The sequence below is a fragment of the Corvus hawaiiensis genome, chromosome 12 (assembly GCF_020740725.1).
Source record: "Corvus hawaiiensis isolate bCorHaw1 chromosome 12, bCorHaw1.pri.cur, whole genome shotgun sequence".
NCBI classification, from domain to species: domain Eukaryota; kingdom Metazoa; phylum Chordata; class Aves; order Passeriformes; family Corvidae; genus Corvus; species Corvus hawaiiensis.
The window spans coordinates 12,918,477-13,061,676 of record NC_063224.1 but is presented as its reverse complement, the minus strand read 5'-3'; the positions used below and the strand labels follow the sequence as shown (position 1 = coordinate 13,061,676).

At 42.1% G+C, this 143,200-nt stretch overlaps 5 protein-coding genes across 9 annotated transcripts in view; 4 read left to right on the top strand and 1 right to left on the bottom strand.

The window, feature by feature from the left end:
* ZNF423 (zinc finger protein 423) overlaps positions 1–12,865 on the bottom strand; it is a 230,245-nt gene extending 217,380 nt beyond the window's left edge. Inside the window, exon 1 of one of the 2 annotated variants that reach the window (XM_048316784.1) lies at positions 11,997–12,865. In XM_048316784.1, coding sequence (XP_048172741.1) covers positions 11,997–12,036 — 40 coding nt within the window. In that variant the 5' untranslated portion in view covers positions 12,037–12,865. The remainder of the gene's footprint in view (positions 1–11,996) is intronic. The other variant, XM_048316785.1, reaches the window with a different exon arrangement.
* A 62-nt stretch (positions 12,866–12,927) lies between these two features.
* Positions 12,928–22,195, top strand: LOC125332331 (collagen alpha-2(I) chain-like). The gene is made up of 3 exons (XM_048317097.1): positions 12,928–12,999; positions 16,090–16,780; positions 21,342–22,195. Exons 2-3 carry the CDS (start codon positions 16,678–16,680, stop codon positions 22,193–22,195), a joined length of 957 nt encoding a protein of 318 aa, XP_048173054.1. The 5' UTR covers positions 12,928–12,999; positions 16,090–16,677.
* A 46,177-nt stretch (positions 22,196–68,372) lies between these two features.
* On the top strand, positions 68,373–74,433 carry CNEP1R1 (CTD nuclear envelope phosphatase 1 regulatory subunit 1). Of its 3 annotated transcripts, none has more exons than XR_007206311.1 (7): positions 68,373–68,483; positions 70,654–70,725; positions 72,063–72,136; positions 72,469–72,578; positions 72,713–72,767; positions 73,030–73,130; positions 74,347–74,433. XR_007206311.1 is itself a non-coding variant. In XM_048316442.1 (6 exons), the coding sequence occupies exons 1-6, from the start codon at positions 68,459–68,461 to the stop codon at positions 73,069–73,071; spliced, it is 378 nt and encodes a 125-aa protein (XP_048172399.1). In that variant the 5' UTR covers positions 68,373–68,458; the 3' UTR covers positions 73,072–73,781. The 3 variants fall into 3 exon arrangements, 1 of the variants encoding a protein (XP_048172399.1); XR_007206310.1 differs by lacking the exon at positions 74,347–74,433 and adding an exon at positions 73,555–73,781; XM_048316442.1 differs by lacking the exon at positions 74,347–74,433 and having other exon boundaries at positions 73,030–73,781.
* Positions 74,434–74,730: 297 nt separating this feature from the next.
* On the top strand, positions 74,731–97,553 carry HEATR3 (HEAT repeat containing 3). 2 transcript variants are annotated; one of them, XM_048316439.1, is made up of 15 exons: positions 74,731–74,864; positions 76,227–76,399; positions 76,920–77,007; positions 77,856–77,968; positions 79,697–79,806; positions 80,586–80,726; positions 81,469–81,752; positions 82,013–82,103; positions 85,064–85,221; positions 86,236–86,318; positions 86,576–86,712; positions 89,401–89,489; positions 90,291–90,434; positions 90,537–90,713; positions 91,612–97,553. In XM_048316439.1, the coding sequence occupies exons 1-15, from the start codon at positions 74,745–74,747 to the stop codon at positions 91,729–91,731; spliced, it is 2,028 nt and encodes a 675-aa protein (XP_048172396.1). In that variant the 5' UTR covers positions 74,731–74,744; the 3' UTR covers positions 91,732–97,553. The 2 variants fall into 2 exon arrangements, with proteins under 2 accessions (XP_048172396.1, XP_048172397.1); XM_048316440.1 differs by lacking the exon at positions 74,731–74,864 and adding an exon at positions 75,222–75,406.
* A 570-nt stretch (positions 97,554–98,123) lies between these two features.
* TENT4B (terminal nucleotidyltransferase 4B) lies at positions 98,124–140,053 on the top strand. The gene is made up of 12 exons (XM_048316826.1): positions 98,124–98,799; positions 119,129–119,252; positions 125,044–125,090; positions 127,868–127,988; positions 128,952–129,059; positions 131,063–131,191; positions 132,465–132,678; positions 132,988–133,114; positions 133,215–133,318; positions 135,003–135,190; positions 135,759–135,923; positions 137,164–140,053. Exons 1-12 carry the CDS (start codon positions 98,252–98,254, stop codon positions 137,341–137,343), a joined length of 2,055 nt encoding a protein of 684 aa, XP_048172783.1. The 5' UTR covers positions 98,124–98,251; the 3' UTR covers positions 137,344–140,053.
* Positions 140,054–143,200: the final 3,147 nt, after the last annotated feature.

Here is a 143,200-nt window from a genome sequence, read left to right as displayed (position 1 = left end):
AGGAAAGCAGCAGGATAAGGATCCAGAAGCAGAAGGAGAACTAACCCCATCGGATCAGCCCTCACCTGGAGCAGCAGTGGGCACAACCATGGGACTGGGCCAAGCAGCCAAGAGGCAGTTTCATAGGTTGAGTGTAAGGTAATGGCAGCCTCAAACCAACCAGGATTCATCTCCATGCTCCCTTCCAGAGCAGTGTGTTTAACATATGCCAATTTGCAGACTGTATTTAATCCAGAACCTGGTGAGTGTTTTTCCAACATGGCAACATCAAATTAAGAAAATCTTCAAAAGAAAACAAACCTGTTGGGATGTCCCAATAAAAGAAAATCAAGTCAAGCCAGCAGTAGACAGTAAGACAGACAGAAAAGCAGATAAATTCCCTCTAATAAGAGGGCCAACGGCCTTCAGCTTCCCAAAACAGCAGGATGATTACCATATCCCCTCCCTGCCAGTGCCTCAGCAGCTCCCACCATGGGCTCAGCAGTGGCTGAGGCTGGACTCTGGACTCACTACCCAGCAGGAAGGCCACGTCCTGCCCCATCTTCCCCTGCCTGCTTCCTTCTCTGAAGGCACCTCCAGGGTTGTGGTCATGTTCTCCCTAACTGCAAGGAGCAAAACTAGCAAAGATTCAAAGGAGGAAAAACAAGTAAAGAGGCTTCAACCTGGGGAAGAAATCCTACCTGTAAGTATTCCCTGAAAGCAAAACACTCTCAAGCTTCCCAAGCTCCATGGTGGGGGAGATGCTATGAGAAGGGAAACAAAGCTGGTAGAGGGACTCCACTGACCTTTTCTTAGGCTACAGATATGTAGGAATCATCATGGCAGTTTCCTTGCTCCCATGGTTGGGCTATTTTTCCTTAAAGTCATCATCATCTGTGCGTAAACTAAAAATCAAGTTTTTGGTGGCTACCTCAAGAAATGTTTTTATTAGGTGGTTTGAGGTTTGCTAGGAGACAAGAATTTACAGCTGGCATGTGTGCCACCCCCAGTGCTTGGACAAAAAGGCAGGGCGGAAGAGACCATGTGCAGCCAGGCAAGACACTGTTCTCCCAAATAAAACCTGCACAAACTGTATTACATTTTTAAACTATTCATTTAAAGTGAGTTTTCTAACAGCACTCTGAGGGACAGCATGAAGAAACAATTTTGCTTCCTTTTTTCTCAACACTGTGGGACAGAAAAGTTCTAGCAGCCCCTGCTCTGGAGGCAGCCAGGACCTCCAAAGCCACTGAAGACAACAATTTCTCTACCTGCCTTTTTGTTTGCTTAAGTTTTGCACCACATTGGCTTTGCCCATGCCAATCAGACAGCAGCAGATTTTAAGCCACTAGTCTGATGTCTTCAGCTGTGCCACTGACTGCTACAACAGACAGAACATTTCTTGGATGGCCGTGTGTGGGGATACAAAAACCTCATTTACAACTTGGCATCTCAAGGAGGACAGGGTGGTACAGCAGCAGGTGACAAATTAAAAGCTCATTTTTCTATGCACTTGCTTTGGAGCCACATTTTGAATACAGACCCATTGGAAAGGAGGAAAATCATAGCTCAGATGCCTCTTTATGAAAATATGCATTTTGTCTTTGGGAGAATTCCTGGTGCATGTGAGAGCAGCCAGCAAACCCCATTTGTGAGAGATCTGCCTACATAACACCAACAGCCCCACCACCAAAGCAGCATCGTTCTGCAAATTGCAGGGGGTTTGTTCCCCCAGGCCTCTGAGCAGCAGCTCCTGCTGCAGCCAGGGACACCCGGCTGTGCAGCCTGGCAGCTCTGCAGGCAGGGCCGGCAGCTCCCCCTCCACATCACCCTCGGGGCACTGCAAACCAGGCACACCACAGCTCTGCCAAGCAGCTCTCAGGGGTGGGCTTTTTCAGACCCTCACCTTTAAATTCAAGCTTATTATTGAATTTACATATATTGAGAAGAATGAAAACAGAAGCTCACTGTTAAGTGTTTATTTGAGACCAAAAATAGTAATCAAAATAAATCAAATGGGAGTTCTAAAACAAATCTCACTTATCTGTTATCACACAGGAAAGAAATTAAGAAAAAAGACACCCTTGAAATTATAGGAATCAGGTCAGTAGACTCGTATACTAGCATTGAGCAAGACTCAGTACAAGATCCAAAGACAAGCACGCAGAGCTTCATTATAAAATGGCTCATAATGCTTTGTACCATACTCTTCAAGTATGCTCAGAATCAGACCAAAGCACTTCTTTACATTTAAAAAAAAAAAAAGGAAAAAATCTGAGGCAACAACTTCTACACCCAGAGTTGCCTACTACAGTCCCCACAAAGTACCCCTGCCAGAAACATACCACTTTTTCCATGTAAGTCCAGTATAAACATAAATAAGGTGCAAGTCACACACAGCCCTCCTTCTTTACTTCCCCATCCCAGTATTTTCAATACTCTGCCACATCCCACATGCCCTCTGGGGGAACAGTCTGGTCAGTAAAAGCAAAGAAATTATGAAGGGCAAAGCATGCCATTTTCCTAGAAATAAAGGAGGCTGTGAGCAAATTACCCGACCGAAATGCATCCACAGAAATCAGCAATAAATAATACACAGCTTGGCGTTACTATGTAATCCAGTATCTCTTTACTCATGTGAGTAAGCTAATGAAGCAACAGAAATCTGAGTAATAGCCTGAATAAGTAAATTAAAACAAAGCTACATTTACCTATCAAACAAAATAGCCAGAATGCTGCTGCTTTGTCAGTACAGCAACCAGGCTTGTACATCAGAAAACTTCCTCGCATTTTGCAACCATGTTAATTGGCCCAACAAAAGATATTACCTATTCCTCTCAGCTTCCTCTTTCCTTTACAGATGAGCACACATCATATACTATATGTATTTGTGTATATTCACATAGTAAATGTTGAAAGCCTACTTTTTCCAGTTACCACCCTAATCTCCCCTTCCCTCCAAAACCCTGAACAATTTTGAGTTCTCACAGTCCAAGTTTAGATGCTGCCATGATCCTAAAATAGTTGAAACTTCAAGAATTGATGACTGCAATCACACGTGTCCTCAAATATCTCTATATTAAACAGAAAACAACTATACACCACAACAAATGCACTCCTCCAGGCAGGAAAGCACTGTCACTGTCTAGTACAAGCAGAAAAGCTATTTTGTTTAGGTCATTTACATGTCTAGTGTTTTCTTTTCTGCTTGTGCATAATCACATGCTTTTCCATGGAGCTAGAGTTACTTTTCAGACCTGTTTCTTCTCCTAGTCTTTAAATTTAAACTTTAAAATAATATAGATACAGCTGCAGGTAAGTTAACCTCTGTACCAAAGCTTCGTACCTAATCATCAGGCACCCTCCATACACAAATGGCAGCAACAGACTTCCTGCTTTCTTTATTTTATTTCTCTCTCTGTTTAGCACTTCCACTTCCCAAAGTATGAAGTACAGCCTTCTACCATGTTTTTTCTCTACCTCCTTTTAGCTTTCCATTTTTTCAGGTAGGAAATTGAAAGAATGCAGAATCACAGTCACTTTCTCTCATGTAAATCTGTACCTGCTTACGGTGACAGATGTTAAACACAACCCAGGTCTCTTGGGTTTCCCAAGTGCCATCTAGGAGCTCCCACAGCCCTGCTACATCTTCTGCACCTTGAACCTTCCCAGTGCTCCCCTGGAAATCCTCCCAGAAGCAATCTCAGAGTCAGCAGAAGGAGCAGAAGACACTCTCTACAGCATTAGATACTAAATGACTACTCCCATCAAATCTCTTTGCTGCTCCTGCTCTTTCAATTGCAGAGCAAGAAATAAGGCCAAAATCCAATCCCCACCAAGGCCAGTAAGAAACACTACCACAAAAACAAGATAGAGCCTTCATCCTACAGCTGTAGGAGCCTACTCACAGCCTTCCAACATGAAGGGAAACCTTAATTAACAGAACTACTCAGAGAGCTTAGACATATATTTAAACATGCAACCCACCTCCAGTTGCTGTCAAGAGGAAAAAAAAAAAATTGTACCCACACTAAAGACAGCAAAAACAGATGCTTACCCAGCAAAAAACTCCACCTCTATATTACACCACTCCCTTTTTAAAGGGCATGGCAAGTCTGTCTTTATTAACATTATCCTCATTACCACTCAGCTGCCCACCATGTGAAGCAAGTTCCAGCAATCAGCAGGTGGATGCTTGGCTAACCTGTCTCAGTGGTAACCCAGAAAAACCTCATCTCAGCCAGGTGAGGATCATCAAGAAATGAACAGAGCTGCAAATTTAAGTACCGGTCCTGGTGGAGGGTACCTGGACCCTCACTCCAATCTCTAAATTACCTATAGGCAAATACTTCGTAAACCCAGTAACAGCTTCTGTGAGTCCAATCAACTGAGTGGTTAAACTTGTACAGTCAGCAGGCAACCAAGGGAGGCATATATTTTAATGGTAGATGTAGAAACAAAGGAATTTTGATTAGCCTTGGGACTGGAGGGGGTAAAAATACTGGTTTAGGATTTTCCCAGGATATGCATATTAAGAACTTGTCTTTTTGCCCTCTGTGTAATTTTTTTTAATATTTGGAAAGCAGAATTAGGCCACATTTGACCAAACCTCCAGAGCCTAGCAGGAGCCAACAGAGACCAGAGTACAGCGACTTGTTAATTCTTGTACTTTTACTCATAACAGGATTTCACTAGTGAGCAACGCATTTTCTGCAGTGCTATCAGAGGCTTAAACAAACTGTTTCTCTACAAGAAGGGATCTTTCCCTCTGCTTTGCTTTAAAACCTGAATGCATTGTTTACGTTCTCTAATATGAACTAGAAATAACTTCTGTGTAAAGAAACTCCAACTGTTACACTTCTGAAGCAGCCTTCGTTATCAGTGCCAGACTCAAGGAGAACATGACTGCGGGTGATGCTACAAAGAGAGACAAGATCAACCCTACTAGAAATTGCCCAGGAGAACACACAGGTAGGGTGGGTTTAAATGAGATCACGACTGAGATTATTTCACCTCCAGCATACCCAAGTGAGTCCTTCAGGTCTCCTGAGTGGCCTCTATCCAGCAAAGGAAACACTTCTCTGTCACAAAGGCTGCCTTGCATTTGTACTTGCCACACGGTTGCAGTAGCAATAAGTCCTTTACTGTTTGTTCAGCTCTTGAAAGTCCTGTAAAGCATTCACCATTCACCTGTCACACTGCACAAACTGAGCCCTTTGAAATGAAAATCTAAAAGTAACTGTGTTAGTCAACGGCTGCTTCTGCAACAAGAAGCGAGCCCGACACCAGCGCGAGCCTTCAGGCAGGTAATTCACTTCAACACGAGACCAGCAAACAACAGTATGTTTTATTTAATTAGGATGAACAGAAGAGATAAACCTCACAGCAGGGCAGGTAATGACAACATTTCAAAAATAATTCATGCCCAGGTAACAAAAGGGCAAATTTCAATTACATAAAAAAGCTAAAAAGTTGACTTAATACATCCAAGGGGGAAGAGGGAAAAAAATTAATAATTGTACTGCATATGATTAACAAGTGGCATTTACAAGCTCTACAAATTGGTCTTTCTGTTGCCTAATCTGTGGCTAGAAAGAAAAAGGTTTTCTTTCTAAGCAAATGCAAACAATATAATGAAGGTACTTATCGCTAGATTCAGATGGGTATTGCAGTGCTATCTGAAGTAAGTCGTACTGTGGAAAGCTAAAGCCGTACACCAGCTCACAGTACCACAAGGAGGTCTGTGAGCCCGTTCCAAATGGCAGCACCCAGTTTCCAACCCCATCAGGTCCCTTTGTTTACATTTTTGGAAACAAACCATTGCAAGAGGTCGAAGCCTGAGCCTTCTGTAGCTGGAAATGTCACAAGAGACCATTTAGTCTCTGCATATCCTTCTACTCCCCAGAATAATGTGACTCCAATAAGCCACCATAAGTCACTGCTGCCCATATATATACATCTAGGTGTTGTCAAGAAGATGTAATACTCAAAACTCACATCACCTTATTTGTCTAAGAGAAAAAGGAACTAGCTTCTCTCCATTTACTAATGGACATCAGGAAAGAAAATGCATGAGAATCTATTTCTGGGCTCTAAAAGTACATTAAATAAATGCACACAGAGCTCAGAGCTGGTCCTCACTTGGCTCCAGCTCCCACCCACACTCTCTGAATCCGTGTCCACCAACGCACACACCAAAACCAGGCCCTCCCCTCCACTACCATTTGTCAGTGAAGATTTAGCAGGAGTCTCTAATAGGTTTTATATTAGTAGTATTTCATTTCTCCAGCACATTTACTAGGATACAAGGGAATATAATAGCCATGCTTTTTCAGAGGCATTTACGGAGAGCATTGATGGAGTGATGAGGAGCTGATATAGGCATTTTATAAGACAGTTCAATTATTGTGAGTAATTAATAATCTTTTGTGTAAGAGAATATTATAATACATATGACACATGAGACCAGGAGATTACTTCTTTTTCCAAAAAAATGTGGTTTGCATTTTTCAAATGTTGTAATCATCTAAAACTGATTTCACAAATTGGAATTGGAAAGCAAGATAAAAATTAACCAATTCAATAAAAATAGCCAAGTAAACAATTACAAGTGCACTTATCCAAATAGAAGTAAATATTAATTCTACAGTATGAGAAAGTCTCGTCATTCACAAAGCCAGCAGGTGAGGTAGGGCTTTTAAAATGTTTACTGTAGTAATTGATCACTGGGTACCACCTCAAGCATTCAATTTAGTTAATTTAACCAAGCCGAAACCACTTACCCACGTTTAACCTAAAAGTTAATTTGGCACCAAACAATAGACAAAACCAAGCCAGAGACGCATCTACGATAAGACAATCTGTATTTACACAAGCTTAACGCATCTACAAAACATCATTTTTATATCCAATTCAGAGGATGGCATGAACATCTGCTTTCACTTCAAGACATTAATTTTCAATTATTGAAGAAAAACAAAATAAATCCTGACAAATTACTGGTAACTGTAGAATCTTTTGTTACTCTATTAGTTTATAATAGTAATTTAGAAATCCTACAATTAACGTCCTACAAGAGGTCTCTGATTTTTTTTTTTTGCATGTGTCATCTGAAGCAATTCAGCAGTGAATGATGTTCTTTAACTTGCACTGATTGTGCAAATATTTTTGAAGAAAAAAATAGGAAGAATTCTCCAAGAGCCACTACTGTACAACGGTAGTTGTTCTTCTTCGATGGCTTTAGACATAGCATCACTAAAAATATGAGATTTCTATTTTCGTCCCATTCATATTTAAACCTTTTGTGTTACCTTTTCCACTCTTTTCAATCTTTGGCCACGTTTATTCGTTATATTCACTGAGACCAATGGGAACAGGCCGCAATTAAAAGGTGTTTGCACACAGGCAGGAGTTTCAATCAGTAAAACCAGTTAAATACCACCCAGATCCCGTCCAGGAGAGTATACCAGAGGGAGAAAAAGGCAGGAAAATGGGACTTGTGGAGTTTAGGGGAGAACGCTGCTAGGCTTGTAGCAAAATACACAGGCAAAAATTAAAAACTGCAGGCTAATCCCTGAAGGCAGTGCTCGGAATACTGCATGGATTCAAACGCTCTCAGGGCACCAGCCCCACAATGAAACACCAACATCTCCAATTATTCCTAATCCCCCAAAAGCTACTCTTGATAAAGAACAATCAAGAGCATAATCTTATTTGATATGAGTTTTATCAATTCTAGCTGCTGCTTTCACTGTATCAATAAAATTCCACCGAAACTTGAATGAACTGTAAAATTAAAGGATAATCGCACAAGTCTCTTGTATTTGGCAATTATGGTTATACTTGTCAAAATTTAATTTGTAGAATGTACTGTTCCAGTACCTTCAGGTTCTTCTCTATCAACTGGGAAAAAAGGAAAATTATATCTTTAAGACAAGTATGAAAGACATTGTTACTTCCACAGTCAACTCTGTAACTGAGCTCCGACATTGTATAATTGACTTTGCAAGCAGAACAACAGCAATATAACAAAGAAAATGTCAGTGTTTTCACAGCGCTAATCTATAGCACTAGGAGGGCCTCCTGCTGTCAGCCAGAGCTGACAATACAATAGCTTTCAAAGGGATATTACCATCATGCTTTTATTCTTGACATCAATCAAGACAAAGAGAATCCTTTTCACAAGACATTCAAAATCAAACCTTTGTATGAGCAGATAGGTAAAACAGCATTCCTTTAAAGAAGATCATTCATAGCAATCAACTAATTGGAACTCAGCAAATGGTTGAAGTATTTTTATTTACTTTGCAGATAACGAAGTAATGAGCAACCCCCCTTTTCTCTTCTTGACTGACACAAATGAGGCAGGTAGGGTGTGAATCAAAAGTTTCTATCAGCAATTTTTGCCAACAGAAAGCAAAAAAATATGACAGCAATTCTGCAACTTCAAGCAGGATAACAAATCTAGAGTTAATTAGTGCATTCTTTTGCAAAACAGTTTGATTACCAACTAGCACGTTATGCACAAAATACCCCCGCAAGCTGACAGCAATTTGCAGAACTGTCAAATTCAGCAGACAAAGTGCATCTGATGCTTAAAACCTTGTGCAAGTGCGAGCCCAGTCCCTACAAATGGCAGTCCCGTAATGCCTCAATTACAATTACATGGGACTGGAAACCCACGGGTTGCTGTTACCCGCATCTCAGCACTGCGCCTTCCAGAACCACCTCCAAGCATGAGAGGCTGCAGTTTGACCAAGGGGAAGTAGGAAGACATGCTTTCCTCAGCCCCCCAAGTGGACTGGGTACCCCCAGTCCCCACAGCAGCCAGCACTGAACAAACTATTAAGGACACCCGTGTTAATATCAGCCCCCGCCACTAGTAATGGGGGACAAGACAGAGTGCTTCGACATTGACAGCTGTGTTATGTTCTGGGGTTCAGGACCACGTGGTTTTAACAACACTGAGTAGGGTATAACTCTTCCTTACAGAGAACTGAAAAAGCTCTCAGCAGTTGAGGTTACTGGCAACAGGGCAAGAGTCTGTGCTGAGGAAAATTACTTCTGTGGGCTTCATCTGTGACATGAAGTAAAGGCTTCAGAAGAGTATTTTACTCCATCACTGCTACCACCACACTGTCCCCTAAATGTTTATTTTGTAAACCAGCAAAGACTCAATACTCACGCTTTTATTCCATTCTCATTGACCTGAAACCACTTTCCTTTAAACCAAGTAGAACATTGTCCCCAACCACCAGCTATAAGGTTATATCTTCAAGTTTGCACAAACTAATGGTCAAAACAAATCAGTGTATTGTATCGCAAATCATAAATCCCATGTCAGGGGGAAGCCCAGGGCTACTGCTGGAGTTACAGCTGGAGGAATTACTGTAAGTTTCTGCCAGGCTGAACCTGAGACCTGATAATACAGCACAGGGGCCACCTGACCTGCAGCTGTGCTGGCATCCACTTTGGGTTTGCTATCACTTCATTTTCAGTAACGCGCATCTAAGACTTGTCAACATTCGATACTTCTGTCAAAGTCAATCACTTCTTTAAAGTCAGCATCACTCCCACTTAAAGTGCAGGCAACTTGCTTTTTGCATGCAGAATAATCCCTTTCATCACAGGCACAGGCTGATCCCATTTTAGTGCATAATCTTTCTGAATGAAAAAGGATACACAAATCTCAGTGGTGGTTAATAAATAGCAATGCTCCTATACAAAGTGAAATAAAAGATGGAAAAGAGAAAAACGTTAAATTATTTTAAGTCCTAAATGCCACACATATATCCACGTAATTTATGCTTGTTTTCGTCTCAGTTGAATTGGGAAACCTATGACCTCAGAGTGCCTTTATTTATTACATCTCAATTATTTCCATGGAAACGTGTACTGTGGCAATCTACTGGGTTGCCAGCTCCCTAGACCACAAAACGTATACAACGGACTTTTTAAAAGCAGAAGATATAGGTGAATAGAAAGAAAGGAAGAATTTTCTTTATCCTACATGCACATATGAGCTGCCTCCTATTATCCAGAATTTCACCCAGATTCAGCTCATTCTTAGACTCCCTGTTAGGCAGCTCAAGCTAAGACCTGTAATTTACATCCAGTTTATGCTGAAGCTGGAAACAACATTTTTTTATGCCTAGAGACCTCAGCAATATTTAGAATCTTTAAAAACTGGGCTTCACCCAGCTCACTGTTGCAAAGACCTTCTAGATATTTCTATATTACAGGGATAATGTTTCTCAGCTATGACTTGCCAGTAAGCTACCTGCTTCAATTCATAAAAGTGCTCTAGTAAATAGTAATCTGTTCTGTATCAGAATTAGAGTCAAAATTTCATTATAAAGTATCAACCCCTTGCAAGAGATATTGCTGCCTAAAAGTAATGAGGAAGAAAACAAAAGAGTAATAAATAGTAAATATCTAACATTGTATGTCACAAGATGTCAAGGTTTACTAACTGAGCTTCTAGAGCAAACACTGTTTGCACTGGCATAGAACTATTTCCTGAATGATAAATGTGACACTTTAGCACAGGAAAATATTTTAAACTCCAGAGGCCTGGCCACTAAGTGTGATCCCCTCATCCAAGAGAAGTCATGACCCAAGGCCTGCTCCACTGTTCTCAAACTGCAATTCTTTTAGTTTTAAACAATGTATTTCAGAGCATGCCCTAGAAATAGCTCTAACTCTGCCCTTTCTTCTGCCCACAGACTGTAACATTCATCTACCAATTACTGAAGTAGCTCCTTTAGCAGATTGTCCGGGATTGCGGAGGGTCACAAAGCCACACTGCAAACCTGCCCCACAGCACCATGCTAAAAGGTGCTCTTAGTTTGGGGAAAAATGATTAAGGGGCTTGTACAAAGATGAAGGACCGACTCTACAAAAACTTGATAAACATTTGAAGAACATACAACTTACATTGCAATCATCTGTTAAAGAATGGATATTTCACAAATAATATAAAATGGCCCTGGATGGGGTTTCAATTTGTTCTTTAGCTGGTCGATTAACTGCACGCTAATTTTAGCTACTCACGAGTTATTTAATTACAAAAGCTTTGGACTTTTTGTTTCATCTTTTGGGCATCCAAAGTTCTGATCCTTTTGTGTTTCTGCAACAAAGCCTCCGGACCACTGAGTTTGCGACTTCTGCTTTGTGCAGAGGACAATAAAACCTTCCCCAACATCAGCTAACCTCCTCGTGGCTGGGAGCGAAAGGCTTCAGGAATCACGCCTTCCCTCTCGCACCCATTCACTTAAAAGTCAAAAAGCTGGCAAGGCGTGCAGTACGGCGCGGGGCTGGTCCCGGCCCTCCCTTTACGTTTCGCCAGCAGCTGTTTTCTTACGGAGGTAAACAGGAGATTTTAAACACCGCTTCGCTGGGCATGGAGAAGAGTACGCAGTTTAATGTCTAACCTTTATTCATATAGCCGTTACTAAATTTGGCCATTGTTTCTTCAAGCCCAAGCAAATTCTCAACCCCTATCTATCAAATTGGGTTTAATTCTCCCCTTCTTCCACCACCCTTACGCGCATTGGACAGCAGGCGCAAACAGACGGCGCTACTATTCCCAATCATAAAGGAACATTAATTTCGGGCTAACCGGCTAAAACCCGAGTGAGCTCATTCCTCCCTTCCCCGGCCCGCTGATGCGCCACCGCACCCGACCATCACCGCGAAACTTTCCTCCCTCCCCGCCTCAACGATGCCACCGGCTTCTTTCATCAATTATCGCGACACGTGTCGCCGGCGAGTCTCGGCCGACACCGCGGTACCCACACAGCCCCGGAACGGACGGCGGGCGGGCGGATGCCCCGCGTGGGGAGACGCCGTCGGTTCCGGGGGGGTCTCCGCCACCACCGGCCCGTACCGGGGGGGGATTCGCAATCCCCGCCAAGCCGGGCCCCGGCCCTGATTGGCCGCGTCGCGGCGGCGGAGGCGGCTGCCCGGGGCCGGGCGGCGGCGGCGGCGGCGGCGGGGGCCGGCGGAGGATGCCTTACCTTTCACCGAGCGGGGCTTGGCTTGCTTCCTCCTGGACATGTCCGGGCGCCGTGGCTCGTCCTCCTTCTCCTCGTCTTCCTCCCGTCCCTTCCTTCTCTTCCTCTCCCTGCTTTCTCTCTCGCCCCCCCGCCCCCCGCACCTCCAAACTTTGCGAGGCGAAGCGGCAGCAGCGGGATCGATTATTTGATTTTTCTCACTTCTTTCGCCTGTTGCAATGCGGCAAGTTCAGCTCCTCTTTCCACCCCCTCGGGCACCTTCCCCCGGGGAAAAAAAAAATTAAAAAAAAAAAAAAGAAAAGGAGAAAAGGAAAAAAAAAAAAAAAAAGAAAAATCGCAGGCGCAACAGTTGCAATATTTTTTTCCTTCTTGTTTTTTTTTTGTTTGGGTTTTTGGTTTTTTTTTTGTTCCTTCCTTCCCTCCCCCCCTTGGATGTGCAAATTCTACCGACGCAAAGCGAGCCCGGCCCGCGCCCCCACCCGCCTTTTTGTTCTCTTTAAAGTTTGCAGGCGCCCTGTGGCTCAGTCCGGCTCGCACTTTCGGAATAATAATTTTTTTTTAAAGGAAAAAGAAAAAAAAAAAAAAAAGCAGCAGAGCCCTGTGCGGGGTCCCTGGGTTTGGGGTGGGGGAGGGCGCGCGGCGAGAACTCAGTGTCTAAACCCACGAGGAGCTCCGGCCCCGGCAATCCGGGACGCTCCGGGGGTGCGACCTTGTTGCGGTTTTCCTAAATCCTCCCTCGGCCGCGCTCGGCCCCCTCCCTCCCTCTCTGCCCGCTCGCCCCCGGCTGCCTCTCTCTTCCTCGCCCCCGCCGCTGGCCGGGGAGGGCGACGAGTCCTTTTTTATGCTGGCGGCGGGGGCCGAGGGGCGGCCGCCCCGTGTCCCCGGCGCGGCGCGGCCGGCCGTGCGCGGCGCGGAGCTGGAGCTGGGCGGGCGGGCGGGTGGGCTCCCCGCGGCCGGCCGCGCTCGCCGCCGCCTTCCCCTGCACGCACGCACTTCGCGGAACAAGGTAAGTGCTTCTTTGCATCGATGCCGGGGCCGCTAGCTGCCTCCATGGGTTATTCGCTGGAAGGTGGCACCGCTCCTGCCTTCATTGCTGCCGCTGCTGCCGCTGCTGCCCTGGGTTTTTATTTTCTTTAGCTCTCGCCAGCCTCCCTCTCTTTTCTTTGTCCTGGCTCCTTTTCCTCCTCCTGATCTTGCTGCTGGGGCTGCAGTGCAGACACACATAATAAAGCCAGGCTTGGCTGGAAATGTAGCTGAGTCCCAGCAGGAGGATGTGAGGAGTGGAGTCCCGGCGGGGGAGCGCTCTGATCCCGTAGGGAGCCCCGCGCAGCCTGCGCCGATCAGACGGAGAGAGAGCCAACAGCACCGAGCCATGGACGGCCCGGGAAATACAGCGGCCGCCCGCAAAACGCGGACCGCCGCCGCGGACCGGACTCGCGGCCGCGCGGAGCCGCCGCCCCCGCCCCCCCCCGGCCCGTCGGGTCCGGCCCGGCCCGGCCCGGCCCGGCGCGCGCTAAGTCCGAGGCCGAGCCCGCAGAGCGCTGCCCCGCGCAGACGGCCCGGGCCGCCCTCGATCCGCACCGGGGCGGGCGCAATGAGATCCCCTCCGAGTGCGAAGGGCTCAGCGGCCGCGGGAAAAGTCGCGGGCGGTTTTTAACACACGCACACATCTCCGCTGGGCTGTTCGTGCAGAGCTGGGAGGAAGAGTTACTTTACTCTGCCTCTCCCAAGGTGTTAAATTTAGCAGGACCTGGAGTCGCCCGCGCCTCCCCACTGGGAAGGCAGATTCTAGAAAAATCTGAACTTGTCATCTCAAGGAGCACTTGGTGCCAAGTTATGAATGAAATTACTCAAGATAAACACTCTGTGAGTTTCTTCTCCCATTTAGACAGGCCTTGTTCGTTTCACGGAGCCTTTACTGCTGTGTAAGAACAAGGTGCATCCAGCACTTCATTTACTGTACCCCAAGCAGTGCGTGAGGAATTGTGGCTCCAAGCATCCTCACCCCGGCACTAATGGGCCATCACGAGAGCCCACGCAGTTGTACATCTGGGCATCAAAAGAGAAGATGTCCTGAAGGAAAGGAATGGGTTTTGCTAAGACCCTGTGAAAACAGCCCTGGCAGAGGAAGGTGCTGAAGCCAGGCCCCAGGGCAGTGGTGAGGATGCAGCACTCTGCCCAGCCTGCGGGCTGGCATCAAACAGGGGTGTAGGGGGTTGTGTATAGGCATTGTTTTCTTGCTAGTGATCTCCATCTGGAAAGCATCTTCATTTTTTCTTTTTCCCCCACACCAAAAGAAACCCAAACAACTCAAGAATGAGTTTGTCATTTAATCAGGTGAGTTCAATATAGAACTGTAAAAATTTGTCTTAGTGCAGCATCACATTTGAATAGGTGTCTAGTGGTGATTTTCTGTTTTCTTAAGGTTTGACAGAAACTATTTGGTTTAGTAATGTCATATTAAAGATTTAGAGTTCCTTCCTACTGTATGATTCCAGATTACCACCACATACTGGACATACAGAAAAAATGTTTCCTATAACACCACTATAATCAAGGTATACTTCCTCCACCCCAATGCATTAAGTAGCAAATTGGTGGTTCACAAATGCAGCCTGGAACAAGGATGGATTGCTAAAGAGCCAATGGCCCCAGTTCTGATTCCAATAAAAATGGGGATAACTCTTAGTTGACACAGATTCACCACTGTAAAAACCAATGTGGTATCAGTTTCTGTAAAGAAATAAGGAAGGCTGACAAGGAGAAAAAAATGTTGTGATACAGATCTACTGAAAAACACAGGATCGTGGTAGATTTGGTCAGCGTGACCCTAGATTCATATCCATTGAGCATCTCATCATCTCTGAGATCAGGAACTGAATTACTTCTGTATGCTTGTCTTATTGGAGAGGCTTAATCCCCAGGCTATCAACTTGTTTCTGTTCTCTCACTGGCCCAATGAATATTTAATTATTCTTACAAAGCAGAACAGCTTCAGCAGGACAGATTCTCATCCCAGAATGTGCTGGCGGTTGGGCACTCTCAGAGGAGTTCAGAGACCCAAATTCAAATCCCCATGCAATCAGGCAAAGAGGGGATTTCAGTCTTAGTTTTACACATTCCACTTGGCAAGTAATTCGAAAGCCCCATTGCCACCCCAAGCCCCTCTGCCATCCAGCCCTCTGTTCCCACATTTTCTGTATTTTTTAAAATAATTTTAAATCACATGATTAAAATGAAGCGACGTTTCCCCATTTCTTAAATTCATTAGGAAATCCGTACATTTTCATTTTAATTTTATTTTTTACCTTTTCTGTTGCTGGAGGGCCAGTGAGAAGGTTTATTTGCAAGGCCCTACCCAGTCGACAGCAAGGTGAGGAGCCCTGGTCTGAGCGTCCCCAGCCCCTCCCATGAAAGTAGTTCAAGTTCACTCCTACAGCTGTTGCCAAAGCAGCAGCACCCTTGAAACCACTGCCTTCCATGGTGGCATCTGTTGAGAAATACCCAGTTTATAGCTAAAGAAAGCAGGAAGGCAGGTTTGACAGAAAAATAATGAATCACATACATAAATCTGTCTTTAAATGTAGCACACACATATATAATTACTAATTCATCCCTCTCTATTATCTTCAAACCCAGCAATACACAGATTTCCTCCAGGCCCTGCTCTGTAAGTATATCTCTGCTGCACAGAGTTTTCCAACATGTGCCTAAATGCTTTGCTGCTCTATTGTCACAACACATCATTTGTGCATCTCCTCCAGATACATATACATGGAGTTTATGTGGTCCTGCAGCCACTCTTGAGCAAAGAAAGCCCCATAACCCTGCTGGGCCCCCCAGAGAAATGCAGAGTTCACCCATCCAGGCTCTCTTCCCAACACCACAACTTATATTGTCATTAAAATAGATACATTTCAAGAGTGCTAATAACAAGGGAAGACTTCACAGCCTTTATTAAAATATTTAAGGCAAATGACACCAGCCTGTGTGCTAATTTAATAAAAATACATTTAATAATTTAATTTAATTATGGTAATTTAAGAATGCAATAAAAATATATTTTGAATCTCTTATCAATCTTGTTCCCTCACAGATGCCTTTTCTTTTTATTCTGGGGAATTTTAATAAAAGCACAAAGCCAAGACTGCCAGAGTGCAGAGCTGTTCTCTCCGGGACAGAACCAAGAGCCCTCCTGCAGCTCCGGATGATGTCCATGTCTCATTGGGTCGCTGGGACAATTTGGATGCCGGATTCTCTGCTTGTAATTCCTTTTGGGAATGTCATTGTTTTATATTATGCATGACACAGATCCTACACTATACACAACGCAGCTGCTGGTGAGAGGGAACCAGTCCTGAGATGCAGAGGAGCCCCCCGAGCTCAGCGTGGCTTGTCTGAAAACAGGATTTGCTAGTGGAGGCATTGCCACCTCCACTATCCAAGCCCCATGAGGCTGACATGAGGCACCGAGCCCTGATCTGCGGGGCCGTGGTGGTCCCTGCCCCTCCACTCACTGCCATGCTTCTCCTCAAAGACACCAGTGCTGGTATCAGTGCACTCCCTTTTCTGGGGGAAACCAATACACTTGCTTTTCATGCCAGCTAACTCAAGATGTTGATTTGATTTTGCTCTGCTCTCTTCTGCCACATGCATGCACAGTGAACCTAATTTTTAAAGTTTGATGACTTTCAGGAAGATACTATCCATAACAATCGTGACATCTGAGATAGTCCCACCCTGGCAGCATTATAGGAAACTGACTGGCCTTTCTCTGGAAAATGCAGGTGGGACTAACAGCCTCTCTATATTTACAGGTTTACTTGCATTCAATACTTAGAGCAAAACCCTATACATTTCTAAGTATAGACAATTATTTTGAAAGTGTTTCAGAATCAGTTTGCAATTACAAGTTACATAAAAATGGCACAGTTGTGTAAAAAAAATACAAACTTCATGAAAGGGATGTTAAATCAGGACTATGGGAGTTAGGCACCCAATGAATCAGGCCTGCTTTGAGAAAGCCAGCCTCAGTAATGATTTAAACTTTCTAAAATCAAAAAGAGGAGTATCTTCAACACAAAAAGACTGAGAGGGTGATCACCCATTACCAGGCAGCAGAGGGAAGATCACCATAATTGTAGAGCAGCCAGTAAGAGTCAACCTTAAATTAAAGAATATACCATATGTATAGACCTAATTAAGAGATGCCGCATAATAGCTAAGAAATGTGGCAAAATGCTCACGCCCCAGAAAAAGCCATACTGCACAATCTGATCAGAGGGTGCAGCTAAAACGACCATGCAAAATGGGAATTGAGCAGTGCCAAGACCTGGTGTCCAAGGCACCTCTACCCTCACCAGCCCTCAGCACGGCAGGAGTTGCTCTGGCTGAGGTTTGACAGAGGTGAGTGAACACCTGAGCTCTCTGGATGTGCAAAGGAATACAGGCACATGCAGGAAATTATTAAAAGGACTAGATTATTTCTTAAAAGAGATAGTGTTTTCAAAGCACACAGCACAATGCAATCATTCAGTGGAGAGTCAAATGTCACAGTGGATACAGCTGCAAGACAGTGTCACTCTTTATTTACAGTAAAATATGTCAAATAGGGAACACAAAGGCATCGTCGGGATAAACATGGGACTGGAGCACACAAAGGCAGGCGGCATCCGCAGCGCATCAGGCAACCTGAATAAAAGCCCCGACTACAATACCAGCCCAGTTTCTATGGTGCTCTTGAGTTAAAGCCTCCAAACACTTTACATAAATAAATAACTGGCATCCCACATTTTAGTCATAAGCAAGGACTGACATAGTCTAAAATGTGGGCTACAGAGCAGCAGAAACTAGAGGTGCTCCAGATGGACGATATGCACACTCGAAGAATTGGTGGTGTGTCTGCAGGCAGCATGCAGCCAGAGTGCCTGAGTTTACACTTTGAGAAGTTACAGTGAAAAGAGATTGAGATGTTACCCAAGGGCATTGAAAAACAAAGGAAAGTTTCCTGTGAAACGAATGTTAGTATGCACAGGATTAGGAGCCTGTTTCATGTGCACGAGCCATGTGCACCAATATTAGTATTCATACGTTTCGAATAAGCAGTGATTTTAAATTCTTTTCCACTTGTGTATGGCTTTTACTTCTATCAGTCATTTTTCTTTAGTTAAAGAAGATACAATAGTCTGAAATCAGGATAGAGTAAGTGGTGCAGTTAGTGACATTTTTGGAAAAATACTACCGTACACTGGAGCTGAATTTAACTCAAATATCACAAAATACCCATCTGTAGATGAATTACATACACAACCCCTTCCACAGTTACAGTGAAAGTCATTACTGATAATAGTGCTAAAGACACAGATCATGCAATGCCGTACAAATACAAGCAGGTATTCCATAGCTGACCAACCAAAGCATTCGTTTTGGTCTCTGCTCCAATTAGGTGTGGGGGTCAGGCAGAGGATCTGCACTTCGTGACAAAACCACCTTTAGCACAAAGACTTTTCCAGGCTCTGCATCTGCCCTTTGAATATTTCTGTAATGATAACTTAGAGCATTATAGTGTTACTTAACAACTTACAATGTTTAAGATAAGAAAGTATCATGTTTCCATATTTTTATCACAGCTCAGAGAAAGTCTCTCTCTATGATCCACATATTCTGTGTTCTTTTCATTCTCGTTGGTCGTGGGTCTGTACTGCTGCTCAAAGGACATAAAGAATAAAAAATACATTCTTCATTTGAATTAGTTAAAAGTGGGTGAAGTCCTGGTGCAGGAAGGTGTTCGGTGGCTCTGGGGTGAGCTGGCAGTAGAACTATGTTATAGGCTCTCCAGCTGCTGGCTCCAGCACGGGCCCCTGTCCTTCACCCTCTCCTTGATGTCAGCTCAGCTCTGCAAGCTCCGACAAGGCATTTCTGCAATGAGGATGGGTCACTGCATCTCCTTCCCCGTGAGAGTAGCTCAGTGTGCCCACTGAGACCCTTTCTTGCCAGGGTTGCGATCAAAGAGCTCATTCACTTTACCGGGCTTTGTTACTCGGGTGGAAGCTGCCCTTGTACCCAACAGGCATCTTCACTGCTCTCTGGCCAGCAGCAGTGGCAAAAACCACGATACAGGATCTATAATTTTATTCACATCTCTGCCAGCATTGCTGACTAGGATAATCTTGAGACACGGAGAACGAAAGTCAGCGGGAGTGACAAGTGAAAAAGCCGGAGGAGAGGAGAGGCACAGCTAGGGCAGCACCAGGAGCTCGGCAGGGGGCTCCAGGAGCTCCAGGGCAAAGCACGGCAGCGGCCTTCAAAGCTGTTCCTTCTCCACCAGTACAAAGCCATTTAAGTGCACTCTTTAAGTTGAATGCTGTGTACTTCTACATAACTGAAGGAGAACAAATACCCCATTAGCAGATAATTAGCACTTGGACTCTGAGTACTTATTTAAGGTATTACGGATCGACCTCCAGCATTACGAGTGATTCATGTCCCCCATATATTCAGGCATCCTTGTTTCTTTTTTATGATTATAAATTTCTGTGCCATGTATCCCTGTAATGTATATGAGATGTTCAGAATTGCACTCCAGAGACAGAAGATTTCCCTATCTAGAGAAAAAGTTTAGCAATGTTAATAACTAATAGTGGGTACATCACTTTTCCTTCCTCCTTGGAGTCAAAAAGCCCCATTCACACTAGCCCGGGATCATCTCTCGAACTGGATGGTGGATTTTCTCAGCCGCTAAGCCCGGTCCCAGCAGGGGTGAGGAAGTGCTGTGAGGCCTCGGGGCAAACTCACCCCAGGAACTGGACCCGGCAGCACCCACACCATGGAAACTCTCAAAATGTGGTACCAAAGACTGCCAAACACAACCAGGCAGCTGCGGTCTGGACCGGCTCCTATCAGGAGTCACAGAGCAACCCATCGCCAGGGTCCAGACTCTCACAAGCATTTTACATGAGTAGGTGCAGCTTGTCTGAAAATTCCTACATTTCCAGAGGCTTCCACTCCATTGATATTTTCCCAATAAAACAACAGGGAGAGGCGATCTCTCCCCACCTGTTTTCTCATAAACAACAAAAAAATAATAGTCCTTGAGCACATTTCCAATCTTGCCAGCATCAGCCAGCCATCTACTAATGCTGCCATGTCTTTAAAAAGTGTGCACCACCAAGTAAAGATGCTGACCGTTTGCACCAAAACCTTCTCACCCTCGAGAAAACCATCACTGGCAGCTTTGGCAAGTAGTGGTACGAAACCAGTGCTCACAACTGCAGTACAGTGTGTCCCAGCTCAGCTTGTCCCTACCTGACATCCCTGTCCCAGGGGATGCTGCCTTTCTACTCTCAGAGCTGTTCACAGGTCCAGAAAAGCAAAGTCTAAACAGTGGCTTCACATTAAACCAAGCAGCTTGAGGACAGGCAGCCGAACTGCTGCTGTCACCTCCTCTTCCAGCTCCTTCCTACTGAACCGAAGAAAAGAAAACTGAAACACAAATCAAGCCCCATTCTACAAAATTAATTGTTTCCACTTGCTTCTTTTCTGTGTCTGCTTTTCTGTAATTACGCAAAAAGACACAACGTACTGCATGGGGCTATTGATTAGCAAACCCCACAGCTGCACAGGCAGACCCGCAGGCAGTTCTGAAAGAGGCATTTTAAAGAAAGTTTGTTCTTTAATACCGAGATTTTTATGGTCCCTCTTCTGATTTGGTGTGATAACATGGATGAGCTTGTGGTAGGGAGCAGGTGGCAGTGTGAGAACATGCAGTTTTTACTCTTGTAAAAAATTTCACAAGAAAGTTATCTCTTTGCTATTGAATAGAAAATTATTGAATAGAAAATTATCTCGTTGCTATTGAATTATGATGCCAAAAACCCAGGGAAAAGATCTCATTCTCTATTAAATTCAGTAAGATTTGTCAAGTAGTTTCTATAGAATCTGCAAGGTTTCTTCATATGTCTCTCAGTTTCATCTCTCCAGAGGGTTTTGGAAGGGTCACAGAATATTTCCGTGTTATCAGCCCAAGTGATGTGCTGTTTAAATCCTATGATTGTCAGTGTTTATTTTTATCTTATTAGGACTCCTTTTGTAGATAGAAAGGAATAAGTCTTACCAACAATATGGCTTACAGTCAGCTGGGCAAAATAGGAGAGGCCATAGGTTTTAAAGAGAACTGGATTTGTTTACATTTATTTTTAGGGTTTTATTTTTAAATCCTAAAGCACATTTTTAAATGGATCAGTCCAAATTCTTGAAATACGTATAACAATACAACTTTCAAAATTGCCCTGCTGTTTATTTGGTTATGTTACTACGTTGCTCAATGTTATTGTTGTGTCCTCCAATCAGGCACCGAATGCCGAGTCCCGGTGCGTGGAATTTCTCAGAGGCGGGCACAAACATCCACGAGGGCAGCAGATGAAAGAGTCCCACTCCTGAAGCTTGCACACTTCTCCGGGCAACCACCACTGCTGTCTGGGCGACCAGACTCCCGGGGACTGCCAGGGGATTTCCCAGATCGGCACTGCCTTGGGGGTCCAGCTGGAAGGGTACGGCACAGCACGCCACCGGAGCACCGGGGCAGTTCTTACATCGCCACGCAGCCGCCGGGCACGGTGAGCGCTGCGAGGCCGGCTCTGGCCGGACACAGTGGCGGCTGCAGGGCTGAGTGCTCGTGCCCGCAAATCCCGGGGGAATGTGATCCCAAAGTGATGGCCATCCTCGGGAGCCATGGCCACTCGGAGAACAACATAATGTCAGGTCCTGACATGTCTTCTCGAAACGGGAAAAAACACGCCGTGGGAAAGGAGCCCCCTGCACCATTTGGGAGCCCGCAGCTCTGGTGCCGTGCCCAGCCTCGGGCGAGCAGCTCGGAGGGGCTCACGGCGGCACAGCCGGGGCGTGGGGCCACTCTGGGAGCAGCTGGACAGGCCACGAATTCCTGCCGGCGGCCGGCCCGGCGGGGCATAGCAACGGGAGCCGGGGGAGGAACGGGAAGCAGCGGGAGCTGTGAGAAAGCGAGCGGCGCCGCGGAGAGAGGCGGGGGCCGGCGCGGGGGCGCGGAGGAGGAGGAGGAGGAGGAGGAGGAGGGGGCAGGGGCGGCCAGGCCGGGGTGCGCGGCGGCGGCTCGGGCCCTCCCGCCGGGCACGGCTCCTCTCCGGGCAGCCGTACGCCACCCAAAGCCGCCGGTTTGCGGCCGCTGAGGTTCGCGCCAGCCTGCGCCGGGCTCGATCCCCGCGACACGCACCGCGCTGCCGCCAGCCCCGCAGCGGGGGTCGGGGCCCTGCTGCCTCCCCCCGCCGCTCCCAGCCGGGGCACGCACCGAGTGCCCCCGCCAGCGCTGGCTGCCCGCCTCTCACAGCGCCGCTGTCTCGGCCGAGGCTGCGGAACGGCATCGCTCCCCGGGCCACGGGGGCGTTTGAAGTGCCGTGGCCCCGGGGTCCCTCCTCCGCTCGGTGCAGCCGTGGCTGCTCCGCACAGGGTCCAGCTCCCGAGGAGAACCAGCCTCGCCGGGGGCAGGCATTGCGAAGCCACTAGATTTCATGTCAGAAAGGATGTTTTACTGCACGAGTTTGTTCTTCTGCTTGAAGAAAATGTTAATCAAAATGCAGAGGAGACACAATAGCTGTACAGATACATTAAATATCTAGTTACTACGCAATAAATAATTAATAAAGTTAATCTATTTCACCAATCTCTGGTCAAGTAATACCCTTACAACCAATCAATAGCAATAAGGCATAACATTTGTATGAGCCTTCTCTTTGCTGTGTGGTCATTAATAACCAACAGCTGAGCACTCCCTATATCGAAGGCCAGCAAAAACTTCAGAAAGTTTCGATTACGTCAGTGATTCTGCTTTTAGTTTGTGAAATGCTCCTGAAGCGTCCGGCATATCTAACAGGCATGTAGGCTGGGGTTTCCCAATGAATTTAGGGAAGCTAAATGCCAAGCTCCTGCTCACTTTCAGTGGAAACAAATTCCCAGCAAGTTCAGGCCTTTTCAAAACCTTAGCATTCATATTTTGAAAGTTATACATAGATAGTGCCAGGTTTTTACCACTTTCCTAACTTTAGCTGGGGACAGGGTCCTCTCCTATATAAGAAAGGGGGAAAAGAGAACCTGCGGAAGATTGCTTATTCATACGAAGTTTGCGAAAGTTTGTATATAAAGTTTACAAAACCATCACAATTTCTCTTTCAGCATTTGCAGACATCTGCACCTGGCAGAGCTCTCAGCTGGAGGCTACCGCAGGGCTGAGTCATTTCAGAAGGTAGCAACAACTGCCCTGATTTGCTCAGGAATTAAAATAGTTCCTAACACACAGCAGTTTGTTTCTTGTCCAACGATTTGGAGAGGGAAGTTTGTCCCCCACAGGGTGAGATATGGTGTGGGGGGCTGGTGCTCCTTCCAGGCCGCTTGCCTCACTGCCCTGAGTGGCCACATGCATGCGGGGGCTGGAGCCAGTCCCTTGGAGGCAGCAATGCTGGCTGCTGTCTCAGGCACTGCCATGGCAGGAGGAAAAAATGGCTTGTACCTCTAAGGGTCAGTGGCACCAGCTCTGGGATGTGTCCTGCTTGTGGGTCCTCATCCCTCTGCTCTGTCGTGGGAGTTCTGTGTGTTCAGGTGCACCCTGTCCAGCACCACCATAGGGCTCCTGTCCCGGTCAGGGTGGCATCGGGACAGGGGTTGTTCCCAGGGACTCTCTGCAGCTCCTCCAGTTCCTGGGAGTTACTAACATCAGTGTGAACAAGGAAGTTTGCCTCTTCAGGGTATTTTTAGCAGCCTCCTGCCCAATGACCACAGGCAGCCTAGCTGGATGAGAATAGGTCACTGAGACACAGTGACACTTGGTAACAAACCAAGGCTTGCCAAGTGTCAGAGCTAGCCATGGCCTAGACTGCTTCTAAACCCCAGGCCATTGCCCTGCTTCCAGCCCACCCTTCACCGCTGCAGTGAGCTCCAGCAGTGTGAGGCCCCCAGTGCGACATACTCACATCAGCCCATCCCAGCTGCGGTGCTGAGCTCGCAGGGTGCGGATGGTCACCCCAGCACTGAGCACCAGGGCCAGGCTAGGGCAGCCAAACTAAAGAGGCACAGGAGGAGGAACAGAAGAGCTTTGTAGGAACATGTATTTTTACATCAGAGTCCTTTGTATATACAAAAAAAACACCCTGCTGTGCTAGGAGAAAAAAAGTCCTGTGGGCATTTCAGACCAACCTATTTTATTAATGCAAACTGCCAGATTCAACATGCGAGCCAGCCTGAAAAACAAGAGGCTGAGAACGAGGAATGTATCCATGGTAAGCACTCGGCAGGCCTGTCAGTCACATCACTCCTTGCTGGGAATCAGGAATAGAGGCGGGCAACTGACAGTGATGCAAAACAAAGGTGTCTGTAGTTTGGAGTGGGTTTTTGCCAACTCTGCCTGGGGCTGTACTGTACCTGCCTTTTCCTTACTGTCAAATGACCTGAGCATTAATGGACAAAACAGTAACAACAGCATGTTTTAGATACGGAAAATATTTGTGCCAACTGCTGCCTACATTTGCACACCTGAGCGTGCAGACTCAGTGCACAGCTGCATGGGGCCATGGATGGGGCTGGCTGGACCCATCTGCAACACTGTGGGCTTTACACAGACAGTTGTTAAATGTCCTGTGTGGCACTGATGTGAAATATTCATTTAGGAATCCAGTGTGCAATTTCAGGAGATTTCAAATTATTTAAGAATAACTGCATATCAGAAAATGTCTATAAAATGAACTCTCAAGAAAAGACGTGAAAAATTTAAACCCCAAGTCATTAAATATTCACGGTGATGTATTTGCTCAGCTCTAATCAGCATCTGAAGACAGCTGATAAATGCTGCTTATGAGCAGTTCACGTAGCAGGATGGGTTAAAGTAAAAAAGAAAGTTAAATCCTAGGATATCAGCAGTCAGTAGAGGGAATTACTTGTCCAACAACAGGATAAAAAAAAGGTTAAAAGACTTTCCCAGATAAATACAATGGGCTCATTCCGATGGCTATCTCTCAAGGTGCAGACTCCCAGGAAGAGCCAGAACTCCAGGTGCTCTCTCCAGGGACACACAGCAAGGAGACACCGATTCGTGTTCTCTTCCACCCCCCACCTGAAGAAACTGGGTGCCTTTGATGTCACTGCCTCTCTAATGCTGCCAGAAGTTGGTACAGACATGCATACACAAAAGAAGGCTGCAGAGTCCTGTTTCACTATGAAATCACACCGCAATTCCCTCTCTCTATTTTTGTTAGCAGAAGATATATCCATGAAGGCAGGGCACAGAGGACCAGAGCAATACTGGCAGAGACAGGAGCTGGAGCAGAGACAGAAGTTAGGCTCTGCAGTCAACAGAAGTGTGGCTGGGTTTTTGGTGAGTATTCTATGGCCTTGGGGCAGTGCCTCTCGGGCTCTATGTCCAGAAGTGCAGTTACCTCTGAGAACTGCACATTTGAGCATATGCCATGAGGAAAACAATGCTCTTGAATCACTCTGCCTCAGTTTCACCAGGAGCAAACCGAGCCAATAACTGCTATGTCTCTCTGGGGAATGCTCTGTGATTTAGGCTGTATTTGGGTCACAAGAGACTTCAAAGGTCCTTTGAGCAAAAGCACTAAAGCACTGCAAAATATGACAGGTGCTGGTAGACAGAGGCCTGGCAGTAAGGCATGCCTGAGCTACAAAATTCTAATCTTTCCTCCCTGGATGATTCTGTTAGCCCTGCAATCACTTTTGCAGCTCTTCCTTGGACTCTTCCTTGTTCTTGGTACTTTTTTGTACAAAATGGGATGGCCAGACCCATCATGCTCTGACCCTGCTGAGACCCTGACACACCTGGCTGGTCTCAGAGGGGTGCGATCCCTAGCCCCACTGGAACCCCCTTCTCCCAGTGTCTGTGAGCTGTGCTGATGAGCTGTGTATCCCTCAGGAGCCCAAGACTTCATATGAGGAAGAGAAAAATCTAAAAATTATAGAAGAGGCTTAGACACTGTCAGAAGACAAGCCATGGAAAGAGCTGGCAAAGAGAGTTACTAAATATTTTAAGATCAAACAAACCTGACGTTTTAGAGGGCTCTGGTCCATTATTGTTGTTCAAATTACATGTGCATCTTCTAATAAATACTTCTGCAACCATAAACACAAAACATGAGAAGGACAGAGAAAGAAAAATCTTGCTGAACAACGGAGTTACATACTGTAGGAATGCAGGAGTCTGTGATCTGCGTTATTTCTTTGCTTAAGGCCACCTAGCAACAGCACATAGGTTAATCCTCCACAGACTGAACAGACAGCATCAGCCAACAGGAAAACAAAACATCCCTGCTAGAAAAAAAATCAGAACAAGGATTACCCATTTGCAAGAGGGTTGTAGGAACAGACAGCAACAAATGAGAAAGAGGTATACATGATACTCCTGCAAAAGGAAGATTTCCCTGTAAATAGAGTTATTGTCCACCTTGTTATTAAAAATACAAAAAGAGCTTTACAACATTTACAGAAAATCTCTGTGGGAGCTGCGGGAGCCCTGCTCCACAGGGAGCTGGGAAGATGAGCTGTGGTCAAGGCTGGTTGCCATCTTAGAGAGCACTTTTAAATGATAAATAGAATGTCCTTTAAAACAAAAAATAAATGTCTGGAGCCATAACCCTTCTGCCAGGGGTTAGCAGCACCTTCAAGGGCAGGTTCAGATCTCTACAAGCATTTCTTGGATGTTAAGACGTACCATCACTTTCTTAAAAGCCATTGTTTGCAGTGACTCAGCCCACTCTCTTTGCAGCTCTGCCAGGCTTCCCCACACCAGGACATTCTGCTAAAGGGGCCTGGGAATACAGAATTAACTCACCAGGAGATTGCCACCGTGCCAGGACCACTCCACACAGCTGCTGTGCCCTGGAGAAGACACCCTGCAGGGCTTGCTGGCCCCAACACCCGCTGTGCCTGCAGAGTCTATGCTTTGCAGCACATGGGGTGGCCTTGGCAAAGCTTCAGCCCAGGAGCTGTGCTGTCCCCCTGACATTGCCTCTGCCTTTGCCACATCCCTGGTACTCCCCCAAAGGACAGCCACCAGGGATGGGAATTTGGATGAAAACAAGGTGTGAGGCCACCGCCGCTCGCCAGCCTGCTGCAGCGCTCTGCCTGCACTCCCGCTGCCCGCCTTCCTCTCCGCCCCAAGCTGAGTGTCACCTGCTGCTCACCAGTGCCAGCACAGCCGGCACTGGCCCTAGGGCAGCTTCTGACCCAACTTTTCCAAGGGGTCTTTGCAGCACAGCACGTCTTCCTGTGCTTGCAGAGGGATGACGGCCAATGTGGTGCCACGCATACCTGCGCATCTGGGATGTGATTTATTAAGGGTTTATTGTTGCTCCTTTTCTGCTGTTCACCAACAGATGGTAGCAGCACTGCTGCTGTCATGCCAGGCCCGAAGCTGCTCACAGCAGGCGATGACTTCTGCTCTGAAACTTTTCCTACTTGATGAAAAGTCATGCTTGCCCATCTCCTTGCACCTCACTAGCTGCATCTCTAGCGCAAGTTCAGAGGGCAAATTATCTCCCAGCACATCATATTCTCAATTCAAAGCTCTAGGGAGAGACATGGGCAGTTGTTGGGGTTGAGTCTCTATTCACAGAAGCTGGTGAATCAAAACATGCTCGAGTGCACCAGCAATGCCTGGGCTGAATGCCTCAAACTTCCTGTTCTGCATGGTGCTGCAGCAGTGCATCCTACCTGGCTCTGCCCACAACAAGCTGTTCCCAAATTTTACTCAGCTCAAAAATGGGCATCTGTAAGATCCTAATTAATTAATTAATTAATGTATTATTTACCAATTTAATTCTTGGGCAAAGTCCAAGCATTTTGTGCCACTGGTTGCACTGGCCCTTGCACTGGGTGGGGTCTGAGCCACTCACTGCCTTTGTTGCGTGAGCACTAAGGCCAGCGGAAGCTTTGGCTAAGCAAGGTCTCGTTAAGATGGAGCTAAGTACAGACCTTAGGATTTGGTCTGCAGCAAAACTGCTCTGCAGAAGAAAAACAAACTAACAAACAACAGCTCTGCTCTAGAGGCTTCCCCTAATTCTGTAAAGTGCTTTGAGGCTTGTGAGCAGCTCCGAATAATCAATAATACCATTAACAAAAAGGTGGCTGAATGGCAGCTACCTCTGATTAAAATAGAGCCCTCAGTGTATTGCAGCAAACAGCCATGTAGCCATTTCTCTGATCAGGAGCAGGTCTTTCCTAGTGTCATATAATTCATGTTAAAATCGCAGCAATAAGGCAGACTGCCTTGCAGCTGTTCACAAGTCTTCGGAGGCTGCCATTATACTTCACCTTTTTAATGCTTTATGTATTACAGTTTTATTTTCACCTAAGGCTGTGATCCTAAGCTTCCTCACAGCCTTATCTACGACTCATATTTCAAAGCCTAATTTTCCTGCCCCCAAACGTAGAATAAAATAGCTTGCAAAAAGGGCTGCAAAGAAGCTGCAAGTTCTGCGGTTTTAGAGCCCTTCTCCATCAGATCTGTATAGGTACTATTCCTCATGGAGCCAAAAACTTCCCAGAGAAGTACTGTAGCTAGAAGATATTTCTTGACCTGGTGTACACTCTGTCCACCCCAGCTGGTGGAGAGATTATGAAATTTTAATTGGACTGAGAGCAAGATATCACTATAATTGGAGCCCAAGTGCCTGCACAAGTCTGAGAGCTAAGAGCTGCTGGGAATCCTCGACAGCCGTCAGTGGCCCCAGTGCCTGAACATGCCAGTGCCACTGCATGGAGGTGATACCCATCCTCTTCTCCACTCATGCTGCACCCACTGGTTCCCTTCCAGAAATAAAAGGTTTTGTAAAGGAAGAACGCCCAGGCCCATCCAGGTTTCTATCTCCTCTAAGGTGACACTAGCAGCAGCACAAGAAACCATGAGAATATCCCAGCTCATCCTATCACAAGCTTTTGGGAACATATCCTTGTCACAAAAATGTCTCTCTGCTGCAGTGCTGGCAGTGGACTCTCACTCCAGTGAGCTGTGATCCCCTTCTACCCTGCCTGGCTGGCTAGACAAGCCTACTGTGGCTGTATGAGCACAGTGGTCCCATGGCAGGCACAGCTCACCCTGCAGCACAGCATCTCAGGTCAATGCACTCACTGGTTTTGTGCCACCATCTGATAAGACATAAACCAAGCACTGACTCCCACCACCTCCAAAAGGTAGACAGGGCCATTGGTTGGAAAAGCAGGCATGCTGGAGGAATGCAAATGGTGGGATTATTTATTATTCACATAGGTGCTCAGCCCTTAGCATGTTGCCTGGCTCCATGTAGTCATAAAAATCACTCAGCTGAGTCAGTGATCTAACTGTAAGCCCCTCAGCCCAGGGACTCAAATTATCCCAGAAGGCCTGTGTTTCAACATTCATTCCCTGATGACACTTGCTCCCACATATATTTTTTAAATCTTTGCCAGACATGATGAGAGAGCATCCTGCATATGTCATATATAAAATAAGATCTCAGTTTTTCTAAGAAGCCCACATTGAAGAATCTTCAGGAAAACAAGGTGCTACTACAAAATAACTGTCTGAATGCTTAGCAGAGATTGTCTTTATCTAAAGGTCAGAGCAAACCTCCCTTGAATAACACAGTCTTTTGCCTAGGGAAGTACAAATCCAATCTTCGAGATAGCCAAGTGCTCCCCCTTCCTAACAGGCATCTGCTAACAGAGCGGCCTGCTGTGCTCCCCACTGTGGCCATCCCCACTGCTCCCCACTCTGGCCCTCCCTGCTGTGAGGGGCTTATCCCATTACTGCTGCTCTGGGAATCTCGACTCCTGACACCAGCACTATGGAGGCAGCTCTTGCTGAAGCACTATCACTTTATGGTGCAGCTCAGCAAAAACTCTGGCTTCTTTTCTACCTGTGATACCATAAAACCTCAGTGGGCAAACGGCCCCATGTCAGGGCAAGGAACCGGCTTTGCCAAGTGATTTGGTTGGCAATGGTCTTTGTTCATGCCAGTGTGAGAGATAGGAGACCAGAAACACCTTGTCTCCCTGTGGTTGCTGTACCAAGGCCCCGCTCCACATGGCTGTCTGGTCTGTGCTCTTTGTGGCTGCCACGGGAAGGCTCTGACCTTACTGATGGGCTGTGTGGGTCATTCATTGTCCTAAGAAAAGGAGTATTTCTGAAAATACAACAAAGACCTGAAGAAGCAGAAGGACAATTTAAAGCATTTGTGTTGGGCAGAGGTGTCCTAGGGGACATCTGAACACCCTTTCTGTTGTTTTGAAACCACTGGACAAACTCCTGGCCCTAACTAAAGGAAATGGCACAAGTGGGGTTGGCTTCAGTCAGGTCTCCAGCACCAACAACAGAGCATGCTTGGGGGACTAAGGATGAAATTTCACTTGGCTTATGTGCCTGATCTCCATTAGTATCAGGATTGCTAAACAGAAAAAAAAATAATTAGAAAAAGAAAAAGGACTTGAAGAATGGACTGTTTGCCTCATATATAGCATTCATTGAAGCAGAGCTGGGAACAGCATGCATGACCCCAAGGGTTGACCCATCCTATTTAGTCTTGGCTTCCTCCTCACGCTCTCTTAACTCCCTGTGGTCCTCATCTCCCATATCAACCCAGCAGAGCTGCAAACCTGCACCCCAGAAGCAGGCACAGCTAGGCCATGCTCTGCCTGCCACCCCCAGCCAGTCTTCAGCCCACCTGTGTGGGAACCACAAAGGGAAAGCAAACAAAATAACCAGTAAGAAAATGCTTCGCATTTTAGTTGCAGTTTTCATCTGAACAAAGCATTTTGCAAGCCATGCTGAATTCAATTAACAAAGCCTTAATTTCTTAATTCATTAAAAAACAGAGTCTGGTTTATAGTCTCATAATTGAAATCAAGTTGTAAGACACTGAATAAATTCAATTTTTTCTCATTTTATGATAAAATTAATAAAAAAGTGTGTTAAAAACCTGAGTCTGTTTTGAGTGGGAAGGGAAGGAAATCCATTTCTTTGTTATAATGAGCTATCTATATTTCTGCTGAAACATTCTCCAGTCATGCCATCCAGCAGGCATACTCTGCGAATCTGAAGGCAGAATGAGGTCCCTGCCCTGGGAGCACAGTACATCATTTGGGAAGAAAGCGGCCTGGAAGCTCTGATGTGCAGCCAGTGCTCATCCCGCAGTGTCAGGGTGGCCCCAGAACAGGCCTGCCCAAGCAACCAGGGACCAAAGTCAAACAGTACCAAGCCCCCAGTTAGCATAAATAATTGGCTTTTCAACATGAAGGCCCCCACAGTGACTTTCCCATCGAGGAACTATGTGCTACTAAGAGAATTAAAGGCTGAAGGTTCATTACTGGGACAAGTAGAGCACGAACTTTTGCAAAATGCCTCATCGATTAGTATCATCTCTTGACCTAAAAGAGAAATTCTAAAGAGAGCTGATAGGAAGTTGATTCCTGCTGGGGTTTATTGCTATTAAGTATTTATAATTATTATTATTATTATTATTATTACTACTACTACTACTACTACTACTACTACTATTGATTTTGGCTCATGATTTTCCTTTATTACAGGAGGAAAAAGAAAACAAAATAAGAGGAAAGAAAAAGAAGTTCAATGAGCTTTTCATCAGTCTGGTTCCAGGTAAGGCTACTCACATTGCAAGGCAAAATAGAGTTGCACATAGAGATGCTATTAATACTTCCTTTCTAATTAAATTCCACAAGAAATTGTGCAGGATATTTCTGTCCCCATACTCATTCTAGTCCCATCATCTTTTGATTAACTATCCTCATGCACTAGGAATTAAGGTGTGACCTCTAACTTTTTTTGAGAGATGTGCTGTTTTTAATATTAACAGCTCCATCTTTTCATTGTTCCTTGAGCAGGGTTGGGAGGAGAAATATAATTACACACAATAGGGGTATAATTCATACATTAAAAGTGACATTAAAATGATAGGTAGCAAAATATAACAATGTAACAGCTTGTCTGTCACTCTTATGGATTGCTGGCACCCTCCAACCCCATTACAAACACATCCCTGGAGGGTGTGCAGCAGGAAGACGTGAGTGAGATTAACACCAGCAGAGACCTCACGGTGCCCGGTACCACGGGGCTCCCTTGGCAGGGATGTCTACTTTAAACTCCTGTCGTGTCTCTACTTCCTGCAGGTGCCACATCCTCGAGCTGTCTGCCACTGCCTGCACCACCAGCACCCGTGGGTCCTGCTCTCCCAGCGAGAAACCGCCCCAACATTGCCAACTCCTGAAGCAGAATCCCAGCGCTTCCATGAGGACATAATGTTATACACTTTGATGTATCTGGGGCACGGGATGCATGTATCTAAGTAGCACACAGGAGAGCAGCTCTGCTGTCTGCAACATTGCCTCATTCCCAGAAAAATGAGCTGGCCCTGGCAGTGAGGAAGCCAAGCACCCATCAGTGGGGAGGCACATCACAAGGACAGTTCGCATGGAGCCAGGCTGTGGGTACCAGCTGCCCACGAGGCAGGGGATGCCTGGGTTCAGCTACAGCTCTGCTGCAGTGACACGTCTGGCCTGGCAAATCGTTTGAGCTTTGCCTGCCTGCGGAACCTGCAGCCCAGTTTCACTTGCACTGCTTATACACAGCTGAAGAGAAACTGGTGCAAACCCCCAAGCATGCAAATCTGGGGATTTTTTTCCTGCTTAGCTGCAGGGTACTCCCTGTCAGCATAACCTAAATGCATCAACACTGTTTGGAAACTGAATTAGGGCATCATGTGCTGAACACACCAATGTCCAGCGTCCTCACCCTCCACAAGGTTGCCAGGCACCCCTCTGGGGTTCCTGCACCAGCTCTCAGGCAGATGGGTTCATGCTGATCTGCCCTAATGTGACCCTTTTGGGCTGAAGAGAATTAGAAAACATGCATGTGAGTGGGACCAATCCCTTGGGGAAGGGAGGCGCAATCTCCCCAAAAGTCCAGCTGGCTCCAGAGGAGGATGCTGTCCATGGGCAGGGAAGCTAGAGCTCAAATGGTCTCAGTGTATGCCTTCTTCAGGCTGCAAAGAGCTTTCTTCTGAGCTCAAGTGCTTTGGTTAATGATCACCATGCTTTATCTAGTATGAAAATCAAATTAACTTAAGCATATGCTCATATTTAAGTGTAACTGACTCCTTGGTTTATCCCCACAAAGAGAAATCTGCAATTAATCCTCTCCTGATAACCTTCCTGTGACACCAGAGCCATGCTGCCTCTCCTGCTTGAGCTTCAGAGAGTCCCAGTCTTCATGTTCCTCAAACACAAATAGTAGATGTTGCTTCTGACAGCAATTAGCTAGCCTTAAATTAAAGTTTTTTTCAGGTCCAGTTTTGAGGCCTGAAGGTCCTGATGAGTTAAATACAAGTGTAAAAACATCAGTGCTGTTACTGGGGGATTCTGAAAAGGCGGAGCTCCATGTGGAGAGGAATGTGAAAATCCAGAAATATTCAGCCTGAAACCTTATACCAGCAGCCAGCAAAAGTCCAGCAGCAGGAGCTGCACTGTACTTACAATATTCTAGGTAAAATATGCAAATTGTTCACTTTTGTCTGGATAGTGAAATGCGTATTTTAAGACCGACCTGTTTTGAAGAGCACCAGCCCTTCCTGCTCCCTGCTTTTTACACCTGCAGGTCTCATTTAGACAGCAGTTAACTATCAGGGAGGTGAGACTGTCGGGAGTCCTGCTGCAGCGAGCAGTTTTCTTGCCCTTCATCACCCTGCAAATGTAACTGCAGATTTTTGCCATGGTTGTATTTGTTTTGAGGAAAATGGGTGATGGGAGGTCTCCACAGCCGGAGTGCACACCTTGCTCTCTCCAAGACCCTCCCAGCCACTACCCACTACCTCAGGCCTGCCAATACACCCTACTTCTCTGTGCACAGCAGTTGGTTTCATCCCTGTGACTTTTTTTTTTTTTACTTTTTTTTTCCTTTTTCAAACATTGAATATTTTAGTTCCATTCTTCAGCACTCTTCACCGTATAAACATAAGGAATTAACTGGCACCAGAAGCAAGGTTTTGCTACGTTAATTACAGCAGCCCCAGTTCTTTTGGAGCAGTGTGGAGCAGCACATCACGGCAGCCCCAGTGGAAAACAGATCACCGACACGGTGCTGCGCTTTCTCAGGCTGCGGCACCGGAAGCAACCCCAAGGAATTACGTTTTCTTGATGTCTAAAATTAACTGGAAAAAGTAGTACTTGCCATAGTGGCTACCCCAAATAAAAGCATTAGATGCTTCCTGTGGCAGAAATTTAAACCAGTGTGATCTGTAATTTCTACATCAAGCAAAACTGGTCTCTGTGTCACAACAGCCTGCCCAAAGAATAGGACAAGGGTGACTGCTTCAGCATCCATCCCTCCTTCTGAAGCCCCATCCCACATGAGGCCCTGCTTCACTCTTGACTTGTCCTCCCCAAAACAGGGAATGAGTCTCAGTCCTCAGGTACACTCAGTATTAAATAGAATCACTTTCTGTGTCACCATAACTTTCATGTCAGCTGGTAAATTGTGGTTATGGAGGTTAGAGCAATCACTGATGTGCTGTTTCAGGCAGCACACACACAGAAACTAAAATGACCACACTGGGATAAATGGACTTCATGTTAATTTCTGGTAACCTTCAGAATGGTGAATGTAAGACTGAAAAATAATTCACTCCTGGAAAATGTAGGACAGTTGGGATGTGAGGTTAAATTTTGTGATTTATAGCCAACCGTAGTTTTATGCAGTCTTTGAATTAGATTCTATTTTCCATGGGCTGCTGGGTCCTGCGGCCTGCATCCTTCTTGGCCAAAAAGGCAAAAGGATGGTGGCTCTCATCTTAACATTTCTGGGAGTAAGCTGGTTTTTAAACAACAAAAATTAAAAATATTTGGGTATGCATTTATCCCACAGCATTAATTCTTCTTTTTCCCCATACAGTTATACCCACAATTCTCTACCATTTTACACTCCTGAATCCTGCAAAGCCTGAGGTAAGACTATTTAATGGTATCCATACAATGAATAGACCTTAAAAATGCTATACCATGATCTGATCCCAGTGCCCCAGGAAGCCCTACACGATGGGCAGCCCAGTATGATTGCACAGCATGGGGAGTAACAAACTACATCCAACCTTAAAAAGCTCTATTACATTACAGACTAAATCTGTCTGTCTGTCTGTCTACTTAGTAATTCCAATGTACTACCATGACACTCAGGAAAACAGGAAGCTAGAAATTCCTTGGTAAATTATATATATAACATTACCCTTTTACTAAACAAAATACTTAGTTAGTTAAGATATTTTTGAGCCTCATGCTTCCATTCTCCATGAAGCCTTTACCTGGATATTCACATTTTCACATTTTATTGTTAACATAAGATTTAAGTGCATATCTAAAGGTTTAACAGTGCAGCTGGAAAGCTCTTCATGGACCATGAGTCATTAGCTGCAGCTTACAGCAGATGAGCACTGAGCCTTTGGAGTAAACACCAGGGGATTGTGCTTATTTGGGGTGGCTTGCAAGCACTGGAGGGGAGCAGTGTTGAAGGGTACAGGTCTGGCCCCCAAGGGGTCTGTGGCCATGTGGTGTCCTGGGCACATAGAGTTGCTGTATCGTCACCATGCTGGCATGTCAACCCATAACTTTATTAAACAGCATCTTCACGCTTTTTTCTCTTTTGCACATCCTAATATCCTCACATAACTTGAGAGGTCTGTTCAGTATGTGTCTCAGCAGAAAATAAAAGCCAGAAAAGAAGATACAGTGCTCCTTTTCAAGACAGACAAGGGTCAACTTTTACACTTGTAGAGTAGTAGAGGCTTTTCTACACCCCTCCCACTTGCAGTCACCAGACAGCACTCCGGCACAGCCAGGCTGCTCACCCAGCTGCTTGTGAGAGCATTTCAGGGCACAGCTTTAAAGGCTGCTTTTGAAAACAGGCCCACCAAGACTGACCTATGATCTCCCCAGTAGGGCCAGGCAAAGCTCTTGCAAGCTACAAGCACAAGCAGTAGGCTGAATATCCCACACAAGCAATTTCAGTTCATTGGGGTTTCTATGCAGGAGGATGGCATTGGGCCATGAAGAACGTGCTAATGGACAGGTAGCAGACAGAGAGGACTCCCAGTGCCAGGGTGCCTCCAGCCACCACGTGCCAGTGGAGGAGGTCTCACAGCTGTCACTGCCAGCAGTCCTGCTGCAGAAGGGGAGGCCACGGTCCCTCCTGCCCCAGTATTTCTCATGGCACATCAGGTTTCTGCTGTTAGCAACCCAGCCCTGGGCCAGCACAGCCACAGAGCTACTGGGCACACCCTGCAGCTTCTTCTAGCAGCGACAGATCTGTTCTAAACACATTTCCTCCTTACAGAACTCTTTAGTGGTTCTGAATAATTATTCCCTGTGATATTATTTACCATAGTTTTAAGAGCCAGTGATATATTTTACTGCTGTCCATCTATTAGATTTTCATTTCCTCAGGAACACAAGTACTGAGAAAGGAGACGGTACAGGCTCCCTGTGATTGGACATGAAGCACTGGCAATAAAAACTTGCAGCAAGTTTTCATTTTCTGCTTTCTTGAGCTAAGTTTCTGGAGAACTGACATCCATTTGTCAAAAGAGATTATTATGAAGTGATACCTATGAGCTTATAAGTGAAACCTATTGACTTACTGTCTCTGTGAAATTTCTTCTCAACTCTTTCCAACAGAGCTGAACACAAAGCTGTCCATGTCCCCAGGGAGCAATTCAAATAAACTTTTAAGCTAGTACCGATGCCCAACACACCTCCTTCCAGGACTGGCAGAAACCCACTGGGAAGAGCTGTACAAGTGCTGCTGTGGAGAGCTGTGAGATGCACTGATTTGGAGTGGCCTGTGTTCTGGTGGCCATCACACAATGTCTGGGTGGTGGGCCACCCAGGGGATCAGTTATCATTTTCACCCATGCAGATGATGCAGATCTCCTGTAAATAGCAAAACACTCTCTGCAACCCTTCATCCCCTGAAATAAGAAAAGAGGACGTAGCATTTCCATGACCTGCAACTGAAGGAGGCAATTACGCAGCAGAGTGCAGGGCTGGCTCACAGCACACAAGTAAAGACACATAGAGGTGTATTTCCCCCCTTTTTGTATTCTGCAGAACAACCCAATGCCTTGGGAGGAACAGAAAGCCGAGAGTAGGACAAACCTAAGCTTGCCATGTGCTCCAGGCAGGCTGGGCTAATCTGTGTGTGTGATGCCCTGTGCCTCCTGCCGTGTGCTTTGCGTGAGCAGTGTGGGCAGCCTGTGGTCCGTGGCAGGCCGTGGGAGGAGCCAGCCACCCGCACACCCAGAGCCTGTATTATGGGAATTGCACTCTCTGATGGCAGGAAATCTCCTGACACAGGGACAGGAAAAGTTTTGGCTGTCTTTTTCCCTTGTCGTCTCTGCCTGCCGTTATCCCTCCTTGCACTGGAATAAGGAGGTCAGCCAGACCCACACAATTAGAGGAAATTGTGTAAGGTTGACCTTGTACCCTGCCAGGTCCTTTCAAGCATGGGCAGTCTTTATCAGTAGCAGCATAGAAAACAGAAGAGATGTGCTTATAGGTGGGAGAACGAGATTGTTAAGACATTTTTTCCCCTCACTCTCCACAAACTAAGATAGTACCTCTGCCACTTGGGTGAACTTAGGTTATTCCCACTCATATCTGGCAGCCCGTGGTTTCCTCCTTCATCTTGACTTCTGCTATTTTCATTCTGTGATGTCTGTACTTTTGCACTATTGGGAGTGGATTGTGTGTGGATCACTAACTTTTGGACAGGTCAGCTATCTCAGCCTGAGCACCACTAGATGGATACTAATAAGAGGAAACGAATACATCAAAGAAAATTCTCTCTTTTAGTCCTCATATCCCTCTCCCAGGCACACTGCTTTCTTCTGCTCTTGTTGTTGCTGCCCTTTCTCACTCTGCATTTATGCTCTGATTTCTGCAGATGGAGCTGTACCAAGAAGAGGTGAAGATTGACTTTTTAGGTCTGCTGGAACTATACGAATGAGCCTGCGTGGAGCCTCCCCTTCAAAAGGGATCATGTAAAAGAGATAATGAATTCTACAAACTGCACACCAAATTTAACAAAACAATTAGAGCTGTGCCTGTTAGGAGACAGGTGATGGTGCTGTGGGGAACACATTGATGGACTGTGGAAGTGGCTATTTGAAGGACAGATCTAAATCCTGTAAAGGATGGGGGTGTCCAGTTCAATTAAGTCATTTGACAGCTGGAGGTGGCTGTAGCTAATTTTTGGCCCACATGGCTCTAGATAAGCATACCATGTTTGTCACTTCTTGGCAGAAGTGCAGGAGCCCTGGAAGAGCTGAGCAAACACCACTTCATTTTGTACAGCTTTAGGAGACTCAAGAGTGGAAGTCTGGTGGGTAACTGTGGGTGCTGTAAGTTGGAAATAAGTTTTTCCAGGGACATTGTCTAAACATAAGGTCAATTTCCCTTTATTTGGAAATGGTAGAACCTGGTACAGCACATGACTGACCAATACATAACAACTGTGTAGTTGTCCTACCCACCTGTGTAATTCACCACAGTGACACAAGTGAGTCGGTCATGCAGAAATGTTGGAGACCAGAGTCTCTGTGGCCACACTGATCTTGGCTGCAGACATGCACGTGTCTCAGCTGCATTGCTGTAGCAGCCTTTGGCTGGCAAAATCTCAGCTACCAATGGTAATCCCTGAAAAGGAAGTGCTCCAGCCTGGCTGTCAGGCTGGCTCACAATAGCTGCAGTTAAGAAAAAACATCCTTTACCAGAAAAAGGAGTAAACTGGATTTAGAATCAACAGGATACAATAATCTGGATTCCCAAAACACTGTTTCTATGGTACTTTGAGGATTGCCAGAGCAGAAAGCAAGCATCTCACATGGCAGGAGGAATGTGCTGGGTGAAACTTCCTGTTTCTGCTGCGCTGGCAGATTACAGGAGACAAGGCTCTAAAGCTAAGAAATTTGGTGGTTTGGACCCATGAATTCAAAGTAGTTGGGCCCTGGGAACTTTGTGCAAGTTTGTCTGCATTGGGACCTAAGATGCTTTCCCAAAGCAATTTGAGTTACTTTCTTTGGAAACACACGAAGACAAAAATATCCCACATGGCAAAGGTCTACCAGGCCACCAAGCATTCAGTAGGGCCTGGGGAAGAGGGTGGCAAATATGCTGATTTCCAGAAACAGAGTCAGTTTGTGGGATAGTTAAGGATGCACAGAACTCTTGCCTAACCCCTTCCTGGCTTTTGCTTTTTTTTCCCCCAGTTTAAGTATCAGCCACAAGAACAGTGGTGTAGCACAAGGAATAAAGATACACGAGCTGCACTCAGTCCAACCCAAAGTGCTCACCCTGCCTTGGATACATTAACAGGCCTGGGCACAGGAAGCAATTGCTGGGGGTGCCATGATCTGCAAAGGAGCCCTGAGACACCAGCTCACATCAGAGAGCCTGGACTGGACACAGTGGAGAGAAGCAAGCCAGAAGTGCATGACAAATTAATGGCTTTGCAATTTGTCACTACAGCAATGGTGTGAGTTCAGGTATGCAGACCAGGCTGTCTGGTACCAGCCTCAAGGCACTCTGGGCAGGTAACATGTGCAACCTGTTCTTGAAAGACACAGCCTTCAGAAATAGCTTTCAAATCTGTTTTCAAAAGCGGTAAATCCTTATTAAACTAATGATTCTAATTAATTAAGCATAATTTTTATTATCTTAGCAAACAAGTGAGTGCACAAACACCAAGGTTCAGTGACTAGTTGATTCCTAGATTTCTTTATGCACAGGGTATTTGTTGAAAGCTGTTTTAATGGCCTGTGCTAAGTAAAATGGAACAATCCTTCCATTAGTGCAAGTTGGAGATGGCATCTCACTTGTGGTTTCTGTTTTTCAGATGCATTAATAACTACAGCCCATATTAAGTCCCAGCATCAAGGACTCACTCCACGTCTGGCTATTAACAAGCCAGTGGGAAGTTCTGCCTGACCTGCAGGGCACTGCTGGGAACGGGAGCCAGCTCAGGCATCTCCTCCCCAGGGCTGCACATCACCCTACAGCCATACCCTTCAACAGGCAGCATGAATATAACACAGCATACGTGGATCAAAGGCAGCTGTGACCTATGGCAGCACAGGGGCAGGGCACAGTCACAGGGCAGGGCACTGGCTGCGCTCCCAAGGAGGACACTGCCAGCTTCTCCCACGGCTGTGTGCAGGTACCTCCTCCTGAAACCCTGTGCCTGTGCTGAAGCTGGCCAAGCAGCCAGTCACCAGCTTGTGCTGCGGCCTCCTGCAATCACCCACTTCAGCACAACAGCCCAGCAGCCCCAGCCTTCACTATGTGCTTTTGGCTCATGTTTGGGTTTTCAAATAGAAGTTTCGTGCCATATTTCAAAGACTAAACACCAATCACCTCTGACACTGCTTGCTTTTAAAACCTCATTCAATATTTGTATGTGCCACATATTTTCCCTCGTGGTTATACTGAGAAATTATGGTAGATTTAAATTTTTTCAACACAATTATTCTCCTGAATGTTTTCTGCTAGTTGAAAAGTAGTACATGGGGGAAAAAAAACAACAACAAGTTCAAATTTGACCACTGGGGTCAGAAAACCTCCTCCCACACGGCAGGATGGTCCTATCCTTGTGTTGAGGAGCTCACAACTGCCCACTCATGGCAGGTATCTCAGCCCAGCCAACTTTCTTCATTTGTGATCTAACACAGCTATTGCAGCACATGTGAAAGCAGGATACTCAGTTCACTGAAGAAGGTGATGTGCAACTTTTTTAATAGCACCAGTGGAAATGTTTCCACCTCCAAAATTTTTCTGCACTGATCAACCCTTCCTGCCCAAAACAGGGAGATCAAGGCTGTTTTCCAAACACCTCTGCTGACAGACAAGGAAGGTAGAAATGCACAACCTGGAATGATTTTGGTTCAGATTCCAGGGAGATCTCAGGAGGACTGGACCTTGGACAAAGAACCGCGTCTGATCCCAGCAGTACCAGTAGGAAGCACAGCTGGCTTCAGCTGTCACTGTGTCACTAGGGCAGGCAGCGGGCCACTACAGCCCCTAATTGCCCATGCAGAGTTGAGCCAAAATTTATGAAAACTAGACCCAGACCACTTCATCCAAAAGCAGCATGGAAACACTCATATGTTCCCACATGGGCCCCTCTGCGGGAGGGAACAGACATTGAGGAGTGGGAACATAATTCTGACTACAAGGAGATGTCACCTGGATTTGCCTCTATCCCACCAAGCCATAGTTCACCAGGTCCAGCAGTCATTTTTGGAGGCATTGGCTGTCTTGGGCCTGCCCATAGCAAGCCCCCACATCCTGCCAAGCCGCTGTGGCAGCACAGCCCTCCTGCTGGCCCCCACTCGACCACCCCCGCATCTCCAAGCTCTCCCCGTTTGCTAACATTCCCATTAGCTGGTAATGACTGCCATTTAGAAAACATATTTCCTCCCACATGGTTCCAGAGGGGTTTGCAAACTGAGCGACAAGAGCTCAGCAGGGACTGCTCTGCTCTCTGGGGTGAAGCATCAAGGCGGCTCCAGGGTGCGCTGCAGCCCACAAGTCCCACGCACCAGCACTGCTGTGGGACAAGGCTGATCCCAGCAAGGGGCTCGGCCCTGGGGACAGATTCCTGCATGCAGAACACCAACTTCAGTCGGAACTTCGGAAGTCGGCCCCAACTGGACCAGAAAGCGCCAGGCATGAGCGGTTGCTGGTGTCCTCAGGCAGCACTGCATCCCAGTGTGGTCAGTGCCCCGTGGGCAGAGGCTGCCCAGGGACCGCCTGTGCCGTGAGGGGCTTGGCACAGTAGGTTTGCAGTATCCCACACCTGTCACGGGGCAGAGAGAGCTGGCGAGACAATAACCGTGACAAACTTCGGCTACTTTCCTAATTTTCTAAATGTGCAGGCATTAAGTGTTTATTTCAAATTCCTTGCCATGGAGTCATTACACATTCAGGTGGAGAGGAAAGTGAGCTCCACAGGAGGCTGACAGTAATTCTGCATTAGTTAAGCATTAGCTGACAGACGTACAAAGCAAAGCCATTACTCCTGTCAGCCGCTCTGTCCCAACTCCTGTCCCCATTGTGGAGCTCCTCCAACCAACAGCTCCAGAGCACCACATAAATGCAGGAATGAAAGCCTGGCAAGAGGGGGGAGAGGGGAGGGGCCAGTCATAATTAGAGGTGAATGAAAGTGAGGGGAAGGATTTTGTCTGGAACACAGTTTGGCAAAGTGTTACCATTGCTTTTATTTATTTCAGTGTTTTTCTGTTGAAGCAATGTCATGGATACAAACCTTTCCTAATGCACACTGGCCATTTAGAGCAGGCACGCCAGAAGCAGTGCTTACATAGACTTCCAATTGCTAAATATCTGAATTTATTTGAAATTCATCACATTAGTAATGATATTGTAAAACCACAAGAAGTCCCTAGAAAATTTGGCCTCCAAATAATTTTGACTAAATCACTTACTACATACAAATCAGTAAGTACTATTAAAAGCAAAAGAAATACATGAAGAGATCACAGAGTACAGCCAGGATTCAGATTGTGCAAGAGATCAGTGCTGCTTTTCTGCAGAGTAAACTTTAAAAAACATTAAATATATAGAAAATCAATGCAAATTACAATTTCCTATTATTACTGTTATTGGGTGCAAAATCAAGGATACATGGAGCAAATAATTAATTCTTCATAGCATTTTTTTAGCCCTCCATGATCAATCTGTCTGAGCCCTCAGCAAGCCTGAGGACTGTCCCATCACCAGGACCCTGCAGTTAAGAAACGTCCTCAGAGCTATCAGGAAGAATTCCAGTGTGGCAGAAAATCAAACTGGTGTCTTGGACAAGTCCTTGTCTGAAAGGCAGAGCAAGTCTCAGATAAGTCCTTCCTGTTGCATTCTATTTAATGCAGAATTATGTCCAGGAACGTAAATAGCAGATTATAAGGCACTTAAAGACATAATAAGGCCAAAGAACCCAAAAACCTCCCAGCCCTCCATTCTTGCTGTTTACCAGATGATGTCCATGTGACGTCCATGCTAAAAGCTTTTGCATAAGCCAACCCAAAGACACAGTGTGAACAGGACCCACATTCCCTGTGTACCAGTTTGTGTGAGGGCCCTCACAAGTACAGAAAATAAGGTCCAGGAAGAAGTAGAATTTACCACTCTCTATGATCCTGGTGAGACTCAGCTGAATACTTACATTCAAACATCTGAACAAGATCTGCTAAACTTTCAGGGCAATTAAATCCTCCCTGTACCTCCTGGTGCTATTTTTGCCACAAATACTGTCACTGCTGTGCAGCTTCAGTCCTATCCCTCTCTGTGGGCAGACAGTATCGGCAGTGAGGATGTTTCCCTTTAAATGCACCTCAGAACAGCTTTTGTCTGCTTTTACTTTCTTCCATAAATGGGCCATACAACAAGAGGGAAGGGACAATGGCTGACAAAGTGGCACCTGGATGGCTGTGTGCACCTGAGTCCCCCAACAGTACCAAGCTGCCTGCAAGGCTGCTCTAGGGGTGCCCCAAGTCCAGCAGCTCAAGCCATAACAAACCCTTTCTGTTTGTCTAAGCTAATAGCAGAGGAGAAAAGAACAGTGAATTTTGAGAACCAGAAACCTCCTATTGTATCTCTTCAGTTTTAAATTTAAATCTAATTCAGAGATGAAAGACCCTTTAGTCTAGCCCATGCCTTTAGGATCTCTATGGAAAGGCACAGAACAAACCTCATACCCACTAGACTTTCTAGTGATCCTGCAGGGCTTCTTGCCCAACACTCGACGCTTGTTTTACTTTCTGTCTCTCCCCCCACTTTTAACTGCTTTGACATCACCCACCTTTTAATGACTGACTTCAATATTCTATTGCCTTATACCACTTTCTGTTAAACCACCCTTTATCATTTCTCTCCTGCCCGTTAGACGCTCCCCCTTAATAAATTATTAAAGTATGTATTTAGATCACAGAAGCAAAGGAATTAGATTACATTGATCCACGGCAATTTGCTCTCAAACAATTTCTTCATGAAACAACATCCCTGCCATGCTTCATTCACATCGAACCTCAGTATTGAAATCTCACCTCCAACACTTCCATAAGCCTGGGAATCAGAATGGGCATGGGGAAGGGGCACACTGTACAGTGGGGACACCCAGCATGGCCACATCCCCACTGGACAGGTGCTTTGCAGTGTGAAAGGAGGCCCATATGGAGAGGGTTATCAAACTTGAGAAGGGGTATTTCCTCCTTTTGGCATCCCATTTCTCTTTGGCAGTACTTTTCTTAAAGAAGAGACCAGAAGGAATTTTAATTATTTTCAAGACTTTCCTGAAAGAAGTCTTCCCTGAAAGACATCAGAAGACTAATGTCTCCTCACAGCCCTGCACGCTGGCTCAGGTGGCTGTGGTACCTTCCCAGTGACAGTGCGCTGACACAGGCCCATGTGATGGCAGCATAACCACGTCCCACAGCACTGCTGTGGGGACAGACAGACGTGGATGGGGTTCTCAAATGCAAAAGCACTGGGGAAAGACGGTAAGGCAACTTCTATCCATTTTTATCCGTAGACAAAAGTGCCTCGCAAACCTCGTCATTCTCCAAAACATTCCAAGTATCTGCATCAATTTTTTGACATAGCAATTTATTTTCAAACAGAAACCAGCAAAACAGACAGCAAAGTGTCACCTGTGGGGTACCATAAATAAACACTCACGGTACCAAAACCAGCTTGTGCCTCCAGGGAGCCTGTAGTTCTGCCATTGTGGACTGAGGTACCCCATCCCACAGGGAAAGGCTGGGGCTGGCAGGCAGGTAGGGGCGACTGCCAGAGCCCCATCTCTTTCTGGACGGGATGGGGCTCTCACGGGTGCTGACAAGCCCAGCTGAGCCCAGTGCCCACCTCTGACACAGGCCCTGCACTGATGGCTAATTGCAGATGACACACTACATGGGCAAAATCCACTTAGCTTCAACAACTTGCCTCTGTGGGGAAATTCATCTTGATCCAGCTCGGTGTATTCAAAGCAGAATAGCTATTTCTGACCAACCAAATCCGTTATCAACCTTATTCCAAGCTCTAAAATTAGCCCAGGCTGAAAGTACAGATGAAGACTAACATTAATCAGATAATTCAGTTTGTGCCTAAGCACAGGAGGTGACTTTGCACACCAGTGGGATGAAGGATTGTTTTCCACAGTGAAAAACTATTCCACTTCTCAGGGGCTGCATTTTTCCAGGGGAGACAGGCCCAGGAATTTGGCATGAGACACCCTGCTCTGCCCAGGCTAGCATATGACACATCAGCAGCACAGGAGGGTCCTGCTTTCACGGGACTGTGGTGCAGCTCCAGACACTTTGCTGAGGGGCTGCTAGATGTGTTAATGTCCCCCAGCAGCCCTGGTGCACCCCTCAGCCAGGTGACCTTCCTGACACAGCCATGCTCCACCCTGTGGAGAAAGGAGCAAATATTTTTCTCCTAACTCTTCTCAGTTCTTCAGTAAGATATTCAAAGGGATCAGTTTCATTGTAAAAATCAGCAAGAATAATTGCAGAGCTGTACAAAATAGCAGCAGCCAGGACACCTTGCTCTGCTGCACAGAGTTCAGCACTGTGTGGCTGGCTGGCTGGCCTGCACGGCACTCGCCCTGCAGAGCACAGTTATGCTAATTTTGTTAACTTCCCACATCAAAAAATGAAATGAAACTCTTTCCTTCAGGGACCCATTTGAGGCTTGTGAGCAAAGAGTTTTCAAGTCCGCTTTGACACTGTGGGAAGACAGGAGAGAACCCAGCGTGCCAAAGGAGGATGTTTCTAACTTGGGGAATTTTGGAGAAAAATAGCTGTTTAAGTGCTGTTGCATTTATCAAATCTTTTAATAGCATATTGAGGAGATTCCTGACACATGAGCCAGTCTGCTTTTGCTTCGTTTATCATAGCAAGTCAAAGCAACACACAATTTTCTACAGGATCTATATCATTTAGGTAGGTGCAGTGCTTCCTGCACAGGAGGTGGAGCGTTCCTGGTTACCTGCCTGTCACTGCCACTGCCCCTGAACACTGAAGTCACCCCTCTGGGACAGGCTGGCATGGTGGGCAGGGCCAGCGGGGTTTGTTTGTTTTTGGGGTAGTTTTGTTTCCTTGTTTTTAAAACTCAGAGGTAGCTAACAAAGAGTATCCATTTCTCACCCAAATCTAATCCAATGTTTAAATGGAAATTTCCATCTTTTAAATAAAATTTTTCATTTTGTTACATGTTCTTATATAGATGCTCCAGGTTGGAAGTTGAACAAAGAAACTGCAACCCAGAAACAACTTTCTGTCCCTCTCCTTCCAAGTTCGTCTCCACAAGCTCTCAGTGGCAGAACAGTTGGAGCACAGATGCAAAAAAAGAAGACAACCTTTGATTTTCCCCAAACAAACGAACTTTAAATCAAAATTCCAGTTTAATCAAGTGAGGGCTGGTGATTTCCTCAGCCTCGTGGTGCCACTGAGCCTTCCTGCACCTCTTGTGCCGAAGCTGGGCTGGCTCCGGGGCTGCAGCTCTCGCCCATGGCCCCCGACCCACCACACACAGCCCCAGCTGTTCCGATCCATGCTTTCAGGATACGGGAAGGGGACTGTGCGGGATACCCCTCAGCCTGGGGAAGGAAGTCCTCTGTCATGCAGCTCGATTTTTCCTTTCTGTTCTTTCTGTAATCATCTGCCAGAGCAGGCTCCATACTGAATGGTTAAAAATACCATAGGATACGGTACTGGTACAGATGGATAGCAGGGAAACAATACAGCCCTTCCATCACGTTTTACTGACATAGGCATCCCGACCTATATGAGAACCATCCCAACCGAGCCGAACAATGCTCAGACGCATTATTTTAATTTCCTTTCTTGCTTTTACCCCGCTCCTTTCTTTTCCGAAGGCTCCCAGATGCCAAATCTGTCCTGCAGCTCCAGGATCCTGCTGACCGCTCCCCCCGCCCCCCCGGCAGGGGTGTTGCTGAGCCTGCCTTGCCCGCGCTCCGTGCCGCCCCGGCCGTCCCTCACGGCGCGGGCTCCCCGCGAACATTCCAGCCGGGAAAGGCCCGGGCTGAGGGCGCGACTGCAGCCCCGGCCGGGGGAGCCGGCCCGCCCGCTGCCCGGTGCGCCGCTGCCCCCTGCCGGGCACGGGCGGCAGCGCAGGCGGAGCGCCGCGGGGGCCGGGCAGTGACCGTGCGGGCCCCGGCACCGCCCCGCCGGGCCCGGCCTGGCGCGGGGCTCTGGGGCCAGGGAAGGGCGCTCGAGGAGTGGCGTTCTCCTCTTCGTCCAGGGGCTGCAGGGGCATTTCGCCCTCCCCGGGGGTGCACCCGTGGGCTCTGCAGAGCCAGCACGCCCCGAGGGCACGGGCAGTCTCTGGGTTTCCTAAAGGTTTTTGTCTTAACCTGCAACTCCACACGTTCGGGCTCTCCCAAAGCTCTGAAGTAAAGCCGGGCCCACCGAGTGCTGCTCCCGCCTGGCAACACCTATCAGAAACTTCCCCAACAGCCCTCCAGCTTCCTGCTTGTCCTAACGACCCACTCGCATCTCCCGCTCGCTTCAAATCCCAACTTCCCCAGCCCTCACCGCCCTTTCCCACTAAGCTGGAGAGCTGCTACAGGGGCCCGTGCGAGCAGGGGGCCAGAGGGAGCAGAGCGCACAGGTGATTCGTGTGCGAACAACTTAAAAAGTCGCGGAGCAGACAGTTTGTGTGAAGAGCTGTTTTCCCCTTCTCTCCCGCCTTACGTCACTGCTTAAGGACGCCAGGCATGTGGCATCCCTTTGAAGGAAAGACTCGGCGCTGGAGGAAACAAAGGCACCAAAGGAACCGTTCAGCGAGCTCAGGAAAAGTGCGACAACCTCGTCTGGACAGGCGGGAGCCACTGATAATCCCTCCGGCTATTGCCAGGGTCCTGAGCATCGTTAGATTATCTGATTATATACTCTGCCCATTCAACCAGGTGACTTCTCGGAAGAACTTAACCCCTTGGAGTTAAAAGTTGTGGGAAAAGCATCAGAGAAACACCATATCAACAGTGGTTTTGGCAAGACCTAACAAGGACAAGAAGAAAAAAAAACAAACCAGTAAAAAGAGAAGTCACTGATTTAATGGGTACAGCCCTGGAACTTGAGATACATTGCATCATTGTCAGGAGGGGTAAAAAACTTCCCAGTTATTTGATGTCTTTTCTCTGCCAAGGTACCTGGACACTTATCACATCCAAACTTTTTTTTTTTTTTTTTTTTTTTTTTTTTTTTTTTTTTGTGAGAAAAATCAATATCGTAACACTTTAACAGCATGAGGCTTGTTTTCACAGCCATGGCTCATTTCTGTGGTCTCTAATAGAATACCAGTGTATCTCCAAATCCTCCACTAAATATGGACTCAAACCAGGCAATTCCAGTATTTTTCCTCTGAAAACAGCACCAGTAAAAGTGTTCTCCCTTCTGCTAATGGAACCAAAAGAGGAAAAAGCCATGCAGGGATTTGGTTTATGTCTTTCTGTGCAGTACAGCACTTGGTCTTAGAGCTGCAGCTCCAAAGTACCATCTCCCAGCTGAAAGACAACTTGCTTTCTTTGTGCCTGGATGTGCAGCAAGAGCCAGCTCTTGCCTGTGTCTGTGTTCACTGATTGAGTTCACTTAGGCAACCGAGTCACAAACAAAATCTTCATTGTTTACTACCTTGCTGCTTTGCTGTTTGAAAGTTTCACCACAAAAGTGTTTCCTAGAAGAGCACAATCTACGGCACAGAGGCTGTGCTTGGCTTGACAAACCAACTCAGCCTGCCCACAGCCTGTCTCTGCCTCCAGCCTTTCCACGCAGGTGTCAAGAGCTGAAATTTCAGAAAGATTTAGCCCAAGAGCCTAAATGCTTACAGTGAAAGATGAAGGCTCACAGCTTGCATGAGAAACAAGTGTACCTCCTGTTGCAATTTCAGAGTAGCTCACAAGAGGCAGCAGATACATTTCCAAGAAGTTTTTCTGCTTCCATTCATACCACCTGCAATATGTGTCTTACTTCAATACAGCTCATTAGTTTACACAAATTACACAATCCAGCACTCTCCCCTCCAAAAGTCAGAGAGAAGAAGGACCAAGCAGTCACTTAAATGTTCCACAGCTGGTTTGCACTGTAATGCATAGGAAATTGCTACTAAATAAAGCAAAGCAATACAGTAAAGCAATACTGACTCTAAATAAAGCAATACAGTGATGCTTCTGTTTGCTTTTCATACCCTAGGAAGCCTCATAAAGCTCTACAGATGCAAAAAAAGTGCTCAAGTGTTAGAACGTGTCCAAGTTGAAGGTGTTTCCAATACCATGTAAAGTACGGCACACACTCTGATTACAATATTACATATTTAAATAAAGATGCACCACTTCTTTAATTGAGTGACTGTCTATTTGATAAGGAACAAAGCATCATTTTATTTACCATCAGGTTTGGGGTTTTTTACTATAGGGAGTAAAACTTCTATTATCACCCAGCATTTAGCACACACCGGATGCTGCATCCTGTTTCCCCTAACTTTTCTTTGTCCCTTGTCACTGAGGGCAAAAGAGTCAGAGGGTTTGGGGTATCCACTGACAGCATACCAACCTGGGTACTCAAAATAAAGAAATCCTTACACAAGCAGGATCCAGTTACAGACACTTTACTCGGTTTGCCCGAAGTTACACAGAAATGCTGTGATAGGCAAGAAACTCCAGGAAGAGCATCATGATTTTTGTGATATCTCAGCTCTCAGGTTTATCACAGTCTTAGAAAATTACAGTGTGTTGCCGACTTTTATCTATGAGGAGCCTTCCAATTTTGGCAACACCCTCTGTCTTTATTACATAAGGCAGCTTTGCTTTTAAAATACCCCAGATATATTGAGACAAACATCCTGCACAAATGAGTGAATAGTCACACACGACAGAGAACAAACATAACTAGAGAATACAGCAACATCATCATTCACACCTGCAATGGGACTGAACTGGAGACTCAGTTCCTCATCTTCTAGACACTTGATATTGGAGCTTTAGTGTTGTTAATGTAGCCCCAATACATAAACCAGCACTGAACATACCTTAAATGAGTCAGAACCCCACAATTCTCAGTTTCTGACTTAGACTAGAGTCTAAGATCTACCCAGGAAATCAGGAATTACAATTACGGATGCCAGAATCTGCCAGGGAACATTTCTGAACAATTAGTTCTCACTGAAGAGATATTAAGAAGCTGCTAAGACATCAAAGTAGCTTAAGTACTGTCAAGCCAACACTGTACATAATTTAATTCATAACAGACTTGAGAATGGAATTTTTCTTCCCTCTACACGTTCCACTTACCTCCCCAATATTGTTACACCCCATTAAACACTATAAAAGGATTATAAGGAAAAAGTACCAAAGAGGAAAATACCCAATAAAACATGTACTTTTACAAACATAAGTAGGAAGTTTACAACACACAAATGAGCCCAAAAGAAAGGATAAGAGATTTAGGCTCGCACCATTTATTCAGCCCACAAACCAAGAAAAACCAAGCACGTGAAAATTTCTTCACACAAGAGGAAACAGCATCCTGCCTGGTACCCATAGAACACTCTCATCTTTAGTAAAACTCATTAAAACAAAAAACCAAACTAAAAACACAATAAAGAACTTATGCCCAACCCTATGTAGCACAGGTAACTACAAAAAAACAGTTTGAGAAAGAATGCAGAATTAGGAAGTGCTTAAAAGAACAGTATCTAAAAGCATTAAAATAATTAATCCTCAAGCTTCCGTCATCATGCACTCAGACACTAAAGCAACAGCCCTTATCACTCAGCAATTAACAAGCCAACCACTATTTGTATTTTTCAATACATCTGTTGCAAAGACAATTTAGACAGTAAAGACAGTTTACTGCTGCCCTACCACAGTCTCCTTAGTCACGCTCTGCAGCTGGAAAACATGAGAAATCACCTTCATAAACCAATAACTCTTCTTTCTCAATGCCACAGCTCATGTGAGAGTTTGAAGGGGACTGAGCAGACACGTTTTCCCACAGCCCACCCAGGATTCATACTGTGCCTGGGCACCACAAGGCACAGAAACAGCCCACTGCTTACATACAGCCTTTCAACAACAAGCATAAGCAAAACTGCTTTCACTGAAGCTTGCTTTTGCAGCTTGCAGATTACTTTAGACAAATGTACCATGAAGAAGATCTTACCTGCAGCAGGGTCCTCCTGGCACACTGCAGCAGCAGGCAGCCTTCAAGGTGGAGTGGGTGAGCTGCCCACCCCTGGCAAAACGCTCACCTGCCCATCACTGGCTGCCAGCTGGTGAGGCAGCAGGATAAAAAAAAGACAGGCAAAGGGAGCAGTGCACTTTCCTCCCCAGTCTGCAGTGGGTAGAGAGCGTGCCACCTGCATTTTGTCCGTGGAAATGAAAGGCAAAGTGAGGGCACTGGTTCCTCCCTCTTGGTTGGGTTGCAGCAGCTACAAGGCTCTCTGTGTCACTTTGATCTGCTCCAGCAGGAGACCAGCTTCAGATGCCTCTTTGCCCTCCATGATTTGTGCTTAATTCCCAGGCTCCTGGTGAAGGGCTAGGAGTGAGAGCTGTTTTCCTCCTCAGCAGCTCCGACCATCAAGGTGCAGCACAGCTGCTAGCTGGGGAACTGGGCAGCCTCTGGCTTCCTTCACTCCTCGTCCTGCCTCTGTCATGTTAGGTGTATGGCACCAGGGCAAGCATCAGGCTGAGATGCAGCTAGGATGTCGGTACACTGCAAAAAAGTTCTAGGCCCCAAAACACACATTTTAAACAAGGAAGTCACTTTCTCCTGCCTTGGTTACTCAAACTTTACCTGGCCTTTGCAGAGGGACTACAGTTCAACAACATTTTCATTTAGTATAGATACAATATTTGAGTTCAGAAGCAGGTCAGAATAGCACTGGTGTTTGTCTGAAAAATATTTTAAATACAAGTTTTCTGTCAGAAAAGTAAATCCTGCTAAAGATGTAAGAGGGCAAGATGAGAAATACAGTGCCTTTAAAATATATCACCACGTGAGACCTGAGGAACTGTAAATCAATGGCACTACTGGCAATATGAAGAGCAGTCAATAATTCAAGCACTCTGGGCCATGTGTCAGCCTTAACTATAGATGAAAGTTATCTTTTCTTTTTCTACTTGATCACTGGAGCAGGGTTCTGGTTAAAATCTCATCTGGTATGTTTTCTTCTTGGTAAAACATGTTGTAGGCCTCAAGTGACTCCTGCCCAGCTAAGCAGTTCGGAAAACAAACAGCATATTGATCAAAGGATGTGTTGAGAGCCATTTTCTGCCCACAGCAGCCCTCCTGTGGGCCCTGATGCCGGCCAGACTTCGGGTTTATTCCCATCCTAAGGTGTAACACAAAGGTTTGAAGAGAGACAATGGAGAAAGTTTGTCGTCTCCACCCCAGCCTCAGCCAGGCGGCTGTTCTGCACAGCCCCACACTCCACACACAGCCAGCGGCTCTGAGGGGAGCAGAGGCACCTCAACAAACTCACAGGTGACTCAAGAATGAGCAGCAAAAGCAGCCAAGTGTGAATTTGATCTCTCTGCTTTCCACAAGGAGAGGTCTAAGGCTGTTTGTGTTGGAGCCCTCCCACTCCTGGGCAGAGGAGATGACCCCATGCCAGACAGCGCTGTGTGTCCACCTCCCTCACACCATGCCTCCACCATTGGGGCACTTCTTCCCTAAGGGAAGCACTGCCAGCTGTTCCAAAATGCAGTAGGACTTAAATATTTACTTGTTCAAGGCTCAGTTTACCTTTTCTTTCTCTTTACTCACCTGTACGGTGCTGCACATCACTTTCTTCTTCCATACTTCCTAGCACTGTGAATGTCTAAGGACCACTGCCCTTTTTAAGCAATTTTAAAAGAGTACACCTCACCCAAACATCTCATCAAAGGACAAACAAGCATTTTTACTTGTCTAATAATGATTAAGACTACAGTGAGAACCTGAAAATAGCAGGACAACGAAACAAGTACATACACTGCTCAGAAGTTTCCTCAGGAAAATAAATTCAAAGTTTACAATTCACTTAGATGACAACATTCTGCAAGGCTTGGGTTTGTCTGTTTGTTTGTTTGACTTGGCTGGTTTGTGTGGGATTTTTTTCTGTATTTAAATGATTGACGTTTCAAACATGATTTCCTTTGTGCACAGGTGTGCTGAGTTTAGTTTTACGCTAATTTCATGTCCAAACAGTTACTGAATTTAATCTAATTTCCTTGAAAAGTAAGCACCCACAGAAGTCCCCACTTGTGTCCAAATGTAGGTATAAACTGGTTTTGCATTTTTTAGCGCCTTTAAATTGCCTGTTCAGATGTGAAATCAGAGGCCCAAGCTGACTCCTAAAATGACATATTATTCCTTTTCCCTTTTACACGTCTCATTTCCATTCTTCACAGTGCAGGTATGTACGTCTTTCACTGTATTTCCTTGGGATACTTGGTTTTAGCACCTTCCTCAGGACACAGAAGGATTAGTGTTTACCAAGGTGCCACTCACAGCTGGAGGCCACTGCAGGGCCAGCCGGGCCCAATCAATCCCTGTGTGCCAGAGCAGCATCTCAACTTCCCACTCCCCGCCTTTGGAAAGAGAAATTCTACACCATGACAGCTAACTCTTTAGCAAAGTTCACCTCAAACCCTCAACCTCAAGTGTTAAAAAAGAAAAGCCCTTAAATGATACAAGTTATTACATTTAATCCCTTTGGGGGAAGTGGGGAATGATTTTGTGATTAAGGACCTACTGTGGGGCTCAAGAGAATTAGTTCAATTCCAGACTCTGAAACAAGCTTCCAGGTTCCCCTGGGAAAGCCTATGCAATCTTCTATCTCACATGGACACCAGCAGGGCAATTTATAAGTGTGTGCAGCCCTCAGACATTGTAGTACCAACAGCTAAATAAATTCATAGTTAGGAGTTAGGTGAGGTTCAATAATTTTGAGGACTAGTTATCATCCAATGAGGGCACTACCATTAGACTATAACTTACCACAAATAATTCTTAAAAATTGATATTAGAGTCTTGAAAAATAGTAAGTTACATTATTACTTTCTTCTGGGCTGACAGGTAGTTCCTAAGGGTTTAGTTAATGTATCAATGAAAATGATGAATGAGTGAAAAAAGCTGCAAGATAAGAATAAATTGGCAGGTCTTACAGAAAGACACCACTTAGTTCTCAAGCACAGGACTATTTTCTATGGTTTGCACTGCAGAGAAATTTTGTTCCACTAAGATTTATAACTGATATTGCTTCTTGGCAAAAAAGTAAATTTATGAATTGATTTAATTCATAGAATGAACGAATTTAATAATGAAAAGTCATCTGACAACATGAGTTGTGATAGAGCAGCTCCAGCAAGCACTATCGGAAAAACTTGATACTGAAGTCACTGTGTAACATTCTAGACAGTGAAATGCTCCACTACACAATGCACAGTGATGATATTAGACAGTCTGTCTTTCAAGAAGAACAAAAATATTTAATTACTCTGATATACTGATAAGAACACATACTAGTCATGTTCTTTGCTATTCACTACCAGTGGAAATTTTCTCCCACTATTATGAAAAACAGCTGTCACACTCCAGAAATATAGAACAAAAGCTACTTCACATTTTTTAAGACATTCCAATAATTTTAAAATTTCACTCCTTTCTGAAAAGGTGCTGTGCCTATTATGGTTGCAAGTAATACTTATGATGTATTTAATGCATTACAGAAGTTGCTTTCAGTAACTTGACATATACTTCCCATACTTCTAAACTATTTTCTGTATGAAAGTAATTGTCTCTCTCAGAAGTTGGAAAAATCCACATAAAATTTCAAGATCAGCATTGCTGGCATGTTTGTTTATGTTCAATCTATAAGCAATATTTTAATCAAGTATTTTTGCAGAGCATCTGCCATTTATTTTGCATGTATTAAGTCCAAGTATACTTGGTATTTGCATAGTATGGATGTTAAAGATGTTTAAATCTGATATTTGATTGAATGTATGTAACACAAATCAAGGCAGTTCTTCACATTAGCTTACTTGACTGCTTTTCTAACTACAATTATTTCAACTGTTTTCCTTAGTTTTCCCACTGTTATAATTTTAATTTATAATGGAAATTAAAGCAGCTGAAAACACAAAAATACCCAATCCCAAGCATGTTAATGAGACTGATATAAAACTGCCAAACTGTTTCAAACTATCAGTTTACAGGCGAGCAGTTCGCACCAACAATTCTTGGTCAATCTCTTCACCTTCATCTCTCTAAGGTAAAATGCAGAAACAACTGAGGGACTTTCCATGAATTAAGAGAAATTCCATCCATCCTATGCAACATGCAGAGAAAGCCAGCCCATTCCTTTGGGTTTCCAGCCCCAAACCTGCCCATTCCAATCTGAATAGTCAGAGGAAGTTCAAACCCAAGCTGAAATCGGTGGCAACTGCGTAAAACACACAACTTTATCCTGTGACTGCTTACAACTTCTAATTTAAAATTACAAAGGTACAACAGTGACATCCATGAACATTTGTTTTAATGGAAAAACCGTTTTAAATTTTTCATTTCCCACAGGTGACAGATGGTGTGATGGTGGTTACAGAACTTCCACTATTGCCAGTGCTGTCAGCAGCGTCCTCTTCGCTAAAGCTCCCTGTTGGTGCTGTACTGGTTTAACACAAATGGCTGTGACAAAATATAACAAATACAGTTGTAGTTTCTATATTTGGTCATCCTCCCCACATCTGCTTACATCTAAAAATCAATCCCCTCTTTTATCAGTGAAAGGTTAATTGCCACCTCAGTGTTTCGTTTTACTGTATTATCAAACCTAATGATTTGCTATAAACTTTGGTGTGTTCCATGTCCTTGTGGTGTCCCACCCTGAAAGGGAAAAAATCAGGCAGTTGCATGGATGCCCATGGTTGGACAGGAATGACAAAGGTCAGAGGGACCACAAAAACTCACAAAGTTTTATTAGTAAATTAAATGCTTGGCATGAAAACTGGTTATTTAGTCCCTTCTCGTATAAACACACAGTGGTGGATTTTTGAATAAAGGGTAGAGTGAAAGGAAGGAGAAGGAAGGAGAAGGAAGGAAGGCAGGAAGGCAGGAAGGAATTCGGAAGGAAGGAAGAAAAGGAAGAAAAGGAAGGAAGGCAGGAAGGAATTCGGAAGGAAGGAAGGAATTCGGAAGGAAGGAATTCGGAAGGAAGGAAGAAAAGGAAGAAAACGAAGAAAAGGAAGGAAGGAAGGAAGGAATTCGGAAGGAAGGAAGGAATTCGGAAGGAATTCGGAAGGAAGGAATTCGGAAGGAAGGAAGGAAGGAAGGAAGGAAGGAAGGAAGGAAGGAAGGAAGGATCTAATTATTTTCCATATAGAAACTACCTTTCAGGCTGACACAGGCTTGAAGAAAAATGGCTTTGTTTTCATTATTTAAATTCTATTAAGTTCTCCAGGTAGAAGAGATGTGTCATTGTCAGCATCAGGTTCTAACTAGAATTGATTTACAGTTATTAAACCAAACAGCTACAGGGCTTTGTCACTCACCTGGTGGCAAAAGGCCAGGTGTCCCTCCAAGCTGTCGCCATTTTGCAGGTTGATGTCAAGAACATCCCAGAAGTCCAAACCTTTTTAGCAGGTGCTAAAAGAGGTCAAGAATTATCCTTTGCATCTGACAGTCCTGTTTGGAAATAGTTTTTGCATTTTGTCAGCTGTTTTGAAACAAACAGTAAAATCTACCTTTGCTTGCACAGGACACTCTTTTAACTGTGAGGGTCTAAAACCACTAGGCTTAAGAAATGTCTGAAAACAGGTAACTGAAAGCAGGTCTAGAAATGAGCACTGCAGCCAAAGCAGTGGCACCATACCCCTACAGCTGCAAACACCTTGGCCTCTCTCATTCAGTGTCCTACTTTAAAAGATGTACAGGCGCTGAGCCACCAGTCCAACCCTCCTGTAGGTATTAATGACAGAGCACACTGACCTGCAGTGTTACTAATCATAGCATGAGCACACTACAAAGTCAAACTCTCTGATATTAATGTTAACCTGCACACACAAGTTAAAACAAACTGACAAATGAAGTGCAAATGGTATGAAAAGTTAAAGCCAGATTTTATTTCATGACAAACAGATGTCATCTGAGGCTGGTTCTAAGCAAGGATTTAATCCATGACCATAATGTAGGTCACTAGTTTTGATAGAGTTTGTGCCTAGTATTCATCCAAGGAATCAGACTCAGCACATCAATAGCTGTCAAGAGTGTACGTGTAGCTTCTTTTCACACCAGCATTTAATAAAAGAAAATAATCCCATTAAGCAGATGTTACAATATTTTTTGCTGACTTCCCCGTCATTTTCAATCATTAAAGCAGTATTTAATTTACAACAAAACACTATACTCTAATCCTATGCATCCAAGAATATTCATGTTTAAAACCTGAACCGCCCTCACCGTTTCTGCTGCCCTTTTGGTTTCCCATGAGCTTCAGAAACTCAAAAGAATTGCAACCAACTTGGTAACTAAAAAAGAAAGCTTTGCAGAATGGGAAAAGTTCACAACAGGGGAGGAAAAAAAGCCTTTCTAAAATAGCCAGGTGTTCACCTCAACCCATACCAACTTCAAACAGATGCAAGGACAGTAGCTGAATCTGATTTCAGACTAAGGACATGAAAGATGAGCTTTGTGTTCTTATGCTTTTATAATGTTAGAACGAATTCATTTTTAGATAAAGAATAGTATACTCCCCTACTCTCCAATTCTTTCACATAAAATTTGCTCTGAAAATAGCATGGCTGAGTTCCACTCTTTCAACTATTATTTGATCACTGCCAAATATTTGCAAGTTCAGATTTTTCCATATCTCACCCATCTACTTGATTGCAGTTCATGTAGTATCTACTATGTTTTGTTCTACTTCTATGAGTAAATGTACTGTGGCAAGTGATCAAGTCAGTCATGGAAACAAAATTAATTACTTTGAAATACAAAACTGAAAGAGTGCTGGAAGAAGAACCCCTGACAGCCTTTCACCCAAATCAAGGTTTAACCTTAGGAAGGGATGACTGGCCTACGACAGCAATACTGCTTGGCAGCAGAGGAGTGAAGGTGTGCTTAAGGTGTGGATGGCAATGCTTGCCTGTGGCCTTGCATCCTCATCAGATTGTGTCTTCAGGTGAAGGATGAGTTTGTTCAATAAGGCTTAGTCTAAATGAACAGAAGTGGTGAGCAACTCTTCAAAAGAAATTAGGAGCACAAGTAGAAGCCTGCAAGAATATCACTATCCTCTTGTCCCCTTATCACTCTCCCCTTATCACAAGGAGACCCAAGAATTTTCTGTAGAGTAGCTCTACAGACAAAATGATACAGATATTCTAAGTCTGTAATTTACATATGCTGTTGGGTGGGGACTTTTTTTGAGGTATTCTGCTGAATTTTAAACTTTTAAATCAAAATAATTTTATGTACCACTATATTATTGAATCCTGTTAAACCAAGAGTTGCATTTTATTTTAATGGATAACTAACTGATGATTTTGATGATAACTAACTTAAATGCATTTCTGTGTGCAATACTATTACAACTTAAATCCTCAACAGCATTAGCAGATGATCAAACACTTTGCAACCATAACCTGTGAGAGAGCAATTCCCCATTAGGGACATGTGTATATGTCCTTAGAACATGTCTAATTTTGTGAAGAATATCTGCACATACTGCAGGATCCACATGTCCATTAACAGACACAGCAGCATTTTTCACACAAGCCTATGATCTCTAGTGCCTGTCACTTATTTACAGATTATTTCTTATGTATATGCAAGCTTACATCAGATTTAAAAGATGCTCAGAGTTGTATTTCAGAGGGAAAAAATTAATATCTTCTATTATCTCTTTTCTGGTAGTTGCAGGGTCTCTTTCTGGCTTCAACTCCAACCAATCCAAGTATTTTCCTGCTTGTAACAGAAATAAGTCTAATGTCCAGAGGCACACTGCACATCTCACAGTTCCCACTGTAGGCAGTCACCTACCAGATCAGCTGTCTTGTGTGAAACGCTGGTGCACCCCTGTTGCTCACACTCAGAAAATCTGTTCCCAAAAGCTTTAACTATGAGAGGCAGTGCATCCTGCACAGGCACATTATGATGTACTACGGAGAAGAGAGAGATGGCTTTATCAAACTGGTGTTTTCATCGACTTTGCACTTCTCCAGACAGATGGAAAAATAAAGCTGCTAAGTCTGTGCAATATAACAGAGTGAAATGTTTAAAGCCTTCAGTTCAGTATTGACACAGCACTCCTGTAGCTGCAGAGGTTAATTTTGATTTAGAACCAGTAAATGAACTTCATTTGAAATACAAATGAAAAGCTGTAATTTCTCCTTCCCACTGTCAAGTCATTATTGATCAGTTTTAACTTTAGATCATGAACAAGATAAAGATTCCCAATTCCACACAAAGACTTTTACAAACATCTACACCCGAAATAATAGGATTTGTACAGATTTTTTTCTTAATTTCCGAGTATTTTTAACTGAAGAAGGGGGCAGTTACTTTTGCTCCAGGAGAAACTGTATTTTTATTACTGTGTTCCTGATACATGAAAATATGTGAAATTTGTAAATTTACAATAAAAAGTTCTGAAACAAATAGAGACAAATCTCAAGAAGCATTTTTATTTATTTACATAGAATCAGCACAAGAAAATGAAATTATAACTATGCAGCTGCTATATAACTTCCTATAATTTAATTATTACATGTGAGTTTGTTACATGCATTTTATGCCATGTAAGCAGCAATCCAGGACAGACATTTAATCACTACATGTATTATGCATTGTTAGAAATTAATTCAGGGAATTATTTCAAAGCTGTCTCATTTTAACTAGGTCAAATTCTGTTACCCAGAAGTGCAATGAATCTGTGTTTAAAATTTAAATGGGTTGAAAGAAATTTAAACTGCAGTTCTAAATTGGAGAATATTTTAAGCAACATCTCTCAACCAACCTAAACTTTCTCTGGATAGAATAATGAAGTCTGATTACAGGGCAAGAGGAAAATGCTACGTTGAGCTGTTCAAGAATACAAAACAGTCATTTAACTCCTTGGAGTGCAGGTATGAGATCTGACTTATGTGAGATACGTTATTTTCACCTCATGTTCATGTTCTTGTAAGCGATTGCCTGTAATTCTAGAATAATCCCCTGAAGAAAAGAGAAGCTGGTTATATAAAAGCCTGTGTCACTGTTTCCCATTGCTATGCTGTTGCCATCTTGTATGTGCCAGAAGCCACAAGTACCAAGTCCTATGTTGAGGTGTGAGAAACCCACAGAACAATGTGTTCTTTTGATCAGAAACAGCTTCCACAAAATTGGGAAGTAATTGTGATCTCTATTTTAAGCTCTGCAAAAAATTTTGTATTTGTTTTAGTAGGAAGCTGTAATATACATCAGGAAGATTTTTAGTTAATGATTCCTACTTGATCACATTTTAGTCCTAGAGTAAAAAACTATTAAAATTATTTCTATTTATAATCAGATTCTATCTCATCACCCTAGTATAATGGGAAATATTCAGCTGAAAAGAATATTGTCTATTATGAACTATTACACTGACATTACTGTAATTTTGTGAGTAGCCTGTTTTTTTGCAAAAATACTGAAGATAGCACAAAAATTAAGACTAGCAATACATACGTTCTGAGGATTGATGCTGAATACTATCCTTTAAGAATTTTACTGTTAACTTGATTTTAGTCATTTAACTTGGAAGATTACATTTCTTAGCAATGTGGAAAGATGAAAGTCACAAATTCCATTTGCTTCACCAACAAAAATGTTTGTTAACATTGATCCTGAAATTATGAGTGGCACAGTAGATAGTCAAGGAAGAACTAATATTTTATATATTGGAATACACCTACTTTTTTAAGCAGTTCTAAAAGTGTTTCATCTACATAATAAAGCCACATATTTGGCTTAAAACAACTGAAAAGAAATGAATTTCTCAGCTTCGCTATTTAATTGTTTAAAAAAATTATAAGTCAATTTACAACCTGCTCCAATTATCCCACATGATCTTTGCATTTCAGACACATTAACCAACCCAGCTGAAGCAGCTGTAGTTCTATCTGGATTTCTGTGCCTAAACATTTCAATAGGTCACTAAACTGTGATAGTGGCAGAGAACTTCTAACTCTCATTTGAAGAGATTATGTACCACAACAAATGTGCAACACTCCATGAACCAAAACAGAGAATCTCTGGGGTAGTTCCAGTCATGACTATCAGAAGGAGATACATCAAATATGGAAGTCAGTGAAGAGGAAGGGAATTAAATGTTGCAAAAAATGTTGCCTCAGAGATGCATAAGAAATTTTAAAACTAGCTAGAAGTTTTAAGGTGATTCAGAAACATTAAATAGGCATGATCTTCAAACATTATCTACATATTTTCAGGGTCACACTTCTGAACTAGGTTATACCTACCTATGTAATTACCATCTCTGTAATAGAATTAGCCAAAAAAACCCCAACAAACCCTTAATAGAAACCTCCTTTTGCTCCTTGCTGGTGACAGCAATGACAGTCAGAAGGTGTCTCATTCTTTCTGCATCTTTTGGTAAAACTGCATGTATAGCTTCTCTCTACAATCACCCCTAGTGCAGTCATCTGCAACCAAGTGAAAAATCAATTAAGGAGCAGCACAGACTGCAAAACTATATTAGAACATCACCAAGTTTCACTACTTTACTGTTTAACAATACTGCTAAAAATTATAAAAATAGTTCTTTAAAGCAAGGGGGTTTTCCCCTGTTTTTCTTTTTCCCTGAGGATATTTGTCACACATGCAAAAAATGCATAAGAAACATAGTTAAACTTGGCTGCAAACTTCTCAGAATTATTCTACTGAGAGCAGCCCATTCATCTATTCCAATCCACAGAGCATTACTTTTACAGCATTCTCTCCGAGACTTTCTTCCGTTTTGATGCTGGGACTCAAATCTCACTCCAGGTGAAGGCAGTGAGACTAGGAAAAGCCACCAGCCTACAGCCAGACACTAGAGACTAACCAGGAATATTTCTCACCTGTGTTACAGAACATCTTTCCTAAATACTTTTAAATCCATGTTGAAAAAATACCCACAATAGACAGACACCAATGTAGGATTCATCAGAAATGAGCTTCCTTGCCTATCTCCAACATAAGCCACCTTCCAATTTTTTGGGGACCTGCAAAATATACACACAGCATACCAAAGGCCAAAAGCACAAGCATATTTATACAGTTCTATTCGGGCAATATTTGCATAATGAGTCTACATCACTATTTGGCTAAGCTACTATTATTATTAAAGACTATTAAATATGATTATTTGCTTAAGCTTCTCTTACCTTGATTTAAAGGTACAGTGCATTTCGTAAGGATTTCTACTAGAAAAGGTAAGAAATATGAGTTTATGTTACCAGAAAAGACTTTTAAAAGCTAGACAAATCCAAACTGATAAAATAAGCATATTTAATAGATTTTCACTCTACATTTGTTTTGTAAAAGTGTCATATCAACTAGAAGCAATGTACTATTTTTCCTTCACCACTCTTCATTAACAAACTCTAGGGAGACGTGAAAAGGTCAGATTTCCTTCTTTGGGTTTGCGTAAATTACTGAATGCCTTATAACACACTTAGAGCAGCTCAGTCAGCTCCTCCTGACATTGCTTAAATAAAATCTAAAGAAGTACAGTGACATCACAACAGTCACAGCAAAAATTTGCAGCCACAGTGGGACATTTTAAGCCAAACTTTCTGCTTACACAAGATGCTTCTAAAGCTTTTGCTACATCCATTTTTCCCTTAAGTAAAGAGGTACTGAAAAGTGTACAGCAGCAAGTGCCTTCATTAAGCATCAGCATCTAGAAGTAACTTTTGCATTAAGGAAATAGAAATTTAAGGGAAAATATACCCCCCTTTGCATTCCAGCTGGACCTCAGAGATCAGAGGGGCTGGGTGTGACCGGGCTTGATTTCTGCTTAGAACCAATTCAGTGCTATGGGTCTGGCTGAGTTCAGTAAGAACTTCCATGATTACAGATTCATAAATAGTACAGTTTATTGAAGCAACAGGAAAGTGGGTTCAGGATTGCCAGTTATAAGGGCACTAACAATGGATTTTGTTTTTTAAAGGTACTGATAACCTGAGTACAAATAATTAAATATAAAGAATCCATTTAGGTTCTGTATTTATCTAGAAACAGTGTTTTTTCCTCAGAAGATGATTAACCAAAAACCTCACGGGAAATTATCTCCCACTTCTCTGGTATAGCTGCAATACTACAGAGAGAAAAGCAAGGGAAGTTTACTTAACAGAGGGATTGCCATGTTATTTCAGAATATACCCTTCTAGAAGCAGGTATGGGATGGAGCTATGTGAGATAAAAGCTGTAACCAGATTTGTGTGCTTGTGGTTATTTTGCTGGTTTTTAATAAGAAGCACTTACTAGCCTGGAAGGGATGAGTGCTCTGCAAAAGTAGTATCAAACTTTAACCCTACAGGACAAGCAGACAACTGAATGCAAACAACCCTCACAGCAGCTGCTGTGAATAGGATCTCAGGCTGAACAAACAAATGCCCAAAACCATGGTTGGAAACAACAAGAAATACAACAAGAAATACAGCATATCCTGGCAAGCCTGCAGTGTACATGGCTCATCATTTCAAAAGCCAACAAACCTCCTACTCCTGTGTCTGGCACAAGGCAGGCTGTGAGCAGAGCAGTTCAAACAAATGATTAGATGCCAGCTCTCAGGAAGCTGCCAGAGGAATGCAGCTGTTCCAGCACCACAACCTGTCCCACTGTGCTCTGCACCCATCACAGCTGCTGAGAACACCTAAGGGCTGCCCCACTCAGAGGTGGCAGCTGCCAGGCAGGGAGGGAGATGGGGACATACCCACAGGGAATGATCAGGCACACAGGAACAGCGGCCCCATCACCTCTCAAGGTCTGTCTGCCCACAGCACAGACATGACACCGCTACCTCCAAAAGAAATGAAACTGATCCAGCTTCTAGTCTTGGCTTCTCTACATTGTTAGTAACAAACAGTTTGGTTTTCCTAAGAGCCTGTATTGTTATGGTGCAATGTCTTTGGCATAAATCTAAGATTTCAAAGAAAAATGTCCTTGTTCTAAACATTTCACTTTCAACCTGAAAGTCAGTAAAAGAAGACAATGTTGTCACTCTATTTTCATACCAGGAGTGACATTTGAAGGACTAAAGCAGTCTGAAAACAAAGAAAAATCAGATTAATACATCTGTTCCCTGACAGCTTTTAGAAAACCAAATACAATGTGTAGGAGAACATAGGGAATAAGAGGCTGAGAAGACTCTACTGGGGATTTAAATGGGAAGGACTAGAAAATGGAAAAGCTGAATACATATGGTTCAAGACTGAGCCAGAATCCATATCCTAATTTTAAAAAGTGACAAAAAAGTGAACAAGAAGTTGATGAGGGAGTTTCTTGTGCTAAGTGTAAGTAAATTTGGCAGAAAATAAATCCCCTTGCATTCCAGCTGGTCCTCAGTTATCAGAGGGGCTCGGGGTGGCAGGGCCTAATTTCTGAGTAAAAGCCAATTCAGCACAGTAAGTAAGTAACAGAAATGCACAGCCAGTTCAGCAGTACAAGTTCATAAGAAGTATCATGGTCTGATTCACAAATAGAAAATTACTGAAACATCAGAAATGCAGATTCTTATTGGTTTGCTGGCAGCAATTCGATTTCTCGCTCAGAAACTGATGTGCCTCTCGTGTGACAAATGTGTAAAGAAAAACAATACGCTAAATAAGGAATTAAGTTATCCTGAATGAAAGAAGTCTGTCTTCTGAAGTGTTATGACAGTGAAGTTTTACCACCCCTGCTGTAAGTACCTAGAAGTATATAAAAACCTCACTCCAGTTGCAGAAAAAGAGCAAAGGAACACAAATTAGCTTTTCAGACTACCAAAATTCAAACAGTTATAGCCTCTCTCTTATATAAACCATAACTTATATTCAGTGTGGCAGAACAAGTTTCATACTACAATTCTAAGAAGTGAAAATGAATCTTCTATTACATCAAGCCACACAAACAAAATCTGTATTTCTACACTGTACTTATATTGTGTAGAGATGATCCTCTGGAATTCGTTCAGATGTCTTACAAAAGGCATTCTCTTTTCTACAGAATATGCATCTTCCAGGATAAACTTTAAAATATTTTCTATAGGCCTGCTACCAAAAAAAAAAAAAAAAAAAAAAATGTAATGGAGTTTTCTGATCAGATTTTTTTGTTGTTGTTGTCTAAACCAAGAAGTCCTGAATATGGATCCTCTTGCAGAAAAACCCCAGCACTACTGTAGATAAGTAAAAGACTTTTCAGAGAAAATGAGATAGAATAAAGAAAAAAAGGACAGTCTCTTGATAAGATTTAAGCTTTAAGCTTCCAAAATGTACTCAAAAAACGAATATTAAGCATTTAAACACTATCCTTGTATCACTAAATGCAAGTTAGGATTATACTCTTCAAACTTGGAAGGCAGTTACTACAGTAAACAGATTTATAAAAATACAGGATTAGTAAATTCAAAAATCCTGAATATGCAACAGCCTTAAACATCACCACATATCTCTGAAATAACATGTTGCCTCAAGAGGGAGGGATTGTTCAGAGGAAAATGAGTAGGAGAAAGGATACGTAGACTAAAAAATGCAGAAGGCTGGAAAAGCAATCAAACTAAGAAACAAGTGACCCATCCTAATTATCTCTGATAGCAGATGCTGCCAACAGATGCTCTCACATTATGCTCCAAGTACAGCTGTGAGAACCAGAAATAGATACTAAAAATGCTAAACCCAGGAAAATGCATCCCTTGCACCTTCGAGAAGAGATACTTGAGGTAGCACTCTAAACTGACAAAGCATGGTTCTTCAAATCACCTCAGCATTGTGAAGCAATCCAAATGTACACTGAGCCCTTTTCCTTAAGCTGTTAATTTTAAGGCTTCACAGGCGTTGGCAGAAAAAGGTATCAAGGATTATTAACCGATGCACTAACCCTAAGAAACAGTTTATTCAAGTTATAGTTGTAGTGTGATGACAGTTACATTGTCTTGCCTCATTTATCTTGCCCAGTCAACAGAATTGTACAGAAGACAGTAAAATCTATTTGGGGGGAAAAAGACAACCCAAAACATTTTTAACTGTCCAAGAAGCTTTACATTAGAAACAATAAAAGAATTATAATTTACTTAAGTATCTCAAGGGTTATAGCTCTTGCAATTTTTTTTCCTAATGTAGGTTCAGCCTCTAAGTGTCACAAATCATCAAAGTTTGAATAAAAAAGAGCTTTATGAGATCTGTATCTGTTCAGATATAAACCTAATAGCTGGAGCAACATAAAAGACCAGAGGAGATCTGTACATCAGCAAGCTCACAGAAGTATAAATAGCCTAATACAAATTACAACTTTCTGATCCTTTCAGGATGCTGGAAATCTACAAGGGCTATGCAGAGAACTGCACATTTCAGAGCAGCATCCAGTTTCTTGGGGTCTGATTAATTTAAGGTTCTACAAACTGCAAGAGTACAGTTTTAGTAACGAAGAAAACATCTTCTTCCCACACTCTGGTCTTTTGGTTCAGTGAAACACTCCAGTGCTAGCATCTGCTATAGTCTTTGTCAACAGCCAGAAAAAACACCACTGAGGTGTTCAGCCTTTCCACATGGCAGACATAATTCCAACCACCAACAAGAAACATTAGTGTTTCTTCTAGTTTTTACACTGGCAAAACTGGTGTAAACTAACTAGGCAAAACTATGAGCTGGACTCGAACACTATTAAGAAAATAATAGGCCATCACTTACATTCAGTGAGCCATCACCAAAGCAAAAGTAATGTATGAATTTCTAGAAAACACAATTTTTTGTAATTATGCTTAAACCAATGACAGCAAAATTACTATAAATCATATTTTCATGATTTCTCTAGGTTCCTTTTAAGAAACAGAAGGAGAGAAATTACACCACATTCCAACTCCTGAGAGCACTGCAGCTCCTCTGCTTTAAGCAACACAAAATTCTTACTGGACTACAAAATGCAATCCAGGCTCCAGTACCAGTCAGCTGAAAACAGATGGCAGTGCAGAGAGCCCGGGTCCCTGGAGAGCTCACTAATCGTGTCAGTCGGTAACTCAGAAAGCTTTCATTTAGAAAACAGACCAGTTCAGTTACCTCTGTAGCCCAGCTGGGCCAGCAGCAGGCAGGGCTGTGGGGTCATGATGGCTGATCCCTGTATGTTCAATGGGACACTTACAACGGGCAAAGAAACCCGACCTTTCAGCACCAGTTTTGGATGGCCACTATTTTAGCCGTTGCCATCCAGTACACGATTGCTACCACTGGAGCACAGCCGGGACGAGCAGCGCTACCACTGGCAGCACAGCAGGGACACCATCACTGTTGCTGTCCCTATCCAAAGACATCCCTCTGGTGCCACACCGCTCCTGCGGCAATAAACCTAAGGGACGAAGGGTAAGGGGTGATGTGTGGAAACACCTGGCACCCCTTCTCCTAACACAGATACAGACCGCACACCCAGAGGCAGATGGTCTTCATGGCCCAGTGCCATCCTCCTGCATAGAAACCCCGATGAACTGTAATTGCTTGTGTGGGATATTCAGCCTACTGCTTGTGCTTGTAGCTTGCAAGAGCTTTGTCTGGCCCTACTGGGGAGATCATAAGTCAGTCTCAGTGGACCTGTTTTCAAAAGCAGCGTTTAAATCTGTGCCCTGAAATGCTCTCACAAGCAGCCAGGTGAGCAGCCTGGCTGTGCCGGAGTGCTGTCTGGTGACTGCAAGTGGGAGGGGTGTAGAAAAGCCCCCAAGTGAACAAGCCTAGAAGTTGACCCTGGGCTGTCTGGAAGGGATAATATTGTATCTTTTCTAGCTTTTATTTTCTGCCGAGACGCTTATATTGAACAGCTCCCTCAAGTCATGCGAGAGTGTTAGGAGGCGCAAAAAAAAGAAAAAAAACCGCGAAGCTGCTGTTTAATAAATAAAGGTCAACACAGCTGCGTGACAACACCCACCGCCCTGAGCCGGCCGCGCCGCGCCCCTTCCCTGCCGGTAGCCAATGCGAGGCGCGCTTGCTGCGGGCGGCGCGGCGGGCGAGTAGCGCGGGGCGTTGTTGCGGGGCCGGGCCGGCGGGGCGGTGCGCGGGGCCGCGGGGGAACGGCCCGTGCTCGGTGCTCCGCCCGGTGCGCGCCGCTCCGCCCGCCCGCCCGCCCGCCATGAACTCCCTGGACCAGGCTGAGGGTGAGTGCGGCCGCTCGGAGCGAGCCCGGAGCTGCTTCTTCGGCGAGCCGGGAGCTGCCGGCTCTGTGCCCGGGCTGCCCGAGCGCGCTGCCCCATCCCTGCGGAGCGGGACGAAGCGGCCGCGGGAGGCCTCGGCTCCCTCTGCACCGCGCTCCCGGCGCTCCTCCTCGGCCCAGACAGGCGAGCTGGGGCGGGGTTCCGGGGCCACCTCGGCGTCCCGCGCTCGGGGCGGGCTGCGCTGCTCCCCGGCCGGCCCGGAGAGCAGGGCCCGCGGGAGGGCCTGTGCTGAGGGGCTGCTGCCTGCCCTGGGAGAAGGGAGTGCTCGCGGTTCCTTTCGGTGCCGCTGCTCGGCTGTAGCTGATGAAAACCCTCTTGTGCTCTGGGAGCTCCTTCCCCGCTCAGGGTTTTTTGCGTGAGACGCGTTTCTTTCAGCTCTTGAGCCCCACTAGGCGTTACACTGTGCCAGGGCTCCTCTTGCGTTTGAAGAACGCGACCTCAAATAGCCGCTTCTTGTCTGGAGACACTTGATGGTTTGCGTTACTAGTTCTTTGAAGTTACAGCTTACAGGATGTCAGAACCCTGAAAGAGTTTGTAGTGTCCAAAGACTGGTAGAGATTTTAAAAATGCACCTGTGTTTCGGAATTAGCAGGTGTTTTGTAGCTGGTACTAGAAGTAGGCAACGTCGACAGAAAGCGATAGTCCGGCGTTGTCACGGCTTTGTTGCTGTGCTTGTACAAGCTGAGGGATCCCAGAAGCGTGCCCTGCTAGTCACAGCTGCCAAAGGGATCAACTCAGAGAAGGTTCTTGGAATGTGCGTAGTTGAAAATAAGTTAAAACTTCAATTTTCTTTTTTTCTGAAAAGAGTTTTTTTCATTTTTTGTTTCAGTGATCTCTGCGTTACATGAGTGTTTTCTTGAGAGCTTTGGTGTCAATAGCCTGATTTAATGCCTTCAGGGTGCTGTTTCTCAAAGAGCAGGTTTTTATATGGTGCCTTGTGTTCCCCCTCTCGTTTCAGTGACTAGTTGGAGGGGCTTGTGCTAGTCAGGGAACTGTTAATTAGCTATAATTGCCGGCAGTGGTTTAACTTCCCCAGAAGGGAAGTGGAGGACAGGCCATTAACTACTGTGTTCTTGGCAGTAATTAAGACTAGTTAGCTGTTCTGTGGCTGAAGTCAAGATGCTGTAATCTTCCCCCATAAATTCACATGCAAACCACTTAGGAATAAATTCACAGTTTAGAAGACTGCTTTTGTAGTGATCATAATAGATTTATTTCTTCTAAGCTTATTCTTCATTTGCTTTATTGTGATAACTAATATAGTAATAGTTGGAAGTTGAAGTTCCACATTGATACTGATGGAGACTTTAGCTGAAAGTTAAGTTGATCCTAATTGAAATTTAACTCTAGGTAGAATTCTAGTTTTGACTGGAATGTTGTCAGATATTGACCTTGTTGAACGGAAGTGTAAATCTAACCTGGACTTAAGGTGAAACAGCTCCTTGGAGACAATTAGGAGTATCAACTTGAAATGGATTTAGCAGTAATTTCAGTGGAAAAACCATGGGAAAATGATGGTAATAAGAAGAAAGATCTATCTAAAAAAAAGGAAGTTATTGGAGTAAGATTATTGGACTGGTGTTTGCTGTGGGATTTTTTGCATATGTGTGTGCATACATATGACACACAAAGTTTCTACAAAACAAAGTAAACAAATCCACATTACTACAAATAATCCCTTGAACGGAAGTAAATGGCCAACTTTTTTTAAAAAATTGCCATTATATTGATTATAGGACTTAATGGTTTCCTGATATACTTCAAAATGTGATACTTTCTTTCTGTTTTCAGAGGCACTTTAAGCTACTATAAATCTTAACTCAGTATTTACAAAGATGTCTGAAATAGTGTGATTTCTCAACTGTATTGATTTTTCTTTTTTGTAAGTGGGAATGTTTCTTGCATTTAGATTAACACTGTACTTTCTACCTGAAGTTGAGTAAAGCTACTATGACTGGGCTTTCATTGCATATAAATGATCATTGCATTGGTTTTCTCTGCCTGTTTAAGAATTGGGTGTGCATGGGGGAAAATTGAATTCTTTTTATCTTCTACTTTGAAGTTTTACTAAGTAGATGAAGATCTAATTATGTTTGATATACATCCTCCCCAGATCTCAAAGCTTTTGAAAGAAGACTTACTGAATACATTGCATGTTTGCAACCAGCTACAGGACGTTGGAGAAGTAAGTTTGATGTTCCAAGCAATAAATAGGATTCTGTCTTTCAAGCTTGTTAGATTTACCAGTGTGTATCTTCTATTTAGGTTTGCCAAAGAAAAATCTGTATTTAGACTTGCTTTAAAATTTGTGGCACACATTCGAACACTCTGCAACAAGTTAATACAGGATAATAAACTAATACTTTAGCCAGAGTTAGAAAAATGAGGTTAAGATTGAATTGGCTCAAAGCTGAATTATTCTGGAAATAGCTGGAACAATAAGTTGTTGTGCTTGTTGCTGTTTTATTCTGGTTTTTATTTTGTTGAAGTTTTTTTCTTCAAGGCTGAGACTTTCCAGACAGTTGTTACAGTTATTTAAACTAAATATGATCAGGTGAGATAGTCCCTGTAAAACTGAAGGTGAAAAAGTTACAGCAGTGTGCCATAAAGGCAGCTGTTGTGACAGGAAAGTTTGAAGGAGAGGGAAAGGCAGAAAATACCACAGAAATGTTGCCAGCTTTGGGATTAGTACCCTGTGGTAGAAACACACAACTTTGTTTTGTTTTGAGACTTCGCTGGTTTTTACCCACTCAAAGAATACAGGCTTTTTTAGAACACATAAAATAGTATCTTTTCGCCTGAGAGGTCAATTTTGAATGAAGAAACTGAAGGAATGACTACTTAAAAAGCAAAACCACCACCTCAAACCCCTTTCTTTCTGAGCAATCAGGGTGCAAGCAAATATTTATTTGTAGTTCTGCTAAATTTGCACATGCCTGCTTTAGGAGTGCATTTGGCTTCCAAAATTGCTATTTTCTGTCAGTTATAATTTTAAAAAAATACTGGAAACTTTTAAGCATATTTAAATGAGGTTTGCATAACCTGTATTGTATTCAGTGACTCATGTTTTTTCCCAAACTGCTTGTTTTGTAATTCACATAAAAGAGGAACTTTCTATTTTAATTAGAATGGGGTGTGTAGCCAGTGTTAACTTTTTGTCCTGTTATCCTGAAAAGAAAGTATTTATATGATGTAGAGAAGAAGCTTTATGCTTTTGTTAGATCGTTTTCAACTTTCTTTTGAAAAGATAACTTTGGTTTCTTCAAAGGACTAGGATGTTTTTACTTGACAGAATTTAGATTTTCATATGTACTTGTTCTGTCCAGGAAGCTTGTACAGAATCCTTAGGCTTTCCCATATTAGAAGTTTCTTTGCATATTTTCATTTCTGCTTTCCAATTAGAAGCTTTTCCTCCTTCAGAAGTGAGAAAAGAAATATATGTTTGAGTTGCTGCTGAAAAATAAATGCGTTTAAATATGAGTGAGGTATACTGTTTGTGACTCTCATTCTTTTCTTCATCAGTGATTTTGATAGTGGTATCAGTCTGCACAGCAACTGGGGCTTGGAACTGGTTAATAGACCCAGAGACACAAAAGGTAAGGTCAGGCTAATGCCAAATGTGGTGTGTTCCATAGCTTGGTGCTGCAGTCAAGTGGTATATTGAAAACTGAAAGGCTAAACATGGTTCTCACATGAAACTGGGAGATGATTTTTAGTAAAGCTCTCAAGCTGTCTGGAATTGTTGTGGAATGTGTCCTGGGATAAAGTCTGCCAAAATACTGTACCCTGAATGCTTATCTAAAGAATTGTTCACAAGTACTTGGAAATGGCTAGGAGCAGTATTTTATTTTTAGTTAAGCGACCTAGGCGGTGACTTTCTGTGTGTTTTAGAAAGTATGCAGTGGGACTAATCTGATTTCTTTCCTAGGTATCATTTTTCACATCACTTTGGAATCACCCATTTTTCACAATTAGCTGTATTACCCTAATAGGCTTGTTCTTTGCTGGAATACATAAAAGAGTGGTGGCACCATCAATGTATCCTTTGATAATGTTTGTCAGGTTACAGGTGTAGTTACTGCAGTTGTTGAAGCCTATGCCAATATTGCTTTTTAATTGTTGCTTACTGTGTGTTCAAGTGTTAGCTGCTTTCCTTGACACAATCCACACAGTATAGCAGCCCGATGTCGAACTGTTCTGGCAGAATATAATATGTCCTGTGATGATGTAAGTGTTAGCGCTTCATTGCCTAAACCTTGTTTGTAAAAAAAAAAAAAAAAAAAAAGGAAATAATTCAAAAAGACACACAGTTTGTTTTTCTGAACAGCACTTGTATATACCTCAGCAAATTCTGTGTCTGTAAAACTGGAATGTGGAATACTTAGTACTGTTTTGTGTGTTGTTTTGCACTGTCCATAACATTGAAGTGTAATTGTTTGGTTCAACTTTCAGGGTTTAAACTTTATTTATTTTGTTTTCTGTCTTGCAGACTGGAAAATTAATTTTGAAACCTAGGCCTCATGTTCAATAAGGGCTGTCTTCCTTCATTTTTTTCCACTGCCATGGAAACCAAAAATGACCTTTTTTAAGGTAGTATGACAGCAAAAAATCAAATGGGACTGGTTGTCACTGCCTGGGAGTAAAAGTCTTAACACAGTTGACAATGAAAGTGTGCAATATTACTTTCTTGAATATTTATCCAAATTCTTTGTTATCATATTATCAGTGCTTTTGCTACTTCTGATTACCTCTTTTTCAGTATTTGTGTCACTTTTTTACTTCAGCTAGAACAGAACATACAGGTGAAGTATGTTAATTGGCAATGAAGTTGAACTTGAAAATGAAACCTCATTTGTGTTACGTGTCTATGTAAGCTATTGTAAATAGCAGATTGATGCCAATGTTCAGGAAAAAAGTAATACCTGGTCTGTGGATTTTCTTGTTCTCATGAAGAGTATTGAAAGGAATGTTTGCCATTCTCCTGATGTTTTATTAGCACACTTCCTCATTACAGCTGTCCTTGTCTCCTGGTCACTCTTTTTGGAACTGGTTTAAAGGCTCGCAGGAAGACTGACTGTTTGTGCTGGAGAAAACTGGTCTTACTGTCTAAGAACTTCGCAAATATATCAAGGATCACATTTGTCAAGTTGTGTATATAGTGCACCAGCCACTTTCCTTGTGGTCATACGTAGTTCCTCGTTTGATCTGGTTCAAAACACTTAATTTTAAGATTTTAATTTTTTTAAAATTGTCTTAAATATGCTTGTATCTTCCCAGTTGTAAGGTTGTACTGTATCTAAAGTCCACCCAACCAGTCTGAGTGGATTTTTATGCTGTGATAGTCAGAATATGAAACTAGTATTGCAAATGTATAACTTCAGATTTGGGGAAGAAAATCTAGAGTGCCACAATAAAATAACAAAATTTGTTATTCAGAGTGTTAACAACAAGGTGTGGATGATATATGCATAAAGTGTAACTTTTGAATAGCTAAAACTGTCAAGTTTTAAGAGTTTAAGTTGTTCAAGGTGCCTTTTTAAATGTTTTGGACTCTTTAAATTGACTCTAACTGCAAAGCTCTTGCAACTTCAGTAACCCCTACTACAGGGTAGACTGGCTTTTAAAGGCAGCCTATTGATGTAACTTTGTCGGTTGAAACTTCAAGAATTGTCTTCTGGATTTTTTTTCCAGTAAGTCTTCTGCCCATCCATTATTTTTAACTGCTGTATATTTTGTAGGTAAATGTGTATAAAATAAAATCTTTGTATAAACAGGTGTTATCTTCTTTTGTACTGTGCAAATACAGATCTCCACTGAACACAGAAGAACTTCAGAAAATACATAGCTGCACTCTGTAACTTTCATACCGGACCAACATTTCCTGTATTTGATGTGGTTCTTAAAATCTAAGATACTGACACCAGAGAGGAAACCCCTTCCAGGTTTCCATCCTCCAGGTCAATCCCGCCTCTGTAAGTGCCCTTAGAGGAAATTGTTTCTATTGATAATTATCTTGTTTGAGTTGTTGACCTGGGGAAGCACCCGCAGTAGGCGCGGTGTCCTCGCTCGGGTGGGATGCGAGGGTCGGAGCGCGGTTTGTCCGGCGGTGCGGCCGGGCTGCGGCAGGGCGGGGTGTGCGGAGCGGGGCGGGCGCGGCGCCTGCGCGGGGCCGCACACGTGGGCGCGCCGGCGCCGAGCGCAGCCATGGGCAAGAGCCGGGCGCGGCGGTTCCGCAGGGCGCCCCGAGCCCCCGCCGACCCCGCGCAGCAGCGCGACGGCGAGCGCGGCCCCGAGGAGGAGGCGGCGGCGGAGCTGCTGGAGAAGGTGCGCACGGGGCCGAGCGGCGGGCGCGGGCGGGCTCGGCGTGAGCCCCGCTGCGGACCGGGGCAACGGCGGGGGCTGCGGGTCCGGACGGGGCGGGGGGGCGAGGCCTCCGCTTCCCCCGCGGCGGTGCCGGCGAGGGCCCGGGCGCGGTCCCGCCCCCGGCGGGAAGGAGCCGAGCGGCCGCGCAGGACCGCCCCTCCCTCCCCTTCCCTCCCCTCCCTCCCCTCCCGCCGTGTCGCTCCCCCGGCGTCACGGCCGCGCGGCCCGGCGGGGCGGGGCGGCACCGGCACCGCCCGCGCTCCGTGCAGGGCGGCGGAGCTCCGTGTCCCTCGTCCCTGCGGGGGCTGCCAAGGAGTTCTTGCAGGGCTTGGGCTCGGTCTCCCCGGCCGGAGACTTCTACAGGTGGCCAGAGCCATGAGTCCAAGAGCCACACGTAAGGAGTAACGAGTAGAAAATGCTGAAGAAGACGGCTTGGCCACTTGTAGGCCATAGTCCTGGTTTAAATACTGCAGATGGAAGCTGGTGTAAACCTCCTTCTACAGGTGTGACTTAAGAATCAGAAGCAAAAATCCGTTTTCCTTTAAGTAATTAAATCCCCTTTGTTCACTTTGCCCAACCGAATTCATTAAACACATCACAGCTTGGTTATTGGACTAACCTGTTTAGGAGAGAGAGGGGAAGAGAGGGTAAATAAAGGTACAGGTGAGGGTGAGCTGAGACACCTTTTTCAATGGAGGCAGGATCTGATGCTACCACTCTTCTGTTCTGCTGTTCAGCAGATGTTTATCTCTTCTGTTAGGTTTTCAACAAACTCTGTGACCTTCTACGATATGTGCTTCTACTCTGTTATTATTTTTACAATTTGTAATTCTTGTATCTCACCTAAAACTCTGTTACAGCACAAGTCAACATTGTCTTGGGGACATAGAAAACATCTTGCTGTTAAGCAGGTGCTTTTAATGTAAAGGCTATAATTTTTTTTCTTATCTTTTGATTCTTCAACTTTTCTTTATGGTGGTATGTGTTGTGTCTGTGATACTTTGATGATATTTCCTCCCCACCACTTTTTTCCTTTTTTTAATACATGGTAATTGAGGTCTCACCATTGCCAGCTAGTGTCAAATCTGTGTCTGGACTATGGCTGTCTTGTTAAAAATATCCAGAATAGTATTTATCTAGTCATACAGTTAAGACACATAACCCAGGCAAGGATTTATAAACTTTCATGGAAATTAAACGCTCTTGCTTCCATTCAGGAGCAGTAAAATAGGAGCGACAGTGCTGGCCCTGATCAATCTTTTCACTCAGTATAACCTTCCAGCTCCCTTTACCCTCGCTGTGGTGTGCCCTGTGTCTCTGCAGCTGCAGCATCCGAGTGCTGAAGTGAGAGAGTATGCCTGTGCCAGTATTTCCAAGCTGTTGCAGCAGAAGCACGTCATCCCAGCCTTTGTGCAGAGGGACGTGGTGCGCTGTTTGGGGCCGTTGCTGATGGATCACAGTTTAGCTGTTCGGGAGACAGCTGCAGGAGCTCTCCGGTAAGCCCTTGTTACTGCACAGGTAGAATGAGGGGATCCTGGCACCGGGGAGAAACAGTGGGGTTCTGCTGGTGACAGCTGTGAACTTGAGTGCCAGCCTCTCTTGCTTTAATTCTGGTCTGGGTAGCTATGCCCATGTCAGCTGAAGTGTGTGGGAGAGGGGCTCTTCTTGCTCTGTGAGCCTTTAATGTCAGGAGCAGGCTTTACACTAGAAACCTATGGCTTTATGAGGAAATATAGAGAACTTGAGTGCAGTTTGTATGACATTTTGTATCATGATGTTTTAGTACAGATAAGCTTTCTAGTTATGCTTGATGAGTAAATGAAAATAATTTTTTTTTTCTAACACCGAAGTTAGTGTTAAGGAGGTAGAAGACTAAAGCTACTAATTAAACAAATTGATTTTAAAACAAAAAGTACCATAACCTTTAGAGAAGAATATCAAATGCATGGGGTTTTTGAAACATTCTTGGAAAGTATTGTATCTCATCCAAAGCATTAATTTTTTTGCTTTCTCCAGAAATCTAAGTGCTTGTGGAGGATTTGATGTCTGTGATGATATGGTGACAAACGACATCATGACACCCCTGGTTGCACTTTTGAAAGAGGTGTGTATATTTTTATTTTGATTTTAAACCTGACCTAGGCATTGAATTATCCCATATACAAAACCAGTTCTATTTTTGTAGCTATTATTAAAATAAGATACTTGAAAGAATGTTTCAATAGGTTTAATGGTACAAAAGTTATTCCAGAGATTTCTAACCACTACCTTCTGCCTCTTGGCCAGCTAACTTGCGTCCATGGTGAGGTTTGCTGCCTAGGATGATTTTTGAGTGAAAGTTCTGGAGATTTTGTGTTTGTAATGTCAGTCAAGACAAGTTTATTCTGTCAGTGAGAATCCAGGTCCTTCGTGTATGTTGCAACATTATTCTAGTAACGTTTTTTTCTGGTAAGCAGTTTTGTCTAAATGGATGTTTGGGTTCACAGTTGGGTAATTATTGTAGAATAACCTGTACTGAATTGGTATTCTTTGTTTGGTCCAGGTGTTGCACTGCAGTTTGGAAATTTCATTGAGTTCTCTTACCTGCTGTCTTTGTATGAGCAACCTTGTCCAATACCATCATTTTCTGTATGTTTCTTCTCCATTTTAAAATATGAGTAATGGCATTACTATAAAGCACAGTAAGGTATTAGCTGAATTAATCTTTGTGGTTAGAAAGAACTGTTGACAACTGCAGACAGCCTATTAGCAAGAAACAGAGCTTCCAAGTTCTAAAATTCCCAGGTATTTTTTTTTTAGTTAGAAAGTTTTCATAGAGAAAGGAAACTAGTCAGGTTTTTTGGTAATAAACTCATGATGAGAGGATCTCTTCACTCACTGCTGCTAATGTTTTAAAGTTTTGCTTTTCTTCATGGCTTGTTTTCCAATCCTGGTTCTTTTGTTTGGTTGTAGTGCAGCACTGGACTAGATGCTAACCAGCTCTCTCCAAAGAAATGCAGAGGAATAAACAAAAATTATATTGAAGACATAGCCAATGAGGCTATTAATTTGCTGTGGAATATATGGTAAGTGCTGTGTAAACACTGGCATTTTAGCTAAATTAAATTGTTCCTGAAAAGGAGTGTGCTAATTGAGGCAGAAAAGAAGTTACTGTCCTGGCATGGGAAGATGCATTCATTTGCTGATTCTGATTGTGTTGCTCCTACGTGTACCTTGCTCTAATAATGGTGAGCCCTCATTTCATCTGAAATAAAAGTTTATCTTCTAGTGTAGATTTTTTTTTTTAAGTGAAGGATTCTAAAAGAGCACAGGGTTGGTCATTAGTTTTAGAAGAGTAACAAATTTTTTTTCTACTGGTTCTTCATCCTGGGTTCTGATCCTGTTTTCTGAACATGTTCTGTCATAGTCTGTTGTACAGTTTGGGTTGTGGCATCTTGAATTTATTTCCTGTAGATCCATATCATGGTACAAGAAATGGAGAAAATGAAATTCTGATCAGTGGACTCCAGTGCTCTAGGAATATGAGGAGTTTTTATACTACTTCCTCTGTCTGCAGGTCATCCCAAAAATTAACTGTTTGGGGCAACTGTCCCTTAGTTACTGAGGCACTGATAAAAATCTACTTATTATGTGAGAAAATAATGTAAATTGTTCTATTAGTAATTTACATTGGAAGCATCAGGTGAAGGAAGAGAAATGGCAATACTATTTATACAGAAATGACTATAAACATTGAAGTGATGCAAATCTGTTCCAAAAGTTCTGCTTGAGCTTTGTGTTGTTTATCTTCATTTTTTCCCATTATACACTTTGCGTACAGGATTTTGTTCAGTGCTGTACAGTGCCTCAGTGGGAACTACCTCTGTGCCTGTGTGATATGGCTGCTGGCTTGAGGCCTTATTTCTAAACTGGGATATTTATTTTTTAGGGATTAGAATCTAGAACAGCAAATAAACTGCTTGTTCAGCATCTTGCACAGAATGCATGACCCTTTGTAACTCTGACTCAACAATGTCATGTGTTCATTTTTTTTTGGCTTTTGTAGTCAGTGCTTGAGAGCAGGAAGTATGATCATTAAGTGTGAATGTAAATCACTTCGGGATTTTGAACTTTGTGGCAATGAATGTGAACTGCTTATTTTGTTGCTAAGTTTAGTACTGATAAAATTAGGGCTGGCATTGATGCTGAGACATAATATTTTCGAAAGTAAATTTTTGAAGACCCTTATAGCTAGTTAGCTCCTGTGCTTTTTTAGTTTGAATTAGGCTTATATCAATGTATCAGTTTAAAAGAGAGAGTAGCTGTGGGAACTTGAAGAAACACAAATCGCACTGTTAGATAGTGAAAGTAAATGCGTTTCTGAATGGTCGGAGCAGTCATTTTGTGGAGTGAGTGAATACTGATGTGAGAGGCAGTGGGTTTGTGGGTGAAGTCTCCTGTGGCTGCAGGAAGCCCTGGGCTGGCTTGCAGCCCACAGCTCTGAGCTGCCATTCACCCTCCAGCGGGAGACTGTAGTTAGGCTCCCAAATAACTTCGAACGCTCTGTGTGAGGAAGCAGCTGGCACAAGATAACTTTCCTCAAAAGTGTCCAGGGTTTTGCAGCTTCTCTTTTAGCATCTTGTATAGAGTTGATCATAACCTCAGTAATGAAGGATAGCTCTTTGACTAATGCATAATTCTTAGGTTTTTTTTTTTTAATGTGAGTAATAACAAGTATGGGGTGCTTAAAACGTTGCTGTAGTATTCTTTTTTTTTCCTGGAAAAGGGTTTGACTGATCTTTTTCATACATTAGTGAATGCAACAATACTGCCCTATACATATTCAATAAAGAAGGATGTCTGGAGGCTGTGTTACATTACATGAAGAAATTTGCCACAAATGTGGATCTGGCTATTTCAGTAGGTAAGTGGTGAAAAAGAAAAGAGAAGGGTTTAAAGATACCTTTTTTTTTTTTTTTTCCTTTTTTTATTATATGAATGTAACACTGATATTACATTCATTGCATAATGGACCTGCTTTAGCATTGCTTAACTTTGCACTGAGTATAAGACTTTAAATCCATTTTTGAACAGCATGTAATGAAGAAGTTGACGTCTGTTGTGCTTGTTTTCAGTCCAAAGGAGAATGGCTTATTGGTGGTTACATGGGAAGAAAAATTTTATGGGAAGAGGGCTTTACAGGGAGGCTATGTTTTTCATTTTGTTTTCATGTTTTGGTAATGGAGGGTTTAATTTGTTGAGCAGAGGAGATAGTCCTTCTAAAAGAACCCTAAACAATTCCAATCACTTTCAATGTGGTTTTATCAGTATTATTGTTATTACGGGTTTATAATGGTGATACAGGTGTGTGTGCTTCCAACATTTTTTTATGTTATCCATTGTCAGTATACAATGGAGAAATTTAATTATGAGTAGCTGAAATTAATACAACCAATTCCATGGCTGATGTGGTATTGTCCTCACCTGTTTTATGTACAGGTTTGCCACAGAATGTCTTCTAATCCGAAACACAGCTTGTGAAGGACAGTGTCAGACCATTACAACATAATGCTGCATGACTTTTTTTTCCTGTGTTAGCATTTCATGACTCCAGCTTTCAGGAAGATAATGTTTTCTCATTAGCAGAGCAAAAGCTGCTACTGGGTTTGTTAATTATGTTTGCTCTTGGTTTGTTTGCTGCAGCAAACTGCTTGCAGGCAGTGACGGAAGATAATCCAGATCTTCTTTCTTCATTTAACGCTTCTGCACAACAAGTACTGGAAACAGTGATGTTGTGTCCAGAGAGCACCATGAAGCACATCCTTCTGAGAACACTGATAGCAGGTACAGTGCTCAAGGGGGTTCATTGCCTTGGGATGGGTAGCATGGCAGGTAAAGGAGGCTGGGAAGGACAGAAGGCTTAGTCTTCTCTGCTATGATCTGGACTTCTGATTGTCAAGGCCTGTACATATGGTTTGTGAGGTTATATCTGCCTTTTGGAACTGCAAATAGGTATTTGCAACTAGTTTTAAAACTGTCTTAAATGCTTGATTCTGATTTCAGCCCCTGCTCAGTGTGATAGCCCACTTTAACTGCTCATTTGGTTTTCAACAATGAAATGAATCAGTAAGTGGTACAGGAGTTGTTTTGATCTTAATAGGTGTAGATTTTTTTACCTCAGATTCTCCACCTTGAATTTTTGTTACCTCAGATGCTTAGCTATGATGATTTTTGATGCTGGAGTGTAATAAATTAATTTTGAGAATCCTTAGAAAATGATTCTTGCAAGTGGATTTGTTATCTCAGGTACAGAGTGACACCAAGGTCACTGCACATAAATATTCTGTAAATACTGACATGTTGAAATTTACTCAAGCTTAAGATGTGGGCATAACAATTCTTACAGATGAATATATGAAATGTTATAAAAAAATACAAATCTGTAGAGAAAAGACTTGAACATTTGTAGTGAATGTAAGCACTGAGTATTTTAAGTAGTGGAGGCTGTGTCCTTACAAAATGGCTATTACAGAGCTGGGAATTGAGCACTTTAATAATTTATATAATTTGGTTATGTCATATTTAGGCACTATCTGGAATATAAAGGATACCATTCCACCAGGCAGCCTGGGAAGCACGGTTAATGCAATCCTGAAGATATTTTCAGAATCATTGGCAATAGACGCTGGTGAAACAATTATTCATATGAATGAAGCTGAAAAAACCAGGTTAAAATTTGCTGTGGAAGCAGAAGCTGAGGAAAACATGAATGATATTACAGAAAACTGTGTTTTGAGTGAAGATGATAACATGGAAGAAATACCAAAAGGAAAACTCAGAAGAGAAAATGACGTTTCGGATTTACTTCCGGTAAGTGTGGCTGCTGGCTTTTGGACAACTTTAGTGCAAGTGGCATTCCTCGAGAATAAAATTTCCTCTGGAACATTCAACAAAAAGATGGTAGATAACACCACTTGGATTTGTGTTTTGGTTTTTTTTTTCAAGTTTGGGTGTAGACTGAGAAGAGGAAATGACTGGACTGTATTTTTAACTGACAGCTTGGATACTTTAAATGGCTCTTAAATGTTGTTTTCCAAAATCAAATTTGGTTCATGTTTTTAATTTTTTAGTCTGATAAGTGGGAACTGAAAGAAGTGACAGCTTTACTGACGGCTCAGCAGACTGCTCTGGAAATCATTGTTAATATGTGCTGCAGTGAAGGTTTGTAGGAGTCTTGTTCATTGCAAGTGTTGTGGTGTGTTTTGTTTCTGAGTAGGTCACATTTAGTTTGTTGTTTGGTCATCTGGGTTTTTGAGGGTGAATGCCCATGGGCATGTTGTCCCTGATATCCTCATCTGGGGACAGAGTAGGTCGTCATTTCTATATCTAATTTAAGTGGTTTTTTCTTCATTTAAGTGACTTATGTTGCTTAATTTATTTATTTTTTTTTATGATACTGCATGTGCCAACATTTAAGAACAAACAAAAAAGCACTCACACCAAGAGATATTTCCTAAACTGTTATGGCAAAATCTTTGTTCAGTTAGAGTGTGGTCTGACTGTTCTTTTGATGCAAGACGTGTGCCAATCTCATTGCAGGATGGGGGCATCAATTTTTTTAAACCAGATAAATCTTGTTGCTTTGATTTAGTTTTGGTACTACAAGTGTTGCAAAATTAGGAGTAGGGACAGCTTTTGCATGCAATTCTGGCAACAATGTAGATCTAGGCTTCCAGAGTTCTGCCTTTATGAGCTTTTTAGGAGGAGGAGGGAAAGAGAGGCTGTTACTTGGAGGGGAGTAGGATATAGATATTCTGTATCTTTTATGAACTCTGAAACTCAGTTGTGATCGCTTTTCTTCTAATCTTCGGGAAAACAAATGAGAGATTATCAAATTCTATTTTAAAAAGCCAACAAACAAACTAGACTAATCCCCTTAACCTTCCAAAACCTTAAAATTTTGATTGCTATTATAGTTTTAGCCTTATGCAGGAGTAATTGTGTAGAAAGTAACTGAGTAAGACTTTCAGGTTCTAATAAAATCCACAGTAATACCCAGTTATTCCCAATGGTGACTTTTTTTCTCTTACAGCACAAGGAAATTCTGCACCTAGTGTATGAAGCTCCTTTCATAACTGCATTTCTCATCTAATGAGCTGTAATTCATAAGCTTTCCCCTTTAATTGGAAAATCTCTTGTGGATAAGCTGCATATTCTGCCATTCACTCAGTGTAATGTAAGATTGATTGTGTTGTATTTCACTACAGTATTTTACCCGTTCATGGGCAGACAGAAACAGTCTCTAGAAATTAGGAGATTCCATAGGCAGCTGTTCATTTAATTTTCAAATTATTTGAGGACTGAAATAGCTTTAGCCATTATGCTGAGTTCATAAAAACACTCAGCTTGCAACAGAACTGAGAGAAATAACCAGGCTGGCAAGGGATGTGTTTTACTGAACACTGGCCAGTGTTTGGGAAGAAGCAGAGTGCTCCCCTTTGATGGGCACCTGGGCAAGAAGCCAAGAGACTCCACCACTGCTGTCCAGTCTGTAGTTCTTGGGTTACCAGTGCTAGGTGAGATGGGACTGCTGCTGGAAGTGCCTCTCTGTTTCCCAGAACATTACAAGGAACCTGATCATAGTTATGGGCCAGTGTTCTAGATCCCAGTTCCTGCTCTGCCCTGTTCACTCTCTGTCAACATATGACAACTGCTGTCTTTGTTGCTGAATTGCAATGTCAGCTCTTACTGTTATCAGTTAGGTTTCAAGGGATATTTTTTGCTTTCTTTGTTTTCTAAAGATGCAAAAGGAATTTTTTTAGAAGAGGCAAGAGACTGAAAGGGGGATGACTGCTTTGTTTTCATGTTTCTTGCTGCAATGATTTGGTAAAGCATGAAAGACAACCATTTTCTCATGCAAAGGCTATTAACACCAGCATTATGGCTGTAGAATTAATTGGCTATTACCATAAGATAACAGAAGATGCCTGTGTGGTCAAGTTGCCACACTTTGAGTTACTTTGCATCAGACAAACCACAGCCATCACCTTCAAATAAATTCTTAAACTTGCACAGTACAAGTGAAATGCGTTCATTTGGATCTTTCTTGCTGTATTTTTAGTGAATTTACCTTTTGCCACAGAAGTGTGTGGCTGTTCCTGTAGTTACTACAGGACCTACATCTCATGAGAACCTGTGTTGTCAGACAAAATTACTTGGGGGTGAATATGATATTTTTTTGTCACAATAGTTAAATATCCTGACCTATGTACACAGAACTTTCGTCTGTTAGATAGGAGGATCAGTCCAACTTGTAGATTTAGGACTTGGGTAAACACTAGTTAAAATGTAACCAGATTTAAAGAAACTTCAGATAAATGAGTGTAAACTCTGTGGATGTAGATATATGGGTTTAAATATAAATTACGATGATTGTAGTTTGTGCTTGTCAGCCCAAGTCTCCCTTTAGCTGTGGACAGATGATTCACTTTACAGTGATCTCCTCTCACCGTATCTGCCCGTACAGATCTGCTAGTAGAATAAGTCATGCAAGTATAGCCTAGTTCAGGTTTAAGATTATAAACCTAGTTTAATTTGTGTGAAATATGTTGCCTGAAATGACTATCAGAGTTTGTTTGGCTTTCTTTGCTGTCATCATTTCTTTTCAACTGGCCTTGCTGTGGAGATAGTAACATCTTCATCCAGCCCAGTTACTGCCCAGGCAGAGGACATCTGTCTGTGGCCTCAGTATTACCAGAGGAAACAATTGCCTTAAACTGACTGCAATTAGTAAATAAGTGAAGTTAAACTGGTGTATTTGCATGCTTGAATCAACCTCAGAAAGTGAAATGGTACAATGCAACTTAATATCTTAGTAAATCTTTATGAAATGTTTATTCTATACCTTTTTTTGATATTTTCAAACAATGCATTGTTAATATCAGAGATTAACATGCCCACGTATGAAGAATATTTGTGCCTCAGTGAATATAAAATATTTTTTAATAAAATATTTAGAACTGTGGCTTAATGGCACTTGGTTTGTGAGGAGCTTGTTAGAGCCCAAGAGCTTCAAGATGGCTAATCCAAGAAGTGGAGGAGCCACGTTCATTTGGGAAGTAGGATACCTGTTGCATGAGGGCTGTTATGTTACATTTACAAGTCTTGTCATGTGTTCTCAGATCCTTCCGATGACGAGTGGGAGGAACTCTCCAGCAGTGATGAGAGTGACTTGTTCATGGAAAACTCATACAACGAGGGGAGTGGGCTATTGCTGTCACCCCTGTGCCTCTCTGATGAGGTTAACTCAGCATTTCTGAACAACCTCATTCCAAAGAAGGTATTGTCTTCTATTTTATTTCCAGCACATGGTACAGTCCTTGCCCTTGTTCCTGCTTTCTATCCCAGGTTAGGCAAACAAATTATCCCAATTGACCTTGAGGAAAGGAGTATTTTTTAAAATGAGTTTGGCCTCAATTTTGGCCTAGAGGTGGTGCATCTTTGCATGATCTAAATAATTTCCTCATGTAAGTGGGAATAGAGGGGTCATGTGTGTCAGAAATCTGGTAAGGGGTTTTTTCATTATTTTTTTTTTCCCCAAATACAAAGGTTGTTATTCCTTGATTTGGACATGAAAAAGATTACCCATAGAAAGAAAGGAAACTTGGCTGAAGCATGACAGCCAGATTTCCATATTAGCTAAATGAGGTGGAAGTAACATTTATGAATGGCAGCAGTCAGCACTGAAAAAGTGAAAGTTCCTCTCCCCCTGTTTTATAAAAAGTGTCTGAAATACAGTATTTGGCACTGACAGGAAATTAGATGTTTTTGTTTCAGAGTTGTTTTGCTCATTTTTATTTGGGGCTGTAAAAGTGAAGTTTGAATTATTTGAATCAGTTACTGTGCTAGTTCAGCAGCATTGTAGAATTCTCACCTAAGACATCAAGATGCAAGGTGAAAACTTTGAAGGCTTTTTGTACTTAATAGCCAGAGTTTCATGGCACGGCCTTCCAGACTTGCAGCTATCTGCAAATCCTGTAGCAGAATCCAGAAGAAGAAAGAGCTAAATAAGAAAGAATAGCAGAGACCTAGAAAATGACCTGTTGTTAGTGCAGCTGAACACTTAAAATATGCTATGCTGAATCCAGTGTATAATTACACCATTTAAGTAATTGAGGAAAATTCTGGCATTTTTAGCAGGCGAGATATTTGCTATCTGGAAAGCTTTGAAATACGTAGTTTGAAGTATCTGTTTGACATTAAGCTAAAATTTCAGTCTTCCCTCTGAACACGTTATTAAAACAAAAGGAAAAAAAAGGCTTTATTGCTAAACCTTTCTTTTTCCCCTCTTCAGATTCTTGAAAAAACTGCTTTTCCGAACAGTGTTGCTCTAGACATCTGTATGCACAATCCGTCTTGGAAACCATTAATTAAAAAGTAGGCATTTCATTGTCTCTCTTACTATTTTTCATGTATATTCAGTTGTTTTCAAACTCTTAGAAGGATTGTCCATCCTTGGACTACTCTTAAGATCTGGAAACTGGCAGATCTGATACATGATTTTGAATAAAGAGATACAAATGTTTTTGTGAACTGCACACCAGATCACAGCCTTATTAAATTCAAGATTCTTCTTTATATTTCAGCATGTATTTTCAAGAATACCTGCTCAGTGTGCTTTTTGTTTGTTTCAGACTGAATACAGTGCAGTGTAGAGCTTTAACGTGTCTTCAGAGCATTTTGTTGGTGTCAGATTTGGATTGTCTTGGGGGAGCTTCAGCACTTCAGTCCCTTGCACAGCATCTCTCACAGCTGATCTTTTCTAAAACAGGTGAGATGTTTAGTGGAGGGGACTTGCTTGATGCCCTTTGCTGATCAGCTAGATATAAGGTAGCCATGTATGTTATTATGTTCTAATGCTGTTTATTACTAATTTTATCCCTCTGGTCCTTCAAAATAAGGATAGTGGATGTTGGCAATGTACTGACATCACACTGTATCCCGTTAAGATGTGTTTATCCCGTTAAGATGTGTTTATCCACACATGCACATGTTTATGCACCTTGAGCAAGTCTGCCTGTAATGCAAGAATCTGCTTCACATTTGGGTCTATGCAGGAAGTCACTTAGAGGATAAACACTGCCTTGTTGGGAGACCAGAACTGTTTGCTTGATCATATTTGTGATAATAGCAGTTTTTCATCAATCAGACTATCCATGAAGAAGATGGGAGATTTTCTTTTTAAATGTCCTAACTAGCCTAAGGAGATGTGAAAACAAAAGATGTCTAGCACAGTCTTTCACATCATTTTTTTTCTAGTAATCTTATCAAATTATGGCAAAGGCGGTTGTTGCAAAAATCTCAAGAATGTCCATGCTTGTTACAATAGGAAAGAGAGCAGCCACCTTGTCCCCAGGACATACTTTATGCTTATGATGGCTTAGCTTTATTGGAAATATATTTGTAGTAAGAAAATGTGCAAAGTTTTTATGACTAAATATTAAAGCTGCTCAGCTTCCTGTTCTGGCTGTGGTTCAATTTCAACAGAAGGTAATAAATTTAATTTTTCTAAAAATACTATTTTAGAAGATATTTTTTATATATATATATATATATATGAGATATCTATTAGATCTGTATTTAGGCTCTGGAATGGGCTGCCCAGGGAGACTGTGCAACCACCGTCCCTGGGGGTATTTAAGGAAAGACTGGATGTGGCACTCAGTGCCACGGTCTGGTCAACACAGCGGTGATCGGTCACAGGCTGGACTCGATCTGAGAGGTCTTTTCCAACCTCATAGACTCTGTGATACATCCTGGTAAACACTAGAATGTATCCACTGTAGCTCATCCAAGGTGCATTATTTCATAGAGATAATACTGTGAAGGTTTCCCCATACATCTGCTAGCACAGTGTTATTGGATCATCTATACAGCAGTTAGCATTTCCAGCTACTTTCTGTGATCCTATACATGAGAGCATCATCAATGTCCATAACCCTGTTGGATCATGTATGCTATGATCTCTCTGTTACTGACATGAGAGAAGCTGAACCGAAATTAAAAAAAAAAAAAAAAAAAAAGGCGAGAAAACCCTGCCTGGTTCCAAACTGAGGATGTGGGTCCCTGACAGGCTGTTTCATTCAGACTATTCTGATAATCTTTGTTTTAAGGTCAGTCGTGATGGGTTTACAAAAAATAAGAGAGATTCTTAGAGCCTGTAAGAGCTGCCAACTCTCAAAACTGTCAGAAAACATTTTCCCTAAGACAGTTCTGTTGAAGTCTGGCATATGTGTGGCTTTGTCATTTCTTGTCTCTTAGAAGCTCAAGAAGTTCAGTTTCCTTCCCTTCCTTCAAGTGTCTTCATTTGTAGCCACAGATGCAGCTTATGTAGTTCTCTGCTGTGGTATATAAAATGACACTGCATTAGTGCTTGAAAATGCATTTTCCTGCAAAACACACTTTTTTCTCACTTGTCTTTAAAGACGTGTAATCAGTCTATGGCAATATTATTACTGAGAGTGCAGTGTGTGGAAAACTAAAATGCTGAAATGAAAATACCTATGAAAACATATGCAAGGAAGTTCACATAAAACATGTCTCATGCTTGAAGAGAGGAATTCCAAGATTTTGGGTCTACATGTTATGCTTTGTAATAGTCAGAAAGATCTCCGATGAAGCTGGAGAAGTTGCTGTCTGGAGACAGCTAAGGCTGCTAAAATTAATTTAATGGCACAGGCCCATTTTTCGATGTTTAAATGCTATGTAATGAAAACTGCCAGATAGAGTTGATAACATATCAACGTGGTTAGAAGGAATTCTGTGGTTTACAGGGTAAAAAAGAGGCATAAAGATCAGATTGTTTACATGAGGAAGGAGGAGATGCGCACAAATCAAGAAGTTTTGCATCTGGAGTGGTCCAGAAAGTAAACGTATTAGAGGAAAATAAAAAGCCTCAAGAAATGCAGAACACAGATGGAAGGTGATGGCTGCTACCGATGAGTTTGTAGTTAAACAGAATAATGCAGTGTTTGAGTCATACATTCCTGAAATGTTATTAAACCACTGGAAAACATGCTCTTTATATGAATTGGAAAGAGTCCAGTGTTTCGGGTGTCTGAAAAGCTTGCTTAAGAAGGCAGAAGAAAGGAGGTAAAGTATGCAGTCAGCTTTTGTATTTTTCTCAGTTCCTGTATTATGGCCTCCATGTCATACCAGTGTTCAACTGCTGTTCTGGTGGCAGTGGCTGGTACTGTCCATTAGGTCACACAAGTGTCTCAACCAGGGATGTGCCTGAAAATGAGGCCCAGCTGTGTTCTAACCTCCAGATGCAGTTAATGCTGAATTCAAACAAATCACTATGGTTACAACCTACATAGACCAGTCTCTGAAAATCTAGCTTTTCCTGTTGTGGTCGTACCTGGAGGAACAATTAAGGGATTAAGGAATTTATTTCTTTGCTTCCTGTGTCCCTCATCTTACTGTTTAACTTCTGGCTCTGGGTTCTATTCTTTGACAGAACTCCCTACAGACACAGAATTCCTGGAAGCTGTAACCAGTGCTTTGAGGGCTCTCCTACAAACAATGGCATCAAAGAACATCTCCCAGGTAAAAGCTTTCAAACTCAAATGCTCTGGTAGGTTCAAATTCCTGTGAGATTGGGCTGGAAAGTTTTTGAAACGAAACAATATAAATTTAATTCAAAATTTCAGCAGTTGTGAACAGTGGAAGAACAGATTTAATAGCATTACCTGTGGTTTTTCATGGACCTTACAGGAATATTTTTTTATATATCTCCTCCTCAAGTTGTAAACAGATTAAAGGTATTTCAAACCAGAATAGCGATAGGCCACGGGTATCTTTAGGAGATAGTTATAATGACAAATATTTAGAAAATTAGCACCTAGAAATGTGGATTCTTTATTTCCTGATGTCACCTAGTTGAAGCTGGTGGTCCTTCTTGAATCTTGGTTGGACATGAATTAGTGAGCTGAATACAGGAATGAAGCATAATAGTTTGTTATTCAAAACACAAAACTAGTTAGTCTGCTAGTCCTTTCTGGTCTTAAACTGAAAACTGAGCTTCTATGCTGTAAGTTGTGAAGAGTTGGAAGCAACTATTGAGCTACGTAAATTTGTGAAAATCTCAGAACTTTTCCTTCAACTTCCTGTCAGCTTTGGTTATGTTTTGGAAGAAACACCTTAAATTGAACAGGAGAGTTTACTTGCCTTCTTGGTAATTGCATTTTCAGAATTCATATAGTTTTCATAATCTAGGACTCTGTTTCTCTGTTAAGAATTTGCCTGTGTTCTGTAAAAGCACAGTGTCTAAATGTCATATTTCAAAACTTACATGAAAATGTAATGGTGTCTCTTTCTTTCCTTCCCTCCTTTCCCCTTGCTGACCAGTGTATGACTCCTGAGCAGCTATTGGCTTTGTGTGAGGCTGGTATTCAAAGCAGCAATGCCAGTGTTAGAGTGAACGTGGTGAGCATCCTTGGAATTTTTGGCAGTGTCCTGGCAAAAGGACAAGATACAGCTGAAACACTGAAGGTGAAAAAGCAAACTTTGCATTGCAAGCTTAAAAGAATTGTGGTATTTCTTTCAATTTTCTTTAGAATTGCTGGAAAAATCAATTCTTCTTTCTTATTTCAGATGATTGGAAAATTTCTTCTTGAGGTTGCTATGAAGGAATCTTCTCTTGTGGTAGCAGGGGAAGCCTTGGATGCACTTTTTGATGTATTTGCAGATGGTAAAGAAGCAGAAAAGGCGGCGTTACAGATAAAGTTGCTTCCAACTCTGAAGGAATTTCAGCCAGTGTTCAGAATGAGGGTAGGCATCAAGGGCAGCCAGCTCAGGGTCTCAGCACACGATGTGGGTTAAAGCTTTGAGTGTAGGGGTCCTAGAAGAGATAATTAATTTATAATGTGACAGAAAAAAAGGTGTTTGATTTTCTGATATTCCACTTTAGAGGAAAGCAAACACAATTACCTTAAAGTTCATGGAAGTGTCAAGGTAACAGTGCAGCACCTACATTGCAACATCTGCATTACACCATCAGTATTACTAATGTCCAAATCACTTTATGGTTCTGAAACAGTTGTAAAAAATATCCTGCAGATGTCTCTGGAGGTGGGAGAGAAGTCCTTTCTGAAGTTACATTGACATCTTTGGTTTTTAACTTGTAGTTGTGGTTGGATGTTTTTGTTCTGTTCTTGGTTAATTAAAACAGTTCTTGTATCCTATATTTTCAAGAATAACACGGCTGGTATTCTAAACTGTAATTTTAGGTATATCCTTGTCTTAAATAGAGAATGACCTTCCACACGTCGTTTATTTGGTCAGATGCAGCCTGAGGAGTGACTTTCATGGTCTAAAAGCTAAGCACTGTACACACAAAGTACTTACCTGATGGTGCTTCAGTTGTTTGGTTAAATGTGCAAGGTTTTCCATGTGAGAAGCCACAGAAAAGAAGTGTATGTCACAGATTTTTGAATGAAATAACATGCCATTAGTCTGGTTTTAGGCAGCAGTGTATTACAGCAAATTGACTTGCAGAAATAATTGCTAAGCTCCACATGTGTACATGGGAACGAACACCTTGGAGCTCTCACAAGCCATGGGTAGCGTATCTTTATAGAAGACCTATATACAGAGTTTCAATAAACTTGAGGTCTCTAATAGCAGAAACATCTCCATTAATAACCCATGTATTCTTTTGGTTTCACAGATGCGAAAAGAAGGCAAAGGACAATATAGTACAGATCAACTGTGTGTTCTTGACAATGTGAAGATGAATTTGAGAAGATTCATTGCATATCAGGAGACATTAGGGAAAACCCCAACTTGAAGCATCGAGGAACTTTTAAGGTTTTCCTTATTGAGTAATGTTTTCAAAAAATACAACTGTTTTGAACTTCCAAACTTTACTGAGCAGAGCAGTTTCACTTTGATATTAATGCTACATTTTATAACATTCAGTATTTTTATACTTTCGGGTTGATGCAATATGAAAGACATATCAGCATAAAAAACCCCGTAGTGTACCCTGATATTGTTGGGAGTGGTAAGAAGGTGCTCTTTAGGTCCTGAGGTCTGTACGTAGCACCACTGTCATTGTCTAGATATCTTCATGTACCCTGGCAGAAAACTACACTTGTGTGAAAAAGTAATCTAGAAAATATTCTTGGTCATGTGACAGATTAAAAAAAAAGTAAAAGCTCAAGATATATTTCAGGGAATTGAGCAGTGGGAAAATGTTAATATTTGCTATTTGCTCTTACCTGTTCCTAGAATTGCACAGGCACTTGCGGCAGACTTCCCAACAGAAGTGTGTGACAAATGTGTAGATTGCTGTCAGCACTTGGATCTGTTATTTCATGAGGCTCATGAGGAGAAAATTTTCAGATTCATTTATGATAAATTCAGTATGATAGCTTTTTTGCTGTGAAAGTCAGTGTAAGCAGATAGAACACCTAGACACAGCTCCCTGTCTTTATTTTGATTGGTATTTCTGAAAATTAAGTCTCCTATTTTAGTCTTCCTTGTAATTCTACATCAGGACGAGTTTGAATTCAGGGAAGTGGTAAACCTAACAGAAAGTATTTTTTATACTGAGGTATTACCTGAAGTAAATTTGTATTTGCTTACAATACCTTTTGCAAAAATATGTGATGGAGATTTTTAAGCTGTAAAATACAGAAACTATTTTTTAAAAATATCATTCATTCATGGAAATTGCATGTGAACTTCCATATATCAAAAGCTTTGGTCTTGTTTCTGTGACTGAGATCCTCTCATAAACATTTTTCAAGAAAAAACCACACAACCAAACACAAAAGCATTTTGTTTTTCTGGTTTTTGAAGTGGGAGGTTTTTTCTCCTCTCTCTCAATGTGCTGCCTTAGCTCAGGCATCCAGTTTTTAGCAAAATTTTTCCCATGATAAAAGCATGGAACTTAAAAAGACCAAATTTGCTTGGTTTGTTAGATTTCGGTCTCTAAGATTGGAAAGTAGACTTGAGAACTGACTGGTAACTTGCAAATGACTGACTTTCTGAAATCCTGACGTGGTATCTTGTCAAATGCAAGAGAAAGTGAAAGATGAGTTTAAGCAGCTGTACTGCCTGGAAGTGCTGTTATTGCTGTTACTTTACAGGAGTCAGATGAAATATGTGATGTGATGCCTGCCAGTGAAATGAGCGAGAGGGTGGGGTTGGGAGGGCTCAAGGGCCATTGAGGCTGGCCTGGAGAAATCCAGGAGAAGTCGTGAGCATGGAGCGGTTGCAGGGTTATCCAGGGATTTGGCAGGGCAGGCAGTGAAGAAGTCTGGAGCGTAACAGCTGAGGAAAGGTGGATTATGGCATAATACCCTACAGTGTGCGGATTTTAGTCCTAGTGTTAGCTATACTTGCTGTACACTGCTGTACACTATTCGCCTGATGAAAGGTACTAGTATTTGTTTGGAGCACTTAAAGGACTTCGATGTGGGAAGTTCTGCTCTCATTTTCTGGGTGTTACATTGAATTGCAGGATGTTCTGGATTGGAAAGGATCTCTGGAGGTCTTAGTCTAGTCCCCTGATCAAAGCAGGGCTAACTTGGGAGGCAGGTTGGGCTAGGCCTTGAACATCTCCCAGAACGGAAATTCTATAACTCTGGACAGCCTTTTCCAGGGCTTGACTGCCCTCACTGGAAACACATTTTTTTCCCTTTTCCCCTTGTGCCTTGTAGGACTTCTCTGCTGCAAAATGTGCCCCTTGTCCTCTTTGACTGCACACCACCAAGAAGAGTCTGGCTCCGTCTCATAACCCCCACTTGGTAGCTGAAAATAGCAATTGTATTTTCTTCTTCTCCAGGCCAAATAAACCCTGCTTCCTCAGCTGTTCCTTGTACGTCTTCTCACCCTCCAACTATCTTAGTGGCCTTCTGCTTGACCTGCTCTACTGTGTCTTGTACAGAGGGCCCAAAACTGGACACACTACTCCAGATGTGATCTCCTAGGTGCTGAATAGAGGGAAGTAATTGATTTTCTTGTCCTGCTGGCCATGCTCCTGCCAATGCAGCCTGTTGTTTTAGCTGTTGTTACTGCAAGGGTGCAGTTGGTGATTCCAACTTACTGTCCACCAGAACCCTTTGGTCCTTCTCTCCAAAGCTGTTCTTTGGTCATTCAGTCAAGAGCACTGTTCCAAGTGTAGAACTTTACATTTTACAAGTGTTAACACCCAGAATCTGTTTCCTGGGGACTGCCAGAAAACCAAAGTATTTTTTTCATGTTTTTCTTTTAGGTTGATAATGAAAGAAACATTTCGTCTACAAATATAAATCTGAAAGTTGCAGATAAATATACAGAAGATAGGGCACCCACTAGAAAACATGGTTTTCTTAATATAATCAATTAGACTCTTTTTTTTTTTTCTTCAAGTTAAAAAACAGACTGACATTTAGATCTTAAACTATTCTGGCAATTGGAATGCACAGATTATTTTTTTGCTATGCACTGATGAGCTAAATGTCTTGAAAAATATTTTCATAATGAGATTGGTGCATAGTACAAACCATATCATTTAAAGAAGAATATGAATGCATCTATAGAAGACAAGGCAAGTTGTGAGTGATTTAAAGAAGTGTCAGATCAGGGACTAAAACCAGATGAGATACACAGGTACAAAAGAACTAAGCTATAACATTGGGGCTACAGAAGTTGTTCTGACACAACTAAGGACAATTAAGGCAGCAGCAGAAGTGATGATAATGTTCAAATTAAATGTTTTGGGGCTCTTTGAACACTGGTTTATTTAATAGGTCTAGGGCATGCTTCAGACAAAGACAAGATCCTTTACAGCCTACAAAGGGGAAGACGGATCTTGGTACTTTGAGGGTGGCAGAAATTGGACTGATGTAGACTGCGTAGCATAACTAAATAGATACTAAATAGATGTAAGTGATCTTCATCACTTAATCTAATCACACAGATAAGACTGGTATCAAAACAGGTATCTGAATTTGGTTGCTTATTCTGGTCACTGAGGCATCATCTGTCTGCTTCAGTCAAAAACCACAATCCTTGGAAAGTATGGATTGCTGCTTTACTTGTGTCCCTGTCTGATGCTGAGCACAACAGACTGGCTCTGAGTTGAGCTGTAATACCAAAATAGGTGCTGAATTTACCTTGGTCTGTGGTGTCAAGGAAAGATTGCAAAGGGGGCTGTGGGTCCCCTGCCCTGTTCAGAACCACTGGCATTTTCTGCTGCCTTGGTCTCTGCAGCTTGCAAAATGTTGAATTCCCAGCTGTGGAAATAAGGAATTATCATTTGTGTGTCTTTTTTCTTGCTCTCTATGAAAAGAAAGAAGTGGCAAGATTTAAATGTGCATTTGTTGTGAGGTGTTTTTTATACATTGTGCCTTGACATTCAGAAGCAGAAGATGGCTGTATACCACAGTCAAGTCAATAGTTTAACTCTTTGGGGTTTATGGGCTTTTTTTTTTTTTTTAAAGACTGTCTTCTTAGAGGATCAAGAATGACTTCAACCAGTACTACTTGGCTTGGTTTGATATTTGTATTTTGAGAGACAAATACAAAAAAAAATGAGAGCACAGTAAAATTATAAAATGAGAACTGCACTGGAGAACAAATGAATTTTAAACTAGTTTGTAGTTTAAGTATTATAAATGAAATTCATATCTTGTAGAATGTTAACATAAAACAACCAACAAAAAATGCCCATAAACTCAAATCCTGTTTCCTTAGTAAGGGAATTTCAATAAAAACATTCCCGAGGATTGGATAGAAACATCTAGCCTTACATTTACTGTTGCAAATTCCAATTCAGGCAATGGTAGTGGTAATTGAAAATAATATAATTGTTCCTTTCTGGCACAGGTGACTTAAGCAAACAATCTATATATAGTTTGTGCTGGACAAGCTGTTAAGATATATAACTTTAAGATAATTGGCAAAATCTGAGGTCTCTGACAGATACAGCAGATAACGGAACTTGAAGTTTTTCCACCAGGGCTGACACACGGTGAGCCATTCTGTTTGATGAAGCTTTTTGTAAGTTTCTTGCCTCTGTGAGAGGCATTTTGTCAAACATAGACATAATTCAGTGACCACATAGAGCATAGTTTGAGGCTTGCACACCTGAGGATATAGGAAGATGCTTTTTTCTTTTGAATCTGGGTGTCAGGAACTCCTTGCACCACTGTTACATTATGGGTTTAAGTCCAACTGCTTGGGAACTGAACTAAGATCCCTGTAATAATCTGTGTGCTGTTGAAATGACTGTGGCTGCTGCGTGTTCTCAGCACAATGAGGGTCCTGATGCAGCCCTGGCGTTGCGAGGTGCTCGCATAAATCCCTGCACCACGCTGAAAGCTGTGTTGGGCTTTCAGTCAACCTTCTCCCGGTTTTGTGTTCCTGCTGTGATAAAAATCCCATTGAGAATTGTCTTCTTTCTCCTCTGACATGTGAATTCTTTTTTTAATTTTTAAGGACTATTGCACTGGCCTCTTTGCTCCTCTCTGCCCCTTCAAATGGAGAGTGAAAAGCACTTCCAGAACTTAATGGATGAATGGCTGATTCAGCTAGTAAAGCATGATGTTTCCAAATAACCTTTTCTGGGAAGTTCTCTTTTTAGTAAATAATAGAGTTAAAATTCAAAGCAGTGATTAAAAAAACCAATTTGACCATAATAAAGTGTGGGTTTTGTTTGTTTTTTATGCCACCCGGGCATACTTGCTAATCTAAAGCATTGTGTTACTACACCACCTCTGTTGTGTCCTGGCTCTATTTGCTTGGGACCAGGGTTGTTACTGAGGAATCCTGTAAATTAATAAACCTCAGTCCTATAGAAAACTTGTTTGTGTTTATGTGCTATGAGTATACACTAAATCATGGATTTTTTCAGAGTTAGCTTTATTAAAAAAGAAAAGGAAACAAATCAGTTGTTTTCATGTTACTTTTACCTCCTTAAGGGTAATGCGAAATCTTTTATTTGACTTGCAGTTTTCTTTGTTGCTTTTTAAAAAGCAGTTCATTAATTGAAACATTTCTATTTGCATTTGTGATGTGCAGGGAACATCATTTAAACCCATCTTGTTACCTTTTCCTGCTATGCTTATAATTCTCAGAATAACTGAAGAATGTGGGGTTTGGAAAATAGGGTTATTCATAGTGGTTATTCCCCAATTCCAAGACATGTTCAAGTCCCACTGGTTTCTACTTGGCTTTCGGTAGTAGCTTTTGGTCCTAATTTTCGAAGCAATTAAGTTTGTCAAGCCCCAGATTTCACTCTCTTGCTGTGGTTCATTTTCTCTTGGTCAGTGCAGATCAGACATGCTGTGACAGAGCACAGAGGAGTGTTGAGGACAGTATGTTCTGCTCTGGGATGGGGGGGAGAAGCCAGAACTTCAGTCTTCAGTTGTCACCAGGAAATGGTGCAAAGTCTTCTTCTTCGCAAACTGTTCACAGAATGCTTGAAGTTGGAATGCGACTTTTTAATTCTAAACCCTCCACCTCCAGCTTCCTGAAGAGAAATCATCTCCCCTGCAATTCTGAAAGTGGGGGAAGCAGTAGGCCCTTCATGCAGAGTGCTGGAAACTTTGTAGCTGATATTAAAGATGTTTTAAGGCTGTAGTATGAAAATACTAAAAATAAAACCGAGTCTAACAAGAACTGGTACTACTTAGTGTTGCTGTTTGGGGTATTGTTATGTGATGTATTTTTCCATCTGCAGAAAAGGCTGCACCTAGGCTGCCTTTGCCTCTCCTTTGGTGCGGAATAAAAGACAGGAAGACCCTGAACTTCCGAGACGCCTCCCCACAAGAGTTTTAGGGGGGGGTGCAGCGGCGGCTGACGGTGTGCGGACAGGGGGACGCCGGCCCGGGTCTGCCCGCACCTCTCCCTGTGCCCGAGCCGCAGCCCGGCGCGCTGGCAGCAGCGGGGCCGGAGTCACGGCCGCTCGGGCACCCGCGGGGCCGGTGCGAGGGTTCGGCCCTCGGAGCGCGGCTGTTGCCCCGTGGGGCGCGGGGGCGCCGGCGGCGGCTGTGCCGGGACGGGACCGCCGAGCCCGGGCCCCGCTTCGCGCCCCGGCCCGGGGGCAGCGCGGGGGCGCCGGGGGAGCGACCGGGGCGCCGCCACCCCCCGTGCTGCGCGCGGCCCGCGTGCCGGCGGCTCGAGCGGCCCGGCCCCGCCTCGCCGCGCTCGCCAGGAGGGGCGGGGGCTGTGGAGCGACGGCGGCAGCAGCGAGCAGGCAGGCGCGGCGCTGCCCTTCCATAGGAGCCGCCATTAGCGCTGGGACCCGCTGACAGGGTCTCGGCGGCGGCGGCCGGCGCGGCGCGGGGAGCGGATCAGCCGGGGTGGGTCCCCGTTTGATGGATCCCCGGATAGCCTGGTTCCAGCCAGAGCAGCTCGGCCCCTCGAACCGCCTGTGGATGCAGATCTGGGAGACCACGCAGGGGGTCCGCAACCTCTACTTCCAGCAGCAGCAGCAGCAGGAGCAGCAGCAGCAACAGCAGCAGCAGCAGCAGCAGCAGAGCGCCCCCGCCACGGCCGGCCCGGCCTCCCCGCCCGGCATGTACCGCGCCCCCCGCGCCGACCCCCCGCCCGACTTCCTGCCGCTCGAAAGCGCCAACAACCCGCACAGCCGCGGGCACCGCCAGGCCTCGCCGCCCCCGGGGGCCGCCGCCTGGGCCCGGCCCGCGCGGGGGGCGCCGCCCGCCGCCGCCGCCGCCGCCGCCGCCAGCAACAAGAGGAAGCGCGACAACAAGGCCAGCACCTTCGGGCTCAACTACAGCCTGCTGCTGGGCCGCGCCCCCGCCCCGGCCGACGAGCCGGCCGCCCGCGCCCAGCCCGGCCTAGCCGAGCCGCTCTACACCGGCACCCCCTGGAAGAAGAGGAACTACAGCCAGGGAGTCGTGGGGTGAGCGTCCGCGGGGTGGGCGAGGGGGGTGCCGGGCCCGGCCCCGCTCGGCCTCCGGAGGAGAAGGAGGAGGAGGCGGGGGCCGAGGTCCTTCCCCGCCCCGGGGCCGCACGCCGGGGGCCGCTGGGCCGCGGCACCTGGGGCGCGGCGCGGGCCCAGCGGGTGGCGCAGGGAGCCGGGCCGGGTCCGCGGGGCTGGGCAGGGGCGGCGGGCGGTGGGTGCCGGGCTGTCGCTGCCCGGCCGTGGTGACTGACAGCTGCGCCTCGCCGGTGCTCGAGCGGCCTGTGCGGGGCAGCCCCTGCGCCGAGCGTCCCGCCCGCCGGGGCGGTGGCTCCGCGGGGCCGGGGCCACACGCGTGCGGCGGCGGTGCCCGTGTGCATGCTGATGGAGCAAGGCACGCCTATCCGCAGGGACGGGAGCCCCGCCGGTCCTCCGCTGTCATCGCCCGTGCGCGTGTTACACGCTGCCGGCCGGTGCCGCCGGGCTCCTCGGACACAGCGTTCCGCTGTCAGCGCCGCTGTGCGCGGGGTTGTCGCTGCTGTAGCGCCGGGTGCTGCCCTCGCTGCTCCCGCACGTGCAGCGGCGCCGGGGCAGGCGCAGGGCCGGGGCAGGCGCAGGGCCGGCACGCCTGCCCTCCGCAGCACTGTCAAGCTCACCTCTAACGCTTTGTGCTGCCTGCGGAACAAATGCGTGGTAGGGACTAGAACTTAAAAAAAACCAATAATCATCTCTTGGTGTTAAAAGAAAGCGCACAGACTAGGTAATTTCCCGGGGTGTGTATTTTCTGAGACGTGACAAGAAGAGGTGTGCAGGCAGGCAGGCACCTGCTCTCAGAAATAAACTTCCATGCATGGATAGTGTGCAGTGGGTTTTAGTGTCGGGTTTTTAATGGTTGTCATGGATCTCTGATTGTGGAATGCATATGCTGATCTGAATATTTTGTCTTTAGTGTTTTTGTGTTAGCTTAGGTCTCATCAGTTCGCATTGCATGAGTCCATGGAGATGGAAGGCAGGCAATCATCTACCTTCTGTTTACTTGAACACTGGTTTGAGCCCTCCCCTTTTTTTAAACACAGTGGCTTTTGATATGGGTGATGCCCTGGATAAAGACCATTTGGTAACTTCTGTGGATTTTTTTTTTTTTTTTGTAAAGTTCACGCTTTTCAAAACATAACCTTTGCCTTGAACCCTCCAGGGTCTAGATGACGGAGGTGTATGGTAAAAGTTGAAAGCCTGGCAGAGCTCATTTTAGAAATCAGTAGTGATTTAGTTGCATGAGTTTTTGTGTGCTCAGCTTGTACCTAAGGGTCCTTCAGCCCTCTCACACAGGAAAGCATCAACCTCTTTGCCTTCTGAAGCTGCTGTTCTGTAAGATTTGTCATAATGACTATTCAAATTTGCTGGTCGTTTTGGAAGGCAAGTTCTAACCTCTAACCTCTGGCTCCCTGTTTTCTTGCCAGCTCCTATGTTACCTTTACTGCTGGGGTTATAATAATTCATAAAGTGACACTGCAGAAGTATGCTATTTTAAGTGTTCTAGTCACCGTACCTTGGAACTTTCTGCAACTTTCTTCACACAACTTTAAAGTATTGTGTGTAGAACATACCAAGTACTGAATTTTTGTTAAGTTAGTTTTTGGACTCTGGTTATATTCTGCCTTGTAACTTATTTACTTGAAGGCTAAGGAACATTTTTAGAAGTGCTTTACTCTCTCTGTGTCTTGTAAATATGTAAATTTTTTTCTGTATTGAAGATACAGGGTGAAAAAGGGTAAGTTTCAACAAGACAGTAAGAGTAATAATAATGGGGTGAAAAAAGAGTGAGCTTCAGCAAGAGATTAGTAACAATAATAACAACAACTGTGCCAAAGTATTCTAAGTGTTGCTAGAGTTAAATTTTGGTGGTATCTGTTTCAAACTCCAAGTGGTAGCCCCTTGTGGACTTTTTTTTTAACAGTATCAAGACATACTCAGGTGTCTTAGTCTGCATGTGTATTGACTGTCTAGTTTGTGGCATATATTGACGTGATGCTGAGCTTCTGTTTTAGCTATTTACTTTATTCAAAGCACAGTAAGGTAGAGTGTCTCTAAAATACACTCCTACGTTGCTTTTCCTAAATTATGGAAGTTTGCTTTTGAAAGCTATAAAAAGTGTTAAGAGGCTGTTGGCTAACAATTTGAGTGAAAAATTGTGGAAACAATTTCTAAAAGGACCTGAAGCTTCCTAGGAAAGCCTAGACAATGCCTAGGTGCTGTGAAGGTTGCAGTGTGACTGACTGGCTGCTGGCAAGGCCAGGTGAAGCCTCCTGTGCCTGCGGTGTGACCTGAGATGCTGCCTTTGCTCCCGACTGCAAGCTTCTCTTGAACAACTGTGTTCTAAGGCATCTGTCTGCATCTGGAGACACAGGGCAGTAAGGATGGATAGAGAGTTTTGTAACCTAGCAAATGAGGTTGCTAAACTAAGTATTTTAAATTCATTATTTCCAATGTAAATTTCCAAAATCGTGTTGAGTGGTTCTAGCAGTTACTGGGAAAAAAGAAAGATACCAGCATTGCTATTGTATCATTACTCGTGTGTTAACAGGTATCTTTTTCTTCTCTGATTGTTACTAAGCAAATTGTGAAAAAGTAGTAATGGCTCTCAGTGCTTTTCCCTATATACCACCCTGTAATTTTGTTAAGTTAATCACTTTAAACTTTGACTCTTTGGAATACAACAGAGTTGTGGAACAGTCCCACTTTTAGAAAGATGTGACCAGATTTGTTGGCAAGCACAACTGAAAGCTGACATATGGCATTCATATTTCCAGTGCAAGGATGTCACTTGTGTGGATGGCTGTGCAAAACGAGCTCTGAATATGCAATTCTATTGATCAGCTGCCTGGAAAACCAGTCCAGTAATTTTTAGCTAGTTGAACAGATTATGTAAACACGTAACAGTGTGTAACTCGCTGTCGAAAGATTTAGGTAAGGTAAATGTTGAAATAGAGATTTTGGTTAAAAGCTAAGTAGCTGTTCAGTCAAATCTTGATATTTTTTCTTCTAAGTTAATGCTATGTACACATATAAAGAGGTAATCAAATAATTAAAAAATAACCCACAACAGTATTGGGTTTGGTTTCAAGATAGATTTTTTACAAAGTACGCACAATATTTCCTGACATTTACCTGTGCTGAAATACAGACATTCAGCACAAGGGAGTTTTTGCTCCCTTGGAGTTAATGGTGCTGTTGTGTACATTGTATTCTGGCCTCTCTTTAATATTTTTCCTTAGTCCAAATTCTCAGACTTGCAGTTTTATTAATAATGCAGGTGTTTGCATGACAGGTACTCTGCTTTGTTGCGGCACTCTTAACTTGGTGGCTTGTGAAATATCACTGTAAGTCAATTTCATAGTGCTGCCTGCAAGTTGCTTTGCACTAGTCAGAGTCAGCTTCCATGTCTTCCATCCTCTGGGGACTGTCATCAGACAGTAGTTCTGAAAAGAACAGATAATGCAGAAAATGAATGAAAAGTTTCACAGCATGACTATGATGTTACTGTTGAGTTAATCTATACCTTTAAGGAGTTAAATTGGGTTTGCCTTGGCAGGGTAGTTAGTAGCAAAACTCAAGGATGTAGGAGGATGTGTGGGTTGGGGGTTTTGGATGGGATTCTCTGTGTGTCTGGGTCCCAAGGGCAGCAGTAAATAATGTTAGTAGTGTCACAATTAGAAAGGAAGAAAAAGTATTTGGGATACTGAAATGGCTATTTTACAGCTTTCACCACGTTCAGATTGAGCCTGGCTAAAAGGTGACAAAAGAACTGCTGAAACAAGAAGCCTTAAGTGCAACAAAACCCAAAAATAAAGACTTGCACTTAAGTTTGGCCTATTTATTGTAAGTTTCTGTGATTCTTGTGCCAAAGGAAAGAGCCCAGTGCTACACAGTTCCTAGGAAGGAGTTGTGGATTTGGGGACTGTGTAGGGAGCTGTTTTCACAGTAATCTGCATCTGAAGGCAAGAACCCAGTTGATGTGTGAGTTTAAGGAGGTAAATTTGTGATGTGTACTGCTGAGGAGAAACATGGATTAGATAGAAAACTGCATTTTGAAATATTGAATGCGCATGTTTTGAAGTACTGATGGAAACTTTGCCATGAAAGGGAGAGCATCCTGTGACCCCCACAGGAGGGGGCTGCACACAGACATGCACACACTCCCATGCTGCTGAACTGATTGGCACAGACTTGAGCAGATTTCTGCTTATTTAATGCAAGGGTTCCCAGCATGTTGCCCAGGATTACAGAGGGTACCGTGAAATAAAAGAATAACTACTTTAGGGAAAGAAATAGCTTAAAGCCATAAGTCTTTGCTACAGAAATTCCATTATGAGTTTTTGATGTGAAGTTTGTCAGCTTCTCAGGTCTTTTAGTCTCATTTTTGAAAGAAGTAAAGTGCATTAAGGCAGACACAAACCCCTTGTCCCAGGTGTGAGCTGACCAGAGGACATGGAGCCACATTAAGGTGGCTGTCTGCCTGTGACCCTGTATGTCCTTAGCTGTGTTTGCTTGGACTCTTGTGTGGTATCAGCCATGGGAGCATGATTTCCATGTGGGCTGGAGCACAAACAGAAAGAGCTGAGTGTAGTGTGAACAGAGCAAGTCTGGGAACCTCCAGCAAAACATCAAACCAGCCTGAATGCCTGACTTAGGGAAATCTGATAAAATCCTCATCAGTTGTGTTGGTTTTCATCATAAACTCTTAAGTGCTTAAATAAAATGCAGGGTTGGTGCTTGATTTACTGTTATATTACTTGATACAAATGCTTAGTGTAGGTGAAACAAACACCTTTGTGCACAGGCTTCTGATTTCTGGTGAAACAAGGAGGCATGTGCGTGACTGCTTCATGCATCCTCTGTTAGAGTATAGTTGCATGTGTTTTGGATTTGGTGAACTCACGTACATTAAAACATGGGCTGCAGATGAATTCACTGTGCATATCACATGTAAAAAGGAGTTACTTGGAAAAATCTGTAGACACAAATCTGCTTGCTTCCTGAAAAAGCCTCCTAGAGCAGTACTCTGTCCTCACTCTGTGGCTGCGTGTGCTGGCTGTGAGGTAGAAGTGCAGGGATGTGACTGGAGTGCAGATCCTTTTCTTGTACCTGTCTGATGAGATCCACTGTCACTCTCTGTCTCGTCCTGAGTCATGCCACAGCACCATCCTGGCAGTACCCTTGTGACAGCTTGTGCAGCTCTTGAAGGCAGTCAGCTGGGTTTTATGGATGTGAAACCGGATATTTTCCCACAGCCTCCTGTGGTAAGAAATTACTTCTTTTGGAAGGGCTGGGAGAGAGAAACAGGTTTACTAGGGATGAAGATGCTGGACTAAAGGCAGTTTGATAAAGCCTTTAAGAAATACATGGTGAATATTATATAACAGTATTATTTGAGGTTGCAGGGTTTTGGAATAGGACCAACTTTTTGGCATGTTTTGTTTAAACAGTTTAAGGAAGACTTCAGAGGCTGCTGATTTCTACGTGTGCAAGGAGACAGCGTGTGAATGTACTCTTATGAACTGTTCTGTTTTCTCTGATTCATATCTTCTGTTTGGGACTTGGATACCTATTTACCTTGGAGTGGCTATATAAGGAACAGAAGTGTGGCAGACTTTTTTTGGTAGATGGATTACTATATTAAGTAATAGGAAGAGTGTGTCATTCCCTCTTGTGTGCTTGCTGATTCCCAAGAGCTGCTGTGTGTTTCACGTAGCAGTATGCATTGAAGAAAGAGGATCTGTTCACCCTGAATCTTTATTAGTATAATATTAAACCATGCTGGGGTCGTAGCTCTTATTTTTCAGTTGTCAAACTGTTGGCATAAGGTCAGTTTCAGGAAGCCTGGTATCATATTGTCAGTCCTAGGAAACACAGATAGATGGAGACCTGTATCATGACAGCACATTATTGCTCTTTTCTCACCTTCAATTTTTTTTCTGCCATCTCCATATTATACTTTGTTCCTGGGCCATTTCTAATAATTTATTTAAAATTGGAATGTGAAGTCTGTTTTTCACTTTGGAAACTTTTAAATGTGGTTTTCAGAAGTTGTGTGCATAGCTTTACTATGAAAATGATAGAATAGGCAATAATAGAAATACTTAGTATTTCTTTTTTTATTGATCTCGTCATGTGGGGATTCTGAACACATTTTTCAATACGGTGTACATGCTCCCAAAATCATGCATATGCCAAAATTTCAGAGATGGCTGTTGCTTCAAAGCTTTTTGTTTATGTTGTATGTGATGTAAAACAGTGGTTTGTATGCTCTTCTTGCTGGATGTTGGAACTGGCAGCAGGAGCAGAATGCGGCCTAGAGTCAGCTTAGGTGTTGTATTGAGGGAGGGAGGTGTGCTGGTAGCGATAGAGCAACACAACCAGTGAAATCTTGCATAATACATATTAGAAGCAAATAAATGCTATTGCTGTTCTTAGTGTGCAGTTGGAATGTTAATTTATTATTTGAACATGCTGGGAATTCTTAAATTATGAGTGTTTGTCTTTTTTAATTATCTTTTTGGATGAACTGCCAAAGAGTGCTTAAGACGTCATGAGTATTTGAGTCTTACTTTCTGTGCCTTTGCCTAGAAATGAGGGTTAAAGGAAATATTTCTATAAGCCAGAAGAGGAGAGGAAAACTGGTGAACTCGGTATGGGCTTCAGATGTTTTTCCTCAGCTGCAAATAGCTATAGCGGGAGCAATTTGAACTTTAATCATTTTGTAACTTTAAGCAATAGGTAACACAGCAGGAATTTTTTCTGGCAATACTACGAATGTAGGATATCAAAACAAGAGACAGACATGAATCAAGGGAGCAGAACTCTTGTTTATAGGTTTGTACAAAACTCTCTCCTACAGCTCACTAGAGCCAGTATAAATCTTTCCAGTAACTTTGTATTGGTGATACTGGTGTGTTGTATCATAGTCGTACAATCAATGTATTGCTGCATTCAGTACAGGTCTCCTGATACTGCCTGTCCCTGATGGTTGTCTTCCTGACCCTTAAAGTTGTGTCACAAAATCTGTGTGAGACTGAGCCACACTGATTGTGTCCCTTGGGGCTGCCAAGCTCTCAGGGTGGGTCATGGCTGGGAGGGCAGCTCTAGCGCAGCAGCTCAGCGTGAGGGTGAACTGGCTGCCTGACCGAGGCTGGGGTTGTCTTATGCTGGGATGCAACATTTGTTAATTTTCTTCCTCCCATGGTGACAATTAAGATTATTTGGCAGCCCTCATTCCAGATCAGCCTCTCTGATGGCCTCATAACATCCTCTTATGGTATGAGATCTACATCTGAATTATTCAATGTTGATGTTCAGTGAAAGAGGCACAGTCTTGCTACAATTGCTTGACAAGGCTTTATAGTGTGGAATTCTGCATCACCATACTGTATTGCATACATTGTGCAGGTTTTTTTTGCATTGCATTTTTTAGGATTTTTACTGGAAAACAATGGTAGCAGAGGTGTCGGATCATAGTGTTTGTGCACCTCTGCTCTTCTGTCTTGTCGGTGTGATCTCTTATGGGAGAAGTAGCAAACACAATATTCAAGATGTTAAGACAGTGTGAAGGAAATAGCATTGTGATTCTACAAGTAATAGAGTATAACAAGGGACAAATTCAAACATTAAAGTCCTCTAGAAACTTCCAAATCAGGGAAATGAAGGTAGTATTCTAGGATAAGTGAGAGGTGTATAGATGAGTAGCTACATTGGCCTATCACCTTCACTCAGTGTAGATTTACTTTCAGTTACATTCGGGTGCACCTATTGAAAGTATCACGTGCTTTCTTGCAATTACTTTGTTTATGGATGCAGTAACACCTGAAAGAACTTGCATTAACCTGTCACAAATACCGAGTGTAGATAAGCCCTTCTTTTAATGTCCTCTAAGATACAGCATGTGGGAATATTGTGCTGTAGTTTGAGTGATGACTAAGGTGTTGATCTTACTATTATGTGTCAATGTGTATAGTCTGAAGACAGGGAGTCCTTAATCAAAGCTTGTTGACCCTGTCTGACCTCTTGATGCTGTGTTTAAGCTAGACTGAGGAAGTGTGATAACTTACTTTCTTAGGCTTTCTTAATTCTCACTCTGTTAATTTTAGAGCTGTTCACTTCCTATGTTACTTCAGGAACAGCTGATTTTTTTTCCTGTGTGCTACAAAAAGTAAGTGGTTTTTGTTCTGGTTTTGAGGGTTTTTTTGGTTTGCTTCGTTTCAACAGGGTTGTTATAAAAAGTATACTCCTTTATATACATTTGCATTCCTCCCTCTTATCCCTCAGTAAGATTTTGGCTTTAATCTAAAGTATGCATATAGTTTCTGAAAGTGGTGTGAAGGACTTGTGCCTTGAATCTGGCTTTATCTCTTATGTATTCAGAGGCACTCGTGGTTGGCAAGCTTTCCACAGCTGCCAGTTAAAGTATTGAGTTAAACGTAGTGTGGTGAAGGAACTATCTTGATCTGAATAATGGGCATGATTGCAGATCACAGTCTCAGGTCACATTATTGAGTCAGGCTGAAAAAATTAAGTCCTAAGGTTAATTTTATTTAATTTTTGCTTTGTTCTGTCACACTCATGCTGATTCAACTCATATGTTTGAGGATCTATATACTCAGCTTTCTGGTGTGCTGCGGACTCAGTATCTTATGCTCATTCATCCATGGGGAATGACTACTGTAGTAGTCATACTTGGCAGGTACCCACATGAGAAAATTTTCATGTTGATTTTTGCCTTGAAGACCTAGTTTGTTATTGAGTTACGCAGCTTCTTTACATGTACCTCTGCTTCCAACATCAGGTGGAAGAGAAGTTTGCCTCATCAAGCTGTTAGATTACTTCTTATGGGATAATTTTTGAGATGAGGCAGAAAGGACAGTACAGTCTTGCTTCTTTTGTAATTACATTGTACATAATTTGCATTGTTCTTCAATCTAAATTTGAACTAACCAGTGGTCTTTTGAAGCTGCTGTTGTTACAACCTGGACTAATGTGACAGGGCGTACAGCTGGTAAAAGAGAAAGTTTCAATGGCAATAAGTAACAGTGTCAGCTCCTGGCATAGAAGTACCTAGGAGTAAAGAAGAGATTAACTGTATTAACAAACTTCCTCCCTTGTTTTTTGTGCGGTGTGGTATTTGCCTGCAGGCAGTAAGTCACTGAACATTATATGTTGGAATAGTTCACTTCAGCCTTTGCTCCTCTGAAGCAAACCTGCTTCAGGCATGCTGAAACGTGCTTTTTCAGTTGCTATTGATTCTGCAGTTTGTGAGCTCACAGTGATCCTCTTAAACCTCTCACAACTGGTCACTGCTACATCTTCTACTCATGTTTTGGGTACACAAGACACTTTTATGTAATCTTCAAATTATTTTTAGAGACTGATTCCAGCAAGTGACTTGAATGAATCTTGAGTGTGTTTTTGAGAGCTCTGCACTGCCTCTCACTCTGTATTTGCTACTTCTGTTGGAAGACTCTGCACAAATACGTCAGTGCACATGTGGATGGTGTGAGGAGGTGTGCCATGCCAGGGATGCCCCATCCTGGAGTGGGTTCCAGTAGTCACCTTTGTGATATTAGGTCTTTGTCAGACCGTTAAAAGTCCCCCTTTTCCCATCATGTGCTGATTCTTCTATCTTTATGTCCAAGCAAAACCCAGTAACTGAGGTAGATGTGTGAAATCTTTCCTAAGTCATCTTTCAGTATGGGTTGGTCTTTTAACATTTTGGCCTCATGGGAAGTATTTCTGTGCAGTATTTTCTAGCATTTTCTTCTCATTTTTGTATGGGTAGTTTTCTGACGTATATACTAGCTGAAGCTTCAGGGGGAATAAAGAAGATAAACCCCATGATTTGATCCACAGGTTTAGTCAGAGACCAGCTTCTCCAGATACTTGGAAGGATGAGATCTGTCACCTACATTGGAGGAAGAAGCATTTTTTGTAGTTCCTGACATGGAAGTTGCTAAGTGTGCATCTCTATCACTGGGCTGATAGAGGTGAGCACAGGAAGCATTCTTCTGTGATCTGCTTAGGCAGTGTCCTTTTTTGATTGTTATGGTTTGTAGCTTTCTATCCTGGGATGATAACCAGAGCAAATGGTGGCTGTTGACTCCAAAAAACTTTGCAGTGTTACTGCTCCCAGCCCATGGTGTTTCTGGTACCTGTGCATCCTGCCTTGCAAGCAAGAGTATCTGAGCACAAGAGAACAAATCAGAACATGAACAAATAATTTCCAATATATACCTTTAAGGGACCATAATACTACATCATGAGTCCTATAATGAATACATTGTTTAATCTGAACATAGTTCACTGTGCACACCCCTACTGTAAAGACAGCAATTCATCCAAGTAAAAAGTTACCCGAAATGTTCCTTGTACCTTTGCCATAGTATGTGTGATTGTTCCTCGTCCTTCAAAGTGCATCCACTGCAGTTGCTTCTAAGCATTTGAAAGTGAGTGGGAGAACTACATCTGTGATTCCAGTTTTGGCTGGGTATGACAGCAGTGCATCTAAACTTGTATTAGTACTGTAGCAAAGTATCACCAAAGTGAACTAACAAGTAATAAATGGGTGATAAACTGGTTTCAAAACAGGTAACTTGGGGTCACTCTCCATTTTGCTCAGGGAATAGAAATTTAAGCTGCAAACTCAACCTTGTAGTTTTAACTGTAATTGCTAACTTCAAATATTTTCGTAAGAAGTTTTGAATACTTCTGATATGGGAAATGTAGCAAGGTAACTTGGGGCTCAGTTTTGTATTCCTTGAATGTTCCCAAATGCTGTGCAAAAGTCCCTCCTCTAAAAAAAAAAAAAAACCAACCAAAAAACACTGCCCAAAAGACTGTGAATATGAGAAGATGCTGGAAAGCCTTGGGAATCTGCCTTGACTTGCCAGATGGCATACTGGCACTTCACATTTAATTTGAAAATGTTCTTATTCTGGAGCTGAAAAGTTATTAACAAACTGCAGCTATGGCTAGTTATTTGACTTAATGTTTTTTTATTAAATTCTTTTCAGTTTGATCCCGTGTTCCTGAAGGAGAGGTGTTCAGAGTTTTATTCTGTTCTTGGTTCTCCTGCCTACTGAGCAGGTTTGCTGCACAGATGGATGTGCAGAGGGTTTCTGGAGTGAGCACAGCATGCTCGGGATGCGTAACTGATCTGTGGGGCCAAGTGTGGCAGCAGCACCAGCCACTGGTGGGAACACAGACCTCAAACAGCCTTTTGTCTTGGCTTTGACGTGAACAGTGAAAGCCTGGCATCGTGGTAGTGTCCTTTCCTTCTTAGGGACTGGTGTGGGCTTGTTTGGAGTCGACATTTGAAAGTGTAAATCTGCTCTGATAGAAGGAGACAGGAGTCAATAATTACATTGCTCTGTGTTCTTTCATTTAACTGATCTTTCAAGTCAAATAATTTATCAAGTCATAAACAAGAATATTTGCCAGGCAGAACCTGCTGTGTGTGTGGAAGTAGAGTTTTCTCCACTCTGTTCTGTATGAGAAAACCTTGTGCAAGGCTTGCCGGGCTTCATGTTGGGTGACCTGCTGCCATACACATGGTGGCAAAGGTCTGTGTTGCAGGTTTTTTCTCCCATAAGAGTTTTCAGGTGGAGATTTTTTTCCCAAGCCCGTTATCCGTCAGAAGTGCTCATCAGTCTCCTGGGAGTGTGTTAGTCTTGCCTCTGCCCAGGTAGTATGTGGTGCCAGATATCAGAAGGTCACAGATTGTTTGTTTATGTGATAGTATTTACTACACTAACAAAATAGGAGCAATATACTAGATTCGTATAAAGATCTGTGCTCCCTGGCTTTATGGAGACAGAAAGGCAGATTACCTGACCTGCTGTTTCCTTCTAGCTTGGTTTAATAGTAACATCACTGGTGTGATTTGCAGAACTGGTGTAATAGACCTTTATTTGTTTTAAAACTCTCTGGTCGTCCCTGTTGTTCTGGGTCAGAGCTATTAGTGTGCTACAGTAATTTAGTAGCTTTAGATTTTGTTACAGCTCTAACACAAACCCAAATATTGCTGTTTTACTTGGAAAGTTCAGCTAATATTAAATGAACTACTGTTGATACTGATAGTTACTTTTACTAGTTAAACTCGTGTTTTAAAGCAAACTTATAAATTGCTGTTTGGTCTATTTGAGTGTTTTTTTAAGCAAAGGGAACCGGCAGGCTGAGGAATTACTAATTCCCCACTTCAACTTCTCTGTGGTTTTAATTGTTTGGAAATTTACCTGAAGTTGTAATTACAGAATATACAAAGTGAATGCTAATAGTTGCACTTTAAGGCTTCTTAAAGATATGTATCTGTATTTTAAACGGTGAGGTTGTAAACTGCATGGTTAGTCTGTATGTGCAACTGTTCCAGCAGACTAACACTTTCTTTAGCAAGTGAGCTAAAGAAAAACCTTGTGGCTGTCTTCTATAGGAGATGCTAGAATTACTGCTGTGTTTCAAGATAATTAGATATTACTGGAGTTGAACTCCTTGTCATTATGAAATAAATCAGCTTCTTCACATTGCTGCTCTTCCCACTTTGATTTTCCTGTACAAAACCTTCTTCTCCTGCTTCATTTTTGTGTTCTGTTTGCTTGTTTCAGATCAGTTGAGGCAGCAGTTTCTTTCATTTTTTTTTTCACTCTTCTGTTAGCAAAATTCATCTTCCATCACCTGAGGGAAGAGAAGCAACAGACTCTCACAGCACTTGCTTACAGAGGTGGGAAGGAGGGATGATATGTAGATACTTTCCAGGGAAGAAATAGAAGGTTATTCTCACACACACAGTGATTCAGCTAGATTGCTTTTATGTACAGTGTGATTAAAAAAAAAAAAAAAAAAAAGGCAGTGGGAACTACGGGTATTTCTCAAAACAGTCCTTCCAGTTGGCATTTGATGTTTTTGCTGGAAGTGCTGCAAAAATAGAGAGCAAGACTCAGCGTGCATATGGCATGGATTTAAAAGCCAGTGGATTAGTTGCAGAGTTACACTTCAAATCACTCATTGATAGGACTAATTCAAGCATTTGATTTATAATTAAAGTTCAGTAGGATTTTTCCACCTCTTGAAAGACAAATTTCTGTAGAAAAAATTCTAATACATCAGAGTGTATTTTAGGAAGGCAAAGCACATAATGAAATTTATAAACACACAAAAAATGCTCACTTTTACCTTGATAGGAAAAGAGTTGATTACATTACTTCTTGACTAAAGAATATGCTTGGGAATTTTAGTTGGAACTAGCTCGAATCAGTTTGAAGAAGAGAGCACTCATACTGATTGAAACAAAGGATCTATAAAATAAATACAAAACTGGAAAGATAGAGATACCAGTTTAAATAATTAAAAAGAACTGTACACATTTCTTCTTTGTCCAATGTTTTAATGTCTCTACTACATTCTGCTGTTTCCATAAAGCAATGCTATTTTAGTGCCTTTTATGATGCAGTTAAACCCATAAATTAATGTAAAATACAGAACATAGGTGAAAAAAACTACATTAATTTGAGGGATTTGGGGGCAGTGGGTGTCGACTGGGAGGAAGAAATAGGCTTTCAAAAATTTGCAGAGGATAGAAAGTGTGGGTCTTGTAGTGTAAATTTAGTGGTTTTTTTTTTTTCTCCACAGCTTTTGAAGAAATGTGCATAATCAGTCCACCATAATTGGTGGAAGTGAACAAATTATCTCCATGTTTTCAAACTCAGTATCAGCATGATCAGATTAACCCCAAAAGACATTAGTCCTGAAAACAAGATCAGGGTTCCTAAATCATTTACTTATTAGTGGAAATTTTGCTCTCCCTTGGTCCTAAAAGGCAATTCTGTGAATTACTCAGTAGACTACAAATATTAGTTAGAAAGGTCAGGCTGTTCTTGGGTAAGCCCTGAAAGCTGCCCAGAGGTGGTTGCCAGACGTGGTTTTCTGGGTGTTGCTATGCCCATTGAAGGAGTTCTGCTTGCATCTTTTTGCCTCTTACCATCTGGGGGGGACTCAGGGGGTGAGGGCTCCTCCTTGGGCTCCCCACAGCTCTGAAGAGTGGATGCTTTACCAGAGCTGATAAAGGTGGTGGGATTTAGCTTGGCTAACTTTGCCCTGGATGGATTAGGGTGGTTTGTGTAATCCTGTTATAACAGACCCTGTCTCTGGGAAGCCAGGCAGTGGTAACAAACACCTGGTCTATAATGGATGGGGACAGATATAAATCTCATTTTCCTAGCTGTCTGCAAAGGGAAATTCTCCATTTGCACCTTAAGACAGTGTTTATACAGTGGATATCCTGATTTTTGGTGATGTTTAGCAATCATATGGCACTGGAATACCTGGTTTTTTTCTGCATGTCTGTTTTTAGGTAAACTGTGAAAAGGTGGTCTGTGAAGCTGTAATTCAAATGGGTGAACTGAAGAAAAAAATGTGTGATATCAAAAACCCGGCTCCTTAAGCTTCCCTGGTTTTGTCAGGTTGCTATTATGGACGTGTTTTGGGATGTTTGATTTTAAAGCTCCCATAAGGGCATATGTGTCTCAAAATATGATTACTATGTGACCTGTAATATATTGATATGGTTCAGTAACTAAGGATATAAAAATTGATGGTCAAAGTCTCTGAGGCTTTTGAAAATTGTTTCCTTTATTATGCATAATTTTATTTTCTTATGAGGATTGATGTGTCAGTCACCATGAAACTTAAGTGCCTATTAAATCACCTGCAAATGCAGTTAAGTGGTTTTTTTTCAGTAACTTAAGCCAGCAAATATTAAAAGGATTTGTCTGCCCAGGTGGTAGGGAAAGGACCACAGCAGATGCTTCATATTTACAGTTCCCTTCAGGACTCTAATGTTTGGTTTTGCTTGAGTTTGTAGGTGGGAAAATAATTTGTCATCTTTACAGTGTCTGCTGTTGTTCCTACTTTATTATTCAACACATGTAGAAATTTAGAAATCATTTTATTAAGCTTATGGAAGATCAGTGTTAAAATTGAAGGTTGATTTAGGAAGGTGTTGAATTCCCCAATACACTTGTGAGGGGGAGAGTGAAGATTGGGCTCTCTGTGTCTTTCCTTTACCTTAGTACAATTGTTGTTCAAAACTGTTTCAAAACCAAGTAGGTCATGAATGGTAGGGGTTCAAACTGAAGTTATTCTTTCTCCTGTGCAATGCTAGCTTTCCTTTTGAGAATGAAGGGATGGATGCAGTTTGGATTCTTAAGTATTGATGCTTTCAGTGGCTAAAATACCTCAGGTTCCTCCTTCACATTCTTCTCCAAAGACAATTATAATCCTGAAATTCTACAGTATTTCTCTTTGTTTCCTTTGATTTTTTTTTTTTAAGCCCAGAGGAGACTTCAGATGGTAGGGGCAACTAAACACTGTCCTTTAGGAATTATTTATCCAAAGAAAACTCAGGTACAAAAGTCTTGTTTAGTGCTGCAGGGCTATGTTGCAAATGTCCCTTAAACTCTTAAAGTTTAAAGCATAGAGTTTGGGAAGGTGAAAGTCACCTGTGTGTTCATTGCTTACTTCAGCCCACCATCCACAGAGTTTCTAAATAATTTAGATTTTCATCATTCTGCAAACAAAACTTCCATCAGAAAATCCTGCCAAAACCAAACTGTAGTGCACGAGCACTAGATGGTTTTTTTGAGTATAATTGATATCCACTGTTCTAAATTATCTTCAGTGACGTTGCCAATAGCCTTTTGTGTGCAAAGGAATATATATGCCTAAGGCAGAGAAGCTCTTTGGGATGGATGAGCAGAATTTTGAACAGCTGGAGTAGAAGCCATGGGTAACACCCTGATGAGAGAAATCAGAACATGCATGCCTGCGTAATTTCTCCTGTGAAATGAAGAATAAAGAAGAGCCAGCGGAGAGTGGAAGTATAGCACAATTCCAGAATGACAAAAGCAGGAATTTTTTCAATTAAACCCAATTATTCTGGTTAGTATAATATGGTGTGTTGACCCACAAAGCAGCACTTAACTGCTATCCTTTATAAAGCAAAACAGGTCAGAATGATCTTGACCTTGCTGGCTGCTCTGCTTTAGCAGGACTGGGTTTTGCTGCTCAGCTGCTCAGGACAGTGGGGGCCAAGGGAATGGTCCCACCTGGGGCAGCCATTGGTGTGCCTGTCGAGCCCTGGACACTGGTTTGATCACGCTGGCTTCCTCCAAGCTGCCAAAATTTGTGAGGACAGTGGGCTACTCATTTATTCTGCATCAGGATCTGAGTGCAGGGAAGTGACACTTGTAGTATCTCCAGTTGTGTTTCATACTGTGCCGTGCCTCCCAGTGTCACTCTTGGTTCCAGTTCTGAACTTGCAGCAGGAGAGAGTTGTGCTGGTTTAGGTGTCGGTAGCTGAAGTGTACAGTCAAGTGTATGTGCTTGGCCACATTACCTGTGTGCTCTGCATATCAAACAGAAATGACGTTTTGTTCATACGTGATTATTTTTTAATTGATTGCCAGACGTGTAGCAAGATTCATACTCCAGAATAACAACGCCTTATGTAAAGGAGCTTGAGTTTCTTGAGTTGCACATTTAGAGCCCACAAATTGTGCTACAAAATAAAGTAAGGTGTGATCAAACTAAAAAAGTTATGTAATGCACTGTGTTCTATAGTACTTGCACCTCACAAAAGCTGCGATTTTTCACCTAAAAGACTTGAATCTCACAGCCTTGTGTTCCTCTTGGGGCTATTCAGTAATGTTACCATGGGAAATCATTTTTGTGATTACAACTTTTGCAGCCACAGTTTATTTTTAATGATGTATCACTGTCCTCAGGTGAACATGAAATTAAATTGAGTGGCTTCTCTATAATTCTGTTCTCTCTGTGAAATTCTGATGGAATCAGCTTACCAGACTTGAAAAGAGGTGTGATGGAGGTAGAACTTTGTTTTAAAACCTGTTTAGAGAAAGTGTGAGAGACCTCTTTATTTTTCCTTTCCCCATGTGTTAAGATTTCCTAACGTACAGGACAAAGACCCCTTGTTTACTCTTATTTACTGTAAAAAAAGGCAAACTAATGCTCTTATGCATTGTAGAGAATTCTCTCCATGCATCCTAAGTGTGTTTTGGGTGTTGGAATGCTTCAGTATGACTATGAAGCCAAACGAAATACCTTTCTGTAGTGAAATCAGGTTTATTACAGTGTAACTGCCTTCTATAAACAAGTCTCCTTTTAAAGACTTTTATCTGAAATAACTGATGAGTGTAATGGTATTAAATAATTAAATAATAAAATACTGTTATGATGCCAAAAAGAACATCTCAGTCTCTTTGATCTTCATTTTGGCTAAATATAGAAAATTTCACTAGAGACTTTTGTAAACAGACTCCATTAATCCTAACAAATTGTTTTGAAAAACAGAGACTATAATAGATGGTGATTAAGACAGTGAGTAACCTTGAGTTTTGATTTTCAATACAGCATGAGTTAACTCCACATTAATTGGAGTCATGCCTCTAAGTCATGTTGTACTGCTCTGAAATCCACGTGTCCCTACTTCTGTTTGTCTTGGCTTTAATTAATCATTCCCTTATTTCTTGACAGCAGCCTGTTATTGGGCAGGGAAATATGGATCCAGGTGTAGTCTCGAGCCCCTATAGCTTCTGCCTGCCTTCTGCACACCGTGGCTCTATGCAGCACAGGAGGTCCTGGCAGTGTGCAGTCTTGCAGCAGATGAAACACAGATATGTTTCATTCAACACAGTACTATTTCCAACTGGAGTGCTGATGAGAACTCTCTCTAGTAGTCTTTTAAGCCTTTCTTCTATCATTGAAAAAGTTCAGATTTCATTTTTTTCTACGTGTTTACTAACATTCTGTGCATCTGTAATGTAAGTTTGTGTGTTTGCAGGTAACTTAACTTTATTTTGCCACAAAGCTTTTCATGACTACCTAAGAATAAGAGGGATCCCATTCAAAGAAATGCAGACATCTGTTATTTATGTTTAGAAAAAGAAATACTTATGTTTCTGACAACACATCATTATTTTATGTGGTTCTAAAGAATGCACCAATTGTAATAATTATCTGGATTAAGAGTGTCAGTGGAGTTAATAAAGAGCCGTGCCCTGAGAACTGCAGTGTCTGTATGGCTTGGCTCTCTGTGCACTTTAGGGACCTCTTTCTTGATTGCCTTGTTCTTTCAAAGTTCCCTGATGGGACAGGGCAACAATTAACTCCCATAAAGCACAAGCCTGGGAGCAGCTGGGCCCACTAATGATGGACAGTATGGATTTGTGCTGTGCCACACATGAGTTTCTCCCCAGGGATACTCCCTTGGTATCATCGCAGCATGTCTCATGCCATTCAGTGCCCTCAGACAACGTGCTGTTGCTCCTTGTGGCTCACAGTGCATGTGGGCATTCAGTCCTTGCTGAAAACACTGCTCTAGGGCAAATAATGTGCCTTGTGGATGTAACTAGCCTGCTCCAGCTAGTCCAGAAGAGGAGAGGCAGAAATAGGGCTGTGTTTCTTGATCAGTTCCCCACTATGTACCCCCCTAAAGACAGACCTGACTCCCAGGTCTTCCTGTACGTAAGTAAGCTGGTTCACCAAATTACAGTTGAAAAATAATTTCTATTTTCAGGAGTTTAATTATTGGGGTTTTGCCCATTTTCCTTGTTGCTTCTGGTTTTGAAAGCTAGATTGGTGGTCAAGCATGTGGAAACTAAATTAGTCATTCAGTACATGTGACTGGCAGTGAGGACAGAGAGTGAACTTGGTCATTGGAGTGCTCAACCTGTCCTTTATCACATACTTCTCACCTGAATCCAGTAGTTGAACTGGGAAGATAACTGTAAGAAAGTTTAAATGCCAACACATGGAATAGCAGTGAAGAGTAGAAGAACTGGAGACGGCTGAGAAGCTGAAGGCAGAGTAGTCAGTGTGGTGTAAGGTGTAAGTGGTGGTTTGGAATGTGCACATTAACTCCAGGGTGTATGCTTCCAAGGAAAAGCAAGAAAGCAGCTGTAGGAGAAGGTAAGAGATGTCCTCTGTCAGAGGAGTCTTTCTCTTAGCTTTATCTGTATAGAGAGTTGTGGTGGTGGCCGCCACCATCTGCCAGGCTTTTGTGACTGTTCCCGTAACTTGGTGGTGGAGGGAGAGAAGCTTGTGGTGTTTGTAACGCTGCAGTATTGGGAGAACTTAACGCAGGTGGTTTGAGTTCTTTCCCTGCTCTGACTCTCTTGAACACAACTGTCGGATATTTTAATCAGTTTTGTTGACACCTGTATACAGCTTCCAGTTATTAACACTTGATTTATTTAAGTGTGTGTGCAGTAGGGAAGTATTCGATTCCCCATCTCAGCTAAGGGCTTGGTCTTAATAAATTGATCTCTTTTGGTGGTCCCTCAGAGCTTTAATGAAAGATGCAGTTGCACTTGGTAACTAGAAATAATCCATTCTTAAAAGATAACTAGCTATTAATATAATGGTCATTGAAGGAAATAGATGAAATTAGTTATTCTGTGGCTGGAAATGCATTATTAGTCAAGTTGATGATGTTTATGATACTACAGAAGCACAGAATTTTGTAGCACTTTATGAAGACATTTTTATTTCAGCTCTCATCGTAGGCAAGCTAAACTTAACTTACTGACAATGTGAAACACATATAATATGGTAAATTATACATGGGTTAACTGTCTGTCAGTCACTTATTCTTCTGAGCAAATGCTGCTGCGTGTGTACTACTTATTTTCTGGGGTTATGGGGGGAGAATACATTTTTAGTTTATGTGACTTCTATAAGCAGTAAAAGGAGGACTTTTTCTAGCTCTAGTACTGGCACAATTACTGTCAACTTTTGCAAGCGTGGTACTGAATACATACAGACTGCTGCGTGAAACTCCCTGCCTGGTGCCAAGGGGCTGACAAGGAAGTGTTGGCTAAAAACCTGTTTAAATTTTTGTGAAGTGTGTACTCAGAGCTACAGCTGCGTTCATAGTTGGAGACTGAACCATTTCTGTGTTACGCTGGCATTAAAATAGCGTGTGACTTTCAATGTGAATTGAAGGCACTTGGATTTAGGTTTGCTTCCATGCTTTTAGCAAATGAAGCGCAGTATTGACCTGTTGGCATAAGAAGCTAATGTGGATCTAAGTGTTACAAAGTGTTGTGAATGTGTTGTTTTTTTTTTTATTTGCATGCTGCTCTAAAATTGCCCTTTAACAAAATTGGGAACTAGGAGCTTAAAAAGCATTTTTGGTTAGAATAGTTGCTATTTCATTTGCATGCAGAGTTTTTTCTGAGTTTTTTGTTCTTTCTTTTTTTTTCTTTCTTAGTCTTCATGAAGAAATCATTGACTTCTATAAGTATATGTCTCCCAGACCTGAAGAAGAGAGAATGCGGATGGAAGTGGTGACCAGAATAGAAAATGTTATCAAAGAGCTCTGGCCTAATGCAGATGTGAGTAGGACCCTGTTTTATTTGTTAATATGTAAAAGCAACATTTTGTGCCTGTTTACTTTATGAAATATTGAATATTGTATGTAATAAATGAGGGCCAGTTATCCACAAAGGTGATTAACTGGTAATTTATTAAAAGAAAAGAGAACAAAACAAACAGACCAGGTGGAAGAACCCAGGAGGGGGAGTAGCCCTCTCCTCTTAACCCAGCAGCGGGAGGACCTCGCTGTGACAGGTTTCGTTCTCAAGAGGACTTCATTGTGAGAGGCTCGAAGCCAGGGAGGACATGTACTGAGGGGAACACCGCCTTTTATGCTCTCTTTCAGTCCTTCTGATTGGTCAGTCCGCAGGGTTGCTGCTTAGCGGCTCAGTTCATTGGCTTAGGTTTCCCGCTTCTCAGGTGATGATTGGCTCGTCGCTAGGTCCCGCCCCCTCCCCCACGATGCGTCGAGTGATTGGTGCAAGGTCCGGGTTGGAGCGAGGCTGGTGATTGGTGGGTGCAGCTGCCTCTCTCAGGGCTGATGTCATCCCGATGGCGCTTAGGGACCTTCCATACTCCGTATCACCACCTCCTCCTGGCCTCTTTAGATCGCCTGCAGTCTTTTGAAACAAAGGGCTTCCAACTCTGTTCAACAGTCTGAGCAGCATAACTTCATACAACCCAAATCATAACATTCAACTATCCTACCTAACACCCGTACAACCCGAATTAGGATGCATCAAACTGCCTGAACGGGAACAACGCCTATAACATTGCAAATGCTGTTTATTTTTCCATGTTAAACATAAGAAGACTTCTGTTGAAATGAGAGAGGTGATCTTTCTTTCTCAAATAATACAGGTTAACATTTTCGATCACACATAGGACCAAAGACAAGTTATAGTCCTGTTGTAGTCAAAGAAAAGTCATAAGGTGGGGTAATGTTCAGTCTCATGAATATTTATTTGATAAGATGAATGGGAACATATCAGACATGCATGCATGTATTGTGTTAAAAAAAAATTTTCTGAAACTCCTGTCTTTAGTTGTAGGTCTTTTAGTGCAAAGAACCGTAATCTTGAATAAGTTTGTTAAGGTGGTGTACCAGCAATGTCACATTACATAGCCCATGGTATTTTTAATGGGCAGTTAAACTAAATTGATATATTTTACAAATTAAAAAAAAAACCCAGGAGTCTCTGTACAGGAAGAAACAAGCCTGTAGACCTGTGTGCTGAGCTTGTAATCTGTAATGCCTCTTTCCACTGATGATGGGTTTTTGCTAGTACATACTCATTCAAAACAAGAGTTTCTCCTATGCAGAGCTGTGGTTTTTTTGATAAAGGTTAGATTAAAGAGAAGACGGGGAAGTTGAGTTTATAAGTCAATATGGTTTTATGGGCACATAGTTGGGTTTCTGGCGTAACTGAATCTAGTTTAGTTGTATTCTTCTACTGATATGGTGTTCATTTCCAGAATGTAAATTTCTAGCTGTAGTCATCTATTTGTAGATACAGTAGCTGAAAATTTGGGCTTGTTAGTCAGAATAGGAAACCAGATTCAGACAGCAGAATCTCTAGTATAAGGAATGCTCTTTGATCCTGCCACAGTAAAGATAGTGTTTTGACATGAGTGACTTAAATCCACTGCTCATTTCAAATCTTAACCTGTTTTTTTGGAATGTGTTTTTAGAAATTAGCAGGATATGACAGAATGTGAATTCTGTACAAGCTCTGTGTGTGTGGTGTGTGGGTTTGTGTGTAAAATATACTCACATTTTCAAAGTGATTATTTTTATGGACAATGTATCAGTGAGCATCATATGGAAGGAGCACTCTCCACTCGGTGATTGCTGCCTTTGCACAGCTGGAGGGAGGTGGTTGAGTCATTACTCCACATATCTGGCAATTTTCTCTTTGAGCAAACCCAGCAACCTTTCCATGGGAACTGTGTAAGAGAGCAGCATGTGTCACAGGTGTTGTACAGCTCTCCTCTACCCCAGTGAAACAGCCAGGTAGACCTTAATCAAGAGCAGGAGTTGTAGGGAACAGTGTGGGTATGAAACAGTGCATGCTGTGATACACCCTGCCAGTGCCTTGGAGGAGAGGATTTCACCAAAACCACTGATTGCTTCAGCCTAGAAATGTTGCTATTTCCTAGGCAAGTTTGTGTGCTGCAAACTTAACTAGTCTAATGGGGTGAATGGATTTATTACCAGGCTATCTCTCTTTGTTGCCACTAGCACTTTGAATGGGGCACAAGAACATACTGCTTCCAGAGATACTCTATAGGACAGGCTTGATCTGTAAGTCTTTTGTATTAAGAATAACTTTTTACATACATATCTAGAGGGGTGTGTGTGTAAATAGGACTCTTTGCGTCCTTGAGAAAACAGTCTGTCTTTAAGCTGCTGAAAGTTGTTTGTAGCCACAAGGTATTGAAGGAGGGGAAGCATATTGCAAGCCCTTCCACAAGAGACAGCTGACCACTGGGCTTAGCTGTAACGTGACCGAGAGGAAGCACACACTGTGTAGTTGGAAAACTGAAGTTCACTTTTCAATTAGTGCCAGTTAAAACTGCCAGGACTGTCTTTCTCCGCTGTGCTTGAAAATGTTGGAGAGCGAGAGTGTGCCAGCTCCTTTTTCTCGAGTCAATAACTGTTCTTCAAAGCCCAACTGCATTTTGTCTGCAGTTGTTACGTTGAGGAAGAATTCTCCTTTTGTATGTCTTTCCGTTTTCTCGAGGCTAAAAGGGAACTGAATGGTGACAACAGCATTACTGTGATGTTATTTTTCTAAAACTTGCTTTGCCAGATCAGCTTGGGAACTGAACTGCTGAACTCAACTGTGTTCAACTTGGACAGTCTCTTGTAATTTTTCAGTCCTTTGAGTTAATCACTAACTTTTTGAAAATCTGTGTTGGTTTAGCTACTTCTAAGATTCAAGTTTTGAGTACATGCTCTGAGAAGGTGGAGTGTTATCTGGTCCAATGTCCTCAGCTCTAGCTGTAGTGTAAAGTGATGAGTTAATGTTTAAGCTGTTCATTTTGAGTCGTCGATGCAGCCAAACCAGCTAAAATAAACTTGGAAGTTAAACATACACATTTAGTTAGTAGTTTCTCGCTAAACACATAGGTAAGGTGTAAAAAATATATATAAATATATGAAAATCAGGTACCAACAAAAGGAAAATAAGGCTTCATGAATCTAAGTGTACAGAGAACATACATGTGGAATGTGCCTGAGCAAGTCCTTTTTTTTCCCTCTCCCCTGTTCCACTTAGGAAAAGGCTGAAAAAGCAGATGGAGGGGGGGTAAAACTAGGTATCCTACACTGTTACTTTATTTATAGAAGTTAGCAATTGTGTCATTTGCTCTCTTTCTCAAGGGAATGTGCTTAGAAGGAAACATTCCTAGTAAGTGAGAATAGTTCTTGGCATCAGCAAGTCTCTGACCATAAGAAACATTTTAATTATGCTGAAACCAAACAACCCAAAGCATTTAAATGAAAACGTTTTAAGACAAAGATTTTTGACCGGTTCAATATGAAAATTTGGCTATTAAACAAATAAGTATTTACACAGTGGAATTTAGGATACATTTGTCTTATTGTCCTCAGCTTCATGTCCGTGTGACCTCATAGATCTGAAAAGAGCGAATGTTGCATACTTCACACACTTCAGTTATGAAAATACTATGATTGGGAATGGAAGTAGAAAGATGAACTCTATTTAGTTTAACAAACTTCAGAAAGTTCTACTGAAAGATGTAGAAGAAAGGGAAACTAAGTTGGCTGTGGAGAGATTTTTTTGTTCTGTTTTGATGGAGGAATTTTGGTACCAAAAATTTACCAAGCTTTTGTGGGTTTCCAAGTTCTGGTGTGCTTTGTGAGCATGTATTTGGACACATACTGTAATTAAAACTCCTTCAGGAACTTCAGAATTTAATGTGAACAAGTTCACAGAAATGTGGGATAAACAGTTACAATAACATAGAGGAGTGGGAGTCATTACTATGAAGACTAAAGTTATCTTATGAGTGCAAATGCAGATCTCTGTCCACAAACAATAAAAGCATGATTGGCAGTGTTAGCACACCACAAAAACTAATGTGCATGTCTCAAGTCATAATAGTGTCGGGTGTTTGGGATGCTTTAAATACATGCATGGCTACAGAACTTCAACAGTTTAAATTCCAAATTGATAATAAATCAAAATCCTTTAAAATTTGTGTTCCAATTTCCCCACTCTTCTGTCTTTCCAGTTTTTGTAAGAGAGTGGTTGAAGTGTGGGGGTGGGTTTCTTCTATAATAGTTCAGTGTTTCTCATACTCCAGATTATTGTACAAGAGCAGATGTTGTCTCATTCCTTTTGGTAAAGGTCATATATGTTGTATCAGTAAGTTTATGAATACTTTCAGGGTTGTTTATTCAGTAAAGGCTCTCTTTGCTGTTCAGCTGAACACATTATTTTGTTTGATAATATGAAAGCACATTTAGTTTTTTCCTAACCCATCAGTGTTTGTTTTATTGTGCAAAAGCACTTTTCTGGTGTTTTTGGTGCCCAAGTGAATCCTGGTTTGACTGAACCCAGTATCATAGAGGGTACTTTTATTAATCTTGGATTAAAAATAGTGATAATTATTAGTAGTACATTCTTAGCTTTTTGATGCCTTTATGCTTTAGTACAGTATTGATGCTTGTGCTGTGGCACCTCTCACAGTCTTTGCCAGTTTGATAAGCTATGAACTTCCAACATTAAATTGTGTATGTACTTTTCACTGGGCAATGGGGTGAGGGGCTAAGAGGAGTGAAGTGATAAAAAAAAATCAAGAAGAAGCACTAAACTACTTCTTAGTCTACTAAGTATTAAGGCACTTGCAAAACATCATCCTTTCCTGTCTCCCCCTTTTACTTATCCTGAAGGGGAAAAAAAGTAAAAAGTGGGTCGCTTGACATACAAATAGGTGGCAATCAAGCTGGCGTATGAGACTCATTAAAGCAGAATACTCAAGTCTGTATAAGGTGGCTCCAGGAAACACATCAGAAGAGTGGTTGAAAATTAGCCCAGATGTGTAGATATTTTTACTTTGAAGTCTCACCAACCCCCCTTTGAGACTCAACTCATGAGTCCAGCCTCCCTGTGAGGCTTGGCTAAGTAATGAGAGTGTGGTTTTGGACATCTTACAGGGGAAACCTGATAATTTACACCTCCAGCGCTAGTAAAAATCCAGCATAATAAAGTAATTCTGTGGGATGTGAAATTTATGAAACTTTTTTGTTTGTTGTTGAAGCGGAAATAGACAGAGTAGTGCTACTTGCTTTGTAATTCAGAAAAAAAAATGGGTCATGATAGAATTGATTTTTTTTTTAAAGTATGCAAGTAATGGAAATACATGAAACTTCAAAAATGCTTAAATACTGAGGGGTATACTCTGAGATGTGAAAACAAAAAGCAAACTAAACTGATACTGTTTCTCTTAAATGTTCTGTCATCATTAAGCATTTCAAAGTCTTGGGTTCTAGGTTTTTGACAAATTTAGTCATGGGATCAATTTTTACATTGCAAAGCAGTTTTTTAATAGAAAAGTCAAAGTTATTAATGTTTCATGAGTAAAAACAATGAGGATCAGCTCTTTTGTGTATGTTTCAACAGAAGTGTTCAGTACCTGTTAGCAATACCAAAATCTACCAATGGAGGGTAGCAGTAGCCAGCCTTTACAAGCAGCTTAATAGATTTCTTTGTCTTCTGAAGCCTGAAAATTTTCTTATTTCTTCCTATATGTTTTCTTATATATCCTTTTCTTGTGTTTCAGGTGCAGATATTTGGAAGTTTTAAAACTGGTTTATATCTGCCTACAAGGTTAGTAATTCTTCAGTGTAAATTCCACACAAGAGAAAAGTGACTTGTTGGACCTGTAACCCTGGGGTTATTTATCTACTCTCCTAGGATCTATTACTTGTGTCAATACTTGTTATACTAAGAAAATGTTAAGCTATTAGTTCTCTGCAAATGTACAGAAATACAATAAATAAGACTAGTGACTGTAACATGTGTCTATATAGATCTTGCATGTATCAGTAAAAGGATCTGAATTACCATGTGGTCAAAAAAAGGCAAAGGATTTCGCTTCATTAATACCAAGAGAAGATGCTGACCCTAAAAGAAAAGCTAAATTTTATCTCCACAGACAACTAAACTGAAACCTTTAACATTACACTGTTAATGTTAGTGCTGTAGAGAAAATATGACATGCAGAATTAGCTTTTTTCTTTCAGTCTTCTTTTGTGAAATCTGTACAATAGTCAACATCTACCTTTTCCAAATTTATTGCTAGTTTTCATAAAGAAGAGTCTCTACTCAGTGACACTGGCATCTTCTGTGTAGAAATTGTATTTATCACAACTAAATGGAAATGGAGTGAAAGGCTTAAATGGCTGCAGGGGATGAACACATTTAAATAGCATAAATCTGAGGATAACATTTGAGCTGAGTTCCATACTTTGGGAACAGGAGGACATCTAGTACTGACTGCAGGTGATGGATATCCTTGTCATTATTTAATGTTTCTTTGTAAAACAAAGAACCTGACAGATGCTTTAGTACCTGCTTTAGTTTCAGGAGTTTTAAGGAAGTCTAATTTCTCAGTTTCTATTTGTAAAACCAGAAGTGAGGTATACAAATACTCATTGTTTTCACATTTGGCCTCATTCCTGGCCTTTTAAAATTTTATTTTAAATAGGCTTAATTAAATTTGATTTGATGCTGGTAATGCTACAGAGATATTCCTAGCCACTTGATGGATGCTGTACTATATTTGCTTGATTGTTTTGAAACAGATGTAACAAAAATGCTTTTCTATTGCAATATGCTGTCTTTCTTGAGTATTTGTTTCAGGTGAGGTTTTGGGGGAGAAAAAATGCAGATACTTCAAATACAGTACATAAACCCACAGGAAACCTTCCTGTGGCAATGCATGCCAAACTTTTAAAATAGTCATCATTTGTGTGTTGGTCATTAATTCACTGTTGCCTTCTATCAAAGCTTCCCTTCACCTTAGGTTTTCCTTACCTCTCAGTAACTGTATAGTTTGTTTAGGTTTCAGGCTTTGGTATTCAGAAGGACCTGAAGTGTGTTCTTAATGCTGTTGGGATTTGCTTTGTATCCATTTACTTAAGCTGCTGTTGAAGGTTTGGGCACACAGTTGTTTTGCTGCTGGATCTCTGCATCCTTTTGAAGGCAGTATTTATGCTCAAGGTGGCAACAGAGCTGCTTTTTCTCTCTCAGTGTGCATCAGAAAAATCTCTCCTGTTTTTAACTGTCAGCAGTGAGTTTAACACTAATTTAGTTTAGAAATGTCCAGCAGCAATTCCTGCTCTCCAAGCCAGTTTTGAACACAGTATTCTGAAAGCAGCCAAGTGCTGCCTGTCCTTGTCAGCCCAATGGTCTGTGGCTGAACTGCTGCTGCTTGGCAGGAGACAGCTCATCTAATGCACATGTAGTTTCTTTGGGATTGTTAAAGTAGTGGTGTTTGTCAACCAGCAGACCTGTACAATCTGTTGCAGGGGGAAGTATTTTAAGCTTTTTTGTGTTTTCTGTTGTGCACTTTTCCATATCACTGAAGTATCCTGCTAGCATAACTATAGGGTTACACGCTCACCTCCTTCATGTTCCCAGCCAAGCAGGGAAATCAAAGAACTTGGGAAGCAAAGAGGAAGAAGCTCAGGACCTCACAGTAGCCCTCACTGGCTTCAGATGTGACACCAGCCACCTTTTGAGTTTGAGTTCAGGGATTGAATTAGGGTGTCAGCTCCTTGTGTAGTGAAAGGAGTATGTGTGTGCCTAGGGAGGAAGTGTAGTGGGATGGAGATACCTCTTCAAGGAGCTGAGTTAATGAGTGAACTTAATTAGGTAGCTTGATCTTACTTAATAGCTTGTTGCTTCCTGAAGTCAAAGTTGCCATGTTTTCTTCTCCCTTTCCTTGCTCCCTGTTCTTGGCACTACAGGACAGAAACTTACCCTGTGCCCTCTGGTGCTCTGATCATCCAGAAAACCAACTTAGAGATGCAAAGAGGCAGGAAATTACCCCAGAATATTCTGGGGGTTCTTTAAAAGGGGAATGAAGAAGGTTTCTGCCAGACCCATTAATAGGTTGAACTGATTTGCTGTGGAATTGGGAAACACCAGGCTTGTAACAAAGGAGGAGACAGGGTCATGCATCTGGGAGTAGAGGACGGGAAACAGGACTTTTCCTTTTGGTGTCAGGCTGTTAAATTGACATTCCTGATTAATACAGCCCAAAGGTGGTGATTCACAACAAGTTAGTTTCTTGCTCTGAATCACTCCAGAGAAGCTGATCCCTCTCTGCTCACAGTGTGGCCTGAGGAGACTAATCTTAGGCTTTGCAGCCTAATTGATTTGTGTTTATCTGTCCTCTCCCCTAGGTAACCTGAAATGTTCTGTATTTCCCCAAGTGTAAGAGTTCATGTCCAACCATTTCCTTGGAAAAATCAGAGTAAATTATTTGGTTAAGCTATGTTCTGTCAGCTTTATTCTAGTTATGTATAGATGTCATTTGTTTGTATTTTAAGTGTATTGGTCTTTAAATTTGAATAAATCTATTTTTTTTTCTATTTCAGTGATATTGATTTAGTTGTGTTTGGAAAATGGGAGACATTACCTCTTTGGACCCTGGAAGAAGCTCTTAGAAAGCACAATGTAGCAGATGAAAACTCAGTAAAGGTTTTAGATAAAGCAACTGTAAGTTTGGGGGAAGAGGGTATTTCCTTGTTCAAAGCTAAATTTCTAATCAAAGAAAGATGTTGGTTAAAAGAATGAATTTTCATAAGCAGAAACTATTTTGTATATTACATTTGAAATAGACAAAATAGATTTTTTATTTCGTATGATTTTCATTGCTAGTGCAAAAACAAAAGCATTTTTTCTACTGTGGAAATTGTCTGATATTTCATATGTTGCTTTTAAGAGAGATTGGACTAGTCAGTGTTGTGCACTGATGTGTTTAAACTAGTGAATTTCTGGACTGAGTTTTTACATAAGTAAATAATTTTTCTTTTTGCAAGTAAGCAGGTATAATCAATTTTCACATAGAAGTACTAAGTACAGTCTAAATAGGTAGTGGTATGTCTTGCACAGAATAGATTAATTCCATTCTAATTTCATACCTTTTGCTAATTGTAAGAGTATGTAAGAATACTGGGGTATCTAAGTCACAGCTGTTATTAGGAGAGAGCTCCACTCAGATGGAGCTATATCAGAGTGCTCTCCGTATCTTGTACTTCTTGATTGAAGTTCATTTTGGTGAGGAAGTGATGATCCCAGTGACAAGAGTTTTGTCATTTCTGATGTCTCCAGGGCCGTTTCTCTGTTTCTCCAGTGTTTGTCTCCCTCTGGTGTCTGTGGTCCCCACCAGAGCTGAGCTGCTGCACCAGCAACTCACCCAAACCAATCCAAAAAGAATCACCGGGAAGGTGAAGCATTAAGTTCTGCTCAGCAGAACACTAAATTGAAAATAGCATTTATGAGTTAGAAAAGCAAAGTTTATGTAAACAGATCAGCAAGGAGAGTGAGTCCTGATTTCACTAGCTACCTCCTCTCTATAAATTCATGAAGCATTTCAGTTTTACTGGTGCATATAAGTTATAAATGAAACAAAGTGTGTCTTGGAAATCTGTATTGACTTAATGTGTCTTTCTTTTGCAGGTACCTATTATTAAACTGACAGATTCCTTCACTGAAGTAAAAGTTGATATAAGCTTTAATGTACAGAACGGGGTTAAAGCAGCCCAGCTCATCAAAGATTTTATCAAGGTTAGGCAACACTATCATAGAACTACATGCTGAGTATTTGATAACTTAATTTTATTTTCTATTTTACTTTGACTGCATCCTTACTAGACATACACTTTTACTCTGTTATTTTTTGTTGTCTAATAAGGCTGAGGCATGTCCTTAAGTTTTAGATATATTGCCTTAAAAGACATGAACATAAGAATAAAATATGGAGCAGTTTTAATAGTACAATGGTTAAGGAAATTGCACTAATCCCTGTCTTAAGTGTTCTGCTCTTTCAACTGTAGTTCATAGAACTGTGTATTTCTGAATTTCAAGATGGGAGATAGTTTCTCATGAAAGCCAGAAGGCATTTTTGAGTGTGAAAGAATAAAAAAAAGCTTTTGTGTGTTCCCATTGCCTGGGCTACTTGTGACCCTTTGGCTTTGGGTCAGGGGGTGAGAGGGGTCTGTGCCCCGGGGATGCAGCAGGAGCTGTGTGTGGCAGCAGGGGCAAGGCTGCAGCCCTGTGGTACCCCCAGCCCAAAGAGCAGAGCAGGTCTGGTGACAGTAGCTGGGGTCAGCTCCCAGTCTGGCCAACGCCTGGCAGATAAGTGCCCAGTGAGGATGTTGAAACTGTGGTTAGGACCAGGATTAGGGTCAGGATTAGCACCAGTGTGGGGCAACGTGGCTCAGGCAGACAGCACAGGGAACAGCTGAGGTGGGAAGCAGCTCTCAAGCAAAGTGGAGGCACTCCCAGCAAGGCTTCTCACATGGTGCTTTCCCACAGGGCTGTTTTCCCAGCAGCCTGAGCCCAGGCTGTGCAGCTGTGCCACACCACAGCTGGCCTTGAGCTTGGGCAGCTAAGGAAGAGGTGGCACAGGTGTCTGTGCTCCTGTGGAGGGTCCTTTGTTTGACTTGAAGAAAACTTGGTGTGTTCTTGCCAAGTGACTTCACTGGTGTTCTTGAAGCACCCTCTATAAAACACTTGTGGGGCAATCTCTTGGGTCTTATTTTGTCCCACATAACTTTCAGTATCTAACTGAGGTGTCATATTTGGTATTAGGCTTGGAGAGGCCTCTTTCTCTTCATCCAGGTTATTTAGGAAGTCTGAGGCAGCTGGAGCCTTAGTTAAGGGTATGCAGTTTTCTGAGAAAAATTCCATCTTTCTGTTTTGGTATATACTGATATTCAACACTTCAGCTTGTAACAGGAAGTTCTTAGTAGTTTCAAAATTTCAGTGGAATAGTGAGGGATCTTCAGTTAAATAGGGCTCCCAATACTCACTGTAAGGCTCATGCAGAGAGGTTCTTAGCAAAATTCTTCTTTTCCTTTAATCTTTTTGTAGTCATGGACATCATGACCCACATCTCATCTGTGACACTAAGGAACTTTTTGGCTGTGTTGATAAAAGCAGTGATATTATTGAGCCTCTTTGCCCCTCCCCTGTGGGGGGTGTACAGAGTGCAGGCATAGCCCAGCCTCCTCTGCTGTCCGAAAGGTCTGTGTTCTCCACACCTCTTAGGGGAATCCATGCAGATAAACCTATTAAAGGACCAGTTACCCAAAGGTATTTCACTCATTTGAAAATGTTACCTGGGTATAGTAATTTTGAAGGGCTTTCTTTAACTAAGGGCATCCAAAGTACTTGCAGGACAGAAATCTCAGTACACTTTGAGCTGCCCCTCAGTTGGAGCAAGAAAGTTCTGTTACAGATGCCAATATCTCCGTAGTTCTTCCTTTGCTATACTTCTCACTTGTATGAGAAAAGCAAGTGTACTTATATATTCAAACCAAATAGTTCCGATTTTATGATGTAGTAACTTTTTTTTGTTATTAATATCTGCCACCAGAGTCAAACAGGTAAAATACCTGTGTTGATCACAGGCAGGGCACTTGGCTTCTCCCTGTCACTAAAAATGATAGGTTAGAATTATACTTAGCTTTAAGACTGAATATAAAACAGACATTTCAATATGCTCTCTCAGCATCCATTGTATGCTCACATCACAGTATTGTAACAGCTTTGTTTTTCTCTTTCAGAAATATCCTGTGTTACCATTTCTAGTTTTAGTATTGAAACAGTTCCTGTTGCAGAGGGACCTTAATGAAGTATTTACAGGTGGAATTGGTTCTTATAGTCTCTTTTTAATGGCTGTCAGTTTCCTTCAGGTAAGTTCAATGGAATCTATCAATGCCATTGGTGCATAAGGACATCACCTTAAGAAAGAATTTGATCCACCCTTAAATTTAACTATTTAAGCCATCATGTTTATGGGTTTGCACGCCCTTTTCATTTAAAATTAGAAATGTCCTGCCTGTCTTCTGTTCTTTCTCTGATGATAATCCTTTTGGTATGAAAGGTGTTTGGAACATCTGTTGGTGTACCAGTGCCAGGCACTGATACATATGCTATTGATACATATGATATGACGTATGTCATTCATGGTAAAACAGCTTGAATATTGGGTAACTTACTTGGAACAAGTTCCATAGGGTTGGTGTTAGCTGCAGTTGTCCTTTATAACACTTGATCTCCAGGTCATATATCTTGTATGTGCTTCAACAAATGCAGTGGAATCTGGATTCTTTGGGTTTCTAAGCTGATACCAAACAAACATGTTTTACAACTTTCTCTTAAATCTAATAGAACAAAATGCATGAACTAAATCTATATTGTTGTGCTTGGGGGAGGAAAATACTGGACAAATATGAAGTAGCTGATTTCTGGCTGTATCAGCCCTGTTCTTTTTCCTGAACTAAATGTTACCTGTAACTGTGTTTGCAAGTGTATGTCCATACTACTCTAAAACTTGAGCCTGGAACTGGAGCTCGGTGTTTGCTGAGTGCCTTTGCAGTTCCCTGCTGAGCACAAAAGAAATTAAGGCAACAGGCATATAGTTTAAAAGCAAAATCTCTCCCAACCCCATTTTTTTCTTATATTGAGTAACAGCATTTCCATTTGCTCATTTAAAAAAAAAAAAAAGTCAGGTTTCATCTCTGTTACGATTCTGAGCTGGTTTTGTTCACAGTCTCTCAGGCTGCTTACTTAACAGCAGAGGGGGTCCTATATATAGCTGTGCACATGGGAAGCCTGTATTTGTATTGCAGACCCAGTTTTGTGAGGTGCAAATATCTGCATGATATTTTAACCTGGCAAGAACCCTGCCATTAGTGCTGGAAGTTCACTTATTGGACTTAAAGTTAAAATGCAAAAAGATTAGTGCTTGACAGCCTTTTTTTTAAGAGATAATTATTGTATAAAAGTTGTCGCAGCATCTTAAAGATGCAAAACTGCTTAATCAAGGGAAAATACTATGTTTAGACATATTTGCTTTATGTTATATTATTTATTACTGTATTTAGACATGTTTTCTGAGAAAAAGAGAAAGCGCTTTAAACTTGAAGTCTTAAAAAATGATTTTTTTTTCTCTCTTCTTAATAGCTGCATCCCAGGGAAGATGCCTGTATGCCCAATGCCAACTATGGTGTTCTTTTAATAGAGTTTTTTGAATTATATGGACGTCACTTCAATTATCTGAAGACTGGAATCCGAATAAAGGATGGTGGCTCTTACGTTGCCAAGGATGAAGTGCAGAAAAGCATGTTGGATGGCTACAGACCATCAATGCTGTACATCGAGGATCCCTTACAGCCAGGTACCCTCAGAAACCAAAATGGAATAACAGTACTTAAATGTGTGATAGATGCAGTGCAGGATTTTTTTTTTCTTTGTTTATTGTACTTTTACCCAGAGAATTGCTGGTTTGGACTTCTGTACATGTAAATATCTATAGATCTTTTAAGCTCTTTCAAATATTTATGCTTTATGCTAATCTTGTCCTACAAGAGGTGGTTGCAGTTAGTTGGGACTTAAGGGCAATTTTTAAAAGAGGTTACTGTTTCCTGCCTGAAAGGTGATAACCACAGTTTCAACCTTACTCATTTATTTGTATTCTTATTTTAAGGTAATGATGTTGGGAGGAGTTCCTATGGTGCCATGCAAGTGAAGCAGGCTTTTGATTATGCCTATGTTGTTCTGAGCCATGCAGTTTCCCCAATAGCTAAATATTATCCTAACAACGAAACAGAAAGGTAAAGTCTCTGATTCTAAATCTCAGACATTCATTGCTTGTATTTTTCTGTGTCTAAAAATTAATTGTGGTGATGGTTTTGGTTTTTTCCTGGTTTGCAGTATATTAGGGCGAATAATTAGAGTAACACAAGAAGTGGCCACATACAGAGACTGGATATCCAAGCAGTGGGGAATGGAAAGCAGGACAGAATCTTCATGTAATGGTGAGTTTTGACTCAGCAGAGCTGAGGGGGGAAACTTCCTTCACAACTTGATTGTATAGATTTTGTTGTTCCTTTTGCCTCACATAAGGCAATGTGTGCATCTTAATAGCAAGTTCCTTTTTTGTTCAGTATTCTTGTCTTTTCATCCAGAAAAGTCAGATTTCTACAAGAGTAAAGTGGCCCATCTTTATTGTACTGCAATAGATTTGGTCAGTAGAGAGGTCTGTAAAGAGTGCTGCCTTCCAAAAGGAGACTTTGGAAAAACTTCCAATTTAGTTTACTGCATTGTCACTGTCACATTTCCTTTGTCCTTCAAATGTGGACAAGGTTTTAAAAAGAATTACTGGGCATTCTAGTTTAAATCTGAATTCATAACTTCTGTGGTTTTATTCTTCATTTAAAGTCTAACATACCGTATGTGTACGGAAGCAATACTTAAACCAGGATTCACTATATAAGTGGAATAAGTATTTTAAACAGGAAAGTCCTGAAATATCAACTATGTTTCTTGTTTTGAATAAATGGAAGCACACAAAATCTAGCCAGGGAACTTGATGACAATGCCAATGCCCTTTTGAATCACCTTTAATCCATTGCCCATCTTCTGACTTTAGCAGTCAGTTGCCACCCTCTCTTGGTGCAGGTGTGTCTGCTGTCTAGAAGTTTTCAAACTAAAATTAATTTTAATACTCTGCAATTAATTTTCGAATTATGCCTATCAGAAGTGTTCTCTTGTTAGCGATTAATCAGAGAAGATGTTGCAATTACCCATTCTTTTGGCTAGGTTGAGATTTTGTTTGCTTGTTTTTAGAACCTGTGTTAGTGATTTGTCAGCTGAATGTGCTCTGTGCCATTCGTGCTGTCAGCCTGCAGGCCCTGGTGGCCCTGCTGTCCCTGGGAATGGCAGACAGCCGGTGCTCAGTTCCAGGAGCTCCCATCACCTCCCTTTTAGCTGCCTACATGCAAATACAGCTGGTGGGGCAACACATGGACATTATGTGAATCTCTAACTCCTAAGTGTCTTATTTGAGATAAAACAGCAATCAAAAAAAGAAAAATAACCTTGTATGAGGAAGGTAATGGTGACAGTTACGGTGGTTGTCATGTTGATATAGTTTAGATTTAAGTTCCAATTCTTTTTTTTTTTTTTTTAAGGCAGAGCTTAGTGAGATATGAGAGTTCTTGTATCTTGAATTTTCAATGTAGGAAATCATACAAAGCAATGAGGCTTACTTGGAGTTCTTCTGATACTAGCAGCTCCAGCAGAAGAAAAATGGGAGTTGCTGAGTATTGGGCATATAGGAACAGAATTTAAACCTATGTATTTGATTGCTGTTGAAGCGTGGCATGAAGCAATCTGCAGCAGCACATCTGAACTTTGTTACTGCCTTCTTCCATGTTTTCTGTCCCTAATTTCCATCTTGAACCATGGGCAATGCTCTGTGCATTAGTGAATCCTATCAGGAAGCCACCACCCATCTGGGAGGTGCTGGCCTGCAGTGCACACACACGGATGCGCTCTCGTGTGTCTGCATGGATTTAGGGTGTGGATGTGTGCAGATGTCTGTGCATGTCCTGTGGGATGTAACATGTATTACATATCTTAGGGGGTATATTAAAAAACCCCAAGGCAACATATTTTTGCAGTTTATGTGTGGTGATGTTTCTGTTTTGTTTTTATTAGGTAATGGAGTAACCTTGATAGTAGATACTCAGCAGCTGGACAAATGCAACAATAATCTTGCTGAAGAGAATGAAGCACTGGGAAAGCCTAGGAATAAAACTTCAGAAACACTTAGTAAACATTCTTCAAATTCTTCATCAGGTCCTTTATCATCATCATCATCCACACTGTCCAGCTCTAGTGATGTAGTAAGTACTGGAGGTTTTCTGACTTGGCTTTTTAAAATTTCTTCAGGGTTTTTCTCTTCTGATTTATATTGTCACAGAATACATTTTGGAAGCTCACAGTCCTAGTCAGTTAATTCATCCAGAATCCTAACTTGCATAAGATGCAAACTCTTATGCAATTTCGACACATGTAAGTTGCAGTGTGTTTTTGATACAATACATGTAGAAAGTGACTGTAGTAGATACAAAGTTCCACAGCCCTCTTTCCTCTGGGAAAACTGTATTTCAAAAACAAGTAAGACTGGTAGTTCTAAGCCACATGCTTTAAAAAACAAACAGGCCTAAAGCCTTGAAAAAAATTTGTTTGGGAATTCTATTTAAAAAACAAAAGGCAAATCTCAAAACCAAAATCACACATTTTTAAATCTGTTTACTCGATAAGAATTCTGGATTGAAAGAATTTTAATATCTAGTAAAATAAACAAGTTTTCAATTTTGTCCATTGTTAGCTTTCTTTTTAAAGGAAAACTCACTTTTAGAAAAACTCACTCTTAAGAAAAACTCACTAATCCTTTACATTTTCCTGAAGGATTCTGATGGAACACCTTGCAAAACCTCTAAACAGTTGAGTTGTCGTCAGTCTACCACAAACAGAGTGGGGTCACAAGAAGTGTCACTGGAATCCTCCCAGTCAAGTGGGAAAACACAAAATAGCCAAACAGCCAATACATCCAGCAACACGAACAAATCTCAGGTTTGTGGAATGTTTGAAACAACAACTGTGTAGATTATTTGAATATTACACATATCCCCCACGGAAGGGTAACTTGTTCTGGAAAGGGAACACTGCATTTTTCACCTCCCTTTTGCCCCACTAAAAAGGTTCCAGCACTGATTGTATCTAAAGCCACCTCGTTCTCTGTTTAGCTTGCGCAGATGAATTTGCAACCGTGGCTTTCCCAGCTTTAAAATAGATGAAATTGGTCTGAGTTTATTTTGGGACACCAAATTTTCCAGAGGTGTACAGCTGTGTTGCACCCATTTCCTCTTTTGAAAAAAGCACGTCAGTCCAGTTTTGATTGCAAAATTTGAGAAATTAGGTGTGCCTACACTCAGTGAAAAGCAGTTAGCAAAAATGTATGTTTAAAACTCTGACTGGCTGCTCTTTTAGCTGGTGATAACTTGTTGATCTGTCTTCCACTAAGGGAGGTGAAGATTCTTTGCTGATACGTGACATTCCCCCTTATTTTCTCCTATAGACAAACATCTTTATGATGACACCCATCAGAGCTTATGCATTTAGGAGATTTCCCACATTGAGGAATGCTTCTATGGCAACTCAGTATTCTGGAAACATTATATGCCTCTATATACAATATACTCTGGATATATGCAGTCTAAATTCTTCCACTTTTTCAAAATTTAGAACTTTTATGTTTGAAACATAGTCCAGAACCCTCTGGAATACTATTCCTGAAAATAATTCTGAAGTCATGCCTCTTATTTGCTGATGATCTGTCTTCTAACAAGACAATTCACACACTAGGCCTTGGCTATGCCATGAATGTGTGTTTGTGTTACTGGGCAGAACTAATTCCAGGCTGGAATGTGCATGTGCACGATCTGACATACCCTACATCTCTGAAAAGATGTGGCATAAGATTAGTCCTGGATGAGATTTGAGCAATCTTCCTCTATTGTCTTGGATTATGGACGTTTCTGTAAAACACCTTTATCCTTTCCAAAATTCTAAGTGCTCTGCTCTTTTCTCTGGACTCATTTTGGGGCCAGAGATGAATATTTGTTTGCAAACACCCAAGTGGGAGATTGGCAGTGCTGTGCTGCTGTCTCAGCAATGACCAGGCTTCCTTTGCCGTAGCAAGTTTTTCAGTTGTGCTGTTTTCAGAAGTCACCATGCTCGTTATCCAGAAGCAGGGATGTGTGATTGCAATGCTTTATTCCCATGGATTTACCATGTTCTCTTTCTTCCACAGCATGGATCTGCACGGTTATTTCGCTCTTCTAACAAAGGCTTCCAAGGTCCAACAAACTCAAGCCACGGTACCTCAGTCACAAACAAACAACACCAAGGCAGCAAATCACACCATCAGTTTTTCCACGGCAAAAAGAGGAAACACAAGAGGGATGCAGCTCTGTCAGACCTTTGTAGATAGTTGCCTACTTTATGACTGTTCTTCTGTGTGCAATGATCTCATGCTACAGGATAGTTTGATAGTGACTCCTTGGATCTCTTCTGGAGCTTCAGACTGTTCAGACATAGATTAGCAACTGCATTTTTTTTTCCCAGCTCGCCACGGAACGGAACATGAAGATTGATCACTGCAAAAAAAAAAAAAAAAGGAAAAAAAAAAAAGAAAAAAATGGAAAAAAAAGGAAAAAATAATTTTTTAAAAAGAGGAAAAAGGCTGCTCATTTGATAAGTCATATGCTACAACAGGGTCATTTAGGATATAAAAGCTTGAATGTAAAATAAATGTATTTCCCATCAGCTCATGCTGACCTGTAGAGATAGTACTCAGTGTGTCTAGGGGGTGGTAACAAACAAATAAAACACAAAAAAATAGGAAAAAAAATGCAAAAAATTGTATTTTGAGGGAAACCCAGCCTTTAAAGGTGAAAGTAATTTGTGCATGATTTTTTAATTATTTTTGCATATACTTACCATTTTATTGTGTATATATAGATGACCATATAGGAAAACTGACATTTGTAATAGTGGATTTGTTAATACTTTTTACATAACATTACTGTTTAAATTGTAAACATAAATTTTTCTCAGGATTAGTTTGGAAAATAATCTGAATTGTCATCTTAACATCCATATAAAGAGACTAGTTATATTGCTCAGAATTTCTTTTCTTGGCATTTGGAAGATCTAATAGAACTTTTGATCTGCAAAAGCTGTTCCTCTGAAAGAAAGGTTTATGGTGGCAAATGAAGATTTTCATTTGTATAAAGTGTACATGTACTTTGTGTAGACACTGAGCTTGTCATCGCTGAGAAGTAACCTTCACCTTGTTTTCTAGAGTGCCATCATTTCAGGCAATGGGGTTTTATAGTTGCATCCTTCTCTTCCTCCCCTTAGTGGTCTCTCCTCGACCCTTCCTTCTTTTTTTTAAAGAAACAACATAAGGCCACTCGGGGTTTTTTTGTTTGATTGATGGTGGTGATTGTTTTCTTTTTTTTGGTTTTAAAAAAACAAAACAACGAAACTCAGTTTGTTACAGACGTTTGCATTCCTGGGCTGCTTTAATCCCATGCCTCCTTGTTTGTGCCTTTCCTCCCCCTTCCAGGTCTGGGTTTTTTTGTCTTTTATATTTTTGCTAACTCCTGTAGGAGGATGATAACTGTTGAAGCTTTAAGTAAATTTTACAATTAAAGTATTTTTTTCTCACTCCCCTCTTAGGCATTTTTATATTTACACTTAATTACTAAAAACAAAACAAACCAATTTCAAATAGTGAAATATACTTTGTATTGCCTTAACGACCCAAACCTTTCATATCTCATAATATTTCTTCATTGACCTAGTTCTCATTTCATTGAGACTCCACATGTGTGTGGTTCAGTCACATCACAAGTCTAGGTTGCAGTACCTTTGATGCCATGAATGCGAATGAAATGTAAAATTGCACTCACAAGCATAGTTTGGAACAGGAGTTGGGACACTTCAGTGGTAGAGAGTTAAGTGGCATTTACTTTCACATATTTCTGTAAAGAGGAAAGTCTGTACTTGGCGTATGTGGCTGTATTAAATGCAGCAGTTCTGAGATGATGCTTTTATAAAAAGTACTGTTAGCTTTGAGAAACTTTTTATATACATTTACAGAATACTACAGACCAACCTGACCTTCATGGGCGCTAATGAGTGCAATGATTTTTAAAGTAAAATGAGACCAGAACTGATGTCATCACTTAAATTAATAAACATTTTCAATGTGTTAAAGTGTTTTACTTCAAAAAGGAAAATATATATATATTCCAAAAATACAGAAAGTCATAACATGTACTCCAACACTAAGCTTAAGTGATGTTAATTTGACAATTTTTTTTTTAATTTTTAGAGTCATATTTTAATTTGATCAGATAATTTTATCAAGATGTTCAGCTTTTCTTCATAGAAACTAGTAAAAGTTGTACCACATTATGCATAATCACTATTTATTTTGTTTTAGATTATTGTGAATGTGTAGACTTATGTTCACCGCTTAGGGAACAATTATTTATAAATTATATTAATCCAGTATTGTTAGCTGCTATTAGCAAAACTGTTCCAAAACTTAATACTTGCAAAGATCTGTATTGCATTTACCACACTGAAGTGTTTTTAAAAGAATCACCCTCATTGTTGAAAGCAAGTGTACTCCTAGGGTGCAGATATTAGTGTTCCAATAAGCATGTGATAATTTTAAGGTGGTGGTAGCGGGAAGATAATCTTGATTCCATTGGGAATCTTAGGTTTGCCTCAATTTATGGTTTTCATAAATTTAATGGAAAATAGCTTTTCCTGGACTGCTCAAGTTTCTTTTTGGTAAACAGTATCTTTCTAAAAGAAAAAAAAAAAAGAAAAAAAAAAGAAAAAAAAAAAGCATGAAGGAAAAATTGAGGTATTTTACATTGCCTCAAATGACCAGCATTGTATTCATAAAATACTGTATATCTTGCAAAACTTTATTTAAACGGAACAGTTGAACTGTTCGTTTTTCAATCTGAAGTAAAATACTTTCAAGACCTTTTAGTTTGCCTGCTCATTTGTCTTGTACATTTCATCTCTGTATTTGACTCAAGTCTAATTCCTTTTTGAGTTTCAATACTTTTGTGAAGATTTTGTGAATATATGAAAAAAATAAATGTTTAATCTAACTACTGCAGTTTATCAGCATTCTTGACACCCTGTCTTCCCCTTCACAGCACTGTGGAAAGAGTTACTCAAGTAACATTTTTCGTACTGTCGGGGTCCTTCCCCAGTTGAGTCCTGGGCCCTCTGCTTGGAGTTTGGAAGCTGATTTTGTTCAGGTGGCCCTGGTCTGCTGTTTTTGCTTTCAAGAGAGCTGGAGCAGAGTCTGTAAGCCCGAGAATAAATGGAAGAATATACACGTGTAATGGTTTCTTTATGTATGGTTTTTGTCTAATTTTCATCCTCAAATACACAGGAAACTTGTGGAAGGATCCGTTGTCTTCTGAACTTGGCTTTGGGGTGGTGTTGCAGCAGCAAGGGGTTTGTGTAGAACTATGCAAGAGTTAATTGGATTTGCTTCCAGCTAAACTCCATATTCAGCAATTCCTGAAGGGTGGCTGATGTTACTGAAGTGTGTTCTTGTTGATGTCTTCCCTTCGGAGATGTGCACATACTACAAGTTCTGGTAGTCTTTCTTCCCTGACCATTGGAAATACATAAATAACCTGAAATGTTTATGTATCTTCCTGTTCGGCATGAAATTGATTTGCTGAGAATCTTAATTGAAAAGAAAATTGATCAAATGGTGTTTATAGTTAAAGATCTGTGTATTTGTTAATTGTCAGTCATTCTCCCTTATGGCAGAAAAGAAGCTGAAATGTAAGTAAATCTTCCTTCTGAGACAAGACTTGATTCTGTTTCCTCAGAATTTACAGCTCAGGTTTTTAAATACTGAAAACCAAGCTTGTTATCTTTAGAAGATAATAGTAGTCCAGTGGCTGGTGGCAACTTTTTTAATGTACTTTCAAAATGGACTTTTTCCATTTTATATCTGGAGTCACCATGACTGTATCCTAAATATAATGTGAGCAGCTGGTTAGAAAATAGTCTCCAACTTTATTTCTTAAAGAGTAAAAGCTATAGGAGATAAAGTCTGTAATTACTCGAGAAGGGAGTATATTTACCTATTTAGAGACTGTAGCAAAAAATAAATTCAATTATTCCAGCTACTGTTAAAGGGCAAAAAGTGATTATTCTGCTGATTCCTAGAACTCAATTCTTCTGCTTAACAATGCAAAATAATATTCTAATAATCAAGTTTAGTGTGTCTTAAAACTTCATCTTGAAAGTGCAGGTTTTGAGAGCTTTATATTCTACTTAATTTGTAGTGTTTTCACAAGTTTTCCTCAAAAATGTTTTCTGAGTGCAGTGACCTAAGTGTAAGTGTGTCTTGACTCTATTTCCAGGAGCCATTTACTGGCAGTTCTGACAATTACATTATTCATGATTTCATCTACAAGTTGAAAACAGCTTTGCTGTTCTTGTGATGCTTAATTTCATCATGGCTGTAGATTTTCCTTTTGCCAAAGTGCCTTAGGCTCTTCCCCGAAGTAATTTGCTCTGAGCCTAATGAACTAACCTTCAAAGTTGATTGTTAGGATGTTTGAGATGATCCCAGAGAAAGAAATATCCAACACCAAGAATCCTTTGCAAGTTACTTAATGTCCTGAGTAACACAGGAATTAAAATTGGAATGGCTTTGTTGAGTCTTTACAAGCCCAAAGTTTCTGTCAAATATCTGCTTGAAAATAGAAAGGAAAGTGCCCGAAAGTGTCTGTTACTTGGGCATGGTAATGCTAGATAATATACATTTCAGATTACTCTAAAATTTAGATCAGTTATTTTAAAAAGCTTTGATTTTAATTGTTTGTATATTTAGTGGTTGGCCCACCATGATCATTTTGTCAATCTGTGAACTCAAAAAACTCCAAAAAGGAGAAGTGTGGTGCGTTTGTTGGGCACCTTGGCCATGCTGTTCCATGGGCCTTTCTTTTGGCAATAGCCAGCTAAGAGATGGCCTGTTCCCATTTGCTCCTTCCCTGTAGCAGGGCAGGATATGGATGAAACCAGGCAGGAATAAGATTGTGAATTTTACTTTGCTGTAAGTTAATTACTGAAAGCTGATGGGATTCTGAAAATCATTTAGGTACACACAGAAGTAGGGGAAGATGAAAAATCTTATCCTCTGCATAAAAGCCATTTGGAGGAATGGCATCTTTCTGCTTCCAAGATGCATGAAAGTGAGGTGCTGTGGGTCCCCTTGCTCAGGCATTACCTGTGGGATACGAATGACCTCAGCAATGAATCTCTTGAAGGTGTCTCTGCTCTGCAGCAGGTCTAAATAGCTTTTCACATTTGAAACTTGCTGCATTGAGTTTCCTAATCCTTTTTTCAACTGAGCCCACCTTTGTTTTTTTGGTGCTAAATGTGACATTTATCAAATCCTGTCCAACAGGTTATAGTGAAGCACAAAGGGGATTCAGATTGTTAGTGCTTTAAGAAGGGAATTTTCTGCTGCTACAGCAGCTCTTTAAAGGAAAATAGACCCAAAACCCCATTGATTAAGCAGGCTGAAGTAGGAATGTGTCCCCCTGCCCTCACATATCCACATTTGAAGCTAGTTTCTGTGTAAATTATTCAACAATCTAATGTTGGGATGTGAGGCTGAGTTTTTTAGTCCTTCTGTATAATGAAGTCCTACTTTCCCATAGTGCAAAACTCTGCCAGAAAAAAATACTTGACTCTGTGCAAGAGCTGGCTTGTAAAGAATGCATTTCTGTGGTGAGAAATCTGAGGAACCATGAGTGCAGATTTGGTGAGTGCTTTGCCTATTTAAAATAAATAAAATGCTCTTGTGTGGGCATATAAAATGACTTTTGCTTCTGTATGAAGCAATGTTTGACTCTTGAGCTTAAAGATCATTAAGCAATCAAATGCTTCTGAATAGGTATTACTGAAACTAATCTGTGCTCTCGCCTGCATTTTCCCAGGTCTAAAGTTCAGTTGTTGTGCTAGATTTGATGACAGTGAAATCTGAAAATAATCCTGGTTCAAATTGCTCGTTTATGCTGCCTGGCAATGTAATACAAAAATATCTGTGCTGAACTTAAAGCTCCCATCTTAAAAAAACAAAACCAAAATCCTCAAACAAATCCATCTTGCTGGTCTGTACACAACAGATTATTGCAGGAGTGTGAAGAAATATTTTTCTTACAAAAAGACATGATGTGGTTTAGGTGAAATGTGCATTAATTGTTACTGTTTTAATTTCC

Bases quoted from the DNA above. Each gene is read 5' to 3' on its own strand.
- LOC125332331 (XM_048317097.1), top strand. From the start codon at position 16,678: ATGACTTTCAGGAAGATACTATCCATAACAATCGTGACATCTGAGATA. The intron at 16,781-21,341 runs GTGGGACTAACA...TCCTCCAATCAG, and splicing joins CCTTTCTCTGGAAAATGCAG to GCACCGAATGCCGAGTCCCG.
- TENT4B (XM_048316826.1), top strand. From the start codon at position 98,252: ATGGATCCCCGGATAGCCTGGTTCCAGCCAGAGCAGCTCGGCCCCTCG. The intron at 127,989-128,951 runs GTAAGTTTGGGG...TTTCTTTTGCAG, and splicing joins AGGTTTTAGATAAAGCAACT to GTACCTATTATTAAACTGAC. The intron at 129,060-131,062 runs GTTAGGCAACAC...TTTCTCTTTCAG, and splicing joins TCATCAAAGATTTTATCAAG to AAATATCCTGTGTTACCATT.
- HEATR3 (XM_048316439.1), top strand. From the start codon at position 74,745: ATGGGCAAGAGCCGGGCGCGGCGGTTCCGCAGGGCGCCCCGAGCCCCC. The intron at 81,753-82,012 runs GTAAGTGTGGCT...TTAATTTTTTAG, and splicing joins ACGTTTCGGATTTACTTCCG to TCTGATAAGTGGGAACTGAA. The intron at 85,222-86,235 runs GTATTGTCTTCT...TCCCCTCTTCAG, and splicing joins ACAACCTCATTCCAAAGAAG to ATTCTTGAAAAAACTGCTTT.
- CNEP1R1 (XM_048316442.1), top strand. From the start codon at position 68,459: ATGAACTCCCTGGACCAGGCTGAGG. The intron at 68,484-70,653 runs GTGAGTGCGGCC...CATCCTCCCCAG, and splicing joins CTCCCTGGACCAGGCTGAGG to ATCTCAAAGCTTTTGAAAGA. The intron at 72,579-72,712 runs GTATCCTTTGAT...CAATCCACACAG, and splicing joins AGAGTGGTGGCACCATCAAT to TATAGCAGCCCGATGTCGAA.